Genomic DNA, 144,179 nt, shown 5'->3' with positions numbered 1-144,179 from the left:
TTTTTATTAGCCCACCATGAAAGTGGACATACAATAGTATTTTAAAACTTACAAGAGTATGTCTTAAAATGTGTGGTATGCCAAAAGACAAAGTATGATAGAGGAAAGCAACCTAGATTACTCCAGCCATTGCCAATCCCTAATTTTCCATGGGAGAGTATATCCATGGATTTTATCTTTGGATTACCCAAGTCTATCCATGGGAATATGGGAATATGGACAATAGTTGACAGGTTTAGCAAGCAAGCACACTTTATTCCTCTCAAAAAGACTATTAAGGCACACCAAATGGCAACCCTCTTCATATCCCAGATTTTCAAACACCATGGATTGCCAACATTCATCATGTCAGATAGAGATCCTAGAATGACTAGTAATTTTTGAAAAGGTCTCTTTGAAAATCTATGTACAAGGTTGAATTTCTCTTCGGCCTACCACCCACAAATGGATGGCCAAAGTGACCTTACGATTCTTGATCTACTAAAGACTTATGTTACAAAAGTAGATCAATGTTCACAATGGGAGAAGTATCTACCACTTGTAGAGTATGCGTACAATAACACTGTCCATACTACTATAGGAAAAGCACCTTTTGAAATCATTGAGGGAAGACCTATAAGTCCCTTGCTACTTAAGATACACAGGAAGATCTTTGCTGCCAATGAGTATAGCCGAGACCTACAAGAATCTTTTCAAAAGATTAAGGAGGCTATATCCATCTCCCAACAAAGGCAAAAAGCTACCACTAACAAGCATAGAAGGGCCTTAACGTTCAAAGAAAATGATTGGGTCTTACTTAAGTTTACCAAGGCTCGATTGAGGCAAACTACGAGCAAAAATCCTACGGGCTACCAAAAGTATTATGCTAAATTAGCCAAAATATACTATGGTCCTTTTCAAAATTTAAGACCAATTAATGAGATGGCCTATCAAATCAAGTTGCTAACCATTGGCTCATACACAATGCTTTTCATGTAAGCCTACTCAAGCCTTACAAAGGAGAGCCACCAACAGAACCAATTATTGAATACCCCCCCAGAGATCGAAGATTAAGAAGAGGTGCTACAACCCAAAGATATCCTTTGACATGAGGACAAGGTACTATGGCATGGTAAGATTATCCGATGATATCTTATTAAATTCAAAATTTATCCTTTTGAAGATTCTAGATGGATGAAGGAACAAAACTTAAGGATAGTATGAACATTGTCAATGCTTACAATGCTACACTTGAGTAAGCAAATGTAAATGTTTCTTTAAAATGAGCAATGTTTTGTCTTATAAGACTAGATCTCTCTTTTCATTGTGCAAAAATTTGACTAGTATGCATGCTTAGAATCATGTTTGTGATGACGACGTCTCCCAAACACCAAGTAGAATTTGTCACTTTACTTTTGAAAGTATGATATGAACTAAAGAGCAGACATACTTACAACAGCTAAGTCTCCCAAGCACCAAATGGATTAGTCATCCATTTTGGAATGATGTCGTAGGATAAAAAGGGATCCTTTACCTACTAAGAAACATAGACTAATGACTAAGGCTTTATCTTCTCTACCTCATAGTCGAGGATGACTATGATTTCAAGAGGGAGATAATGTCATGAAATTTAATATCTAACTAACCCAAATGATTTTCTCATATTGAACTGATCATTTAATGTGGGAAAATAAACGAGAATAAGAGTTAGAATACAAACATGTTCTTTTAGATCTATCTTAGCACGAGACAAAGAGAGAGAAGGCAACGGGTCCAAAAAGTGAGATGGTCTATCAAAGAGAAATGACCAGATAATCGAGCTTAAAAGACCTTAGGGTTAGCTTCATCATTGACCTCCAAAGGTTAGTGTTAAAAGACCTTAGGGTTAGCTTCATTAAAGACCTCCAAAGGTTTAGTGTTAAAAGTCCTTAGACCTAGGACCTTAAGCAAGTTGGGACTGACCTTGAGGTGGGAACCCTGCCCAAGCTTGAGGTGCTTGTCATGCTTGTTGACTAAGGTGCTTGAGGTGCTTGTCCTATTTATTGACTAAGGTGCTTGAGGTGCTTGTCATGCTTAAGGGCTAAGGTGCTTGATGTGCTTGAAGTCAACCAAGAGCCTTTAAAGGAGGGGCAAACTTTAGAAGTAGGGGATGAGAGAGCACTCTGCACACTCCCAAGAGGCACCCCTTCCACAAGAGGCACATAGGACACATGTCAAGCCCCTCCCCATGCTGCCCTCATGGTGTGCTTAAATCCTATTGGATAGGCCGGCCTTAGAGAGGTCCAATGAGAATTTAGTTCAATTAAATAATTATTCAAGCCCTATCTCTCAAAGGGGTAAGGAGGACACTTGTCCAAATGCTACTCTTGTTGCTTGATATGCACAAAGCATGTGATTGGCTAGGTATGAGGAGGTCCAATCAAGAGCTAGAAGAGAGGGTCGACCAAAGCAAGAAGGGGGTATGGTTGGGGTATACTCTCTCTCCGTCCCCTCCCCCCCCCCCCCCCCCCCCCCCCCCCCCCATCACACACACACACACACACACACACTCACACATTCATTCTCATTGTATGTTGAGTAAGAACTCCATCTTCTTCTCCAAGCCTGAGAAGTTGAGAGCCTTCACCAACAACTCTTGGCTATGGAATGCAAATCCAACCAAGAGCCATGCTTCAAAGCAAAAGCTTGCCATCTTCTTCATCTCCATTACTATGCTACTATGCTACTATGCTATGCTAAGCTACAAGAGTAATGACAAGTGAGGAAATTATTTCTTTCTTGTATGGTACTTCTTCTTCCTCTTTCCTTCCCTCACTCCCTGCTACCTCCCTCCACCTTTGAAGGTGTTTGAGGTCTTGGGATTGTGGCCCAGGATATGTTATTGCTTTTGCAAGTTAGTTAAAGGCATAATTTTGGTGTATGAAGTCTACCATCTTCATTGCACCAACGAGGTCTCAAGGAACACAAGCTAGTATTGTACCAATTCTCTCTTTATGGGGGAATCTATAATACAAAAGCCTTTTGGAGGGGGGACGGCTCCACATAAATCTAGTCCTAGCAATTATCAATTTCTTTAATCCTCTCTCTCTCTCTCTCTCTCTCTCTCTCTCTCTCTCTCTTTTACAAGTATTGTTCATTCCAAGCTAATTAGGTGTAATGTTCATTCTTCTACCTTTAATCAATTACTCTTCTTATGCTCTTTAAGAATTCTCTTAAAGGAAATGATCACTATTGTTATCTCAATTCCGCTATAGTCAATGTTATAGCCATATTCCATTACATTGAGGGTCTAGTCTTTGCCATTTCAGCAATTTTCTTGGACATCGTCTCGAGCTTCCTCCTTCAAGACCCCGTCTTTTTTCTCTTAGATTTATCACCTGAGTCAGTATTAGATGAAGTGGAACTGGAGGTAGAATTAGACTCCTCAGCTGTTGTCTTAGTATCATCGGAATTTCTTCTACTCTCGTGACCTTTCTTCTTTTTTGCTTGTTGTTCAAGTTTTAAAGCACGTTGTACCAGATTATTGAATTTCTTTGTTGGGGCTGGAACCTCATGTTCCCTAATCTTTTTACTTCTAAAATACTACTAAGGAACCAAGCCCTCACACACTTTTATGATGGGGATTCATGTAACTGTCTAGTCAATTCCCTAATCTTCTCTATGTAGCTCTAAACTGACAATTTGCCTTGTTTTATTCTATCCAGATCGCATAGGATATCTTCACCTCCTATGTTATCTAAATACTCAAGCTTCAACGCTTTGATCACCGTCCTGTATATTTTGAGCTTGCAAGATGGATAGTGGTAGTACCACGCATTGAAGGATGCAACCTTCAATACCTGACGAAAATATTCTCCCCATTTGTCTTTGTCAATGTCATTGAGCTCAATATACCACTCGCAGGCTTGAATGTGAACATCTGGGTCTCTTTCTTTCCCTCTTGAACATCGGGAAGGCAATCTTCAAATCAATGGATCTTTCATGGTGCTTGATTTTTTCTTTGGAAATGGATTTGTGATTTCTAGTCTCGTTCTTATTGTAGTAATTAGTATTTGTTTCCCACTGGTCATTCTCATCCGCTTTAGTTTCTATATTTGGGTCTGGTTTTTGCACCCTCTAACAAAGTCCTGACCCGTGACTCCTTTTGCTACCCTCACTCTCATTTGTGTGCTTGCTTTTTTTTTTTTCTCTTATCCTTCTTTGGAGATCCACCAAATTGAGAGCATCTCTTCGATCATCGACGCCTTGAACGCATACAATGCTAGGAGTCCTCCTGCTTCTTAGCCTCCTCCTAATCCAAGTTTGGATCGGTTTCATTATCAGGCTCTGTCTTAGTGTCAAGCCGCACTCTGAATCCTCCGAGATTGGACTGACACGATCTAAATTCTTTGTGAATTTGGTTGATGGCCTTCTGCCACCACGGGCAACTCTTTTAGGGAGCATAACAAAAATAAGCTAACTCAAAACCCAATTAGGAGAGTGATTCATTGTCAAGAATTTAGCTCACCATCATGATTGCTAAAATTCAATGAGCTGGTCTCTTTAGATATCTATTCCATGTTGAGTTAGTAGAGTTAGCTAAACCAGTTCAGGCAAGCAGACAAAGTTTGGCTCAAATGAAGCATTGCCACTGATGCACACTCGATGCACACAAAAGGCCTCAAATGTGCTGAAGTCTACATTTGCTTGCTGGCCTCATTGTTCCACAATTTGGAAAGCACTTCACCGCCACCATTGCATTCATGCATTTTATAAGGGTGGCACAACATCACTCCTTCTCTTGCTCATCCTTTCCTAAGCTATAACTCTCTCATTAATTCTCAAAGAACTAACTATGTACGTGGTGTTTTGAGCTGCCCTCCAATAGCAACCAATAATAGCTTTCTCCATAAATAAGCCATGCTCTCTCCATCTTACTTGAGCTCGTATTATTGGAAGGGACAAACTTGACTGTACATCTGTCCAAAAGAAGCTTCTACTACTATTTTTAATGACCATGGTTCAGCCAAATGCTTAAATTATAATTATTTGACACAAGTAAAATATATCAATAACCATTGGATTCCATACACCTTTAGACCAAGGCTCCATTTTATCTATCATTGGACGAGATTTCCCCAAAGCAAGGTTGAACGCACAACCTCACGATCTAAAGGCAGCACCATGCCCGATGTGGATAATCTAGCATAAGATTCTGTGATCACCTGCCTTACTTCAAAGTTTCTAGCCAAACCTGCCATAATAATACCTGTTTGAAAGAGCTAAGGTTTCATATTTGATGAGTGTGAGCGAACATTCTTGATATTAGCAATGTTTCCAACACCTTGAAATCTCGACCCTTGTGAGCTTGGACAAGACCTGCTGCCAAAAATTAAAGACTACAATGGTTGCTACTACGATCTGCAAGCCTTCCCCTCCTCTGTTAACATTGGCCATGTATTTCAATTGTTGCAGCTTCTCCAATCTAAAAGTGCAGACCTTTTGTACAACGTCTAAACGGGGTTATCCCTCCTCGTTCAATTGTTTCTCCTCCACTAACCATCATCATGATATGCTCCTACTCTTTTAAAATGCCCTATATTATTCGATAGATTCTCCCTCCCCACAATATACTTAATCATCCCCCCCCCCCCCCCCCCCCCCCCCCCCAAAAAAAAAAAAACCCAAAAAAACCCCTTCTTGTGCCTACGCCCCCCCCGCCCCCCCCCCAACGAGAGCGGGTAACTGTAATTCAATTACCCTCTCAAATTGATGATGGTGATATTTACCCCTCCCACCAAAAAAGGGTTATGTAGTCACACACCTGCCATTTAAAATAAAAATCAAAATAAATATGGAGCTAGATGGCAGGTCCTTTGAAAGAATATAAAATTGTAAGCCTTACAGAAGTGAAAGCTCCAAAACAATAAAAAAATCAAAGATTAATGTTTTTTTTTTTTTTGCTTACAGGAAAGCTAAAAGTTTTAAAAGTGGGCGGGCCGCCAGGTATGTACACATATTCTTTTGTAAAACCCTAATAAGAACTCACTATGCTCTACACATCACAAAAGAGCGAGTTCATCATATCGTCGTGCTCTTCTTCTCGCACTCTCTCTCGCGTCGCACTTCCGCTCGTACTCCTTCAATTGGTATCAGAGCTCAGATCGAGGCTCGGGGCAGCATTTGCAGGTAACCAGAGTCACTTGCTCAGATTGGAGTGAGATTCGACAGGCGAAGACACGGCCCCAAATCTTATGGTAAGCCCGAAGGGCTTGGTGTTCTCAGAATTTCATTCTGAGGTCATCTCAACCACCATTCGGCTTTGACAAAGTTCTGCGCATGCCATTTTCGACTACGCGGTCTCGGCGGGTGCAGATCCGACTCTGCAAATTTGGGGTTTCGGCCTACGACTGCAGGTGCTGAGGATATCGGCACTCCCAGAGTGCTGATTTGTGGCTATCTACACAATGAAGGACGGCTTATAGTTCTTGGAGGCGTGTCACATACGACACGGGCGCACCTACACACAGACTGTAGGCGACATCCACTAGTTCATCAGGTAGCGTGTGTTTGCTGCTTGATATTCCAGATTTCATCCTGACATTGCAGGTACTTCCACATGGGATGTATTGTCAGAGATGATGTATGTCTGTTGAGGGTTTGCTGGCTGTGAGTTACGCAGCAAACAACCGTCGCAGCGGTTACAGCATACAGTGGGAAATTTGTGGATGTATGACTTTGTGGGAAGTCTATGTACTGTCAGATTTACTGCAGCCTTTGTTGAGGGTCGAGTGAGGTTTTATTGAGCTGGGGGATTCTCGAATGTTGAGATCCTTTCGGTGATACAGGTCTTGGAGCGATCCCTCGAGCACCCTTAGATAGGCAGCTAGGATGTATTGACTGTGAGTTAGACAGTTGGGATTGCATCTTTGCTTTACTGCCGTTGAGGCATTGTCGTAGTCTATGCTTACAGGACAGTGAGAGACAGTACAGGTGCAGGAAAGGTTTACCCACAGCTTACAGTGTTAGAGAGACAGTGGTTTTTTGAGCTATTTTTGGTCTGTTTTTAGTACACCAGAGCCATTTTACAAAGGAGACTCTGCCAAAATTTCTGCAGAATTTGAAGCATTATTGGTTCATTTGACAGGTTGATATCGGTTCAGAGGTCAGTTTATAGGAGAAACTTTGCCGAATTTTCCCCAGGAAAGTAAACTACTGTGAAGCGTAGCTATGGCTGGATCACAGGACACTGCTCTTTACAATATCAAGAAGCTGGATGGAACCAATTTCCCATTGTGGAAGAAGCAGATTTGGCATGTGTTGGTACAAAAGAAGCAGATAAAACCTATAAAGCTCAAGGGGATAAAACCACAAGATATGGACGAAGATGAATGGAGCAAAATGGATGAATTGGCACTTTTTACCATTATGCCGACTTTGGCAGAAAGCGTTTACTTCAATGTAGCAGATGAGATGTCGGCTTATCAAGCATGGACAAAGCTGAGTGATCTTTATGAGAAGCAGAGTGCAGCTTCACATGTATACTGACTTAAGAAGCTTGTTGACTTGAAGATGAAAGAAGGGACACCTATGTCCAATCATCTGAATGAATTCAACACCATCTACAGTCAATTGTCAGCTCAAGGTGTCAAGTTTGATGAACCTGTTAGAGCTATGTTCCTGTTGATCACATTGCCGAAAAGTTGGGACACTTTTCGCACAGCTTTGAGTAATTCTGCACCTCCAGATGGTTTGACCATAGCAGGTGTAGAAGGCAGTCTGCTTACTGAAGAAACCAACAGAAAGACAATGGACAAAGGCAAAGGAACAACCTTAGTTGTCAGGGGAAGGACCAAAGAAAAGTACAAAGGTGGAAAGAGGGATGAGTCTCGTAGCAAGTCCCGCAGTGCTAAAGGCAAGAGTGACATAGAATGCTACCATTGTGGCAAGAAGGGTCACATGAAAAGAGACTGCAGAGAATGGAAAGCAGAAAAAGGCAAAGAGAAAGCTGAAGACCATGGTGAGAAGAACAAGTCCTCAGTGAAGATTCAAGAAATAAATGTGACAAACATTGTTGCAGAGGATGACAGTCTAGTGTCAGGAGACATCTACTTCTTGAAGAATACAATGGACTCAGGTCTTCTTACAGCATCTGATGGAAATGCACTGAGTGACTGGATTATAGACTCAGGGGCATCACTTCATGTGTCTCCAAACAAGGAGTGGTTTACCTCTTATGTGACCACTAAAGATCATGTTCGGCTAGGCAATGGGCAGACATGTGAGATCTTAGGTGTTGGAGATGTTCAATTGAAGTTTCAGAATGGTTCTTCTTTCACGCTGAAGAATGTGAGACATGTTCCCGCAATTACAAAGAGCTTGATCAACACAGGTTTACTTGATGATGCTGGCTATGTCACCACTTTTGGACAAAACATGTGGAAGATATCGAAGGGTTCTATGACAGTAGCACATGGAGTAAAGTCTGGAGGACTTTACATGATTTATGTATCAAATGTCTCTAAAAATGTAATCAATGTAACCGAGCAGCCGAACGTTTCTTTGTGGCATAGCCGGTTAGGACATATGTCCAAGAAGGGAATGGAAATCTTGTCTCGTTCTGGTTATTTGCCTGGCTTTTCATTTAATGATTTTGAATTCTGTGAACATTGTCTATATGGTAAGCAAACACAGCAGTCACATAAGCATAGAAGCAGTAGAAGAGATACACAGTTGGCACTTGTTCATAGTGATTTGTGTGGACCTATGCCTAACCTATCTCTAGGGGGAGCTTCTTACTTTATGACATTTATAGATGATTACTCGAGGAAAGTATGGGTTTACTTTCTCAAGCACAAGGATGAAGCGTTTAGTGTTTTCAAAACGTTTGTGACACTTGTGGAGAATCAGAGTGGCAAGAAGCTTAAATGCTTACGCACTGACAATGGTGGAGAGTATGTTTCAAAGGCCTTTCAGGACTTTTGTGAGTCAAAAGGTATAAAACGTGAACTTACTGCTCCTTACAATCCTTCTCAAAATGGTGTTGCTGAGAGGATGAATAGGACCATACAAGAGAAGGTCAGAAGTATGTTGTCTAATGCACAGCTGTCAAATGGGTTTTGGGCTAAAGCTGTATCAACAACTGTTCATCTTATAAATAGATCTCCTAGCAAGGTTTTGCAGAAGAATTCAGTGCCAGAGATGGTATGGTCAGGCAAAATGCCCTCATACAAGCATCTCAGAGTCTTTGGCTGTGAGGCATATACTAACGTTCCAAAGGAATTTAGGAACAAACTTGAGCCAAAGAGTAGAAAGTGCATCTTTCTAGGCTATGGTAATTCTGGTGAGATGGGGTACAGACTTTGGGATCCCGAATCCAGAAAGGTTATCCGCAGCAATGATGTTCACTTTAATGAATCCAAATATCATTCTAAACCAGAGAGGGTTGAGGAGATTAGAAGAGTTGTCTTCCAAGAAGATGGACCTGCACGTGCAAGACAAAATGTCAGGGCTCAAGAGGAGCAAGGACAGGATGGATTGGAACCACAGGTTGTGGCTGAGCCTGAGCCACCTATTTTGCGTAGATCAGGATGCATCACGCAACCTCCTGATCGGTTAGTTCCATCTATGAACTATGTCATGCTGACTGATTGCAATGAGCCTTCATGTTACACGGAAGCAGTGCAAATGAAGGACTCCGGGAATCGGCAATTGGCCATGCAGTCAGAGATGACAGCTCTGCATAAAAACCAGACATGGAAGCTAGTTAAATTACCACAGGGCAAAAAGGCTCTACCTTGTAAATGGGTTTACAGATATAAGATCACCGCTCATGATAGTCAGCCAAAGTACAAAGCAAGGCTTGTTGCCAAGGGCTTTAAGCAAGAACAAGGCATTGACTTTGATGAAGTCTTCTCTCCAGTGGTCAAGATGACTACATTGAGATGCTTTCTTGCATTGGTTGCCATATTAGATTTGGTGTTGCACCAAATGGATGTCAAGACAACGTTCTTGCATGGTGATTTAGATGTGGAAGTTTACATGCAGCAACCAGAAGGGTTTGTTGAGAAAGGCAAGGAACATTTGGTATGCGAGTTGTTAAAGAGTCTTTATGGCTTAAAACAATCACCGAGGGCATGGTATCATAAATTCCACAAGTTTATGCTTTCTCAAGGCTACAAACGTAGTGAGTTCGATCACTGTCTATATACAAAGAAGGCTAAGGATGGCAGTTGGCTGATCCTTATTTTGTATGTGGATGACATGTTGATTGCTGGCAAGCACTTGGAAGAAATTTCAGCTTTGAAGTCAAAGATGGCAAAATCAGAGAGACAGATCAAAGAAGTTGATTTGGTTATCTCAAACAGAGTATATTGACAAGGTTTTGCAACGTTTCAATATGGAGAAGGGAAAGGCATTGAGTGTTCCATTGCCACCATATGTGAAACTTAGCAAACAAGATTGTCCTGTGTCTAAGGAAGAACAGGCTGAAATGGATAAGATTCCATATGCGTCTGCAGTGGGTAGTTTGATGTATGCAATGATTGCTACTCGCCCAGACATTGCATTTGCAGTGGGAGTAGTAAGTCGATACATGTCAAACCCAGGCAAGAAACATTGGGAGGCAGTGAAAGGAATATTGAGATACCTGAAAGCTACAAAGAGTATGCGCATATGCTATGGGAGTTAGGAGCTAAGTGTAAAGGGTTTTACAGACTCAGATTATGCAGGTGACTTAGACAACCGAAGGTCTACGTCAGGGTATGTCTTTACATTGGCTGGTGGAGCAGTATCATGGCGTTCTAGATTACAAGATTGTGTTACTCAGTTTACTACAGAGGCTGAATATGTTGCAGCATCAGAGGCATGCAAAGAATCAATTTGGCTTAATCGACTAGTAATAGATTTGGGAATCAAAGAAGAGATGCCTGTGTTATATTGTGATAGTCAAAGTGCTATACAATTGGCTCGCAATCCATTTTATCACTCAAAGACAAAGCATGTGGATGTGAAGTATCATTTCATCAGGGAAATGCTCGAGGATAAGCAACTTCAGCTTGTCAAAGTTCACACCACAGAAAATCCTGCTGATCTACTTACAAAAGGACTTCCCTCAGAGAGCTTTGCGCATTTTCGCAAGCAGTTAGGTGTAGGGTAGTACATCACTTCTCTACATCTCTTGTATATTAGCTTGTATAGTAGCTTCTCTCACACTTAAAGTACCACATTGGACTTTAAGTGGGAGGTTGTTGGGGTATAAATCCCAATGTGGTCGCCCAAGTAAGTGGGCGGGCCACCAGGTATGTACACATATTCATTTGTAAAAACCTAATAAGAACTCACTATGGTCTACACATCACAGTAGAGCGAGTTCACCATATCGTCGTGCTCTTCTGCTCGCACTCTCTCTTGCGTCGCACTTACGCTCGTACTCCTTCATTTAGTGCTTTGGAGGAGGTGAAAACAAAAGCTCTACATGGGGGAAGGGTCCTCGAGTTGGGAAAACTAAGAATAGTTCACATTTTGCTATGTACTTTTAGAAGATCCCAAGGAGAATCCAATAGGAGAATCCACAGATAGCTCCTGATGTAAGTTTGGTCTCTGGATGCCTCAGGACTAAGTAACACGGGGTCTTAAATGAAGACCCCGTCATGGGATCGGCGGCGAGCAATGATGCGCACAAAAGCAGAGGCGCGGCCCTATTGCTACCCCTTTGCATTATGGACTCTTGTTGTTGGCGATCGAAAGTTACCAACTTTGCACAACAATACTCTCCCGACAGCTACAAGCTTCAAGGTTGGATACAAATCAATGTTTTTTAGCAAGATGGGCATGTAATTGGTCCAGCTAGATTGAGAACAAGTACACACACACACACACACACACACACACACACACACACACACACACACACACACACACACACACACAGAGAGAGAGAGAGAGAGAGAGAGAGAGATTCTCTTGAAGGGGGACTCAAATATCCCCTTCAACAAAATCTATTTTGGCATTTTAAAAGAGAGAGAGAGAGAGAGAGAGAGAGAGAGAGAGAGAGAGAGAGAGAGTGGCTTGCTCTCCATGTGTACAATTCTCCCTTCAACTTCCCAATTGTAGACCTAATACAAATCAACATCTCACATTTTTTCTGCTTAATTAGGAAGAAAGTAAAATCAAGATTGCATAGTCGGTCTATTGCTATCTACTAATGGTGCTATTTAAAATAACTGGAATAGTGGCAAAATTACTTGCTTATCAGACACTCCTATGCCTTTATACTACATCTTCAAACCTCCACCACTGCCTCTCTCTCCCTCCCCTTCGCCTGCAAAAACCCACCATCTTCATCTTCTCCATCTACTGCAGCACCTATAAGGGCTTACTCACGTTTCCCCCTCATTGTTGCCTACACTATCGTCGTCATCCTCACTGTGTGTGTGCAAAGAGAGAGAGAGAGAGAGAGAGAGAGAGAGAGAGAGAGAGAGAGAGAGAATTATCAACGGAGATCAGATATGACCCATGGGATACAAAACAAAGCATAACTGTCGCTCAAAGTATGTGAGGACGTGTGATACATATCAATTAAGGACTGAGGGTCCATCAAAAGCATGGACAAAAAAAACCCTAAGGGGGTTCATGCGAGGAGATAACTGGTTTGGGAGTTCGAAATTCTTGGATGATGGCTTTACCGCTTTGGTAGATTGCCCATTTACCTTGCTTGCAAGCTTCTTGCATCCTCTTGAGTTGGCTTCCTTTCATCTTGGGTTGCGTTGTGGTTTATTCTTTGGCGATCCAAAGCTTTGTTCCTTTCAAGAGTCCGGATTGACATAGCAACTTGATCTTGCCTGCAAAAAGGCATGACATAATTTAGATAAACTGGGCCCTCCGACTTCTCCTTTACATGAGGGGCATTGCGTAATGAGCACTAATGAGCACTTTTCAATGTAATAAGTATGATTCCCATCACCCTCAATGACTGAAATCCACGCTCTGCTTAAAATCATTATGTCTTTATCTCCAAAATTTAAACAAAAATGACAAAAATATAATCCCATTTTTTATTAGCAAAAAGGGGAGGCATCGTTAAGGTCTCACCACACAAGGTAATATCAACAATCACACATATAACTACATTAGGTGAGTAAACATTGAGAAGACTGACTTTGCCATTCTAAACCAAAAAGTGGAAATTTCATGAGGCCTGCAATTGATGTTGGTGGAATCTACACATTCTAATAACTAGGGAAGATTTTGGGTATGAAAACAAGAAGGCAACCAGAGCAGCCCATCTTAAAATGTAAATTTTGAGAAGGTAAAAGCTGATCAAAGTAGGCTCCAATTGATATTTTAAGTGTTACAAAACCATATATGAGAGCTTGCAGTGCCCAAGGACCAAACCAAAACGCAGATTTGAAACGACTTCAATCAATTCAATTCAACAATGGCCATTCATAGAATTCACATGCCCATCATGAGCATAGATTAATCCTTGGGGATCAAAATCTGGGAATGGATGCCTAAATTGGAAAACTTGAGAAAAGGTGAACAGTTTTTATAAAAGCACATCCCATGATTAATTACAAATTTCCCCAACGATTGGCTATCTCTGATTAGAAACTTTATCGCAAACCCACCAAAAAAAGAAGGAAACTTTTGGTGCCTCCAAATAAGTATGCATTGTACAAAAATTAAATATTATGCACTACACAGTATGCCAACTCTATGTCTTTGAGATTGGGTGAGGTTGCTAAGAGGAGCAAATGCAAAGGCTTATTCACAACACCCCTACTCTATCTGTCTATAGTGAGTGTGCTCTAATTTAGCAACATACATTATACATGGCCGATTGGAGCCTCAGCTTATATAGTAACCTCACCATAGATCCACAAGAAGGTTTGGACAGATTCTCACAATAATTCCCACCTTATGACTTAACTCAACATCATGAGCTTCTGTGAGGCTGGAGGCACGGCATACCGAGCTAGGTACAATTTGATATTGGAATTTTACTGATATCAACATTTAAATCAATTTGCTCTCTATATACAATTGTATTCTGGTTGCTTGATCATATCATGCTTGAAGATCACATCAATTTGTGGACAACAAGGGGCAAAACACATAATTGGACAACCCAACAAGCACCAGAGTTTTCAAATACCGCAAACGAATCATACAAACCTGTGAAAAATGCGCAATTATGCATTAAGACATGGTCAAAAGAGTCTTTTAAATAGAATAATAAAAGGTGCAAGTTATGATACCCAAGTTCAATAGCCTGTTAGTTCTTCAAAAGAAACGAAGGAGCTCTAAAACAGGTCTCGCTAGATTTCAACCAATATACTTCAATTCAGCATAGGTTTTTTTTTGGTGGGTTTTTGGAAACATCCAAAAGAGAGGCTTGTGCTTTTGCATCCGTGTATATGGATAACATGCACACCCATGCAATGAGCATGCTACATTTGCACAAGTCCTCTTTCTCTGTAGAGACTAGGAGATGATTGGTAAAAGTAGAGTTAATTAAATAAATTCGTGTTCAGACACGGGCAATTACATTTGATAGTTTTGAAGGAATGACTTGTTGGATTATTTGTCCGTCACCATCATCTACTCTGAAAATGTGAACTTTGAAGGTTGACAATGCCTTTGTGCACCCTTTTTCGAATATGCATATGTCACCACACTTGAGACTGTGATCCTTTGCAAAGTGCTTCCATCCACCACTAAATACAGCTTCGGGGTTGTCATATCCCAACCACGTGACACTCCATGCCCTGTTTTCTACATCGATTAAAGCAACATGTTCTGGATTTGCACCCATGTGCTGCTTGGCAAATGACCTTGGGATTCCCTGTCCACATTAGAGTTCAAATTCTCTTAGGAAGGAAATGGTAGCAAATACAAAGCAGGTAGTGTAAAGCTTGAAGATAGCTCACCACTTTGAATCCACGGCAAATGCTTGAATGAATCATCATGACTATAGTGAATGGTTTTTGGCTGGTATAGGAAAGAGCTGCTTTGAATGCATTTTGCGTCTCTACATGAAACTTTGGTATAACTTCATGAAGATCTTTTAACGTGACGCATGTTTTTGTCAGCCTCTTCATTGTGCCTGACTGGCGGTATGGTCTAAGATGTAGAGGAACTTGGATATGATTCCAAATGTTTGCAACAGGTGTCTCGATATTCTCGGTTTCTTTCAATTCTAATGCCTTGGGGGTACTGGCATTTTCTAAGTATGTCTCCCTCTCCCAGTCTGAGCCATTCCCATTGCCAACATTTGAGCTGGTGTGGACCTTGCACTCGTGCATCGCTTCCCTCTTTCGCTTCTTTGCACTTGCAGAGAGCTGCGGTGAGCTTGTGGCATACTTACTCTTGTCATCTGATTCAACACGATGCTTCACTTGATATAGGTGCTTCTCACACATATCTTCACCTTCGTAAACATAGACCTGGAAATGGCCTTTAGAGACCAAATCAAAAACAAGTAAATCGCCGCTTTGGATGTTTAAACATTTTGCTAAATTCTTCCATCCAGAAGTGATTCGCAATTGCTTCTCTGTATCTGCTTCCAAGCAAGCTTCCCAAATCTCCCCATTCGGTGCCTCCAGTACAAGTGTTTCACTCAAATAAGTGTGAAATCTGCTAATAAAAGCTTTAGGAAGTGTCTATTACATCACAACACCAGAACGAGGATAATGTCAAAGCCACATCACTTAATTTTTGAGTGCAAATTTCTGAAGTACATACCAAGGAAGGCTCTTTGTGTGTGGCCTCTGTACTAGGATTAGCCACTTCAAAGAAGCTTGCACATGCTGGCACAATGCCATCATCCTGCATGGTTGGAATCATATTTCTTCGTTCATAGGAACCTTTCAGATCCCGACTCCGGTTAATGCATCAAGCAACAGCCTTTAATGCTTGTGTAGAACTATAACCTGTCCAAGCACCCCAAAACTTAACACTAGCTGCAACTCTCTCTCTCTCTCTCTCTCTCTCTCTCTCTCTCACACACACACACACACACACACACACATCCAGGTCTAACTATGTCTTTCTCTCCCCAACTTTGCTGAGTTTGGGTAGAGTTGCGAAAGCCTCTACACCTGCACTCTTCTTCAACTGGTGCCACCATAAAATGGAAAGTAGTCAGCTAAACACAGGAAGACTATAATTGTTTTAGTTGGTGAACATAAAAAAACACACCCTTATCAAGGATTTAGACAATATACACAATGTGATTTAGAGACAAGCTTGCTGTACAGCAAGAGCCCGCCGGCCACGAGGGAATTGCAATTCATGCAAAAGCGCAGCATTATAGTGGGGGAAAATTTCATCTCTGGCAGCATCCCTGATCACCTCTGCCTGCCCTGCTTTTATGATGGGGACCCATATAAGAGTACACACCAGAATCGATGCTCATGGCACATTGAAGTTTCTTGCTTGTTTAACGTCGCAGGGTTTGGACAATGTACACACTTCTAGAGAGAGAGAGAGAGAGAGAGAGAGAACCTGAGGTAAATATGGAGCTTGCCGAGCGGAGAGATGCATGGGAGCTCGAGATCAGAGAGCCCCTTGCATGGACTGGTTTGGTCACTTCGAGTTGTCACACGTGCGACAGAGCTTTGTCTACGAAACCCATGCGCTCAATACGAGGCCTGTTTTAAAATAGGGGATTTCAAAGCATAATTTGAAGCGCCAAATGCAGGTGCAGGCTTGAAAGTAGGGAAGAAAATTTGTTAAACAAGTGATAAAATCACGAGGCTGCTATGAGAAGGTGTCTCTCAGCAAAAGCAATTCTTTTGAGGAGGAAATAAGCAAAGAGAAATGACATACAATGAAAACAACATTTTTATCGAGTAGGTGGGCACGATCAAAGTGCAATAGGGCAGCCCTCACGAAGAATAATTTGCTAACTAGTGGCTCCTAGGTAGAGTGGGGCATGGGGAAGAGCTTTTCGAGAAGGGGTTTGCTCTGATCTACAACATGGGGCACAACTAAGGGAGATGGAGAGATGGAGAGGGCAGAAAGAAGGTGTGTACATGTGCATGAGCAGGGGGTATGGGAGGCTTATAGATTTGGCAAGGCAATAAAAGAAAAGTCTCTACTTTAATTAATGAGTAACTTTAAGGTAGACCCAATATAGTCTTCCAAGGTCGGGAATGCACGGACCGCTACAAAAAAACGTAGACCCATAGTCTATTGGGTCTACATTCGAAACACAATTAATTTGTGCTTGAGATTCTCAGAGGATCTTCAAAATTTAAAGCAAAAGTAGTTGCGTCTGTCACCATCGTCCCCCTCGCTCCCTTGCCATGGGTAGGTCCGCATAGCGCTCCCCCTAATCTCCACTACCCCATGGCCCTCTGTGCATCAACAATCCCCTTGGCACAACATGGCTCCCCATATGCACGGTGGGCTACATCCTTACCACCCGTCCCCTTCCGTTGCTACATGTCCACTCCGTCTAAACTCCTCAGTCAAAGATACGTGTGTTGATGATCATGTTCAAAGCGTTTTTGCCTTGTGTGAGAAACCACGCAGATACCCTACTACCCAACAAATATGTGTGACGACTTCCAGCTGCAAGAGTAGAGCAGCATGCACATGTAAACAACTGCTACACAAGCTGATATCTTATTCTCTTTTGCAACTCATCCTGATGCAAGGTTGTGATCAAACCACAAGCAAAAAATCTTTGTCTCTCTTCCCGCTCCTTGACGCACGACACATCTCTCTCTCCGTACTATCGCTCACCTCCCTGCTACCTCTATGTTTGTCTGCCTCGACATAGGCCTAGTGACACCATCGCCTTGCACCTCCCTTATTGTCTCTGTGTCTCTCTCTTGCAAGCCCATTATAAACGACACTCAACACACCATTGGTCTCGACTCTCTCTTTGTCTCTGTGCACTTGACCAACCAAAGCAAGAAAAAGCCATCTCTCTCTATGTATTGGCTCGTCCTCAAACATGCCATCTCACTGTGTGCGCTTAATGTGTTGCATTAACAAAGACCGCATAGACAGCGGCTCTATCTCCGCTTCTCACTCTCCTGCACCATCCCAATTTTGTTGAGGGTGCATGCATGCAAGACCTCGAACACAGTTGGCCCAACACTTGCCCCATTCGACTCACACTCTTCACTTGCTTTGCTCTTCTTTGTAGTGTAGCAGCTCTCGTCCATGGAAATCTCTGGTGTGGAGACTTTGTCATTTTTTGGAAGGGTAAAAAGGGAAGGCGTGGCACGTGAGAGAGAGAGAGAGAGAGAGAGAGAGAGAGAGAGAGAGAGAGAGAGGGAGAGAGAGATATTTTTTTTTCACTGTACGATCATTTCCCTGTAGCCACGATTGCAAGAGAAACCTCGGATGGAAGCCCTCACGATGCTGCCTTGAGCTATGAGGTATGGTGAAGTTACCAGTTAAGCTATGAATGCTTGCATTATTTGCACGTTTGGCCCTAATCTTATCTCTAGTGTGGAGACTTTGTCATTTTTTGGAAGGGTAAAAAGGGAAGGCGTGGCGAGAGAGAGAGAGAGAGAGAGAGAGAGAGAGAGAGAGAGAGAGAGAGAGAGAGAGAGAGAGAGAGAGAGAGAGAGAGAGAGAGAGAGAGAGACTTTTTTTCACTGTATGATCATTTCACTGTAGCCACGATTGCAAGAGAAACCTCGGATGGAAGCCCTCACGATGCTGCCTTGAGCTACGAGGTATGGTGAAGTTACCAGTTAAGCTATGAATGCTTGCATTATTTGCACGTTTGACCCTAATCTCGTACTTATGCAGTTGGTGAAGGCAAGCCTAAACACCATAGTGTGTTGAAGGAATTGCTGTAGATACCTGCAATGTGTGGTGTCGTGTGGATCCAAAGTGGACACACACAAAGAGAGAGAGAGAGAGAGAGAGAGAGAGAGAGAGAGAGAGAGAGAGAGAGAGAGAGAGAGAGAGAGAGAGAGAGAGAGATTTCCTTTTTGTTTGCATCACGATAAGTTGAGTTGCAACTCTCTGTTGTGTACATGAACAAAAAGCGAAGAGAAAAGGAGAGATGGCACCCGACGTAGGAGCTAGGTGGAGGGCAAGGGTGCATGCTTGTAGAGAGGAGGAAAGCGCTGTGGAAGATGCTAATGGAGATGCCATCTGCGATGGCAAAGGCTTGTAGAGAGGAGGGCTATGAGGGGGAGGGCATTGTGCCTCTCTCATGCCCAAAAGGGTGCGCAGATAGAGGACACACTTTGCAACGTCAACCTCTTCTTGCAGGATCACACGAGGAGCATCTTTTTTGTGCGCAAGTTTGCGCTCAATACAACAAAGATGAGAGCTGTGTGGGTGTTGTTCATGTGGGAAAGATGAGGGTAGGAGAGAGTAGGCGGTAGGAACGACTAGGTGAGGTTGGGGCAAGGAGGGCGGTAGAGGAAGGGGGAGGAACTTTAGGGGGGGCCCTTCTAAGGAGGAATCTATATCTTATTTGGATTTGATCGAGGTATGTCTTGTTTAGTAAGTGTGCGATTCATAATACAAGCTACAACAACCTAGGTATTCTTCAATTCAATCCTTGCAATGAGTGGTTTCTAACGTCTCTCTCTAGTGAGTGTCTTCTCTCTCAATAAAATTACATATTTTTAAAAATAATCTTCCCTTTGGGCATGCCAAAAAGACCACCATCTCAATTTGTGTGTGTGTGTGTGTGTGTGTGTGTGTGAGAGAGAGAGAGAGAGAGAGAGAGAGAGAGGCCACTCTCCAATCTTTCTAACGAGTCAAAAGTACCAAGATCTTCAAAGACAATGGACTTGTAGTCATCCATGCTATAGGTAGTCAATTTTGAGGAAGGAGTCTCACTTCTTCTCTTGGAAAGTAATTTATTTCTTGGAAGTTTCCTCCAAAATTTTTGCTATCTTATGGTGCTCTCTCTCTCTCTCTCTCACTCTCTCTCTCTCTCTCTCTCTCACACACACACACACACACATACACCCTTATCTTTGACATTTCTATTTGAGGTTCTTGTAAGTTTTGTTTATCCTCATTCTTGTTCTAATACATGGCCATCCTATCATACTTCTCTACATCTTGGTTATGCTAGAAAACCTATAACTATACCTTACAACACCCTTAGAATGTCAATTTTTTTAATCATGTAATTCCTTTTATTCACTTGCTTCATAACCACCATGGTCCATTTTTTTCACGAATTATGTGTATTCTTTCCATAGAGTTTAGTTACACCAAGTGTCCTAACACCGTCAGTGGACTATCTTTCCTCAAGAGGAAGCTTTGAGAATGATGTGTGTCCATGTGACAATAATTTTGTAGCAAAAAGAGGAGACTAGTAGACTACTATGAGAACTTTGAAGATCATGCTGACATGAGACCATATGGTCCCAAATTTTAACTGACCTCCCACCCTATTGCTCTTCCTAAAACACATAATTTTTGTAGCTTATAAGGTAGAGGGGTCAATTATGTGGCAGCAAAAATGGGAGGGAGCACCATTTCACTCTTGAGCTAGTTTTGCAACATTACCCACGTAAAATTCCTTGCGAGGCTCCTCTAGATACAAGAGAAAATTTTATGTGAGGTCTTATGATGAAGAGAAATGCAGCTTGGAGGTAAACAAGTAGATAAAGTAATATGGAACGAGGGCGCCAATAATAGAGGAGGCTCGTACCATATACCATCCGACGTCTCGCAAGGCGCCATGTATACCAGTTAGCTAACATGATGCAAGTGATTTTGCAGTTGGCATGCCGTATTACTAGCCGTTAATTAGCTTAGTATTGGGGGGCGTCACTATATTGGCCCCCTAAAATCAAAGACACCTACTTGGCCTTGCATTTTACTTTATTTACACACCTACTAGGCCTTGCAGTTTACTTTATCTGTACTTCATTTGGAGTCGGTGAAATGCCTAAATTAGCCAATTCATATCAACTATATTGACAGTGGGTTAGGACCTTGTGAACCTAAGCTCACAACAATCACTTGCATGTGAGGTTGTTCAAGCTCTCCAGATTGTATGAAGAAAGTGTATGGTACTGTCTTAGAGAAAGAGAGAGAGAGTGCATGTATGTGTGTCATAAAATCTAATATCTAACCAACCCAAATGATTTTCTCATATTAAACTGATCATTTAATGTGGGAGAATAGACGAGAACAAGGGCTAGAATATAGACATGTGCTTACGTGTCTATCTCAACACGGGGCCAGTGGTAAAGGGGTCCAAATGAGAGATGATCTTTCAAAGAGAAAGGCTAGATAATGGAGCTTAAAGACCTTAGGGTTAGCTTCATTAAAGACCTCCAAAGGTTAGTGTTAAAAGTCCTTTGACCTTAGGTAAGCTAGGGCTGTGCTCGAGGTAGGAACTCGGCCCAAGCTTGAGGTGCTTGTCGTGCTTGATGACTAAGGTGCTTGAGGTGCTTCTCGTGCTTGCTGCCTAAGGTGCTTGAGGTGCTTAATGACTAAGGTGCTTGAGGGGGTAAGTGTTCAAAGTCAATACATATCCCTACATAAGGGGGGGCGAGCCCTCATTCTAGGGGCTAGAGAGAGAACACATACACCCTCACACAAGGCCTCCTTTGGTACAAAGAAAGCAGCAATGACACTTGTCAACCTCCTCTTCATGTTTTCCTCATGGTGTGCCTAAAGCCTATTGGTTGGCCTCCCAAGGGGTCCAATGATAATTTAGTTAATTTAATTAATTTCCTATGCATTTATCAAGTCCTCTCTCTCAAAGGGGAAAGGGGGATACTTGTCCCAAGGCTACCCTTGTTGCTTATTATGCACTAGGCCTGTGATTGACCAAGCTTGAGGAAGTCCAATCAAATGCCAAAGAGTGCTATAAGAGGGGGTCGAACAAAGCAAGAAGGGGGGTTGCTTGGGGGGTATACTCCCCCCCCCCCCCCCCCCGCGCACACACACACACACACACACACACACACACACACACACACACACACACACACACACACACACACTCATTGTGTGGAGTTGCAAGTGCAAGGGATCTATCTCCTTCTCCAAGCTAGTAGATAAGTTGAGAGCCTACACCAACACTCTTGGCTATGGAATGCAAATACAAACAAGAGCCATGCTTCAATGCTTAAGCTTACCATCTTCATTACTATGCTATTATGTATGCTAGCAAGAAGAGTGATGATAAGTGAGGAACTATTTATTTCTCCTATGAATGTTTCTTCATCCTCTTCCCTGCCCTCATTCCCCGCTAGCTCTCTCCACCTTTGAAGGTGTTTGAGGCCTTGGGACTGAGGCTGGGGATAGTTAATGGTTTTTACAAAGTCTATGTTATGCTCGTGATGCATGAAGCTTTCCATCTTCATTGCATCACCTAGGTCACAAGGAACACAAACATTGTATTGTACCAAGTCTCTCTTGATGGGAGAATATATAATACAAAATCCTATTGGAGGGGGGACCGGCTCCACATAAATCCGATCCTCAAATGTTGTCAAGTTCTTTAAACTCTCTCTCTTGCAAAAGTATTGTTCATGCCAAGTTAATTAAGTAATATGATTATGTTGCTACCACCAATTAAGTTCACCCTCTATGTTCGCAAAGTAGTCTCACAAAAATGCTTTCTCTAATTCTCCTAATTCCGCTATTCTCAAAGTTCATAGGCCATTTTCATTACATTGGTATCAGAGATATTGGTTTCTCTTTTCTTGCTTTAGAAGAGAGGCCCTTAAGTTGTCCATGAAAGGTTGGGCCAATTAATTGCAATAGGGTAAGTGGGAGAGGGATCTATTATCTTCGTTGAGAAGGACTTAGTTCGAGGTACACCGTTAGGAACTATAGTCTTAATAATGGAGCCTCTCGGGGCTTGCCTTTGGCTTTACCATTATTGAGCTACGAGCAAGCTCAACAGGAACCATAATCAACCGAGCAATGTTAGACCCTCTCCACTACTCTTTGCAATCAATAGTGTCTAAACCACGGGTGTGGCTGCTTGAGAACTGATTTCCAAAGGTAAAGAAGAGTAGCAACTAAGGTTTTTGAGGGTACCAAAGCACAAGGTAATCCTATACATAAGTTTAATTAGCACGGTTCACAATAACCAAGAGAGTAGAATGAACATTGATAACTTTGATTGTGCACATGAAGGTGCTAATGATGATACCCCCATGTTTGTCAATTATCTTGTTACTAGATTGTAGCAAGCTGTAGGCAACCCTACTTTGCAAGCCGAAGTTACTCAACAACTTTGTGCTTATGGGATTTTCCTTCCTCTCCAAGAGGAGTGAGAGATTAGGAGGCCTTTTGATGAGACCCCCAAAAGAAGAATCTCTCCCATACGAGAGGAGGAATCCAAAGAGCAAGAAAGTAATGAATCCTTAAGTTATTCGGAAGATGCGGCTCCAGAAAGATGGTGGTTTAGACGGTCGCCAACTCCTCCCAAGAGGAAATGGTCAACCCATAGTCCTTTTCCTCGTCACTCCGAAAGGGAACAGAGGAAACAAAGGAAGAAAAGGGCAAGAAATAGGTCACCCTATTCTCCTTCTTCTTCACCTTCCTCCTCTTCTGATGAAAGCTATGGCTATTCTCCTAGAGAATACAAGAAGGGAGGACATCGGAAATCTTACCTTGCATGGCGAAGGTCCCAAAAGTTAAAGAAGTTCAAAGAGGGAGGAAAGAGTATCTCTTTTCTCACCTATGATGACACCTTTGGTGCTACTGACAAAGTGTTGTCCTTCATCCACCAATTTGATGCGGCCTTTGGAGACGTACATTAAATTTTTCCACAGAAAAAAAACAAAAAAGTTACTGCTGGACCAACGTGAATGCCATACATGAATATGGTGGAGATTCAACATAGTGTCTCTCCATTTAAAAAAAAGAAGAAGTCATGTCCTACCCCATAGTCCATTCCTACACATAGACATGGTATTCAAGAATGAGGTAGAAAACCTAAAAATTTTGTATGTAAGTTGATGTTGCCACTTTTGTCACGCTATTTTCACTCAAAATATTTGTATGTGAACATCATTTGAAGCTCTTGTTTGTAAATCATTTTTCCTCCAACAAATCTGCATGTGTGTGTGTGTGTGTGTGAGAGAGAGAGAGAGAGAGAGAGAGAGAGAGAGAGAGAGAGAGAGAGAGAGAGAGAGAGTTTGCAACGATGAGGTACTCTCTACACCGTGATGCTTAAATTTTGCCTTCTTTTTGGAGTGTAAAAAATGGAATGACTTTGTCTTTGCTCCTTCATTGATAGCTTTCACTACTGCTAGCCAAGTGTGGGTGCCTTACCCTACACATCCTTCTTACACTCTAACGTGTCATACAAAGAGAGTCGTACACCATGATCTTTGCCTTACCCTACACATCCTTCTTACACTCTAACGTGTCATACAAAGAGAGTTGTACACCACGATCTTGATCGAGATGCCCGTCTCTTGTTTTTGGCACGAATCTTCCCAAGGATGATTTAGATGCTTTGGAATGGAGTCAAAGCATGGTCCTTTGCTATTGCTTTTGGAGCTCTCTCCTCTCTTTGGCTAAAGAAAATTGTGTCATTGCAGCTCTATGAAGTGAACCCTCTTGATTTCTCACGATTTTCATAGGTGACACCTTGTTTGCTCTCTTAAGGAGGTTGGTTCATTTTCATTGTCATCTCAACTCCAAGCTCAATGAGAATGAACCAGCCTTCATCTTTATACAAGGTTCCAAATCCATTAGTATCATAACAGTGGTGATCCTGCACATCCATCTCTCATGCAAAATCATTCTCTTTTGTGGTCACTTAGAATAGACATTTTCATACTCTTTAATGATGATAATCCCAAAAATCCTTTGAGACCGCTTGAAGGCTTACTCATACTAGGAAAAGTAGCATTTTGTATGTGCCCAATCATTGTTTCCTACCCCTTGCAATTAGAGAGAAAGAAAAATACTAATGTAGAGCAAATAGTGCATCTGTTGAGCCATTCTCATCATCATTACAAGTATACCTCAAGTACAAAATCTACGTAGAGCTTTAGCTTGAGAGCTCCAAGTTGGAGAGATGACAAAAAGGCCATTTCACATCTTATAAAAGGAAATATACTCCGAAGGTATCATTATCCATTTTTTGCTCACATGCTACCTAAATTTTTTCTAGGTAAACTTTAGGAAATATTGAAGTATAGAATGGAACTTGGGTGAGCCTAGGCAATTATAGAACATATTTACATGATCACTTGGCAACCTTGAGAATAGTAAAAAGGAGAATAGGCATTTATGGTTGAGCCCATGTGAGCATAGGCAATTATAGAACATATGCACATCATCACTTGGCAACCTTGAGAATGTACATGACTTGCAAATTACAACATAGGAAACTAATAGAACCAAAAACATAAATCTTCAACACGGATGATTCTTATTTGCTCCAAGTCTTCACATGCATCGTGCATATCCATCCAGGGTTACATTTGATACCCTTTAGTTAGCTTCGTGTGTGATTATGGGTGCACGACATAGAAATAGGCAGAGAATGATGTGTGTGGGATGCATAGGTGGCTAAAGCTATTCTTGCAAAAATGTTTTTCCATCTCATAAAAATACGGTATCAAAAAATAATGATAATTATACTGATAATTTATTCAAAACATACAGAATTTCTTTCTAGCAAGGACATAAAAAAAGTTAGCTCGCTTTCAATCGAGAGGTTGCTTTGTTTAAACATGCTTAATATTGTCTCATGTTTAGACCAAATTTCCAAGTAGCCATTGGGCATGCTTTACAAACAATGTTAAAATAAAATGTATGTCATGTTTCTTAGCACAAAAGAATCATACAAACATGTGAAAAATGCATTCAAGACATGCTCAAAAGAGTCTTTGATAAAAGGTGCAAGATATGGTACCCAAGTTCAATAGCCTATTAGTTTTTGAAAAGAAACAAAGGAGCTCTAAAACAAATCTTGCTAGATTTCAATCACTATACTTCAATTTACCATAAGTTTTTTTGATGGGTTTTTGAAAACATCCAAAAGGGAGGGTTGTGCTTTTGCGTCCATGTAGATGTGTATGGATAACATGCAAAAGTCCTCTTTCTTTGTAGAGACTAGGAGATGATTGGTAAAAGTAGAGTCCATTAAGTATATTTGTGTTTAGAAACAGGCAATTACATTTGATAGTTTTGAAGGAATGATTTGTTGGATTATTAGTCCGTCACCATCATTTACTCTAAAAATACGAACTTTGAAGGTTGACAATGCTTTTGTGCACCCTTTTTCAAATATGCATATGTCACCACGCTTGAGACTATGATCCACCCACCACTAAATACTGCTTCGGGGTTATCATATCCCAACCACATGACACTCCATGCCTCGTTTTTTGTATTGATTAAAGCAACATGTTTTGGATTTTCACCCATGTGCTGCTTGGAAAATGACCTTAGGATTCCCTGTGCACATTAGAGTTCAAATTTTCATAGGAAGTAAATGGTAGCAATTACAAAGCAAGTAGTGCAAATCTTAAAGATATCTCACCACTTTGAATCCACGGCAAATGCTTCAATGAAGCATCATGAGTATATTGAATGGTTTTTGGATGGTATAGGAAAGAATTTCTTTGAATTAATCTTGCATCTCTACATGAAAAATTTGGTATAAATTTATGAAGATCTTTAAGACGACACATGTTTTTATCAGCCTCTTGATTGTGCCTGAATGGTGGTAGGGTCTAAAATGTAGAGGGACTTAGAACATGATTCCAAATGTCTACAATAGGTGTCTCAATGTTCTCAATTTCTTTCAATTCTAATGCCTTGGGGGAATTGGAATTATCTTAGTATGTCTCTCTCTCCACGTCTAAGCCATTACCATTGCAAACATTTCAGCTCGTGCCAACCTTGCACTTGTGCATTGCTTCCCCTTTTCACTTCTTTGCACTTGCAGAGAGCTCTGATGGAGTTCTTGTGAACTTGTGGCATACGTACCCTTGTCACCTAATTTGACATGATGCTTCACTTGATATAGGTCCTTCTCACACATATCTTCACCTTTGTAAACATAGACTTGGAATTGGCTTTTAGAAACCAAATAGAAAACAAGTAAGTCACCGATATGGATGCTTAAACATTTTGCTAGATTTTTTTATCCAGAAGTGATTCACAATTTCTTTTGTATTTTCTTCCATGAAAACTTTCCAAATCTCCCCATTAAGAGCCTTAAGTATAAGTGTTTCACTAAATAAGTGTGAAATTCACTTATAAAAGCTTTTGGAAGTGTCTTTTACATCACAATGCCACAATGAGGATGATGCCAAAGGCATGCCACTTAACTTTTGAGTGAAAATATTTAACGCACATAACAATGAAGGCTCTTTGTGTGCGGCTTCTATACTAGGATCCACCACTTTGAAGAAGCTTGCACATTCTAGCACAATTCCCACTTTATTTGTTCCATACGAAGCTTTCAAATCTCGACCCCGGTTAATGCATGCAACAACCAACCTTTAATGCTTGTGTAGGTAGTACTCTAAGATATCAAAGTGTTATGTCTCAATGATTTATTTGGCTACATCTCAAATACTTACCATTTTGATGATTCATTTTATAATCTTCAGCCGATATTGAAGTTTATGCTTTGACAATTCATATTTATTTTCTTCTATGTGGATGTCAATGGTTATTATTCTGAAGGTTTATCAAAGAGTTATATTTTGATGATTTAGTTTTTCTTTTGATTGTTGTTAAGGCGGTTACGCCGCTAGCGGAAGCTAAATAGCGAGAACTCAACCAACAACAGAATTTGTCAGACGAGGACGGAGCTTGACCCGCAGGCGCATGGAAACAACTAGGTGGGTGTCAAATCACCTATTCGACCTTCTAATGACAATCACTACTAAGGAAATCAAATCTAAGTTGTAAAATACGCAAGTGACTGAAATCCGTACTACGAACGAATACTATACGAAACAGGATCTAGAATCATTGAATCGATCTCAAACTCAAGGGGAAGTCTATACACTAGGTAAGAACAACACCCCAAAGACTTGAACTGCAAAATCAACCTATAACCACTCCGTGCGGTGAACGTGTATGAAGACAGGCCGAAAAATACAGGTGACCGAAACTTGACCCCGATGGTACTAATGTGTAGCTCTACTCATTGTGGTTCTATAGATATGCTGCACGCTCTATTCCGACACACGAGTTGGAAGAAAACTCACACCGAAGCTCGTAGGAACTTACCACACATAGAAGCCGATAGCGCGCACTCTTGGTATCAGTGCGTAGCTCTCGCCGTTGCTAACACAATGGCGGTGTCGCTTCTCCAATGGCGGCTCCGTAGCTCGCGTAGCAAGTAGATAAGACTCTCTCTCTCTCTCTCTCTCAGACACAGTCACGACGCTCAAAAAACCTCTTTGATTAATAAAACTGAATCCCTTTTAGGTTACAAAACTTTGGCTTATATACCTCAGCCTTGGAGGTGAGAACATCTTTAACTAATTACATCGGCAAGTGAAATTACTTCGGATTTACAAGCTGGAAACTCAATTGAGTCCCGTTACTTAACGAATGGCTCAAGTCAAAATCAATGTCGGAAAGACATTTATTACAATCAATGGTTACAAAAATGATGAGTGTGAGCAAAAAATGTGGGTGTGATCCTCTGCTGGCTCTGCTGGCTCAACACTCCCCCCCTCCGCGTTCATGTCGTCCCTGACATGACTTTTATGCTTGGTCAATAAAGTCCTGTCGTCTTGAGCATCTGCAAATGTGATTCGTATCGTAGGTTGCCGATGGTCAAGGTTGGGCCGAATATTTTGCTTTCGTGGGTGAAAAAGCCGGTGTAGAAAGCTTCTTCAAATGTTTGCATGTGGAAGCTAGGCAAAAACATAATCCTCTGGTATAGGAGGTGCAACACTTTTGGAGAAGGCTGCAATGAAAGATCATATATCATATCAGTCACTGTGTCGGCCGTCGATAGTAGACTCGAGGTCGTGGCTTTATCTGGCGCGAACACTTCAATGCAAGCTAAGAGAGTCCTGCAAATTTTCTTGAGCATCTGACACGAAAGGTCAGGAGAGCCAGTAAAGAGCTTGATGGTGCCCGTTAGGGTTTTCACCATGTAGGCTTTACCTATTCTCTCTCCTGCCTTTGGTCCTGGCATCCTGGGGTAATTAAGCCAATTTGGCTTCTTTTCTGCAATCCTGCCATGCTCTTTCCAGCTTCTGACTCTTGGCACCGGGCAGAAGGTTGCATCCTCCCGAATCTCCTTTGGTGCCTCTACCAAGTAGATGAGGTAGGCTGGGTATTTGTTCAGCCAACCTTTCCTCCATCTAAGCTACGAATCTACAATCTTCTTTGATTGTTCCTCTTTTGTAATGTCGCCTTCGTAAAGAGCGACATACTGCTCCTCCTCTATTCTCTTTTTCGTTTTTATCACTTCAAACTTCATCAAAGGGAAAGGCAGGCTGGGTTGCATCCACTCTTCATGGAGCACTTTTGTGTCTAGTCCCTGAAGTCTAATGGAGATTAGGAGTCTCCTCTCCCATTCCATTTCCGCCTTGGCACTCTCCTCTGTTGACTTTTCTATTTGGTCATGGAGCCTTTGTTCTTCTTCTTCAGAGATTCCTGAAGTTGAGGTCACCTCTTGAACTGGGGCTAGATCTTCAATTGTGGTTGCCTCTCCAGTTTCTGGTAGCTCTATGGCTGCTCCACCTGATTCTTCTTGTGGTGTCTATGTCTCTCTTCTTTGTTGCTCTTGTAGATCTTGGAGCTGTTTGCGGAGGGTCTCATTCTCTGTTCTTAGTGTTTGATTTTCTAAAGTGAGCCTCTCCTCTGCTGCCAATGATCCCTCCGCAATGTGCAACCTTTGCACTTGCTCTAATATTAGCTCTCTTTGTAAGCTTCGGACTTGGTCCTCCAGAGCTGGTACAAGAGCTCCCTCTTGTTCGGTTCCTGCTCTGCTAGCTCTAGGAGTAGTCTTGAGTCTAGTGATTGTTCTTTCTTGGAGCTCGACTCTCTCCCTTAGCTCAATGAGCTCATCTTTAGCCGCCTCCAAGTCGTCTTCCATCCGCTCCCTTGCTTCCTGTGCACTTGTTACTTCTCTTGAAGCCTCGGCTAGCTGGAGTATCAAGCCGTCTCTCTCGTTTTCCGCGTCGTAGAGTGATGCTTTATGACTTTCAGATTCAGTCATAGCATTCTCTAATTTCCTCTGCAACTCAGCTTTCCTTTGTTTGGTTGTCTCAATCTCCACTTCCTTTGCCTTGGATCTTTCTTTGATCTTGCTGAGCAGTTCATGCACCATGTGCATGTCTTTTTCATCTTCATCTGTCAACTCTAAAGCTTTTTCTGCCACCACCTCCACTGGCTTCGGCTCTTCTAGTACGTTCTGCTCATCCAGTTTCTCTTCACTCTCTTTTGTACTCTTTGTTTTTCCTTCGTCCCTCTCCGATCATCTTGTTTTTGTAGGGTGATCCCATAAACTGCCTCAAGGGCCTCTCTTCAGTGTACCCTATCGCTACCAGATCCTCATAATCGTTTTTCTTTTGCTGAATTGGATCTATCTCCTTTTCCTTGGTCCCGACCTCCGGCTTTTCCATACCAGCCGTGTCCATCTCTACTGTGGTCTCTTCCACAATGATTTCCGTCTTCTTCGGGCTTGGTACATCAGTAAAGGAGGGCTGATTGTCCTCAGTCATCTTGGCTTTCCCTTTGTTTGCTTGCCCGTCTTTCTCTTGAGGTTCAGTAGACTCATCTACTTTCTTCTTCCCCTTGTCGTCCTTTTTCAGCTCAGCTTTTAAAAGCTGTACTTCCTCTTCAGTGTATGGCTCGACAGGTTGCTGCTCCAGTATAGCCTCTGACTCCTCATAAGCTCTAATATATTGATCATATTGATCAACATGTGGCCTGGCTGAGCTAGTTCTGACTTTGGTGGGGTCTGGCATCCACTTTTCTTCAAAGTCACCCTTTAGAGCTCTTTCCGCTCTAAACTGCTCCACCAGTCTTTCCATTCTTGCCGCTTTCTGACTTTTGGTTTGCTTGGGAGCAACCTTCTTCTTTGCTTTCTTCATAAGCGGCTCATCCACATTCTCTTCAGGTTCTGAAACTATTTCTAGTTTCCTGCGTGCTCTTGTGGACGCCCTCTTGGATACTTCAGGCTGTTCTTCCTCCTCATCGGCTTCTCTAAGCCACTCATTCTGGGAGGGAACCTTTGGCCATTGATCTCTGGCTCCAATAGCGTCATAAGCTATTCTTGTCAGAACTTCAGCTCCTCCTATATACTTTGGCTTCTCGTTGTGCATGGCAATTACTTGCTCGTGGATGTGTTGAGCGTAATTCACCTCTTTTGGTATATTGCTCTTCAAAGCCCATGTGATGGTAGTTGCAATGGCATGGGGTGGTGTCGTATACTTTTGCGGTCTTTTACTGCAAATATGGAGAAACTGGTTGTACAGTCGGCAAAGGGTTGCCGCTCTTTGGTCTGCCATATCTCCATAGGTTGCATTCTGTTTCTTGGACCCATAAACCTCTATAGCCTCCCTTCTTTCCCTGACAGAGCTCCCTTTGTTATGCAGCTTCAATGCATCTGCAATGAGCTGTGGAGTGATCTGTACCTCTACTTTCTCTCCATCTATTGCTGTTAATGTGGCTTTCCCATCCTTCTGAATGGAGGTTGCCAACTCATACACTCTTCTTGTATCTACACTTGATGGTCTCGAGGTGAAGAATCTATGCAAGTCTGCCCTTTCCAGGTACCTGCTGATGTTCTCTGACCTGCTATAATCCACCAATTCTTGTGGGATCATCGGTATATCCACCGCTTGCCCTTGAGGATCTCTGAAAGTCCCCTGGTAGATCTTTATTCCCTCTTGTTCTAGTACTGCTTCCTCCACCCAAGTTTTGGTTGGCTTGAGGGTTTCTGCTGGAATGTCAAAGGGTTCTGCTTCTGCAAGAGCATCTTTGATTGTCGGTCTCTTTCTCTTTGTTGCTGATGACTTGGCGGAATCCATGGATCCTGTAACTCCAATTTCAGAAGTTAGCGTCTTTTTAGTACTGAAAGCCGAAATGAAGCTTTTAACTATTCAAATGACTTGAAAATTGAAACATGAGCTATTCAGGGCCTAAGGATGCAAGGTAGGTGAAAAAATATGCAAACTGGGCTCAAAATCATGCTGGAGACATTATACGCGTATGATGTCTTTTGTGTCAAAATGACTTCATATTGGTTGTGCTTGTAGCTGATAGTGTGTACATGAGTATCATATGCTTGGATTTGAGTTTGGATACCATTTGGTCAAGTTTTGGCCAGTTTAGTCCAGTTCCGGCTCTTGGCAAAATTTTGAAAGGGAATTGGATTTTATGATCCAAATTGGATAAAACTTGGTGGTTCACCTTCAAATGGCATGTAGATCACTTCTGTTTGGTGGTTAAAGCCCTGAGGTGCCAAAATCACATAGTGAGACATCATACGCGTATGATGTCTTTTAGTGTATTTTTGGACCAAATTTCTCTATAAGCTTGGATATGGCTTTAGATAGGCTTATTCAGTGGATTTATGAATTTTGGATAGATTTTGGGCTAAAAAATGGCTCTGGAGACATCATACGCGTATGATGTCTTTTTCATCAATTTTTCATGGGATTGGTTCTGTGAACTCCCCATGTACTAGTGAAGGACTGTCCATACTCAAATCTTGGTTTGGACTTGAGTATGTTGGATTTGGGCTAAAATAGGCTCTGGATGAAGGATTTTCCCTCAATTGGGCTAATGGGGTGATCCACTTGACCAAATGGTTCCAAACTTCATATGTAGCATGTATTAGATATATATAATGGATGTATGATGTCAAATGAGCAGTTTTGGCTCTGTAAGTGCAAATAGACATCATACGCGTATGATGTCTTTTGTGTCAAAATGGTGCTTTTTGGTTCCAGATAGCTTATAGATGTGTTAATCAACAATCCTACAAAGTTTCAATGAGTTTGGGGTTATTTTGACAAAATTAGGACCAAAAATCAATTTTTATGGCCTACTTTGCGTCTTTTTGGTTTTCCTTGGGTTTTCTAACTCCAATTCTCATGATACTTGGTTCATAGGATGTGATTAACATGTGGAATGAGGCTATGCACTCAAATGTTGAAATGGATGTGAAAATCATGCTGTGAGACATCATACGCGTATGATGTCTTTTCTTGAAATGTTGGTCTTTTTGTGCAAAGAATGCTTTGTGCTAGTGCCCTAAGCCCTGCTAACTAGTTTTCAACTTAAAAAGTCATCAGTTTAGCTAAAAAGCCCCCTTATAGGCATTTCAGTCTCCGAAGTCGTCTTTTTGCCTTGGAGTTGAATTTCTTCAACTTTTTTTCTCGAGAGTTGCATTTCCAGCTCATTGGATATGTTGTGAAGCCACCTATTTGGTTGAACTTGACTTTGGCTCCCCGTTCTCCATCTTTCTCCATTTGGTTGCCCGAAAGCGTCTTTTTCACCATCGGTAAGTGAATCAGCTTTCTTTTGGGTTTTGCTTGCAAACATAAGTCATCCATGTATATTTGAAGCTGCTTGTGAAGTTTCATGTCATTTGGTCGTCAATTTTAGCCGTTATGCCAAAATGACGCTTTGTGTGTCCGCAGCCGAATCGGTTGTTCTGACCTACTTTTGGTGATCCAAACCCGGAGATACTCCATGGTTGCATTGCCCTCGATGTTGTTAAGCTTCCTGAGAAGTTTTGTGTCGTTTCGACAACTTTTTCTTGTTTGCCTCTTGCAGGCTCTGTTGACCTAGGGTTTTTTCAAGTCGTTCTTTCTCGAGCTTTGAATGTTAGAAACCCATCTTCTATGCTAGGGTAACCCACCTCTAAGTTCTTGCAAGGTTTGGTTAGGCGGTTGTGCCCCTACCTAGCGTTCTTCCCCATTCCCCGTCTGCTCTTGTTTCTTGGTTTTGGTTAGTTTTCGCGACAAAAGTTAACGATAAGCATCAAAAGATTAATGCAACGAGTCTACCTCTCATGTCTGGTGTCCTCTGAGCTCTCGTAGCAGTCGTAGAAGGCGGTAGAAGGTCGGATGCTCCTGTGTGCTCTTTGCTCTCTCCAAGAAGGTAATAGTGGAAATGAGCTTGAAAGTGATGTGAAAAATACTTAACTTCGGGCTTCCCAGATCACTTGTTACCAAATTTGACATGTGCTCCTATCTCGTCGTGAAATGCACTTTAGGATTTGAAATTTCTCAATTTGGACTCCGTTTGACCTGTTTCTGAGAAATCTGTCCACTTTGCCAAAATTCTGTCATTTCGGGCTTTCCGCAACTTTTTCAGAATTGTACCCAATTTTTACCATGGGTTGCCTTTGTCATTAGGACCATCACCGTCTATTCTTTTCTTTTTTCCGATCTCATTTCACCTGCTTTTTTATTTTTCTTTTACTTTTATCAAGAAAATCATAAAAAATAAAAGAAAATAGCAAATTGAAGCCAAAAAATTCCAAACATACACAATAAATAGCTGGTAACCTGTGTATATGAATATACAATTATTTGTGATTTCTGGACTTGGATTACCACTTTTTTCCACTTTTTAGCTCCAAAAACACTCTTATTTAGTGATATTTACACGTCTAGAGACCCAAATTCATCATTTGATCTCTTCTTGTTGCAAAACAAGGTATATAAGGGCATAAATATTATCAATATCCGCAATCAAACATAAAAATTGCAAAATCATGTAAGACACTGCCCTTGTAATATAATTTTTGTTTTTCTTTGTTTTTGGCGCTTGTAGCTGCTTTGTAACTCCTGTATACCTGTATACCTCCCCCCCTCCTAGTCTGAGTCCTCCCGGACGACTATGAAGTGTCTGTGGGCGAAGCATTGTAGTTGTTTTGGTCATAAGTTCCCAATGCAATTGTAGAGCGATGATACAACAGTCTTTCCAATAAAGCTGCTCTTTGTTTGATTGAAGGATTGGTGGTCGGGTTTTGGGTTGGTTTTGGCACTTCGGTAGTAGAATCAGTAGATGGATTCTTCTTTACTTTGTTGTTCTTTTTCACAATCCAAATCTGCTTCCGCTTCACTTGTGCTTGCCACAAACTCTTTGCGACCCAAACCTGCTTTGTTCTTTGTGTTGATTTCCTCGACTTGAAATACCTAGGAGTTTCCGTTGATTGTACTGAAGGGAGTTCCTGTTTACAAATCTTTGGGATCCAAATTTGCTTGCTATAGCTTTGTGCCGTCATGAACTTTCTTTGGAATCCAGATCTGTTTCACTGTCCTTGATTGTCTGGAATCACTCTGTTGTCTGGTATTGAAGACTCTGTTTTCCACCTTTGTTTTCTCTGGCACCACCTTTTTTGGTCTCCATATCAACTTTGACTCCGTTTTTTCCCAAGGTTGAGCTGTTATATTATTGCTTGTCTTCCTTATCCACTGTTGAGAATTCCTCGTCGAAGAGTAATCCGGTTGTATAGAAACTTTTGGTTGCCATTGCTTCTTCTTTTTCTCTGGTTGTTGTTTACCTTTGTCTTTGGATTCGTCCTTTGGAGTTGGCTCTTCTCCTTTGGTGAACTTAACTGATTGACTTTCACCTTCGTATTTGATAAGCACTGATTTAGAACTCCAGTCAATCATTGCATTGTATTGCTTCTGCCATGGTTGTCCTAGCAATAATGGTTGTTGTGTAGCTTGGTCTTCAACCACGTAAAACATATGAGGATACACATAACGGTTAATCTGTATATGTAAAACTGTGCATCCGACAGTTTTGATTGAATTCTCAGAGTAACTCTTTAACTCTTGCTTGGCAGTTTGTAGTTTAGTGTCATTTGTCAATTGTCTATACAAACTGAGTGAAAGTAGGTTAGCTTGAGCTCCTGAATCCAATAGTGCTCTGGCTTTGATTTGGTTGGTTCCTACTTTGCATTCAATGATGGGTTCTTCTTTGTCATTATCCATTTCTGTTATACTGACTGCGTTTATTCGTATTGCTCCTTCATTGCGCTGTTTCTGACGCAGTAGTCTTCTTTTCTCCATTCTTTCCTTCGCCTCGGCTTGCGCTTCCTCCAAAATCATTTTCTTTTTCTGGACACGCAGCTTTTCTTGATGTATTTTGAGAAGCATGTCTTGGGTTAGCGGCAAAAGATACTTTTTCACTCTGCATCCACTAATCCAATTGGGCATTTCTTCTCCGTCTAATGTAGCAAGCTTGACGGCTCCACTTGGTGATAGATCTTTAATCACCAGAGGTCCCATCCCTCGCTTTTTAAGCTTCTTAGCATGCTGTTTCAGAGTGTAAACTAGGACATAGTCCCCAACCTTAAACTCTTTAGTCCGCACATGCTTATCAAAAAATTCTTTTTGTCGCCTTTTTTGAGCGTAGATAGAAGCTACTGCTTTTAGGCGAAGCTCGTCTAGCTTTTCCAGGTCATCTATTCTATCAGAAAGCTCGTGCCCTGTCCACTCTAGATCCTTAGCCACCCTTAAGGTTGAAATCAAGAATTCTATTGGTAAGATAGCATTTAGCCCAAAAACCATGTTATATGGGGTCGTTCCTATTGATGTTTTATATGCTACCCTATATGCCCATAATGTTGAATGCAACTTCTGGTCCCAGTCAGTTCTCGACTCAGATACAATCTTCGTAAGGACCGTGCATATGGTTTTGTTTGTTGCTTCAGCTTGTCCGTTTGCTTGTGGATGATACGGGGCTGATTTCCTATGGATTACCATGAATTCATCTAGAAGGATCTCTATCACTTCATTTATAAAATGTGTGCCTCGATCACTCACAATTTCTATTGGCAATCCATATCGTACAAAGACGTATTCATATAGAAATTGTGCCGTGGTCCTGGCATCTGCTTTTTGAGTTGCCTTTGCTTCGACCCACTTTGTTAGATAGTCTGTAGCCACAACGATGTATTGTGCATGAGTCTTATATGCAGGAGGTGAAATGGGTCCGACATAATCAATCCCCCATTTTGCAAAAGCTCTTGCCCCCATCATTGGTCTAAGCGGCATATCATCTCTTTTAAGTGGTACTTTGGTCCGCTGACAGTCATCGCACCGTTTAACGTATTCCTCAGCGTCCATATGTAATGTTGGCCACCATATTCCTGCGGCTAAGACAAGTTTTGCTGTCTTATCACCTGAGAAATGGCCTCCACCTACTCCTCCATGAGCTTGCTCTAGGATTATCACATACTCAGACTCTGATGCGCAAATCCTAAGCTGGTTGTCTTTACCTCTCTTATAGAGTTGATCTCCTATTAAAGCGTAATCTCTAGCTTCTGTCTCTACAGATTTCTGACGAGCTTTTGACGTTCCTTCTGGGAAAGTTCTATTTGTGAGATATTCAACAATATACTGACTCCATTCCGGAGCGATCATTATCTGATATAATGTCGAATACTCTGCTGGCGGTTTTGATGAACATACAATACATACAGTGACATATTCATGTACGCTTTCTTTCATTCCTGGCCAATAGACTCCCAATTGTAACAAATTCCTATATGTGTTCCTTCTTGAACAATGAAATGCACATTCCTGAACATGTGCTTCGCGCAGATATATATTATATTCCTCAGGATTGATGCATAGTCGTAAAACATGATCATTTCCCAATTGATACAACCTTCCTGCAACCAATTGAAGATTCTTGGATTGCTGAATAGCAATATGTTTCTGGTTGTATTCTCTTCTATCGAACTCTCCTCCATAGGTTAATAGGTTAACGACATTTTGAGACCACTTCGGTATCATTTCTATGTTGAACAAGTACGCGTCTGGCATGTCGTCATCTACTCCTATAGGGTCTTCTCCATTCGTCAATCGCGAAAGATGATCAGCTCTAAGATGTGTTTTTCCTTTCTTTACTACTACCGTGAAGTCGAATTCCAGTAAGATAATGAACCATCTCACTATTCTCCCGGTATTGCATGGTTTATTCACTAGGTAGAGCAAGGCTTGGTGATCCGTAAAAAACACAAACTTGTTGGCTAGAAGATAATGCCGAAATTTCTTCACAGCATATATCATTCCTAATCCCTCTCGCTCTGTTGTGGTGTAATTCTTCTCTGCATTGTTGAGCTGTCGACTGGCGTAACAGATAGGAAAATCCATGTTTCCTTCTTCTGGCTGAGCCAGAATGCATCCTATTGCATATGCCGAAGCATCTATATGCACATGGAATATCTTCTCCCAATCTGGTGATTTCAAGACTGGAGCAGTAATGAGTGCCTCTTTCAATTTCTTGAACGATTCCTCACACTCCTCTGTCCATTCAAAGTTCACTATTAGCCTGTAAAGTGGTTGGCCTATTATAGCGTACATGTAAATGAATCGTCTATAATATCCGCAATGTCCCATAAAGCTCTGTACTTGTTTCGCATTGGTTGGTCTAGGCATATCCACTATAACTTTTATCTTCTCTAAATCCGTGGATATTCCGTTTTGTGAGACAATATGTCCCAGAATTCTGCCCTGTCGGACCATAAACACACATTTCTCAGGATTGAGACAAATGCGATATGTCCTACATTTCTCAAATACTTTTCTTAGGTGTTCTAGATGCTCATCTCTCAGAAGAGAATGTACACATAAGTCATCCATGTATATTTCTAGAAACAACCTTAAGTATTCTTTGAAAGCATGCGTCATCAGCCTCTGGAAGGTTGCGGGAGCATTGGTTAGACCAAAAGGCATAACCCGATAAGCATAAATTCCCCACTCCGTTGCAAAAGCTGTTTTATGTTGATCTTCCAGTGCTATGGCTAGCTGGTTATATCCTGAAAAACCATCAAGAAAAGAGTATGCTGTTTTCCCTGATACACGCTCTAGAACATGATCAGTTATCGGCAGGGGATAATTGTCCCTGATTGTTGCAGCATTCACTTTCTTTAAGTTGACACACACTCGGAGTTTTCCGTTCTTCTTGGGTACCACCACAATCGGAGATACCCAATCGGTGTGTTCAATCTCGTATATGAATTCAGCTTCCATTAGCTTATCTATCTCTTCTTTGATTCGCTTAGCAAACGTATCATTATATGTGTATGGTCTCTGTCTGCTAGGCTTTGCGTCTTGTTTCAGTGGGATTGTGTGTTGGCATATCGATGGGTCAACTCCCTTTAAGTCCTTATAAGACCATGCAAACACATCCCTATACTCTCTGAGAAGACTCAAAAGTCTCTCTTCCTCGCCTGGAGACAAATCTGTGGCTATGTACACCGGTCTAGGTGGCTCACCTGGAGCTGCTAAATCAACTTTTTTTGCATCCTCCGGTCCGTCATAAGATTCGTTCTCCCTTCTCTCTCGAATAGGTTGGGTTAATACCACCTTCCTATCCTCTATTGTGAATTTCCTATAGTGAGAGGGAACATCCATGTTTTCCTTGATTTTGGCGTTTTCGTCCTCTCCACTCTCAAATTTCTGTCGTCCAAACTTCTTTCAGAGTTTTCTTGAGCTCTCTGTACTTGTTTCTACGTTCTAACTTGGACTCCGTGTGTTCTCTGTTGCGCTTGTCCTTTTCTGTTTTTTCTGTTTCTGTTTTCGTTCCATTCCTTTGAACTTGATTTCTTGAGCCTCTTTTGTCTTTTCGTAAGCTCTTTTGATCATTGCCTCTCATTCTTCCAAAAATCTTGTCCTTAACACAATCTTCCGCCTTTACTAGCATTAGGAATTGATTTTTTCCTCTTATTCTAGGCATCGGATTGGTTCTAACCCCCTTTGTTTTTTTCTTTGCTCTATAGCGTTTCTGGCGTTGTTTAGTTTGGTTCAAAAAATCATAAAATCGGACATCCGTTATAGTTTCTTCGTTTCCGCTTGAATTGTCCGTTGACTCGTTGTCTGCTTCATTTCCCCACTTTGGATGATCGGGAATGTCGTGAAACACCTCTTCTTCATCTTCCTTTTCCAGTGTATCGTTCTTTTCAGTTTCTTTTTTGAGTACAGTTCTCAACATGAAGTACGGAACCACGTCGTACCCGTCCTTGTCGCAAAATTTCGTTGTGGGACCATCCGGAATTGCACAAACATCTAGGGTTGCTAGAATGTGTGTCCATTCTAATGGTTCAAGTGTGTCCTCTGGAAAGGGTTCTCCTATATAAGTTTCATCTTCGATAGCCCTTTCTAAAACACATTCTTCTCGTTTCAGACTTCCACATTTCGAAGCTCCACACATCCATAACTCCTTGGGTTTACCTAACCAAGCTGGAAATTCGGATCCCGCCAAAGTAGCAGAATCAAACTCCTCCACCGGTGTTCGGTTCACATCTTTGTAGCTATGGTCTTTCAGGTTCACACGTGTAGTGGTTTCCATATTTCTCAGGTATATGTGATCGTAGCCCCAATCCTGGACCATTTTCAACTGTCTCATGAATGGTCTTCCCAGTATGATATCATAGTTATTCTCCTTGACAAAATCGACAATAGCAAAAGTATGTTCGTATTCAATGCCGCAAGAAGTCACTACAACTTTCTCTAATAACCCCATAGGTTTCTCCATGTGTCCATCTGCTAATTGGAGTTTCAACCTAGTCTTCCTTATTGCTGGTTTCCCCCATTTTTTCCAGATTTCTTTTGTAGCAATGGCTACCCCAGCTCCGCTGTCTAGTATTGCCATCGTGTTCACTCCTTGGAATTCAACTGGTAAGGTTGTATTCCCCTCTTCACCTTCGCAATACTCTCCGACCTTGTTTAAGGGTACAGGCTTAGCGTTCTTTTGTGGTTTACTCAGCTCTTGTATACCCTCTTTCAGTCTCGATGTTGGGTCTTTTATCCCGAATTTCTCCAAGCATTTTCCTACAGTGGTCCACATATGTGGTCTTAGCCTCAAAAGCTCAGCTAGAGTGATAGTGCATGTCACTGGTGTTGACAAGATCTCTATCAATCCTTGCGAGTCCATGACTTTTTCTGATGAATTCTTCGTGAGGGAAGTGCTCTAATCTCGGATTTTGCTTCATACTCTCCTAAGTATGAAGGTAAGGTATTCAGTGAGTGAGGTTTGCTCTCCATTGTTCTAACAGAGCCCCCATCTCCCCAGTAAGATTGCAGATCCAAGTCCACTTGAGATCCTGCCTCAAATTCCACTATGGGAGGGTTCCTGATGTCCTTTTCCCAATTTGTCTGATTAGCTTGGCAACTTAGCTCGTTTGCAAAGTTTGCCTCTCTCACTTGTTTCCAAAATTCATTGTAATCCTCATCTCTTTCGTAAGACCTCTGTATGACTGGATGAAAACTCTCTATCTCCTGATCGGTTGTGTTCAACACTATGCGGTCATCCTTGTGTGTATTTTCAGGCTTTTGTGCACTGGGAGTCTTTTCAGCTACCCGTGAAATGATAGTCTCTTGCTGAATTGGGTTTTCCGTTCCACAATTCATTGTTTCTCTTGGTGGTTCTAATAAGGCTTGTGCAGTCTCGATCATTCTCTGGCACATTTCAAGTCTCTGCTTTTCCAATTCCGCGTTTGGGTATGTCATCCACCTCTGTTCTTGTGTTTGGTTGTTCTTTAACCTAGCTTCGTAAGCTCTCATCAGTGCGTCCAATGGTTCGTGTACTTTGTCGACTAGCACTGATCCCCCTGAGCTTAAGCTCGTTGTTTCTTTGATACTCTTTTGTTTCGTTCTTTCCGGGCTCATCTCTCGTTTCCCGTTTTGACTCTCAAGTTTTTCTAATCTATCTTTAGTTCGCTTTAGTTCCTCAGCTAGAATAGCGTCTTCACGTTCTTTTCTCAACTTCATGCGTGCTTTTCTAGCTTTCCATGTGTTTTTCTGACTCCGCGGTCCTTGACTAACCATTTCAGTCGCTAACTTTCCATTCTCAGGTTCTCTAGTGGTTTTCTTAGCTTGAGCTCTAGTAACAACTTGCGTTGGTATCAGAGTTTCATTTTCAGACCCACTGCTGGTAGGAATAGTTTCTAGCATATTCAATGTCGTCTTTTGCACTTTGTTTGGATTTTTGAACAATCCTCAATGAAGTGAGTAACCCCACACTCAGTGCAATAAGCGTTAATTCTAATGATTTCCGTATGTGGACAAACATTCATCAGATGGTCACCTCCACACTTGTAACAGGGTCCTAGTGCTGGTCTTGGTCCCATTTGATTCGTCCTTTGTGGATAGGATGGTCTTTGTCCTGTTAACCCTCCATGAGCTATGAACATCAATGTTCTTGCGTCCAAATTGTATCTCTCTTCATCAGAAGCACTTGTAACTGTTGGTGTTCCAACATTCCCAATCATGCCCCATGGTTCTGGTTGTTTGGGTTCTTCTGGTGGGTAATACACAATTGGAGACATGTGTGCACCAGATTCTTCATAATAGGCTTGAACAGGCACTAAGGCTTGTTCTTCCTGATTCTCTAAGGTTGGTGCATATCTAATGCCCACTGGTCTTGCTCCTGGTAAAGGTGGTTGTTGTCCCAATACCGGTTGCGGTCTTTCTATCCCCATAGGTCCTGGTACATTTCCCGTTGGGTATCGAGGTACTGGATGTACCTGAGGTGGTGCTAATTGAGCAGGAGGTGCATACTGACGCTCCCTTACATACCCTTTGTTGTAATAGCACTCCTCTGTTGGATGATTTGTCCATTTTTTTCAATAGCACACCATTTCAGTGGTTTTGGCAATGGTTTTTGGTATGGTGCCATCCTTTTTAGAGCCTCTTCTATCATTTGCTCTACATTTGGCATGGTTGTTGTTTGAACATTCTTTTTAGTGGTAGTCTCGCTCGCTACGGAGGAAGAGCTACTGGATGCAAAATCTGTATCCGCTGACACCTCTCCATAAACCGTACAGTTATCCACTAAGTACAATGCTTCTCTCGTTACTTGCTCGAAACTTGTACAAGCTTTCAAGTGCAAGTCCTTCTTGAGAGTGTCATTTCTCAGTCCCTCAATAAAGAGAACAGATAGTCTGTCATCTTGTGGTCGTTCACGTACTGGACATCTCTCAATGTATTGTTTGAAGCGAAGTGAAGCTTCCTTCACTTTTTCGTGTTCTCTCTGTTTAAAAGCATATATTTGTGAGACCGTATTGTGCTTAATCCCTCGTTTTGAGAATTCCTCAGCAAACTCTCTTAGCAAATGGTCAATGTCATGGAATCCCCCTATGTTCAGTGGTTGAAACCATGTCAATGCCGTACCTTCTAGAGTAAGACCAAATCCCTCGTATTGTGTATGGAAATCTGTTATCTGCTCAGCTCTTAAGACTTGCTTAAAGAGTGACACATGTGCATACGGATCTCCTGAACCACCATACTTCTTTGGCATACACTTCGCTACTTGAGATGGTCTCATACGTCTATGGTCTGCTACCAATCTCATTGCTCCTGTGTCCCGGCTAAAGCTTTCTCTAGCATCATGGACTTCATGGGTTACCCTTGTCGGTTCCCCTGCCCTGAATCTACTACTAGGAGGTAAATGTGATGGTTCCGCTTCGAACCTTGGACCTGGAGTGGTATATGTGGGATTGGAACTGCACTACCTCGATTCGTATCCATTGACTCTCTGGAATGTAATGATCCCATTGGTCCAAGCTTCGAGTACGGAGGTTGGCTGAAAGAGTCAGCAACCTGAGTTCTTTGTCCTCCTGTTGTCATTGGGTTTTGCACTCCATTTGTTGGTGCTGGTCTTTGTGAGCTAGAAGTAACATAATACTGATGTAGTGGTCCCCCAAAGTATGTATATCCTTCTAATTCTTTCTTGCCCATTGTTGAGTATTGCCTCCCATATTTGTCGTAAGCGGCAATTTTCACTTCCGATCCCTCTGTGTAGGTAAAGACATAAAGTCTTTTTCGGTCTGTCAACTCTCCAGTGTAGGATTCTTCACATCTATAATAGAGATCTTGCTCCCCATTATTATATTTGTATAGCCCCACATAGATGTTATCAGTGTTGATCCTTGTAGTTTCATTCTCTCTTCTTAACCTCGCATCAGGGAATTTCATTATTGGTGCCTTCTCCTCAAGTTCTTCATCTACTTTGGCTTTGGTGCCCATCAATCCCCACTTGTCCACAATGTTAGGGTTTAGGACTACCAAGTACATGGTACCCTCGTCATCTAGATATCTATCTCCACTATAGCTCACAGGCACTAAGTCCTTGAACTCACTAGGTCTCTCCTCTATCTTTACACAATAGCGGTCCATTCCATCTTTGTAGATCTTGGCACCTTGCTCATTGTCGTACTGGTATTTTATGAACAATAGCTTCATTGTGGCGGAAGGGTTTGATGATCCTGCTGCCATATTTTCTCTCTTGTTCAGGTTCAAGTGTTCCAAGTGTTCGGTGAAAATCTCGTAAGATCTCTCCGAAGAAGTATCAGAGACACTTCCTTCAAAGATCGGCTCTAATGGTTGCACCCAACTTTGGTTTACACTTCCCTCGGTTGATATGACACTTGCTTGTTCCCCTTGTTTTGGTTGGTTATTCTGGAGATTCCTGCCCGATCTCAAATTCATCAATTCCCCTAAAGGACTTTAACTTTTCCGTCTCGGCAATTTGTTTTCCCCAAGTTTTTGTGGTCAGAATTGATCCAAACTGATTGATACTTGATCAATTGTTTAATCTTGTCAGTTGGGCAACTTTTGTTTCATCAAGTGAGAATTTTGTTGCAGTTATGCTGAAAAAGACATTATACGCGTATGATGTCTTTTTTTCACAGATTTGGACTATTTTGGTTATGCTCACTCTCAGTAGCCCCCTTATGCTCTGTCCACTCACAAAATTCAGTTTGAACTCTGTTTGAGCAAGTTATGGCTAATTTAGGCTTTTCTTGGCAATTTTCCGCTTTTGACTTGTTTTGGGTCAATTGTGATCCAAATGGGATGAAACTTGAAATATAACCTCTAGATAGCTATTACAATGGATCTGTGTTGGCAAAGTATCAAAATATGTCCAAAATTAGGTCAAAGACATCATACGCGTATGATGTCTTTTTCATCAATTTGGGTCAAAACTTGATATTTATGCTTCCTACAGTGCTTGTAACAATCTTGTCAGGTCAGATATAAAAAATAAGCAGTGGATGTGCCAAAAGACATTATACGCGTATGATGTCTTTTGTCCCAGATTTTGACTATTCTTGGTTTTAAGCCTTCTCCAATGTTTACAATTGAGTTTCAAGTGTTTTTGTCACGTTTGAATGTAAAAACAAGATCTGAATCCAAACTTTCCTATTCTTTGCGTTTCTTGGGCTCCGACTTGTCTTTTTGGGTTTCTTTGAGTGTTAATGCTCTTGTTTTAAGTTGAAATTAGGGTATAACCCCCCTTTTGAACACTCTGGTAAAGTCAAAATTTCTGTTTGGGTCTCTGTTTGGTCATTTAGACATCATACACGTATGATGTCTAAAGTTGCAGATTTCTAGTTTTTTGGCACAGAATCCTTCCTAAAGCTTTCTCAAGTGCTCAGCAACTCCCAGATACACAGAAAATTTCTCTGACTTTTGTTTATTGCAAGTTTCACTACTAACTCGATGGTTTAGTGATCTAACATGCAATCAACCATATCAAGAAAATACTCCAATGATTACTAGCTCTAGATCAGGATCAAATGAAGTCCTACCTAAGCTATTCCTAGTCATAAAATGGGTTTGGTAGTTGTGATTTTAAAGAGATCTACTGCCACTCACGGACTAGAAAATTCTTCTTCTATCAACAACTACTCAACACCAACAAAACAACAAACAAATCTAAGCTAAACTAAAATTACTGTCAATACGGAAGACCCAGGAATACCCCACTTCCTAGTATCTCTCGAGATCTTCGGAGTCCACCACTCCTAGATCTTTTCTAACTAAAGTATACAAAGTAGTTTATACGATTCACCTCGTAGGATTAGTCTAAGGTCACCTACTTAGGGCTCTCGTCCCCGGCAACGGCGCCAAATGTTAAGGCGGTTACGCCGCTAGCGGAAGCTAAACAGCGAGAACTCAACCAACAACAGAATTTGTCAGACGAGGACGGAGCTTGACCCGCAGGCGCATGGAAACAACTAGGTGGGTGTCAAATCACCTATTCGACCTTCTAATGACAATCACTACTAAGGAAATCAAATCTAAGTTCTAAAATACGCAAGTGACTGAAATCCGTACTACGAACGAATACTATACGAAACAGGATCTAGAATCATTGAATCGATCTCAAACTCAAGGGGAAGTCTATACACTAGGTGAGAACAACACCCCAAAGACTTGAACTGCAAAATCAACCTATAACCACTCCGTGCGGTAAACGCGTATGAAGACAGGCCGAAAAATACAGGTGACCGAAACTTGACCCCGATGGTACTAATGTGTAGCTCTACTCGTTGTGGTTCTATAGATATGCTGCACGCTCTATTCCGACACACGAGTTGGAAGAAAACTCACACCGAAGCTCGTAGGAACTTACCACACATAGAAGCCGATAGCGCGCACTCTTGGTATCAGTGCGTAGCTCTCGCCGTTGCTAACACAATGGCGGTGTCGCTTCTCCAATGGCGGCTCCGTAGCTCGCGTAGCAAGTAGATAAGACTCTCTCTCTCTCTCAGACACAGTCACGGCGCTCAAAAAACCTCTTTGATTAATAAAACTGAATCCCTTTTAGGTTACAAAACTTTGGCTTATATACCTCAGCCTTGGAGGTGAGAACATCTCTAACTAATTACATCGGCAAGTGAAATTACTTTGGATTTACAAGCTGGAAACTCAATTGAGTCCCGTTACTTAACGAATGGCTCAAGTCAAAATCAATGTCGGAAAGACATTTATTACAATCAATGGTTACAAAAATGATGAGTGTGAGCGAAAATGTGGGTGTGATCCTCTGCTGGCTCTGCTGGCTCAACAATTGTAGACATCAAAGAGTTACAATTTTAATGATTTGGTTATCATGAATAACTCATGTCAAATCTTTATGATTTATTGATTCATGTTAATGCTTTATATACAAATATTGAAGAGTTATAAGTTTGATGATTTATCAAAGAGATACATTTTTTAAAATTACACATTAAAGATTTTTGGTTTTTACTCATGATGAGTTTTTATGATTGTTTGTTATTGAAATTGTGATTATGGAGTTGTTTCATGATACCATGATACGTTTTTATGATGATTACAAATCGTTCGTACTGATCGTTTGTTACTGAGATGATTATTTATTCATAAAGGTGTTCCATGATACCATGGTATATTTTCATGGTGATTACAAATCATTTGTACTAGTCGTTTTCCATTGAGATAATTATTGTTTCATGATGCCATGATATATTTTCATGACTAACTGATCATTCATTATTGAAATGGATATTATTAGATGAAGTTGTTCCATGATGCCATGATATATTTTTCATGATTTGAAATCGTTCGTACTGATTGTTTGTTATTGAGATGGTTATTATTTGATGGAGTTGTTTCGTGATGCCATGATGCGTTTTTATGATTAGAAGTCGTTCATACATATGGTTCATTTTATTGAGAAGGTTATTATTTAATGGAGGTGTTCCATGATATATTTTTATGATAATCACAAGTTGTTTGTAATAATCATTTGTTATTGAGATGGTTATTTCTTTAAAGATTTGGTCCATGACGCATTTTCATGATGATTACAAATCGGTTTTCTATGGAGTTATTTTAAGATACCATGATGCGTTTCCACGATGATTAAAAGTCATTTGTACTGATTGTTTGTTACCAAAATGATTATTCTTACATGGAGTTGTTCTATGATACCATAAAATATTTTCATGATTAGAAGTTATTTGTACTAATCAGTCATTATTGAGATATTTCTTCTTTCATGGACTTCTAAAGGATGCCCTACGATAGGTGGCATTGTGGAGAACCTATTTCCAATTCCACACAAGGTCAATCTTGCAAAGAAGTCCACAAAAAAAGATGTGTTCTCTCACATTGGGACATACCTCACATTGAAGACACAATGCCGGATTCACTTTATGCTTCATGCACGCAAAAGACAAGGGGAAAATCTAAGCAAAACTCCACAAGATCTTTAGAGAAGGGATTCCCTTACACAATGTGGAGCAATATATTTGTGGACCTCAAAAGAATTCAGCAAGCTATGCTTAGTTTCTATGAGTTGCCTCAAGAAGGTAACATAATATACTTCTTACTTTTGGTAGATTCTTGTTATCATAGACTGTGATGTCTAAGGTCTTTCCTCTACTTGTTTTGTACTACTTGGTAGCACAAAGGTTGCTTTTGTGTTGAAAGTGGATCAATATCACATAGTGAAAGGTCAATGGTTAGAGGGGTTAAGTGTCACTATAATGAAGAAAGCCATGTTGCAAACAAAGTGAAGAGATTCAATCGAGCCATCTCCCACCTCAAAGAAAGAAATTTGGTGGGTGGGTGAGGTGCCTAAAGAGACCAATGGAGTACTTCTAAGGATTTTTGATAGAACTCCATGGATTATAGAAGTTATACTTTCCCAACTTGCAGATGAGAAGTTGGAGATTGAGGGTTTAGGTAGCTTTGGTGTGGAGTGGCACTTGAGTGGGGACTTAAAGACCATAAAATGTTTGCTTGGTTACAAACAAGGGGCTTCTTCACTCTATCCTTGTCTATTTCGCACTCGGGGGTACAAACCTAATAGACAAACAACACAAATAGACTTTGCAAAGGGCTGTTCTTCCATGGGAGCAAGAGGACAGAGACAAATCTAATGACAATTTTGTTTTTAGAGATGAAAGTAGGGAATGGAAAGCGTTTGTTTTGAGATTCCCCATGCTCAATGGGTCAGATCGTGCACTAAAGGACAAACCTTGGAGCCCCATCTTTCTAGTTTCTCTATCTAATGTGCATTTTGTACATTAGATGCATGCATGCATATTTTGATAGGCTATTGAAGCTCCACATTGACTATGCTTTCACAATGAAGCCATCACAAAATTCCTAGGAGGCGATCACTAGCATGGAGACACTTCTCAATTCCATTAGCTATCACGGTGGGAATGTGTTAATTGTTGTTGCAAAGAATATAGGGGAAGCCCATGAGATTTCCCAACAAGTGTCAATGAGTGGACAAAAAGCACAACACTTCTTGAAGAAATAAACTCTAAGAAACCCATGCTAAGATGATGCTCAAAACAGCTCCAACCACAAGGCAACTAACCTTTGGGAGCTATGGAAGGAATTATGCAAATCCACTATTGGTAGAGACTCAAATGGAGAGCTTGCAAACAAGCGCAAGCAAGTTTAGGAAAATTTTGATAGAATGGTGAAGCATATGGGTCTTACCAGCACAACAGAGGAGCAATGCCAATCATTTCAAGTGGTGTCGGTGGATTTCACCAGGGTCGTCACCCTTGCTCGGGATGAGAATAACATCACACATTTCATCGTAAGAAGTATCACATAGTGAAAGTATTATAAGAGTTTTTTTGTCATTTCATAATTTGCATCATTGTCTCGTTTGAACAACATATCTTATTTGCACATGGAGTATTTTTTATGCACAAATATGGTTTGCTTGAGTATTTTAGCACTCAGAGCATGGAGAAGTCCCATTATCAAGCTAGGGGGGTGTACGTACTTAAAAAATACTCGACATGTTGGTGGTGTAGTATAGTCTAATTACTTGAAAGAGATGCTCAACTGGTTCTTCTGCATGACATTTTCTCGTAAGCTCACCATGAAGCATGCGTGACAATCCAAGGTTGCAAGGGAAGTGCACAAATTGAGTTGTCAAGAGTACAACAACAAGTGGTGAATATCACAAGGCACCACCAAGCATGCAACATGGCACCAACGTAGGGTCGGACAAGAGTCGAGATGGATTTAGTGCCAATAAGTACTCCATGTCTGTAGATTTACTTTTATTAAAGTTAAGGCATGGGAAGAAACCTTTTACAAAATAAAAGCTTTCAAAAAAATTACAGTGTGAAAGGGTCCTTCTAAAATCAACCCTTATAAATATAAGATTCACTCATTTATCACCTGGTTTTTCTCTCATTTTCACAGGTAATCTTCCACCATGCCCCATGGCATGCACCCAAACAATCACTAAGGGTTGGGTTCTAATCCCCTATAGAAGTTGTGTTGATCTGTGTTTGCAAACTTGTAAAGGCTCATATAAACATAGTCTATCTAAACTCTCGTAGCCTCATTGGTATTGATGAATCTAGGATTTGATTTGTGGAGTAGAGGAGGTTGTTCTTATGGTTTGTCATCTACTTTTGGCTTGGTGCTCACCATGATCCATTTATTGATAGTGTAGGGGTCAAATAAAACTCCAAACTCATTCCATTGATAAGTATTTGTCTCCATCCTTATAGTCCATAGTCACCACATCATTGAACTCACTAGGTCAATCATCCACCTTGACGTAGTAACACTGCATTGGGTCTTTACAGATCTTGGCACCTTGGTCATTATTAAACAAATTAACTACATGAGCTTCATCTTTGGTTTGGTACTAGAGATTTTGATGATCTTGTTCTCACTCTTAAACCTCACATGGGCTGATCTCTTTGACATGATTTGGTAGGACTTGTCAGATGAAGCATTTGATAGACTTCCTTTCAAAATGGTCTTTAACTACTCTAGACAGCCTTGGTTCACGATCTCTTTTATGGACACACTACTAGCCCTATCTCCTCCTTGGATTGGAATTAAAGGCTTATTAAATTATCCCAACCTTAAAACCATGAAAATTTTGTAGCAAGGAAGAATGTGGAATCCCAACCCATTACCTTAATGCAACAGTTCTAAAATTATGATTGGTGGATAAACTCACCAAATCAGCTCATCTTGTTCCATTCAAAACCACTGCCTTTGCAACTAATATTTCTCAAACTTTTGTAAAAGAAATTTTCAGATGACATGGAATCCATGTTAGGAGAATTAGTGATTGCGACGTCAAGTTTACCTCCAAGTTTTGGAAGGCCATGTTCCAATCCTTAGGCACTCAATTAAACCTAAGTTTAGCCTATCATTGAGAGACAGATGGAAAATTTGAAAAAGTTAATCAAGTCATAGAAGATATGTTGAGATCATATTGCAGTCAATAACATTGTCTTTGGGTCAAATATTTTACCCTTAGTGGAATTTGCCTATAATTATTTCTACCATTGAATCTTGGGAATGTCCCCATTTAAAAATCTTTATGGACAAAATTGTCTCATTCCTCTCAGGATGGCCGAGCTAAGTCTCCCAATGCCTACAACAAAGAATACCCTTAAAGAAATGGATAGCCAAATCAAAATAATAAGGGAGAACCTTAAGAGGGCAAGTGGCAGGCAAAAGAGTTATGCTGATTTGTATACATCTCTCAGAATTTTCAAGGTAGGAGATAAATTTTTCCTTAGGTCAAACCAAAGAGAAGTTCACTCAAATTGGGAAAGTACGAGAAGTTATCATATAGATATTGTGGACCCTTTGAGATTATGAGAAGGATAGGACACCAATCTTACGAACTCACTTTCCCCCCTCACTTGCATGTGCACAATGTCTTCATGTTAGCTTGCTGCAAGAATATGTTGTAGATCCTCTTCACATCCTAAATGATGAGGATATTATTCTTATCACGCAGGAAAAATTGCAGATGGAGCCATAGCAAATTTTAGACATGAAGGAGCGGAAGCTATGACACCAAAAAATTCGGGAGGTTTTGGTCCAGTGGAAGGGCTATCCCATTGAAGATGCCTCTTGGGAAGATTGGGAAACCTTACTTCTCAGTTTCCTCATCTTTTTTATGAGAATTTCCTCATTTTGTGCTCAAAATGAACTCTACCAGCCCATGTAATTACCACTACAAGTTCTATCTTACTAAACATTTATGTCACCCGAGCAATGTGATCGGACTATTTTTGCTTCTTAATAACGAGATTATTGCTAACAATAATGTTCGCTATTAATATTCTCTTTTAATCCCTTAGGGTTTCTCTTTGCTAATTACCCTAAGGGATTAAAAGAGACAATCCTAAGAAGTTCTTTACAAGGAGATGGGAAGAAAAAGGAAAGATGAAGGTAAGAATATTGTAAGAGATGAGAATAGATTGCACCTTATATAAATGAGGTAGATAAGAAAGACCAAATTAGTGTTACCTACAAGGTAAAAGTGTAACTTGTGGTTGAAGATTTATCACCTTCCTTATTTGTTTCAAGCTAAGGACAAATCTTTCTTTTTGTTGGGGAGTTTGCAAGGGCCTCCTCCTAGCCCTTACGCATGGCCAACACCTCTAAGCCACTGACTCAGCAAAAAAAAAAATGATGATAATAATAATAATAATAATAATAATCGAGTAAATTCGATCTAAATCCAAGCTTTGAAGTTTACCCATGAGTTACTTACGGCTTATGCCATGGGGATAGGGACATAACCAATACATGAAAAATTACATTTTATTATCAAGGAAATTAGAAAAAGCTGGAAAAAGAAAGAGAAGATAAGGATAGGGATAAAAATGAGGTGAGTAAAGAGCTTCTTGAAGAAGCTTTGAAAATGAGTAAAAGTTATCAAGACAAGTAAAAATAACTTATCAAGATAAGTTAAGGTCTTTATTAAGCATAAAAGGAGGACTTTATTAAGCATAAAAGGAGGCCTTCTCAACAATCTCCTCTCATTTTTTGGAAGTGAAAATTTGAGATCAAGCTTAGTGAAGCCATAGCTAAACCTCTTTCACACACACTCCTACCCACCTCTCCTACACATACACATCTCTCCAAGAGAAACCATTACCAGAACCCCAATCAACTTGCTATTACACTCTCCCTCTCCTCTCTCCAAATTCATAGCTTGAATTTCCTTTGCCTCTTGCCATTCTCTCATTCCAATAGCCAAATCGGTGGTCTTCAAGTGAAGTGAAGGAAGAAAGAGCCGGCTACGTCAACACACTTCTTTGTTACTCTTCCAAAGCAAGGAGAAGACCCTACCATACACACACTAAGGTAAAGTTCTCTTGCTATTTCTCATTCTTGAAAGAGATTTACTTTCATGCTTAAGCTCTCACATTTTCATAAGCAATCCTTTTGCTTAAGAAGAAGACATAGCCTCTTATGTTTGTTGCTCCTTTCTAATATATACTAACCACGTTGCTAACCACTAATCCGTTCTTATTTCAAGTTCCATTATTTCAAGTTTCTTTCGATTAGCAAACTAATATGATATAGAGAGAGTAGAAAGCACTCTCTTTAACCATAGGTGACTGGAGATCATACATATCTAAGTAGTATGCATGATGATTGGTGAATAATATGTAAAATTATCCATAAATCCCTGCAACAATCTCTTGTTGATTTTCAAGTTACTCTTTTTCTTGAATTACTTAATGGAGTTAAATGCCATAGACCATAGGCAATTAAATTATGAAATTTTGAAACTAACCATAATTTTTGAAGAGGCATTATAATTTCTTAAAAATAAAATCTTCTCATGAAAGGCTCACCAATTTTTTTTGATGCATTCAAACAAGGAAATAGCATCTAAAAAGTATGTGTGCAAGGTTTTGTTTAGTAATGCAATCAGGTTAATATTTAATTTTCCCAAGAGAAAGTTGAGTTTTGAAGAGTAAATTAGCATAATCAAAGAAAGTTCTTTAAGAAAGAGGATTTCCCATAAGGTCATTCCCTCTCTTCCCTCTTTTCAATTGGAAAATTTGAATCTCTAAGCCTCTCACAGATACGTAAGTAACCCTCACCACGGTAGAAGAGGTAAGCCTAAATCCCATCTTAAGAAGATTCTGTTAAACATTGATACTCCCTTACACGAGCACTTCTCACTACACGAGCACATCCACTCTTAGAAAATTTACACTTCACTTTTATACTATCATTCATAAAATGGTTCTACTCTTACACCATCAATCACCGACTCTTGCATAATCACTCAAAAGAAGTTTACAATTGTAAGTTGTCGTACTCTATAGTTCAAACCCCTAAGAGACTCCTTGTATTTCTTAAGGTCTTGTTTGAGTAGAAATTAAAAGGAATTAGAAATAAGGGGATTATAACTCAATAAACCTAATTTAAATTTCAACTAGGATTAAAAACTTTCTTGAGAAGATTTGACGTGGATAGCCCTAGCATAACCTAAAAGAATAAAGTGAGATTTGTCTTATATACTTGAAAAAAAAGACCAGCACAGGTGTTTACCTGTGGGATGCAACATGGGATGGTCCTTTCTGAGGACTGATAATTGTTGGTCTATATTTTGAGCTCAAGATTATTCAATGCCCTAAAAATGGGATTGGATGGGAGTGAGTCCCAGCCAGGTGGTGAGACCCGTAGATGCTTTTGGAAATTGCCCTAGTTTGGGTAGGCATAATGCCGATGAGAAAAGGAGGAAGGATAAAAAAGGATTTTAAGAAGCGATCAGATAAGGGAGGAGAATGTGATTTAATTAAGGAACTCTTCTAATTGTTTGGTAAAAAGGAACCTTACAAAGGCTAGGAATCTAAATGGGCTATGCCACAATTGTGCTCAACAGTCGAACAATTGCTCTACTTCTTGGATTATTTATCTAAAAGGGAACCTAGAGAAGAGCAGTTCTGTAAGCCTTTCCCAAACAAGCTAAAGAAAAATAAGAATTGAAAATTGTGTAAAGGTGTCGCCTCCACACGTGGCACAGAAGACATGATATCCAAATCTTGGGATGAGGATAGGGATACGTCTGGAGAAGTATATGTGATTGCTTGAAAGACAACTAGATATCTATAATAATATGAAATGAAAAAAGGAATTAAATATTCTAAAAAGGATAAAGGTAGGAAGGATCCGATAAATGTACACTTGTAAAGGTATGCAATAGTTTGAATGTTGCTTTCAAATGATTGAAATGTATTCTTGGTTGGACATGATGGGAATACTAATTTTAGTATCATATTATTACCTTGGAAAGGTGAAGTTATCAAACGGTTTGGAGGGAGGGTAGATTTTGGGGGTTAATTTGTTGGTCGAAAGGTTGGATCCAATTTTATGTTGTGTAGTAGAAACCAAGAACGCAGAAAGGGGTTTTGATCTACAAAGTAGGGATCAAAATTGGGAACGAGAGATTCATGTAGATTGTAAATACACTCACCTTAGGGGAATGCACTAACGGAAATGCTCGATGCTAACTAGAAAAAAGGCCCAGTGATCTTAAACCAATGGTAAACTAGAGTACTCCCACCAGTTGACCTTGGAAGGTTGAGTTCAAATTAGTATGATGAATTCGATTGGAAAGTTGGACCAATAAGCAAAGGTGCTTTGGGGCTAAGGGATTTGTATGAGAAAAGTGAATGTTATCACCCCCCTTGATTTGGCACCGAAGAGCAGGAGGAGTCTTATCTTGGTGTCGGTCTCAAGCGGGAGGATGTCGGGGATCACGGTGTATCCATTTGGAGACAGTAGTTGGTGGTCCCTTGCATGGCCCTCACAAAATTTATGACTCTAAAAAGCTAGTGGATGGTTATATTGCCATAAGAACTGCATCAATACTTTTGCACTAGTGTCAATAATGACAAGAAATTAGAATAGTCTAACAAAATCAAGCAATGTAAGACAAGTGCATTAGTTAAATAATTATTTAGTGCATTGAATGATCTTTCTTGAAAATCAGTCTATGCATAAATGTTATTTTTCTTCAATAGAAGAGTCAAGTAATGAGGCTTATAAGAAAAACTACAAATCAACTTTATATAATAACTGCAAAAACCAATAAATGAATGTAGCTCATGCAAATTCTTAGGGCTAGGCCATGATTGGATAGCTTTAATTTTCTTTTGGTCAACTTCCCTTCCCAAAAACAATATATTGTCCCAAATATATTCAATTTCTAATTGTAAAAATGAACTTTTCTTGGAATACAAATACAAGCGGTTTTGTTTAAGAAAATTAAATACAAATGTTAAGTAAACACCAAAATACCAATAAGAAAGACAATGACAAAACCTTGATGATTGATAAAAATCATGTTCATCATGCATGTAAAAGTGGCTGGTGTATTGGTAAGACCAAATGGCATAACAAGAAACTCATTGTGCCAATTTGTGTCCTAAATGTAGTTTTATAGACATCTTCTTCAAACACTTTGCTTTGATGATACCAAATTTAAGGTCAATTTTACTAGAAATATTTTTCCTTGTTGGGGTAAAGGAGGTATATGGACATCCAGTGTCTGTTGCCCACTGACTTCACTAACCCACTCACTTATCCTTTATATACATAGAAGAATAAGGAGTGAGTGCTGCTTTTGGCCACTCTGCTCCACCCCTTTGTGTTCTCTCTCTCTCTCTCTCTCTCTCTCTCTCTCTCTCTCTCTCTCTCTCTCTCTCTCTCTCTCTCTCTCTCTCTCTCTCTCTCCCCCCCCCCCCCCCCCCCCCACACACACACACACACACACATATGCACTACATCAGCGCACCCCTTCAACTAGTATCAGAGTGCATGGTAATCGGAGGGACCATGACATCACTGAAAGTTTTAAGGCAATTGCTTGCTTGCTCTTGACAGTGGAGATATCAAGAAATATTGGAAGCTTTGTGAGAATGCATGGGATTTTGTGATCTCAGTTGAGATGATGTATGCTCTTGTGGAATCTCAAAAGAGAGTGCGGAAGAAGATTGTGTTAGGTGAAGGTGCTACCCTAAAAACCGTGTGCACAGCAGCACTGTTTTGCATATTGTTTTTCTCCTTGTAGAATGTAGATATTAAAATTTTGTCCATTACTCCTCTCCATTTTGATGCAGTCTACAACTTTGGAGAAGAAATTTTCTACAAATTTCTCATTGATTTGTTAATATTCAGCTCAAATTGACAGTATGTAGAAAATTCCATGTTTTCTATTTGCACAGTGTGCAAGTCTAATCCACTTTTGAAATCATGATAGGTTTGAAGTTGGGTGTATAAATTATGAGGTTGAAGATGCAATTTCAGCTTATGTAGAGCTTGAGGTTTGAGGTTTTTTGGTAGATTTGACTAAAGAATCACGGAGGCATTTACACACCATCCAAGCGGTCTCTTGAGAGATGCGATTTTTCGAGTACATAGGTGGAGCTTTTTTCACAGGTTTTGGCATACAGATTGTCTCCTCTAGACTCATCTACTTGGCATCAACTCTATTTTCCAACATAGACATACTTGTGCTTTTCTCTGAGTTTTTAGAGATTCTTGGCAACCATTTTGCATGGTTCTTGATGTATAATCTTTGCAATTTCTTAGAGGCTTGTTCTCTAATCCTTGTGCATAGCCTAGTTGGCTTTCCAACTGGTGTGATAGGTTTTGATAGGTTGCCACATGACCTTTTGGCAACAATTTAGTGCTTTGGTTTATGGTCTTTGCGGATGGATTTTCATATGGTTATGGCGCATGAGTGATGCCCATTATACATGCATTTTGACGAGCACTTTTGAGTGCCGGGTGAGCTCTTTTGCAAGCATTGTTTCTACATTCATCAATTTTCCATATTATATCTCTTTAGTGCTTGTTTATGTGTGGTCACTCCGTTTATGTACGTTGAGTGAGGATTGACATAGTATGCACATTGTGGATCCATTTTGGAATTACTCTTTGGCATTGAGTGGTGTTATGGTTTATAATTTTGAGTCCTATTTCAGAGTTTTTTGTGGCCAAAATTTACTCCCATTTTGACAGTGATCAAGTTTTGACTCTCACTTTGATGAGTTTTATTGGTCTTGGACACAGATTGGTGTTCTTGTATCCACTCTTGCAAGAGTGAGATTTGTGTATACTCATAGTGGATATAGCTTACATGTAGTCACAAGTTCTACAGATTATAGGTACAGGTAACACGTTACTTGGAGTTGTCATATTGTGCATGCAATTTTGTGGGATGTCTATTGAGCATCGTATTTGCTCTTTACTTATGCATATGTTTATATGTTTTATGTTCTTTTGAGAGTTGTTTGTCCCAAGATTGTCTATGTATGGTTTGTGCTTGGTTTTGCAGAGGGTTGTTTGGACACGACTTCTTTACATTTCTTGGTAGACCTACAATGAGCTGCATTTTGCAAATGCTTTGCATCAGATTGATGTGTTGATCATGGTTTATGGTTGAGATTTGATTGAGATTTTGCTTAGTTTACAGAGGAGACTCTAGCTATTTCCTCTTAAGATTTCTTGCCATAGTTTTGGCTTCATTGGCATACATTTTTTGTTGCATATGCGCTATTCACTAATATGACATCCATCGTGTGTGATAATTTAGAGTTGACAATGATGACTTGTGAGAGACAAAGGTCTTTTAGTTGCCGATATATGTGATGTTGGCATTGTGGTCACACAGGGCACATTAGGCATTGTTGCTTTTGACATATGAGGTAGTGGAAACAGTGTATGTAAGATGCAGACACAATTTTGACACATTTTAGAGAGGTGGCTTCATATTCCAGTGATGATGATGTCACATTCACCTTTAGCATTCCTCTTGCTTACATGTCTTTGCAAGAGGTGGCCCTTCTTTTCATGACTGCTGGATGAGGATGTAGCTTCCCATGTTACACCACATAGTGAGTGGTTTAGCACTTTCTTTAGTGGGAGATTTGATATTGTGCACTTGGTTGTGATGGTTTGACGTTTGATGCTATGACATGTGCATTGTGTTCCTTAGCTGAGATAGACTTTGATCTCAGTGAGATAGTTAGCAGATTGTGGGTATCAGATACTACTTAGAGAGTTGTTTGTCCAAATTCATTATGGAACACTAGTGATTGCTAGGGGATCCTGTAGTGGATTGGTATATCCTATGCATGTATCTAAGGTACAAGATGACACAATCTTGATTTTGTTTTTGGCATGCATTGAGCAAGAGACGAGACATGTCTCCTTCACAAGTGATCTCCAATATGCTCAAGAAACAGAGCATGTAGCTATACAAGGCATGCCAGTAGAATTTGCAAAGGTAGAGGTGGAGCGGGATTTCTCCAATGAGACACAACAGGTGTTGTCAAAGTCTATGCAAATAGAGGTTGAGGTCTGCTCCCTAGAGACACATGTAGAGATGATTAGAGTTATTTGATATGCTCATGCTAGAGGTTGATGAGTTGATTCTAGGACACATAGTTCCCTAGACACACACACAGAGATGATGGACATAGAGTTCTTTGATATGCTCATGCTAGAGGTTGATGAGTTGATGCCAAGACACATAGTTTTTCCTATGGATGAGAGGGATGCATCCATCCCAGTGTTGGTGGTGACACATACATATGTGACTAGTAGTCTTGATGGTGCAGAGTATGCACATAGCACTGAGGAGGCTAGCACATCTAGGTTCGCATAGATTTCATCACTGTTTGGGTGTCTCATGTTTGACTTGTTAGTGTTGAGGCCCAACCTAGTAGCTGTAATGGTAGCATTTGCAATAGGGATTGCAAGTCGTACAATGAGTGACACTATCATGATGCATTGTGGAGCTATGCAGACCATATAGAGATGGCTATATGATTTGCATGCAGGCTTTAGCATGGATACACACGCTTGCCTATCACTAGAGCCGATACAACTATATGTAGATCGAGTGAGCAAACCAATGGGCATAGGATGAGAGAGTCACTCACCTATTTTCTTATACATACTAGTAGTTTAGCTAGTAAGACCCACTGGTTTGCACATTGACCTTTAAATAGAAGGTTGTTGGAGTAAACGTGGTACTTTCCTTGCCTTGGGACGGATATCTATTTCCACTGCCCATTGGCCTCACTAACCCGCTCACTTATTCTTTATATACACAGAAAAATAAGGAGTGAGTGTTGCTTTAGGCCACTCTGTTCCACCCCACTCTCTCTCTCCCTCTCCTCTCTCTCTCTCTCTCTCTCTCTCTCTCTCTCTCTCTCTCTCTCTCTCTCTCTTCCTTCTCCCTCGTTGCACACGCACCACATTTGTGCATGTCTTCAATCCTTTGTAGCTTTTCTAGAAAATCCTTTACTTTAGGAATAAGAAACTTATTCTTGATTGTGATCTTGTTTAATGCCTGTAGTCTATACATATATAGAAGGTTCTATTTTCTTCTTGACAAGAAGTACGAGAGTCCTATATGGTGAGCTACTAAGTCTTATGAGTCCCCAGTTGAGTAAATCGATGATTTGGTTCTCAATTTCTTTTTGTACAATAAGGTTTACTCAATAAGGTTCTCTACAAGGAGGTTCACTACCCAAGATAATGTCTATTTTATGGTCTTTAGGGTGGGAAGGTGGAATTCCAAGAGGTAAATCATGCATGAAACAATCTTTAGATAAAGAGAGAAGTGCATCATCTGAAGAATAAGATGGACCTTTAGACTCAGTAGACACTTTATTTACAAGCACTAGATAGGTCTTTTCATGTTTTCTAATGGCTCTTTTTGCTTGTGTGAGAAAGAAGTGATTTTTTTTTAATGTTCAAGTCTTGCGTGAATGGAGAAACGTTCGTTGTTATGTTTGAGAGTCAACGTGTGTGCCTTGTAGTCTCAAAGATTTCACTTTATCTTAATCTAATATAACACAAGTGCTGGCATGACCTCTTTCATCCCTTATCTGTGAAATTTTCAAGGAATATAAATGAAGCTTTACACTTTAAATATGTAATTGTTTTCTAGATTTGTAAAAATAATAACCCTTAATAGATTTCCCTCTTGTAAGTTTTAAGGGATTGTAATACCCTTTTATTGCTCTCACATGATGATTACATATTTTTAAAGTGAACCTCTGTGCGTCCACCCCACCCCACCCCACCCCCCCCTTCCTTCTCTTATAGTCAATCGATGGATTAAACTTACGATGGAAAGGCACACCCAGAGTCATGTCAATATCATGCAATGGTGCTACCAATAATGTACATATGTTTGTCAAAATTCACCAATGAAAACTTCAATTGCTACTTTATTCTTATAATTAAAACATTGATTATTAAAAACAATCTATGTGGGGAAGAAATTTTAGGAAGAGAGAGTTGTTGTGTCAATTGTGGAGAATTAAAATCATGAATACTTCCATCATCTAGTAGAATTTTGACAGTTTTATCCTTGTATATGTCCTTCACTTTAAGCAAAGCGTGGAGAGATATAGAAGTACATGAAGAAGGGTTGTTGTTCGTGTCATGATCAGGATCATATCTCTCGCCGTAGTTTATTTCAACTTCCTTGTCATCAGGGGAAACATCTTCTATGAGGTTGACCATTGCACCATTTGTGATGTGGTTGTTGATGGATCTCTAATAGTAAGCCATTCCAAACTTCAAGAATATGGGACATGGTCCATTTGTGATTGAAAGTGTTTCACCAATGGGGCTATTGATGTTACCATATACGTGTGGTAGTGATGTGTGTGAACACACTTAGGACCTCCGGGGAATTTTTCCTCTCACTAGGAGATTTTTTCCCTTGTGCATTGTATATACGCCCATCACTCTAGGGCTATCTTATCTTTCCATTGCACACTAAGTAATACACTCTCTGTTGTGTTCCTTTAGCTTCCTTTGTCTTCTCCAAGTTGTGTGTGTTTTCTTGCAACCCTAATTCCAACAATTGGTATCAGAGCAGGTTGCGTCCACACAAGCTTAGTCGCCAGTAGCTCCAGCACATGCCTACTCACTTTGTCCGATTTTGTGAGCTCAAATTTTTGATTTGGGCTCATTTCGGCCTCGGTTTCCACTACAAGTAGTACTGTGCAGGCTATTTTGATATTTTGTGCAGACTTTTTGTTGTTTGTGCCATTTTCTATATAACTAGTCCCTTATAGTCTTCTACGGTTTATGATACACATCACGTATTGTTCCCGCTTTTTTCTCCTCTTTTTGGTCAGCTTTTATATCAGGTGCAGGCATTCGCTATGGCTGACAAAAACATAGATGTGTTCAAGGTATTTGCTACTAAGGACAGATTGGATGGGAACAATTACCCTATGTGGGCTTACATGATGCAACATGTCCTTGTGTCAAAGGGAGTTTGGAACATTGTAAAGGGCATTGATGTACGTCCTAGTTCTGAGGGTGTAGGCGATGTTGAGGATGTTGCAGGTCTTGGTGGCAATGTTGCCGCTGCTAGAGCTGTTTTACCTACGGTTGAGCAAGCTTGTTGGGATGTAAAAGATGCGTAGGCTCATGCATTGATTGCGTTGTCTATGAAGCGCACTATTACTCCTCACATTTTTTCAAAAAAAATTTGCAAAACAAGCTTGGGATATCCTAGCTGATCTTTATGCAAGTCGCAATGAGGCAAAAATTGCATTGTTGGGTAAAGAGTTGGAGTCAAAGAATATGCATGAGGAAGATGATATGTAAACTTTCCTTGCCGGTGTCAAGGATATCAATGAGAAACTTATTTTTGCAGGCGAAGTCATTTCTAACAGATTCCTTGTGCAGACTGTTCTTGATGCCCTGCTAGATTCTTACCAAACTTTTGCAAGTACTTGGAGACTTATGACCCAAGGAAATCCTATAGTTGTCAAGTCTGATGCATTATGGAAATTTCTATAAGTCACTTTCCTATTGTTGAGTCTTGTGTGAAAGGAGATTGTGATGCTAATGTTGATGCAGAATGGGCTTTTAGTGAGAGTGCACTTATGATCCTTCTGTCCATGATGCATGTCTGTCAATTGTTTTGCAGAGGCTCAAGTGTGGTACTTTGACAGTGGTGCTACAAAGCATTTTACCTCTCATCATGACTTTTTTACCTCTCTTGAGGATATCCCTCATGGGAATTCAATCACTTGTGCCAACAATGCCTCTTATCCTCTTAAGGGAGTTGGAAACATTGTGCTGAATGTTGCAAATGGCAGTTCTTCATAGTTGTTGATGCATTGTATGTACCTGGGATCAATAAGAATCTTTTGTCTGTATCCGCACTTGCTAGACTTAGACTTGTAGTCTAATCTGATCTAATCTAATCTGACATTTGACTCTAAAATTTTGACATAGAATTGTTGGCAATTAACCAAATCATTCTAGAAATTTTCCTTTGTGGGAAACCCTTGCTCTTCATATCTTTCGACAATATTTCGTACATGCTTTCCAATAGCGTGTTGATCAATGAATCTATCATCACTTGTATCAAGTATTGCTAATATACATGGTGTTTTGTAGTCCACAAAGCCATTATCACACTCTATCCATTGTGCAAGGATAGTAAGGTAGTAGTCCTCTCCTAAATCAAACAGATTTTGTTTATCATGGAGCACTATATACTCCTTATCATTTATCTTGTAGATTGATAAGCAAGGGATCAAGCTCATCCTCTCAAATGTGAATGGACTCCTCTACCTTTGTGATGTTCTTTGCCTTGAACTTTGCCACACCGAAAAGCTCTTTGCTTTGGATGTTCTCTATTTCTTTACAAAAATCCTCAGGTGTCTATGTCATTCCAGCTACTATTATTTGAAAGGGCTTGGACTCTCTCTCTTATATTGGAATAAGAGTCAAAAATATTGAGAATGTAATGTCTTCAATCACAAGATTTCAACCTTGCTTTCCATGCCACTCACAAAGGTTATGAACCATCTTCAATTCATTTAGAAGGAATGCCAATTCCTTGGACCTTGTGCTCTTTATGAAGGTTCTAACTTTGAATATATATAAAGAATGTAAATAGTTCTTGACCTTGTGCTCCTTTGTTAGGTCAATGTACACATTTTGAAGGTCTAAGAGATCATTACAAGACCTTTCAAGGAAGCTTCCCATGTGGAAGGGAACATGGAAGATTTTCTTGGCATAGGAAAACTTGGACAATTGATTCACATGGTAGAGTAGGTTCATCACTCTATCATCACCTGTCACTTCAAAGTCCTCAATGTCCATGCCTTCCAAACACTTCCTACCAGGAACAAGGCTTTCTTGGAAAAGAGGAAAGTCATAATCAATATAATACTAATTTTTCCCATCCACCATAGTCATCACACTTCCTCCATACTCATCTCATCATCCTCTATAAATACTCACTTGATGTCCTCTGAGGATCATCTTAATTAGATATCAAAGCTCAAAATTTGGGAGAAAAAATATGCGGATTATCTAAAAATGACGCTTAGAGAAGATTTGAACTCTATAAATCCCCTCAATCATGTGCTTCAAAAATCAAGACAAACAAACAAATCCATGAACAACAGCTATTTTTTGTCTCAATTTTTTTGTCAATTCAAACCATGTCTAAGTGTTTGAGCACACCTTTATAAAGGGGAAGGCGCCCTTGATCACATGTATCCTATGTGACACCTCATGGATCACATAATTTCTCTTCATCAATGCAACTTTCATTGCCAAATCTTTAGATAAATGTACTTATCATTAGCTGATATGTGTACAATTTACCAGCTAAGTAATTGTAATACTATTTGCTAGAATATGTTTTATCATATGCACTTATCATTAGCTGATATGTGTACAATTTAGTAGCTAAGAAATTGTAATTTTTCTCTGTGCTTGTCCCAAGCACTAGATCATTGGGACAAGCACTAAGTACCAATGATATAGGTCGCGTAGTATGTTGCACCCAGAATTGGAGTAATTGACTATGTTGAATATTTTGTAAGTGCACTAAAAGATAAAGCCAACAAATAGATTACCATTTTTTCTGCTTGTAAATTTGTACACACATCAACTACTGATAATCGCAATCATAAAAAATGGTTATCTTGATGTGCACATACAAGTCTTTAAAAAGTGGGTTGCATTAAAGAGAATTGGAAAAACTTACTATGTTGACTATTTTATAGGTACTTAGTGCTTGTCCCAATGATCTAGTGCTTCTCTAGTACTTTGAGGCTATGAACTTCTTCTTTCTTGAGAACCATCGTCAAATTCATTAAGTAGTTGATACAATTCATTAAGTAGTTGATACATGATTGTCTTCTTGTACCACTTACCAAATATTTGTTTTGCATGCTCTATGCTTGTGTGATATAATGTAAGGACATGGGTCCTATGGGCAAGGGCACCGGCACGGCCGGACAGTGTGTACGTTAGGGGGAGGCTATAAGATAGCACGGTTGGGTGGAAACTAGCACACACATTACCAACGTCCTTTCACTAGTATCATAGCTATTTTTGGGAGGAGGCTAAAAGCGGCTTGCATGTGCGTGTGACGCCCTGCTTCTCCCCCACGTTCCGTAGACAGCGACGTCTCCGTTGTGCAACAAAAAGAAGACAGGCGCAGTGTTCTGTGCGAGCAGCTCGTGGACAAACAGAGACAACCGACCGCGACCGCCCCATCTACGCCCTCCACAACGCACGACTAAGGCATACGTCTTACGATGAATACTGACATATTTACTAGAACTATAAGTTATTTCTTCTTGGGTATTTTGGTTGAGTCTTGAGTCTTCGACTGCCATCGTGATTGCCAAAGCTTAGCTTTCCCAAGTGATGCATGAACTGTCAAACTCAATCTTAGAGAATACCAATAACTAAAAGATTGAGAATGAAAAAAGAAACAAAATAACTTAGGTAACTCGTGATCACCAAAGCTTAGCTTTCCGAAGTGGTGTATGAGCTGTCAAACTACAAGATTGAGAATGGCAAAAGAAACAAAATAACAAAGAGATCATTCAATTCTCTTTCACAATTTAATGGTTGCTTCTCTAAAAAGGATTTTTTTGAGCACGGAATGCTTAAATTTGCAACTAATCACATGACCATGAAATTTTTTAATGGTTAGGTCAATTGATAGAAATCACCAATGCTTCACACGCTTGTAAAAAACTTTCAAGCATGTCTTATAGTATCCTTTTCACCTCCATAGTTTTGCCTTCGTTCAAGTCATGTTTGGAGTAGCTTTGCATGATTGTAACACTTTCTCCAAAAATAGAGAGATTCACAAAATCTCTTGAGCTTTTAAATGCTCAAAGACATATCTAATACCATGCTTCAATAGAAGTATGAAGATGCACTTAAAGCAAGTGTAAAAGTTGAGATAAATATGAAAAAATATTCTTCTTTAAAATATTTATTTCTCTTGTCATGCTAAAAAGAAGAATCAATCTCTCACACCAAGCAGTTATAATCCTCTCAACCTCAACCTCTCATCTCATATAGGCAAGACAAATGGTCTTTTCAACACAAGATTGATTCAATCAACCTGTTTGTGAGTATGTAGCCAACCTCCACTTAGTAGAAGGCAACCTCCACTCATTCATAATTCAATCACAATTGCTCCTTCTTTTGAGCTTATGCATGACACTTAGCACGATCTTCATTTTTCCTTTGCATGGAATAATATTCAGTACCGATTGAATGTCAACTAATGACTCCTCAAGTGCTATTTTTTTTTCTCATTTTCCATGTGGTGATTTGTAATTGACTACCATCTAACTAATAGTGTTACATAATACCAATTGAATGCCAACTAATGACTCCTCCTGTTCTATTGTTTTCCTTGTTTTCCATGCGGCAAGTTGTAAGTGACCACCATCTAACTAATAGTGTTACACAATATTCATATGTCATAATCATGCATAGAGGTATTTTCGCTCGTGAAGAACAATTTTAGCCTATCAAGGAATAAGGCGTGCACAACTTTGTGTCCACTTGTAGTATTAATTACACACACTGCATGGAAAGCATGAGGGATGTCTCACGTCTCTATCTAATCCATCATGAGCCTTCGTACGAGCTATCTACAGGTTTACTTATAGTTTTTTATCTCAACTCATCATAGAATGAAATGATAGGATCCAGTGTGGTAGATAGGCATACCAAAAAGGTGTATTTTATTGCATGCAAGAAAAGAGTGACCACACCACAAGTTGCACAATGTTTCATTAAGAATCTAATCTTCTGCGATGGAAGTTGAAAAAGAAAGAGATTGTAGGTATCCATCTAGCAAAATTAATGCATATTGAGAAAAAATAGTGAATTCAAGAGTGAAAAAATATAAATTATTGATTTTCATGCCCATGACATTTATTACAGTCATACTTCCATGCTTTTTTGTTGACATATACCACGGTTAGGCAACAAAGAACTAATAAAGTATGCATGTTGGGCGATTTTGACAAGAAATGGAGTTTATCGGAGGTTGTTAACCCTTACGGCTCACGGACACTATATCACCTACGATGGACGTTGTATTATTTACTTGGTAGAGTCAGGTACCAGGCTTGTCGATCCAATAGGGAAAGGGTAAGAGTGATCGCCGATGAGAGGTGCACTCTAATTGGAACATTCAAGGGATTAGTTGGCTAAGCATGGGCGCCCAAGTGTGAATGGGGTGAGCTCATATAAAAGTCAACTAAACCTAAAATTCACTTATTCTCTCAGTGTGCAATAGAAGGAGTTCTCTTGCTCTATCTCCATCTCCATCTCCATTGTGTGCTCACAGGATTGTGTATGTGTGTGTGCTTGAGGGAGAGAGGGAGAGAGTGTGTGTGTGATCGAGCATTGCAACGGCACCTGCGAACGGCGAGGCGATTGAGCGCAGTCAGCGGCTCCCTCTTCTTCGCGGCGGCGAGGAATCCTTCACGGCAATAAGCGTAGAGAGGTGAGTGACACACCCCTGCTCTTTGTGAGCTTGCTAGGCCTGCTAGTTGTGTGCTTGCAGCCTTCGTGGCTCGCACACGGTGCTCGGCAAGTCCCTAGCTCCAACACGTGCGACAGACACGCACATTTTGGGCGCCGCTGTCGGGGAGTTTCCTTGCACCAAGCTCGGGGAAGCACTCTGTGCTGCCCCGTGGAGTCACTAAGTTTAAGTAGGAAGGAAAAAAGAGAAGCCTGGTGACTGTGTGTGCAGATCTGTGTTAAGGGTTAGTGTACAAAAGATCTGTTTATTTGCACAGTATATTACAGTTCTGTTGCAGCTCATACAGTTCTATTTCAGCTCACAGCAAGTCTGCACATTTCGATTTCTGCTTATAGTTCAGTTCAACACAGTCATTTCAGTTCGTTTTCATCAACATTATCTTCCAAAACAGTAAATATAAAAAAACGCAATTGCTAAAAAACAAAAAAAAAAGATTTATTTCGCGGCGAGGTTTCATGCGCAAGGTTCTCTTGTGAGGGGAATATTTTTTTCCACACAAAAATTAGTTGTAAGTTTGTCCAAAAAGATATATCGGGATCGGGATCATTCCTTGAGCTTGAGCTTGGTCTTATGATATCAAGGTAAGTGCTATTCACTATATATAGGCTAGTGCTCAAGTGAAAGGAGAAGGCATATGGGACAAAGCCTTCAGCTTTCCCTCCACAAGTCACCCTTCAACTTTCTATTTTAAGCTATGTGCCCAAGTAGAAACTAGGAGAAATTGATTGTTTTAGGGACTTCGGGAGCTTCCGATAGTCAAATGGTGTTCTGTAAAGTGCGTCGAGATCTCCTAAGCTATATGCTTGTTTCGAGCGATAACATGTCTCAATCCGTTTTTCGAACCTCAGAAAACATCAAAAACAAGAAAAAATCAAGTAAAAAACGGAGTGCAAAACACCCACAAAACAAAGCGAGTAACCTTTGAGGGTGCTTGCCGACACTTGTAGGGCGCCAAAGCACATGCATCTACGCTCTAGTCGTGTGCTAGAGTCCGAACAACTAGCTAGTGCTTCGATTTACGGGGGTACTCACTATCCTTCCACGCTAGGGTCTAGGCCCTCGGCGGGGACCCAAGGTAGTGCAACCCAAGACCCAAACATAGCGGCTAGTGACTCTTCCTCCGACTATGATATTATGGAAGATTATCCTACACAAAGCCCCGAGGGAACAAATGAAACCGTACCTAGGTTGGCCCAACAACTTGGAACTAGTGTTTTTAGCCGTTTGATGGAAACTTTTAGTAGAGCTACACGCTCTGAACCTGCGGCTAGTGAAGTGAACGAAGGGGGTGGGGAAGTAGAATCACCATTCACATCTCTTGTAGACCCCACACTTCCGCAGAGTGTCCACGTGGACATTCTATTTACCTCATTTAATGAGGGCCCTACCTAGCTACCACCTTCCCAAGTCGCCTCTAAGGTAGCGGTGACTAAAAGTCAAAACACGGGAAGCAACATTGCATCCACCTCATGGGAACCCTCTAGTACACCAAGTTTGGATGGGGTATTTCTCAATGAAAATTGTGAATATGACCTACATACGGAGACTTTGACCGACCTCTACATGGGCTACACATACCATGTGGGTTGGTTAGAAGTTGTACGATCCACATCCAATGCCACTAGTCTAGAGGAACAACAACACATGATCTGCAATGTCATCCATAGGATTATCCAATCTGAGAGGCAAAACCGAGGAATGAACATACCTTCGACGGGTCCTATGCGATTTTTAGACACGGGCAAAGGGAAACGACCCACTCTATCACAAATGGAGACTCCCCCAGAGAGTCCTATTGATCTCCCATATGTTGTTTTGCCAGGGGTCTCAGTGCAATCTGAGCCCACAAGTGATAGCTTTACTTTTCCAAGTCTAGCTCATATTTCCCTTGATGACACCACGGATACCATGCCTACCCAAATGATGGGCATGTCAAGAAACACGCCATGGACCTCCTTTGTTAGTAAAGCACCACTACATGGTAGCTCAAGGCCTGCAACAGGACCTACAAGTGTGTACCAATCGTATACACCCATGGGTCCTCGTACTCATGTAGTCCCTACTCCTCCCATTGTCTCAACTATCTATGCTCCACAACCACAACACCCAAGCTCTTCCATGGGACTATAACGGCTAGCATTAGCATGTCACATCGGACGTCTGCTATGCCTAGGGCCACCCATATGAACTATGGACCACCACATGGCATAACATCGTACCCGACGTGGAACCCAAGGACTTCCTATGCGCCAAACCCAATGCCAATACCTACTCTACATGTAGTTTTTGGAGCACCTCCACCCATGGTTCCTGCTCACTTAGGTGACTTGGCAACGTTTGCTCAAGCTATTGGTTGATCTATTGCTGAGAATATGCGTAACACGCCTGATAGAGAGCCTAGAAGTAAGGCAGTACAAATAGCCAAGCTCACACAAAATTTTGTGGAGACGGGGATGTGAGAAAGCATATCGAAGTGTTTGAACAAATATGCGATTCTCTAGGAGAACACAATGACCCGCATAAGAGTAATGATATAAGCCTAATCTTAAGTGGAAAGGCAGGGGATAGGTATAGAACCCTAACGGTGGAAGAAAAAACGATTTACCCTACTCTTAGGAGACTGTTTTTGAAAGAATACATACGAGAGGGAGTGCTTTGGGGGTATAGCCTCTCAGCTCTAGAAAGCCCAACGAGAGGAAGGAGAGTCGGTGAAAGACTTTATTAGTCGCTTAAAGCATTTGAATTCTCGTTGTAATCCAAATGAGCGCTTCAATAATAATCAATTGCTTGATAGATTATTAGGGGATTACGACATGAGGATATCTACAATGGCCTAGTCATTAGAGGTATCACTACTTGGGAAGCAGTCACCACCAATGCGATCCAATTGGAGGATAATTTAATGATTCAAGGAGAAAGAGTGTCTGTTGAGCCTAAATCTTTTAGCTCGCAAGCATCAGGGAATCAACCAATGACTCTAAAGCCTATTGCTAAGGAGCCAAAGATATTTGAGATAACTTTAGCAGATCTCACCAAGGCTATTCAAGAGAGTCTTAGAGACAATCGTGCTCCGCAAAACAACCACATGTATCTCAGAAGGGAGCAACAAAGGTGCTCAGTATGCTATGGTCCGCATAGTACCAGTGAATGCCCTACCTTTAGAGTGAAATTCAATGCGAATTGCAATGCCTGTGGGAGGTATGGTCATCAAGCTAAGGATTGCATAGTATTTAAGCACGCGATGGCCAATAGACCAAACTTAGCATGGACAGACACACCTCGAGCGCCTGCACTGATGCCGGCCTCACCTTTGAACAACCGTCACAACACATGGTCCGTAGGGCCCAAAATGTTGTTCAAACAACACTCTTACCACCTCCAGTGCTAGGACCGCAACCACCACATCCGAGAATCACTTCTGTGAATCAAAAGTGGGTTGTGAGTCATCTATTGCTTGTTTGGAAGGCTGTGAGGAAGATATAGATTCTAATATTACCTATGGGATGGATGTGCTTGAAGAAAGTCCACAATACTACATGGAGGACTATTGGGGACAAGTCAAACCTGTCTATCAAGTAGCTGCTCTTGCTGCAAGAGGCCAAAATATCAATTACACTGCCAAGAGACCACCTCTTCAATGCTATGAGTGTGGAGGTCCACATCGTGTAGCCGAGTGTCCTATTAGGCTACAAAAGAACGCCACACTAATGCAAACCAATCAAGCAAGCACGTCTACAATGCCAATACTCATGTGTAATCAATGTGGCATAGATCATTTGATTGCCCAATGTTCAAATAATCCAAATGCGCCGAAGATCACGCCCTTAAACTTGATTGAGGTTACCGAGGAGCCATCACAAAGTACACATGTGGTACCACTGAACGTACTCACACGATCGATGCTCCAAAAACAAAATTTTATTCTTGAAGAAAGAGACACAGCATCAATTGCCCAATCTCAGAAGAAGAAGAAAACACGAAGGAAGAGATCGCAAAAAACAGCGAAGTCAGACCCCAGTTCAAAGACCAACATAGGGATTGGTGACGACCCCGTATATATGAACGACGCTAAAGAAGATTCTGATTCAGGTGAAACCATGGAGACCAAAACAACCACTAAGATAGATTTCAACAAGGAAGATCTTCATGAGCCACAATGGCCAAGATCCAATAAGAAGATAGGAGCTTATCCAAACCCTACAGAGGAGATTAAGCGAGTCAAGCAATTAAGGAGTTTGGTAGAAGATACCCAAAGGGATCTAGAACCAGCACCTAGGTAGATCCAAATTACAGACACATTGTTCCCTACGCAACATCAACCTCACCAAGTCCATAGACCCTTAGCCATACCTAGTGTCATCCAAGAAGAAAGTGACTTAAAGTCATGGGAAAGTGGGCGTACTCACTTCTTGATGGAAAGAATGTTTACAGAGGGACTACTTGATCCTATTGAAGAAATGGAGATCCCATCTTCCCCACGTCAAGGGACTGAAGTCCAAAAGGTGCCGTTAAACATTGCCAAATTGATGGATTTCATGTCTTCAGAAGTTAGAACCACCATCATGTCCAAACTATATAAAGATCCTAAGCTAGTCTCAGCTCTTCGAGCCTTTCTCAATGGAGAACTAAAGTTTGGGTTACCACAATTTGCACAGATGGATGGAGCTGGGGAGATGCCAATAGAGGAGGAACACTTAGATCCACAGCCCAACCTAGATGAGAACCTTGTTATAGAAATACCTGTTAACAAGTTGGTACAATACTTTGAGGATGATGAATCCAATGAGACCATACCAATCACTACTAAGGGATTAACTGTGAAGGGAATCCTTGATGGTGGCGCTGGGGTTAGCATTGTGACTAAAAATTGATGGGAAACTACATGGGAAGACCTCACCTTGCGACCACAACCATAGTAGTGAAGATGGCCAATGGGTCTATTGTTAAACCTATTGGGATGCTAGAAGATCTCAAGATCAAGGTCTTTGGACATAAAATAAGGATTACCTTCATTGTTATGGATTTCTCCAAGCACACTATAGCATCTAAGATGATCTTAGGACGTCCTTTCATGAGGGAAGCAAAAATGGTGCATGACTGGTCTAAAAACCATGCTCTCCTGCAGTTCCAAGATTCTGTCATTCGAGTAGATCTTGTAACTGGACGAGCAAATCCTCTAGGAAACAGGTTTATAATTGATCATAGATCTGACACCACATTTCACTCGGCCCCATTGAAATATTGCTACACGTATGATGTTGGGGAAGATTCTCCTTATATGGATGTACTACCTGGGATGACTGAGTCGGACAATGTGGATGGGTCCACCTAGCAGCAACCATAGACACTTAGGGAAATAGGGGGATGACCTGGGTAACACCTGAGGGGGATGAAATACCACCACTTGTACCCTTAAATATGCTAGAAGCAATGCATATAGCTTCTGATGATCTACAAGATGAAAGTTTGACTGGCATTGGAACTAGTAGTGCCTCACAAGACTATAGCCCACACGATTTGGGGTCAAAATCATTAGTTGAAATTGACTCTGAGGATGAAGAATCTGAGTTAAATCTTAGTGTAAATGTGGGGACAAACCATTCAGGGCCCAGTGGTAACCTAGATGATAATCTATCCAAGGAAGCATCAGATACAAGTAGTGATTCATCTAGTGACTCTTCACTAGAGATCGGCCGTAATCGAGAATTAAACAAGAAGAGTAAGAGATATAAGAGGCGACGATATCGAGCAAATGTGCGTGCTAGAATAAATGAAAAGAAATCTACCGCCGCAGAATGCCTTAATTATATAGGGGCATGTGATGCTCATCGAAAGTTGGTAGATAACTGGGGTGAATACCTTCAAAGCGTTATGTGGTGAAGTCCACAACCCATTGACATCGCACAACTAGAGGCTACAGAGAAGCCAAAGTTAAGCCGTACTGTAAGGAGATGACAAAATCGAGAGTTAGCTCAACAACAAAAGGAATCGGAAGTGAAATCACAGTCCACAGAACAACAGGACCCCACAGACTTACACCCTGCACACCTGAACATTTAAAATCCTATACCACAGAGGAACGTAAGGTTGTGTATACAAAGGCCCAAAGAAAGACTATCAATGGGAGCAATGGAGTCTATGACGTCCAACGATAGTTAAGGAAATAGAGTTAGCAAACCCAGGAGAAGAGTCTAAACCTGTTTTCATTGCCCAAGATCTAACAGAGATTGAGGAGTGTGTACTTAAAGAACTTCTCAAGGAATTCAAGGATATATTTTCCTGGACATATCATGATATGAAAGGTGTTCCACCTTCCGTGGTGCAACACACAATCCCCATGAATAGCATGGCTAAACCAGTTCAGCAACGACCCTACCCAATGAATCCTAAATATGCAAAAATTGTTCAAGAAGAGATTGAAAAGCTTGTGGAATGCGGATTCATATACCCTATTGAGCACTCAGAATGGGTGTCACCAATAGTAATTGTGCCAAAAAAGAATGGGAAACTCAGAGTGTGCATGGATCTCCAGAAGGTCAATGCCGCCACTAGGAGAGATCATTACCCCTTGCCATATTCAAAACACGTGCTTGGAAGAGTTGCAGGGAGGGAAGCTTATAGCTTTTTAGATGGGTACTCTGGCTAGAATCAAATCACAATTGCGCTGGAGGACCAAGCTAAAACAGCCTTTATAACCGAGTTTGGAGTGTTCGCATTTCGTGTTATGGCTTTTGGTTTAACCAATGTCCCTGCTACCTTTCAAAGATTAATAAACACTGCTTTTAGAGAATATTTGAGGGAGTTTTGTGAAGATTTCTTAGATGACCTTTGTGTTTATTCCTCTTGGAAAGAACATCTATCATTCTTACGAAAAGTGTTTGAGAGTGTAAATTGTATCGCATCTCCTTAAACCCTTTCAAATGCCAATTTTGGGTTAAACATGGAGTCATTTTAGGGCATATAGTGTCCAAAAATGGGATTTCCATAGATGAGAGCAAAATTAAAGCCATTGCTGAATTGCCACCACCTACAAACTATAAAGGAGTTCAAAGGTTCATGGGCCATGTTGGTTATTACCGACGGTTTATTTTAAACTTTGCCGAGATAGCTCGTCGTTTGTACAAGCTTCTTATTGAGTTCCAATGGACTGCGGAGTGTGACCATGCTTATGAGTCATTGAAAAAGACCTTGACTAGTGCTCCTATTCTACGAGTGCCCGATTAGAATGTAATTTTTCATGTGCATATTGATGCATCGAACTTTGCTATTGGGTGTGTTCTAGCTCAACCAAGAGAACATAACTGGACTACCCCATTAGCTTTGCAAGTCGTCAGTTGAATGAGGCTGAGAGAAACTACACCACTACAGAGCGAGAAGGTTTAGGAATGATTTATGCAGTGAACAAATTTTTCTACTATCTTCTGGCCAACAAGTTTGTGTTCTATGTTGATCATCAATCCTTGTTGTATCTAGTAAATAAACCTTGGGAAGAATTACACGATGGTTGTTAATTCTCCTTGAGTTTGATTTTACCGTTGTGGTGAGACCTGGTAAAAGACATGTTATGGCGGATCATTTATCTCGCATACCCAATGGTGAATCCCCTACTGGAGTCGATGATGAGTTGCCTAATACTTCTCTATTCCTAGTCGAAACCATACCTGAATGGAGTGAGAAGATTGTGAACTTTCTAGTCGATGGTTTTTCACCCAAAGAGCTTCGTAAAGACATAGCTCGAAAACTGTTAAAAGAATGTGAACCTTACTCTCTCATTGCAGGAACTCTCTACAGGCTAGGGAAGGATGATATTCTTAGACATTGTGCCCGTGAGGATGAGTATTTATACATACTGCAAGAAGCCCACATGGGTATAGCCGGAGGACATTTCTCAGGGGAACTAACAGCTAGAAAGGTGTTGCAAGCAGGCTATTGGGTGGTCAACCTTATTTAAGGATGCATCACTTTTTGCAAAAGGATGTGATGAATGCCAACGTTACAAGATCACACAGCGAACGGATAGGATGCCCTTACATCCTGTTAAAGTGACTCAACCATTTGAAAAATGGGGTTTGGACTTTGTAGGCCCAATTAGTCCGGCAGCTCGTAGCACTCAATCTCGATATATTATCGTTGCCACTGACTATGTGACAAAGTGGGCGGAAGCCAGGGCGACACGCAAGACTGATGCGAGGTTAACTGCCAAGTTTATCTTTGAGAACATTATTACAAGATTTGGTTGTCCCTTTGAGATTGTGAGTGACAATGGTACTCATTTTATAAATGGAGTAATAAAAGAACTCACTACCAACTTTATGATAGCTCACCATAAGTCCACACCTTATTATCCACAAGCAAATGGCCAAGCTGAGAGCACCAACAAGACCTTAATCTCTATCTTGACCAAAACGGTGGAAGCTCATTGCACAGATTGGGATTTAAAGCTTACATCAGCTCTATGGACTTATCGTACTGCGTACAAAGTTTCCATTAATTGCACACCATTCAAGATGGTGTATGGCCAAGAAGCGGTTATGCCATGGGAGTTTGTCATTCCTAGTCTTCGAGTAGCTTCTCAAGAAGGTTGGGATGGTAACCCCTTAGTTGAGCGATTATATATCCTTGAAAGGCTAGATGAAGAGAGGCAATTAGTTGTGCAAAATGCACTTGTGGAGAAAGATAGGAGGAAGAAATGGTTTGACCGTCATCTAAAGAACAAAGATATCAATGTTGGTGATAAAGTCCTTATGTATGGAGTGCGTAACGAAAAGAAAAAGTTGAAATATGCGGGAAAAGGACCATATAGAGTATGTGAGATCACCCCACAAGGAACCATTCGTGTGGAGACTTTTGATGGAGTTGAAACCATTGGATTCCTCAATGGGAGAAAATTTAAAAGATACTATGATCCTTTAAGCCAAGAGGAGCTACGTACCATCCATACGAAAAAGGCAGCCAAGGCACAAACAAAATTGAAGAAGATACAAGCTCAAGCTGAGGCTAAGGAGCGACAACAACGCATAAGACGAAAATGAGAGGCGAACCTTGGAGTCACACATGCATTTCACGTAGAAATCTATGAGGATTGGTTGGACTCTGACACACCTCTACGATACCCTATTGAGCTAAATAGCACCTATGGAAAAGTGTTGTATAACGCCTTATTGGACATGGATGCTAAATATAATCTGTTATCATATGGGGTGTGGTGTCAGTTAGGGAAGCCACCTCTATCTGAGAGTATTATCCAAGTCAAGGGTGTCAACAAGAAAAAAACTTCGGTTTTTGGAATCTGGTACACTTCTGTCAGTTATGACAATGGGGTTGTAGCTCAAGACTTTTTGGTCATGCCTGTTGGAACTATGAAGGGTAATATAAATCTAGGACGCACATGGATGATAGCCATCAAATGCACTATTGATTGGGGGACAGGGGGTGTCACAACACAGAAACCAACTCTTAGTCCTGCCACTCAAGCCACACTCCCTGAGATATTGCCTCTTAAGTAAATAAAACCCAAAACATTGCATGTCCAAGAGGTTCAACCATATGTCCCCATAGCCCAAGTCTCTAGAGCTTCAACTGATGTAGCTGAAATAAAGCTTGAGACACACAAGACCCATCCCAATATAACAACGAAAACATACAAGTGGGTCCCTAAAGCTTCTTTAGCAACCATAGTCAGTGCTAAAAGACAAGAGCTCGGTAAGAGACGTCCCATTCGCCCCAAGAAATATAAAGAAACGTTGCGTTGGATTCCTAAAAAACTATTAGAAGCCCAAGGCTACTATGAAGGAAATTATCAAATCTGGGTGCCAAAACGTAAATTGTACTCTTACTTGTCACTGCGTGTTAACCCTCACGGCTCACGGACACCCCATCACCTACGACGGACGTGTATTATGTATTTGGTAGAGTCAGGTACCGGGCTTGTCGGACCAATAGGAAAAGGGTAAGAGTGATCGTCGATGAGAGGCGCACTCTAACCGGGACATTCAAAGGATTAGTTGGCTAAGCATGGGCGCCCAAGTGTGAATGGGGTGACCTCATATAAAAGCCAACTAAACCTAAAATTCACTCATTCTCTCATTTGTGCAATAGAAGAGTGCTCTTGCTCCATCTCCATCTCCATCTTCTTCTTCTTCACCTCCTTGTGTGTGTGTGTATGTGTGAGAGAGAGAGAGAGAGAGAGAGAGAGAGAGAGAGAGAGAGAGAGAGAGAGAGAGCGATCGAGCATTGCGGCGGCACGACGGCGGTGAAGCGGTTGAGCGCGACGTAGCGACATCTCCTTCTTCTTCGCGGCAAGGAATCCTCCACGGCAGGAGAATAGAGCGGTGAGTGACACACCATTGCCCTCTTTTGAGCTTACTAGTTAAGCTAGTTGTGTGCTTGGAGCCATCTATGGCTCACACACAGTGTTAGGCAAGGCCCTTGCTTCGACAGTGCGGCAAGGAGCGCACATTTTTGGCGCCGCTGCCGGGGAATCGCCCTGCACTAAGCCCAAGAGGCACTTTGTCCTTCTCCTATGAGTTGTTTGTAGTAGGAAAGAAGAGGAAGAGGAAGAGGAACGAGTTGTTTTTCTGCAAGTTGATAATTTCTGTATTGTCTGCAAGTTCTGTGATTTCTGCATAATGTTGTGTTTTCTGTTTGTACACAGTCATTGCACAATTAGTAGTCGTTAGCTTGTTTGCAGTGAATGAATAAGTAGGAAGGCAGTTAGCAATTTCTGCTTGCACACAGTCTGTACACAGTTTTCTGTCAAGGTTTGCCTGCACACAGTCTTTGCACAGTAAGGTAGTGAGAGACGAAGTAGGTGGACAGTTAGCTCACTGTCAGTAAGCAGTTAACAGATTAGTTAGTGGTTAGCAGCACTGTTAGGAAGTAGATAAGGTAGTGAGCTGTCTGTGAGCTGTGAGTTGTTGACTAGGAGATTAGGTAGGTGACAGTGTGTGTGGCCAAGAAAGGGTCACCAAAACCGCGCGCGGTCGTGGCCCAAAAAAAAAAGTAAAAAAAAAGTTTTTTTAAAAAAAAACCGAAAATATTTAAGCGTGAGTGACTGGGCGGCTACACTAAAATTTTGATCGGGATCATTTGCCCAAGCCCAAGCCCAAGCCCAGGCCTCAATCAACAGTCTTATGATATATACTAGACTCACTTTTATATATATACCCTACCCCCTCAAGAGGGAATGAGAGCATGTGGGGCAAGTCCTCCACTCTCCTCCCTTCTCTTCCCACTTGCACCCTTAGACTTTCTAATTTGGGCCTAGTTCCCTACTAGAAATTGACGGTTTTAGGGATTCCGAGGGCATAAAGTGACCAAACGAAGGGCTGTAAAGCACGGCACGTCCCTCTGACCGAGACGCTCGTTTTGAGCTATCATACGTTCTATTCTATAGCTGGGTCAGAAAAAAAAGGACCAAAAATTCAAAAAAAAAGAAAGAAAAGACTTGGGTTGCAAAACACCCAAAAATACTAGGTGAGCAGCCTTCACGGGCACTCACTGACACTTCTAGGGGATCCAAGTCATATGAACCTACGCTCTGGACGAGTGTTAGAGCACGAGCATATTGGTAGTGCCTCCATTTACGCGGGCACCCATTATTCCTCCACCCTAGGTTCTGGACCTCGGCCGGGACTCAAGGTAGCGCGACCCAAGATCCTCATATCGCGTCTAGTGATTCTTCCTCTAACTACGAAGTCATGGAGGGGTATCCTACACCAAACCCTGATAGTTCAAGTCAAGACATGCATGCCATGGGCCCACGGCTCAGGTCCAGCGTGTTTAGCCGCTTAAAAGAGACCCTTAGTAGAGCTACTCGCTCCGAACATGCGGTTAATGAAATAAATGAAGGGAGTGGGGAAGTAAATTCGTCATTCATGCCTAAAATAGACCCTATGCTTCTTGAGAGTGTGCATGTGAATTTTCCATCCACTCCACCTCCTGATCCTTTAGGACTATCTCCCTCTGAGGTTTTACTACCCGATGGTAGGAGTCTTGCCGAAGTACAAGAGATCGAACGCTATATACAAGCAACAAGGGAGAGGGAAATTGAGAACCTACGAAGGTTAGAGCAAAGTCGAACCTTGAAAGCAAAGGCTCCTATGACAACAATCATGCCAGCCGAGCAACCGAGTGCTCCCAAGGTAGCAGTCACGGAGGGGCAAGCGATGGGGAGCAATAATGCTTCCACCTTGAGGGAAACCTCCAGCACGCCAGGCCTAGATGGGATATTCCTAAACGAAAATTGGGAGTATGACCTACAAGCAGAAGCTTTAACTAATCGGTACACATGACACACCTATCATGTGGGTTGGTTAGATGTTCTACAATCCACATCGGGTGCTACTAGCATAGATGAGCAACAACAGAAAGTCTTTGATGTCCTCCATAGGATTGTCGAGTTAGAAAGACAGAACACAGGGATCAACATGCCTTCAACAGGCCTAATGAGATTCTTGGATACGGAAAAGGCCAACCAACCAACCCTGTCACAAATGGAGACTCCCTCAGTGAGCCCCATTGATCCTCCATATGTTGTTTCGCCAGGAGCCTCCGTACAATCTGAGCCCACAAGTGGCAGCTTTACCTTCCCAGATCTAGCTCATCTTTCTCTTAATGACACTACGGCTACCATGCATATCCCAGTGGTGAGCATGATAAGAAGTACACCATGGAGTTCATTTGTTAACACTGCGCCGATGCCTAGTAGCACAGTGCCCCCAACTATACCTACATGTATGTATCAATCATGTGCACCTGTCGTACCTCAGCCTCATGTAGCTCCTACACCTCTGATTATTCCAAGAGCTTACAATCCACAATGGAATTATCCAAGCTCTTATACAAGTGGAGCCATGCCATTTAATAATAACATGCCATATCAGGCATGCCCTATGCCTAGGGCCACGCCTGTAAACTTTGGACCACCGTCTGGTACACAACCATACGAAATTTGGGACCCAAGAGCCGCGCGTATGCCAAGGCCAAGGCCAACTCCCATCTCACATGTGGTTCTAGGAGCACATACACCCATTATACCTGCTCAAATAGGAGATTTGGCAGCATTTTCTCAAACTATCGGTCGCTCTATTGCGGAAAACATGCGTAGTGCACCTGATAGAGAGCCTAGGAGCAAGGCAGTTCAAGTAGCTAAGCTCACACTGAAATTCAGTGGAGACGGAGATGCTAGAAAGCATATGGAAGTCTTTGAACATGTGTGCAATTCCTTGGAAGAGCACAATGAGCTACATAAGTGTAAGGCTTTGAGTTTGACCCTAAGCGGAAAGGCTGGAGATTGGTATAGAACCTTAAGAGTAGAAGAGAAAACGATCTACTCTACTCTTAGGAGACTGTTCTTAAAAGAATACATACGAGAGGGAGTACTTTGGGGTGTAGCCTCTCAGCTCCAGAAAGCCCAACGAGAAGAAGGTGAATCCGTGAGAGACTTCATTAGTCGCTAAAGAATTTGAATTCTCGATGCAATCCAAACGAGCGATTCAACAACAACCAATTGCTCGATAGATTCATTAGGGGACTACGACATGAAATTATTTATAATGGCCTAGTCATTAGAGGTATCACTACTTGGGAAGCAGTCACCATGAATGCAATCCAATTGGAGGATAATTTAATGATTGCAGGAGAAAGAGTGTCTGCCGAGACGAAGTATAGTAGCTCGCAAGCATCAGGGCATGAGCCAATGAAGATAAAGCCAATCGTGAAAGAGCAAACGATATCTGAGATGACTTTGGCAGATCTCACAAAGGCCATCCAAGAAAGCCTTAGGGGTAATCGTGCTCCACAAAACACTCATATGTATCCAAGAAGGGAGCAACAATGGTGCTCAATTTGCTTGGGCCCACATACTACGAGTGAATGCCCTACTTTCAGAGTAAAGTTTAACGGGACTTGTAACGCGTGTGGTAGGTATGGCCATCAAGCGAAGGATTGCCTAATGCTTAAACGCATCATGTAAAATAGACCGCCTATAGCTTGGGAAAACTCACCTCGAGTTCCTGCATTGATGCCTACCCCACCCATGGAGCAACAGTTGCCATTACAACACATGGTCCCTAGAACCCAAAATGTGGTCCAAACCACACCATTGCCACCTCCAGTGCTAGGACCGCAACCCCCTCATCCAAAAGTTACACCTATGAACCAAATAGGTTGCGAGTCATCTAGTACTTATGTAGATTGCGAAGAGGACATAGACTCTAGTATCACCTATGGAGTCGACATGCTTGAGGAGTGTCCCATGTACTATATGGAAGACCATTGGGGACAAATCAAACCGGTATATCAAGCTACTGCGCTAGCAGCAAGAGGCCAAAACATTAATAGTTTTACCGTGAGACCACCTCTTCAGTGCTACGAATGTGGTGGACCACATCGAGTAGTTGAGTGCCCCATTAGAATGCAAAAGAATGCCGCACTAATGCAAACAAGTCAAGGGAGTGCATTGGCAATGCCAATACTCACTTGTAATCGTTGTGGCATAGATCATTTGATCGCACAGTGTCCTAACAATCCAAACGCACCGAAAATCACACCATTGAACATAATAGAGATTGTTGATGGGACACCACCAACTATAAACATAGCACCAGTGAATGCACTCACACGGTCGATGCTCCAAAAGCAAAATTACATCCTCGAAGAGAGAGATGCTGCATCCATTGGCCGAGCGAGAAAGAAGAAAACACGAAGAAAGAAATCCCTTAATGCTTCTAGCTCAAAACCTAGTTCAAAGACTAACATAGGGACAGGAGAGGATCCCGTGCATATGAATGACCCTGAGGATGACTCAGATTCGATAGAGACCACGGAGACCAAAACTGTTACTACAAAGGAAAAAGCCAGTCAGGAGGATCACGAGAGGGAATTACGACGAACACCAAAAGAGTATTCAAAGTTAAACCACCCAATTGCGAACCCCCAAGATAAGCCACGAGAGACAAAAAATGAGGATTGCAAGAGAAAGATTGGAACCTATCCAAACCTAACAGTGGAAATTGAACGAGTCCAACAACGGAGGGGTTTGGTGGAAGAAACTCAACGAACATTAGAACCTGAACCCAAACATATCCACATGTCGGACACAGTGTTTCCCACACAAGTTCAACCTCACAAGAACTACAGGCCGTTAGCTATACCCAGTATCATTCAGGAAGAGAGTGAGGGTAGGACATCTGAAAGTGGACACACACCTTTCCTACTAGAGAGAATGTTTGGTGAGGGAATGCCCGACCCCCTTGAGGAAGTGGAGATTCCATCTTCACCATTCTCTTGTCAGGGTCCTACGTCCCACAAGATGCCATTAAATGTTGCCAAATTGATGGATTTCATGTCTTTAGAAGTTAGAACCACCATCATGTCCAAACTATATAAAGACCCCGAGCTAGTCTCAGCTCTTCGAGCCTTCCTCAATGGAGAATTACAGGCCGGATTACCACAGTTTGCACATATGAACAAACCTGACTCGGTAATGAATGATGAGGAACATTTAGCACCACCATCTAACCTAGCGGGACATGAATCTGTAATTGAAGTACCCGTTAACAAGTTGGGGCAATACTTTGAAGGTGATGAATCTAATGCTACTCTACCAATCACTACTAAAGGATTAACTGTAAAGGGGGTCCTTGACGGTGGTGCGGGAGCCAGCATGGTGAGAAAGAGTTGTTGGGAGTCTATGGGGCGACCTCACCTTGAAGCCACAAGCGTAGTGGTAAAAATGGCTGATGGATCTATTGTTACGCCTATTGGAATGCTAAAGGATCTCAGAATCAAGGTCTTGGGACACAAGGTAAGGCAAACTTTCATTGTTATGGATTTTTCCAAGCATCCTATGTCATTTGAGATGATCTTAGGGCGTCCATTCATGAGGGAAGAAAAAATGGTGCATGACTGGTCCAAAAACCACGTCTACTTACAGTTCCAAGACTCTGTCATTCGAGTTGATCTTTTAAGTGGTCGAACGCATCCTCTAGGAAATAAATTCATCATTGATAATCGATCAGACACAACAATTCACTCAGCTCCATTAGAGTATTGTTACACGTGTAACGAAGACACGGATATTGGGGAGAACTCTCCTTATATGGATATCCTACCCGGAATGGCTGAGTCAGACAATGTCGATTGGGTACACCTAGCGGCAACTAAAGATACATGGGGAGCTAGAGGAACAACCTGGGTAACACCAAATGGGGAAGTGATACCACACATTTCACCGGTAAACATGTTAGGTGTAGCGCATGTAACATCCGATGATAAGAAAGAGGCACATCTACCTGAGAGTGAAACCGATGACTCCTCAAAGGCTTCAGGCCAATACACATCAGAAACGGAATCTCAGGGAGAAATGGATTCAGAACCTGAGGAAACATCGAGTGAGCCAAGTATAGAAACTGAACACTCAAGGTCTAGTACGACCATCTATGGTAATTTATATGAGAGTGAAGAAGATACAAGCGAAGACCTATCAAGCGAGTCGAGTTCAAACATTTACCAAAATCAAAACCTTAACAAGAAACAAAGTTCATATAAGAGACGACGATATCGAGCAAATGTGAGAGATAGGATAAACAAGGAAAGATCTACTGCAGAATGGCTTAGCTATCTAGGGGCATGTGATGCTCATCAAAAGCTAGTAGACAACTGGGGTGAACATCTCCAAAGTGTCATGTGGTGCAGCCCGCGACCCATTGACCTCGCTCAATTGGAGGTTACAGAACCGAAATTGAGTTGAACTATAAGAAGACGTCAAAACCGAGAGTTAGCACAACAACAAATGGAGGCAGAACTAAAAGAAAGGTCTCCGTCAGGACAAGAGCCTGTTGACTTACATACAGCTCCTGAACATTTTAAATCTTATACCACGGGGGAGCGAAAGGTTGTGTATGCCAAAGCCCAACGAATACCTACCAATGGAAGCAGTGGAGTCTATGATGGTCCAGCGGTAGTTAAAGAGATAGAATTAGCAGAACCAGGTGAGGAGTCTAAAACAGTCTTTATTGCTCAAGACCTTACCGAAACTGAAGAGGCTGTACTTAAGGAGCTCCTCAAGGAATACAAGGATATCTTTGCTTGGACATATCATGACATGAAGGGCGTTCCACCTTCTATGGTGCAACATACAATTCCCATGATCAACACTGCTAAACCCGTCCAGCAACGACCCTATCCAATGAATCCTAAGTACGCCAAAATTGTACAAGAGGAGATTGAAAAACTTATCCAATGTGGATTCATATACCCTATTGAGCACTCAGAATGGGTTTCTCCAATAGTCATTGTGCCAAAAAAGAATGGGAAACTAAGAGTGTGCATGGACCTCAAGAAAGTTAATGCAGCCACTAGGAGAGATCATTATCCCTTGCCATATTCAGAACATGTTCTTGAAAGAGTTGCGGGCAAGGAAGCTTATAGCTTTTTAGATGGGTACTCTGGTTACAATCAAATCACAATTGCATTAGAGGACCAAGCTAAAACTGCTTTTATCACAGAGTTTGGAGTGTTTGCATTTCGTGTTATGGCTTTTGGCTTAACGAATGCCCCTGCTACATTCCAACGATTAATAAACACTGCGTTTAAAGAATTTCTAAGGGAGTTTTGTGAAGCTTTCCTAGACGACCTTTGTGTTTATTCTTCTTGGGAGAAGCATTTGTTATATCTACGAAAAATATTTGAAAGGTGTAGATTTTATCGCATCTCATATAACCCTTTCAAATGCCAATTTTGGGTTAAGCATGGAGTCATTCTATGGCATATAGTGTCCAAGAACGGGATATCCACAGATGAGAGTAAGATTAAATCCATTGCCGATTTGCCACCACCTATGAACTATAAAGGAGTTCAAAGATTCATGGGCCATGTTGGTTATTATCGAAGGTTTATTTTAAACTTTGCTGAGATAGCGCGTCCATTGTACAAGCTTCTTATCGAGTTTCACTGGACGGAAGAATGTCATCAATCTTATGAGTTATTAAAGAAGGCCCTAACAAGTGCTCCAATCCTGCGAACACTTGATTGGAATGTACCTTTTCATGTGCATATTGATGCATCAAATTTTGCTATTGGGTGTGTTCTAACTCAACCAGGAGAACATAAATTGGACTACCCTATTAGCTTTGCAAGTCGCCAATTAAATGATGCCGAGATGAACTACACTACTACAGAGCCACTGTCCACACCTCCCAGTGTTCAAGAATCACCTGATGAACCACTTCAAGTTCGATCCTGGGAGAGTACCTTACCACCCTTGCAACTTGACGAGGCACCTAGGGTAATAGAAAACTACTGGCAAAAATCCTCACCTATTACCAACTGGAACAATTGGTTTCAAAGGGTGACAACATCATTTCAAACGGTATGATCTACTCAAGGAAGAGGGGAGTGTTTGTGGACATCCATCATTCACTTGCTTCCCTCTCAACCTTTCTCCCTGACCTCGTAATCTCTAATCTTAGGGAATGTATATATAAAGCCTTATACTCACAAAAACAAGATAAAAAAGTAAAAGAGCAAGAGCCATGACACAAATCATAAAAACAAATTATGCACAAGAACATGACCCTTGTAATATTTGCACTCTAACCATCATCTATTTGCGTGTACAGATATGGCTAGTACGCTAGAGTTATCCACTCCTGCCTTGGGTGAGAGGTACCCTCGTTACTTTTCACAAATATTTCACATGGTCTTTCCAGTGCTTGCATGTGAATGGGATTTGATAGGTACGCTAGCATGTGAGAGGAATTTTGAGGAGTTAGAATGGCTGATATGTCTCTTGACTACGTCTGATCCATACTTAGTAGAGAGCGTTCCTCCCATTGCACAAGCCTACCCTTTTGACCAAGATGACTATAGGCGTCTAGTGACCTTCTTAGTAAACATGGGCACCTATGATGAAGAAGAAAATTTACACGACTACACGGATGACACATATGGTCTCATGGCTGATGACTTTGTTTATCTCGACGACGAGGATAGGGGTTTAGCCTTAGGGTTTCCCCCCAACCTCTACAATATCCTATTCCCTTGACTCTCTAGGGGGAGTGCAAATAATTAGGTTAGGGTTCCTTATGTTTTTTGTTGTGTTCAATAAGTGTTGGTACCTTTTTCCACTAATGTGCCTCCTGGAGGTATTCCTTTTGTTTCCTAGTGTGTACAGGAGCGTGTTGCTATTGGTAGGATTTGGACCTTCATGGAATCTTTATCTCGACTCACTCTTCAAATCAAGCGCGACCATCGACATAAACAGGTGTTTCTTGTCCATTAGCATTGCCCCTTATCTTTTTTGCATCTATGATTGTCTGCTTTAATTGTGATTGGTAGCCTAATATTCACCGCATTTGCTTAGTATCAAACATTTAATTCAATGTAATTTTTTGTCATAATCACTTGTCTAGGTTTAAAAATCAAGCAGTCCGACTAAGCTAGTTTGACCAAGTTAGGTGTTAGAAATCTTCTCTTAATACCATGGGGAATGCCTTCCTAATAATCAATGGTTACTTAGGTTCTTAATCCGATTTAGGCAGCATTGTGTGAAATGTACTAGGGCTTTCTAGTGGGCTTGACCCTATTGACCTTTAGCTTAAGTATTATAAACGGAGTTAACTAGTGTGATGAGCCTGGGGAGGTGTATCAGTGTTATATGACCCCCCAAAGTTACAAAATTAAAATGCTGAAAATGAACAAACAAAAAATCAAAGTGCCACACTGTAAAATCTTAAGCTGGAAGAGAAATCTCAGCTTGATTTGGTACTTCACTCACAAGTATTGCCTATGGTACTAGAGCCCTAGAGGTTCCCAGTGTGGGCGCTTTTCCTTGAAAAGCAAAAAACCCAAGGCATACAAAATAAGCACACACATCAAATTGAATCAATGTGAAAAGACTTTGGGGGGTCAAAGAAAAAGTAATCAGTCAGGCGATGATTTCATGAGAAATTCCTTTTATGGTAGATTAACTACAAGGTCTTCTAGATATAGCGTCTAGTCAGCCCTCGAACATGAATACTTGGCTCTCGCGATTAAACAACTTAATTGACCACAGAAAATTAAGAAGCTTACCCATGGTATAAATATTCTATCTCTAGTGCCTTTCGACCGTCAAATTAGCGACCCCAGACTTGTTTAATTTTTTACCTTTACATGTGTTTATGCATTTGATTACATTGCAATTTAATGTTCATTGCTGACAAATTGTTTGAAATTCTTTTACCAATCAATTTGTCTACCTAAAACTGCATATTCTTTTTACTCACTTATGAGAATGCAATTACTGTGCCAATGTTGTTTGATTTTGCAGTGACTGAAGAAGGCTAAGGACATTCATCTCAAATGCTCTTCCACCTCGACGAACGAGCTTCAACTCAATAGCTTCCGAGGACGAAATCTACATCAGGAAGGGGGGCATGTTAACCCTCACGGCTCACGAACACCCCATCACCTACGACGGACGTGTATTATGTATTTGGTAGAGTCAGGTACCGGGCTTGTCGGACCAATAGGAAAAGGGTAAGAGTGATCACCGATGAGAGACGCACTCTAACCGGAACATTCAAGGGATTAGTTGGCTAAGCATGGGCGCCCAAGTGTGAATGGGATGAGCTCATATAAAAGCCAACTAAACCTAAAATTCACTCATTCTCTCATTTGTGCAATAGAAGAGTGCTCTTGCTCCATCTCCATCTCCATCTTCTTCTTCTTCACCTCCTTGTGTGTGTGTGTGTGTGTGTGTGTGTGTATGTGAGAGAGAGAGAGAGAGAGAGAGAGAGAGAGAGAGAGAGAGAGAGAGAGAGAGTGCGATCGAGCATTGCGGCGGCACGACGGCGGTGAAGCGGTTGAGCGCGACGTAGCGACGTCTCCTTCTTCTTTGCGGCGAGGGATCCTCCACGGCAGGAGCATAGAGCGGTGAGTGACACACCATTGCCCTCTTTTGAGCTTACTAGTTAAGCTAGTTGTGTGCTTGGAGCCGTCTATGGCTCGCACACAGTGTTAGGCAAGGCCCTTGCTTTGACAGTGCGGCAAGGAGCGCACACTGCACCTATGTGAGCTCAATCTTGTGGTTCCAAAACTAATTGAAGATTGCGGAAAGGAAAAAATCACGGAATATTACACACCCACTTTAGAGCTAGTTTGGGTACCAAAGAAAGAACGATTTGTTCCACCTAGCTCAAGAACAAGGAAATCAAATGAAGCTTCTTGCTCTTCATGTAGTTCCTATACGAAAATAGAAGCTTCGACACAACCTCCACCTACCATTGTACATATCCATACAAGCAAGAAAGAGTTTGCACCTCCCATTGTACGTTCACCACCTACAACAATGTTGCAAATAAAATCATGGGAGAGTACCTTACCACCCTTGCAACTAGATGAAACGCATAGGGCGGTCGAAAACTATTGGTTAAAGCCTTCGCCTATAACAACTTGGAACAATTGGTTTCAAAAGGTGACAACATCATTCCAAAAGGTATGATCTACCCAAGGAAGGGGGAAGTGTTTGCTGACATCCATCATTCACTTGCTTCCCTCTCAACCTTCCTCATTGACCTCTTAATCTCCAATCTTAGGGAATGTATATATAAAGCCTTATATTCACAAAAACAAGATAAAAAAGTAAAAGAGCAAGAGCCATAACACAAAATCATAAAAACACATTATGCACAAGAACAGGACCCTTGTAATATTTGCACTCTAACCATCATCTATTTACGTGTACAGATATGGCTAGTACGCTAGAGTCATCCACTCCTGCCTTGGGTGAGAAGTACCCTCGTTACTTTTCACAGATGTTTCACATGGTCTTTCCGGTGCTTGCATGTGAATGGGATTTGGCAGGTACGCTAGCATGTGAGAGGAATTTTGAAGAGTTAGAATGGCTAATACTTCTCTTGACCATGACTGATCCATACTTAGTAGAGAGCGTTTCTCCCATTGCACAAGCCTACCCTTTTGACCAAGATGACTATAGGCGTTTAGTGACCTTCTTAGTAAACATGGGTACCTATGATGAAGAAGAATATTTACATGACTACACGGATGGCAGATATGGTCTCATGGATGATGACTTTGTTTATCTCAATGACGAGGATAGGGGTTTAGCCTTCAGGTTTCCCCCCAATCTCTACAATATCCTATTCCCTTGACTCTCTAGGGGGAGTGCAAATAATTAGATTAGGGTTCCTTATGTTTTTTTGTTGTGTTCAATAAGTGTTGGTACCTTTTCCCACTGATGTGACTCCTAGAGGTATTCCTTGTGTTTCCTAGTGTGTACAGGAGCGTGTTGCTCTTGTTAAGATTTGGACCTTCATGGAATCTTTATCTCGACTCACTCTTCAAATCAAGCGCGACCATCAACACAAACAGGTGTTTCTTGTCCATTAGCATTGCCCCTTATCTTTTTTGCATCTATGTTTGTCTGCTTTGATTGTGATTGGTAGCATAATATTTAGTGCCTTTGTTTAGCACCAAACATTAAATTCAATGTAATTTTTTGTCATAATCACTTGTCTAGGCTTAAAAATCAAGCAATCCGACTAAGCTAGTTTGACCAAGCTAGGTGGTAGAGATCTTCTCTTAATACCATGGGGAATGCCTTCCTAATTATCAATGGTTACTTAGGTTCTTAATCTGATTTAGGCAGCATTGTGTGAAATGTATTAGGGCTTTCTAGTAGGCTTAGTCCTTACTGACCTTTAGCTTAAGTATTATAAAGGGAGTCTACTAGTGTGATGAGCTTAGGGAGGGTAACAGTGTTATATGACCCCCCAACGTTACAAAATTAAAATGCTGAAAACGAACAAACAAAATTTCAAAGTGCCACAATGTAAAATCTTAAGCTGGAAGAGAAATCTCAGCTTGATTTGGTACTTCACTCACATGTATCGCCTATGGTACTAGATCCCTAGAGGTTCCCAGTGTGGGCGCTTTTCCTTGAAAAGCAAAAAACCCAAGGCATACAAAATAAGCACACACATCAAAATTGAATCACTGTGAAAAGACTTTGGGGGGTCAAAGAAAAGGTAATCAGTCAAGCGATGATTTCATGAGAAATTCCTTTTATTGTAGTTTAACTACAAGGTCTTCTATGAAGGAGTATGAGCGGAAGTGCGACGCGAGAGAGAGTGCGAGAAGAAGAGCACGACGATATGGTCAACTCGCTCTACTGTAATGTGTAGAGCATAGTGAGTTCTTATTAGGTTTTTACAAAAGAATATGTGTACATACCTGGTGGCCCGCCCACTTACCTGGGCGACCACATTGGGCTTTATATCCCAACAACCTCCCACTTAAAGTCCAATGTGGTACTTTAAGTGTGAGAGAAGCTACTATATAAGCTAATATACAAGAGATGTAGAGAAGTGATGTACTACCCTACACCTAACTGCTTGCGAAAATGCGCAAAGCTCTCTGAGGGAAGTCCTTTTGTAAGTAGATCAGCAGGATTTTCTGTGGTGTGAACTTTGACAAGCTGAAGTTGCTTATCCTCGAGCATTTCCCTGATGAAACGATACTTCACATCCACATGCTTTGTCTTTGAGTGATAAACTGGATTGCGAGCCAATTGTATAGCACTTTGACTATCACAATATAACACAGGCATCTCTTCTTTGATTCCCAAATCTGTTACTAGTCGATTAAGCCAAATTGATTCTTTGCATGCCTCTGATGCTGCAACATATTCAGCCTCTGTAGTAGACTGAGTAACACAATCTTGTAATCTAGAACGCCATGATACTGCTCCACCAGCCAATGTAAAGACATACCCTGACGTAGACCTTCGATTGTCTAAGTCACCTGCATAATCTGAGTCTGTAAAACCCTTTACACTTAGCTCCTAACTCCCATAGCATATACGCATACTCTTTATAGCTTTCAGGTATCTCAATATTCCTTTCACTGCCTCCCAATGTTTCTTGCCTGGGTTTGACATGTATCGACTTACTACTTCCACTGCAAATGCAATGTCTGGGCGAGTAGCAATCATTGCATACATCAAAATACCCACTGCAGACGCATATGGAATCTTATCCATTTCACCTTGTTCTTCCTCAGACACAGGACAATCTTGTTTGCTAAGTTTCACATATGGTGGCAATGGAACACTCAGTGCCTTTCTCTTCTCCATATTGAAACGTTGCAAAACCTTGTCAATATACTCTGTTTGAGATAGCCAAATCAACTTATTTGATCTGTCTCTCTCAATGCGCATACCAAGTATATGACTTGCCTCACCCATGTCTTTCATGTCAAACGATTTTGCCATCTTTGACTTCAAAGCTGAAATTTCTTCCAAGTGCTTGTCAGCAATCAACATGTCATCCACATACAAAATAAGGATCAGCCAACTGCCATCCTTAGCCTTCTTTGTATATAGACAGTGATCGAACTCACTACGTTTGTAGCCTTGAGAAATCATAAACTTGTGGAATTTATGGTACCATGCCCTCGATGATTGTTTTAAGCCATAAAGACTCTTTAACAACTGGCATACCCAATCTTCCTTGCCTTTCTCAACAAACCCTTCTGGCTGCTGCATGTAAATTTCCACATCTAAATCACCATGCAAGAACGCTGTCTTGACATCCATTTGGTGCAACACCAAATCTAATATGGCAACCAATGCAAGAAAGCATCTCAATGTAGTCATCTTGACCACTGGAGAGAAGACTTCATCAAAGTCAATGCCTTGTTCTTGCTTAAAGCCCTTGGCAACAAGCCTTGCTTTGTACTTTGGCTGACTATCATGAGCGGTGATCTTATACCTGTAAACCCATTTACAAGGTAGAGCCTTTTTGCCCTGTGGTAATTTAACTAGCTTCCATGTCTTGTTTTTATGCAGAGCTATCATCTCTGACTGCATGGCCAATTGCCAATTCCCGGAGTCCTTCATTTGCACTGCTTCCTTGTAACATGAAGGCTCATTGCAATCAGTCAACATGACATAGTTCACAGATGGAACAAACCTATCAGGAGGTCGCGTGACACATCCAGATCTACGCACAATAGGTGGCTCAGGCTCAGCCACAACCTGTGGTTCCACTCTATCCTGTCCTTGCTCCTCTTGAGCCCTAACATTTTGTCTTGCACGTGCAGGTCCATCTTCTTGGAAGACAACTCTTCTAATCTCCTCAACCCTCTCTGGTTTAGAATGATATTTGGATTCATTAAAGTGAACATCATTGCTGCGGACAACCTTTCTGGATTCGGGATCCCAAAGTCTGTACCCCATCTCACCAGAATTACCATAGCCTAGAAAGATGCACTTTCTACTCTTTGGCTCAAGTTTGTTCCTAAATTCCTTTGGAACGTGAGTATATACCTCACAGCCAAAGACTCTGAGATGCTTGTATGAGGGCATTTTTCCTGACCATACCATTTCTAGCACTGAATCCTTCTGCAAAACCTTGCTAGGAGATCTATTTACAAGATGAACAGCTGTTGATACAGCTTCAGCCCAAAACCCATTTGGCAGCTGTGCATTAGACAACATACTTCTGACCTTCTTTTGTATGGTCCTATTCATCCTCTCAGCAACACCATTTTGAGGAGGATTGTAAGGAGCAGTAAGTTCACGTTTTATACCTTTTGACTCACAAAAGTCCTGAAAGGCCTTTGAAACATACTCTCCACCATTGTCAGTGCGTAAGCATTTAAGCTTCTTGCCACTCTGATTCTCCACAAGTGTCACAAACGTTTTGAAAACACTAAACGCTTCATCCTTGTGCTTGAGAAAGTAAACCCATACTTTCCTCGAGTAATCATCTATAAATGTCATAAAGTAAGAAGCTCCCCCTAGAGATAGGTTAGGCATAGGTCCACACAAATCACTATGAACAAGTGCCAACTGTGTATCTCTTCTACTGCTTCTATGCTTATGTGGCTGCTGTGTTTGCTTACCATACAGACAATGTTCATAGAATTCAAAATCATTAAATGAAAAGCCATGCAAATAACCAGAATGAGACAAGATTTCCATTCCCTTCTTGGACATATGTCCTAACCGGCTATGCCACAAAGAAACGTTCGACTGCTCGGTTACATTGATTACATTTTTGGAGACATTTGATACATAAATCATGTAAAGTCCTCCAGACTTTGCTCCATGTGCTACTGTCATAGAACCCTTGGATATCTTCCACATGTTCTGTCCAAAAGTGGTGACGTAGCCAGCATCATCAAGTAAACCTGTGCTGATCAAGCTCTTTGTAATTGTGGGAACATGTCTCACATTCTTCAGCGTGAAAGAAGAGCCATTCTGAAACTTCAATTGAAGATCTCCAACACCTAAGATCTCACATGTCTGCCCATTGCCTAGCCGAACATGATCTTTAGTGGTCACATAAGAGGTAAACCACTCCTTGTTTGGAGACACATGAAGTGATGCCCCCGAGTCTATAATCCAGTCACTCAATGCATTTCCATCAGATGCTGTAAGAAGAGCTGAGTCCATTGTATTCTTCAAGAAGTAGATGTCTCCTGACACTAGACTGTCATCCTCTGCAACAGTGTTTGTCACATTTATTTCTTGAATCTTCACTGAGGACTTGTTCTTCTCACCATGGTCTTCAGCTTTCTCTTTGCCTTTTTCTGCTTTCCATTCTCTGCAGTCTCTTTTCATGTGACCCTTCTTGCCACAATGGTAGCATTCTATGTCACTTTTGCCTTTAGCACTGCGGGACTTGCTACGAGACTGATTCCTCTTTACACCTTTGTACTTTTCTTTGGTCCTTCCCCTGACAACTAAGGCTGTTCCTTTGCCTTTGTCCATTGTCTTTCTATTGGTTTCTTCAGTAAGCAGACTTCCTTCTACACCTGCTATGTTCAAACCATCTGGAGGTGCAGAATTACTCAAAGTTGTGCGAAAAGTGTCCCAACTTTCCGGCAATGTGATCAACAGGAACATAGCTCTAACAGGTTCATCAAACTTGACACCTTGAGATGACAACTGACTATAGATTGTGTTGAATTCATTCAGATGATTGGACATAGGTGTCCCTTCTTTCATCTTCAAGTCAACAAGCTTCTTAAGCCAGTATACCTGTGAAGCTGCACTCTGCTTCTCATAAAGATCACTCAGCTTTAACCATGCTTGATAAGCCGACATCTCGTCTGCTACATTGAAGTAAACGCTTTCTGCCAAAGTCAGCATAATGGTAGAAAGTGCCAATTCATCCATTTCGCTCCATTCATCTTCGTCCATATCTTCTGGTTTTATCCCCTTGAGCTTTATAGGTTTTATCTGCTTCTTTTGTACCAACACGTGCCAAATCTGCTTCTTCCACAATGGGAAATTGGTTCCATCCAGCTTCTTGATATTGTAAAGAGCAGTGTCCTGTGATCCAGCCATAGCTACGCTTCGCAGTAGTTTCCTTTTCTGGAAAAAATTCGGCAGAGTTTTCCCTGTAAACTGACCTCTGAACCAATATCAACCTGTCAAATGAACCAAGAAAGCTTCAGATTTTGCAGAAATTTTGGCAGAGTCTCCTTTGTAAAATGGCTCTGGTGTACTAAAAACAGACCAAAAAACAGCTCAATAAACCACTGTCTCTCTGACACTGTAAGCTGCGGGTAAACCTGTCCTGCACCTGTACTGTCTCTCACTGTCCTGTCACTGTCCTGTAAGCATAGACTGTGACAATGCCTCAACGGCAGTAAAGCAAAGATGCAATCCCAACTGTCTAACTCACAGTCAATACATCCTAGCTGCCTATTTAAGGGTGCTCGAGGGATCGCTCCAAGACCTGTATCACCGAAAGGATCTCAACATTCAAGAATCCCCCAGCTCAATAAAACCTCACTCGACCCTAAACAAAGGCTGCAATAAATCTGACAGTACATAGAGTTCCCACAAAGTCATACATCCACAAATTTTCCACTGTATACTGTAACCGCTGCGGCGGTTGTTTGCTGCGTGACTCACAGCCAGCAAACCCTCAACATACAAACATCATCTCTGACAATACATCCATGTGGAAGTACCTGCAATGTCAGGAAGAAATCTGGAATATCAAGCAACAAACACAAGCTACCTGATAAACTAGTGGATGTCGCCTATAGTTTGTGTGTAGGTGCGCCCGTGTCGTATGTGACACGCCTCCAAGAACTGTGAGCCGTCCTTTGTTGTGTAGACAGCCACAAATCAGCACTCTGGAAGTGAAGATATCCTCAGCACTTGCAGTCGTAGGCCGAAACCCCAAATTTGCAGAGTCGGGTCTGCACCCGTCGAGACCACGTAGTCGAAAATGGCCTGCGCAGAACTTTGTCGAAGCCGAACGGTGGCCGAGATGACCTCAGAATGAAATTCTGACAACACCTAACCCTTCGGGCTTTCCCACGAGATTTTGGGACCGTGTCTTTGCCTGTCGAATTTCACTCCAATCTGAGCTGGTGACTCTAGCCTCCTGCAGTGCTGCCCCGAGCCTCGATCTGAGCTCTGATACCAGTTGAAGGAGTACGAGCAGAAGTGCGACGCGAGAGCGAGTGCGAGAAGAAGAGCACGACGATATGGTGAACTCGCTCTACTGTAATGTGTAGAGCATAGTGAGTTCTTATTAGGTTTTTACAAAAGAATATGTGTACATACCTGGCGGCCCGCCCACTTACCTGGGCGACCACATTGGGCTTTATACCCCAACATTCTAAGTATAGCCTCTAGTCAGCCCTCGAACATGAAATACTTGGCTCTCGTGATTAAACAACTTAATTGATCAGAGAAAATTGAGAAGCTTACCCATGGTATTAATAGTCGATCTTTAGTGCCTTTTGACCGTTAAATTAACGACCCAGACTTGTTTAATTTTTTATCTTTACAGCTGTTTATGCATTTGATTATATTGCAATTTAATGTTTATTGCTGACAAAAGGTTTAAAATTCTGTTACCAATCAAATTGTCTGCCTACAACTGCATATGCTTTTTAATTGCTTATGAGAATGCAATTACTGTGCCAATGTTGTTTGATTTTGCAGTGACTGAAAAAGGCTAAGGACATTCATCTCAAATGCTCTTCCACCTCGACGAATCAGCTTTAACTCAATAGCTTCCGAGGACGGAATCTACATCAGGAAGGGGGGCATGTTAACCCTCACGGCTCACGGACACTATATCACCTACGATGGACGTTGTATTATTTACTTGGTAGAGTCAGGTACCGGGCTTGTCGGTCCAATAGGGAAAGGGTAAGAGTGATCACCGATGAGAGACGCACTCTAACTGGAACATTCAAGGGATTAGTTGGCTAAGCATGGGCACCCAAGTGTGAATGGGGTGAGCTCATATAAAAGTCAACTAAACCTAAAATTCACTTATTCTCTCAATGTGCAATTGAAGGAGTGCTCTTGCTCTATCTCCATCTCCATCTCCATTGTGTGCTCATAGGTGTGCGTATGTGTGTGCTTGAGGGAGAGAGGGAGAGAGTGTGTGTGATCGAGCATTGCGACGGCACCTGCGGCGGTGAGGCGATTGAGCGCAGTACGACGGCGGCTCCCTCTTCTTCGCAGCGAGGAATCCTTCGCGACGACAAGCGTAGAGAGGTGAGTGATACACCCCTGCTCTCTGTGAGCTTGCTAGGCCTGCTAGTTGTGTGCTTGCAACCTTCATGGCTCGCACACGGTGCTCAGCAAGTCCTGCTCTGACACGTGCGACAGACGCGCACAGAGGTTAATAATGTTAATGACTGCGATAGTTAACCTTCATTTAGTTTTTCTTTGAAAGTTCACACAAAAGCAAAGGTTCTTTGGTCACCAACTAAATCTAGGCATGTACCTTCACTTCATCTGACATGTTTGTTGCCACCACAAAAGTACCCCCAAAACAAGAAGCAAGTGTTGAGTGAGCCATAACAAAATTGAGCAACTACAACACAACATTTGGTTTATAAAACTTACTTTGATGGGCTGACATATTCCTAAACCTACTAAAACCCAACAGCATGTTGAAAAATGTAATCTTGACTTTTGTAAACCGTCTTAGTTGTAAACGAAAGACATCATTGTGGTTAGCTCATTGGCCACATTGGCTCACGACTAGGTGTAGCACCCTAAACCCAATACAAAACAAGATCTATTAGTAAACTAGCTAATTTTTTTGTTTTGTTTTAGCAAGCATTCCATAGGAGTGTCTCTAAGGCATAGCATTATAGCCAATTTTTCTAACTCTCTTGAGAATAATTTCCAAATACAAAAACCTTAAATGTCAAAATTCAAGATATTTACCTTACACACCATCTAACTCTCCAAAAAGAACACAAAAAAAAGTTCCCATGAAATATATTTCAGTCATGTAGACCATTTTGAGAAACATTCTTTAAGTACGTGCCTTCCAACCATAAAGACATTAAATGATTTTAAGAGCCCATGACCATTTAAATAAATCCAAGGCCAAACAATGATACAAACCTTGTGGTCAATGATCAACTGGAGATTCTTTAAGACTCAAGTAGTATTGCTTGATGTCACTTAGGCCCCTTTCACATTGGGACGAGCAACGGATGGCCAAGTTGAGGTGGCGGGTAGCCATTTTCCAAGCCAAAAATGGAGGATAGCCTCATGCCTATGTCATAGGGGCACATAGGCACCCCAGTTATCCTTTTTTTCAACAATGGGTAGCTGCAAAAATCCACACAAGAAGAAATTCAACAGGTTTTGAGCTTTGGTAACTAGTATGGAACATAGATGCTAGACCACTTGGTTGTCAGCAACTCGGTAGAAGGGAGTGTGTTTTATTTTTTATTAGCTCAATGTGATTGTTTGTGTGGCCATGACCAAACTGAGGGAAGGGCATGTACCCCAGTGTGACAAGGGCCTGAGCAGTGTGGGGAGCTCCATTTATGCATCTCTCTCTCTCTCTCTCTCTCTCTCTCTCTCTCTCTCTCTCATGGGGTCCCTCTCGAAGCTGGTTCATGTAGCATACATCATTTGTGTTACTCAAGACAGACACATACTTATGGAGCACTTGGCACACCAAGTGCAAAAACATAACAACAAGCTATGCGAACTCTCCCTTTACTCTTATTATGTCCATATTGCAGAGAATGTTGTTGGTATGTGGGTTTGCATCTATTGTGAGAACAACCCCTTCCACCTAGGATTGTGATTTATCAATAAATCATGTGAAGAACCTTTTACAATCTATGTGTAAAGCATAGCCCTTTGTGTGTGCATAAAGGACCAAATATGTCTTATGTGTGGATAAGCATAGCCACATTTATGCCTTATGTGTAAAGCATAGCTCTTTGTGTGTGCATAAGAAACCACATATATGTCTTATGTGTGAAGAGTATGCTTCTTTGTATATGCACATATATAGAGGACATTATGCTCAATAAATTATGTGTGAGGAGGTTGCTTCTTTGTATATGCCTATAAAGAAGTACATTATGCTCAATAAATTAAGTTTTTTTAATTGTAGCCATACTCTATTGTCTTGTGTGTTTAATCAAGCTCTAATCTAACCTCATGCTTACGCCATGAGTGACACACTAACCTATCCACCATAATTGACAACTAATAACTGAGCTTATTGCTAAATTAGTATCTTCTAATCTATTTAAATTTTAGGCATTTGGAAATCCCCTATGCTAAATCGCATTGGCACCTTCTTTAATTAGCTATGCCCCTCTCTCTCTAGCTAAGCGCACACCGTTCTCCCTGTTGCCGAAGATGCAAAGCCACACTACCGGATGAAGCAAATTGCACCACGTGGCCCCTTGAATGTCTCTCTGCCTAATATATAAAATAGATAGAATAGATAGATTGCAATCTGACATCCCTTTGTATTATATATTAATCTTGGCATTAATCACCACATGAATTTACTTCTTGTGAAGTCCTTTAGTAATGGGATATGTACTACTAATGTTATTACCCATACCAATCTATTAAAAAAAATTTAACGATTGTTCATATTTGCATAGTAATTGGTGCATCACAAGTATCAATAATTAGTATAACTTTATGTATTTTGTGTGCATATTTGAATTTGTTCTATTGCAAATTTGAATTTGAGAACTCGCTTTAATTGCTAAAGTGAGCATGCTTATAGAAAAATTTTGAGCCCTCAACCTTCTTAATTAGTGGAGATTTTAAGTCAATTAATTGTGCTTCCATTTGTGAGTGCGTGTAAGCTCAAATTAGAGTCCCTTTTAATTGTGTGAATGTTCACTTTGATTGTGCTCTGCGTGAGCTTTCACACTACACTCAACTCTTGATATTGGAGTTTATTAGGGTGCCTAATCACATTTGTATGTGTGCCATGATCTTTGTACTTTTCATTATAATACTCTCATCCCACTATATAACCAATGTCTCTGAAACAGTGAATTTTATCTTGATGTGATGAATACTTAATATTAGGCCACTACCCTGATAGTTGGGTAAGACCTTCCGCACGATACGCTTCACCGAGGACAATCATGGAGGGAGAACAAAATGTAGATAAATTTAATGTTCAAGGCTCACACATGGTAGGACACAACCTACCATTGTCTCATTAAACTAGTGGGGTATAAGAAAGTACTTTCATTTTTCAAGAAAGTCTCATTGTCTCTATTCGTTTTGCTTTTGAGTCCCTTGGAATTTCAAGAGGGCAGGCTCGAAGGAGGAGGAAAAATTTCAGCTGGATTTTGCCACAAACTATCATAAATTTAGCTAAAAAGATAGTTAATTAGCTAAACTATCCACTAAAAAATTGACTGGATAACAACACTTACAATTTTCCTAAGATCCTAAAATGGCATCCTCAATAAGCAGATAGTCAATGACTCTCACAAGACAATTACTCCTACCATATAAAGCCAACTGACAATCTTATCGACAGTAGTAACTATGTGATTTTACTGCAGAGAACCAGCTCCCTTTAACGAGTTACGAGATAACTCTTTCTACAGTATGTTGCATAAGCAATGGATACAAAGAAGTCATTGCTTTCAAAACAGAAAGCGACAAATTAATGCAGTCTTGTGCATAATGTAAACAAAGAGCAACAAATTAATGCAAGTCTTGTGCATAATGTAAACAAAGCCACTGGTAGTACAGTAACCTCTGCTAACAGATTTCTGTAAGCAATTCAGCTGAAGCATTTTCCACATTGCGCAAGCCCAATTCACAGCATTTCCATTCCATAATCTTGCTGCAATTACTGCTATTGGAACATAAACTAGCCTTGTTGGGAAGAAACGACACTTTCCTATAATTCCTTGCACATCCACATCTGTAGGTAACAAGTTCCTGAAAGCATGGAGCATGCTTGAATGATCAAGCCAGGAAAGCAAATGATAGCAAATTAAAGGTTGAACACTGCTGGCAGACACCTACCACATGAAGCTACACACAAATTAACAACATTGTACTTCAAGGACAGGCAGCCAACATAAGAAAACCAGCAGCAATGGAAACCAAGGCATATAACATTCCCACTATAGGCAAACACAAACAGCTGATACCAATTTCTATGAAGACAATAATCTTCAGAGAAAAATGTCAAAGCCGCCGAACAAAAGACTCTCCAAGGTGATGTGTGTGCATGTATATCTTACATGCGAATCCGTGAAATCTGAATGACATAAGGAAATGGAACCTTACCCTTTACTGATGGAGAAGGCTAAGAGTAAATAGTTTGTCAGCCTTTCTATGTTTCCCATAGAAAGTTCCCAATGGCAAGCTCGCGCATGTCAGCGAGAGTGGAAGGGATAGGCAGACCATACTCTTCCAGCAAGCGAGCCAGCCTCCACTCCTCCATGGCCTCATAGTCCGCACGTGAGAATCGAGGATAGTGCAGGGGCATCTGGAAAACGGAAGGCACGGAAGCGCTGGTCACTCCAAATGTGGAAGGGTAAGGCACTCGCAACCTGGGAGATGAGCAAGTCTCGTGTTGCTGTTCCAAATGAAGCAGATGCTGCTGAGAATTTGAGCGTTTCTTTTCTGAAAGAAGCTTCTGGACAGACTGCTCCAGGGAGGAGACGCGCTCCAGGAGCTCGCTATAGCCAGAACTTGGGGGAGGGTTGGCAGAATTCATGGATGAATTGTGGACAGAAGAGAGAGAGAGAGAGAGAGAGAGAGAGAGAGAGAGGGTGTGTGTGTGTGTGAGAGAGAGAGAGAGAGAGAGAGAGAAAGAGAGAGAGGGGAGAAGGAGAATGGTTGTGCGGAGAGGACGAAGGGGCGGGAGAGCGCTAAGTGCGGTGTGGTATCGCGAACTGCGAGACGGCGAGGGAGGAGAGGTTGTATATGATGGCAGTTGGTTGGGTGCTTCTTTCGTGCGTCCCACGCTGGAGGGTTTCTTCACACAGAAACGCGCACCCTGTTTTCTGGTTTCAAAATCGTTTGCGCCTCGCCCACGCTTACCTTATGAACGCACTTTCTACTTCACAAAAACAATAGGCATTGTGCTCGACTTTTTCTGTTATTTGCGTCCCAATTTCTGCAATAGTAAGTGGCCACTTAAAGAATTATTGGAAGGAAAGACTGGCTTCGAGTTCGAGATAGTTCCACATGCCCAGCAGCGAGAAGCACTCGGCGGTGTAAGAAAGAGCAGCTCGTGTGGGCGAGGGGGACACATTTGCACTACCAAGAGAGTGTCAATGAGAAGTTTCCACATGGCACGCATGAAAGTGCAAGCACAGTTGTTGGAGATGCCATGCTTGGCAACACTTTAGGCAACAAGCCTTGGAGGGGGGACCGGGCCTGTTTCTCCTTTTTTTGACCAAGCAACATGGAGAAGACAGGTAGCGTAGGCCATTGGCCCATTGGTTAATTGAGGGCACTTTGAGGGGGCACCCAGCCTGTTTCTCCTTTTTTTGACCAAGCAACATGGAGAAGACAGGCAGCGTAGGCCATTGGCCCATTGGTTAATTGAGGGCACTTTGAGACGTTTGTGAATCGAACTGGGTTCGATTCTTGCCATCATGCATGCACTCATGTACTTTTAAGTAACCATTGTGTAATGGATGAAAGAGCATCTGGTGAACGTCTCCATAAGATAAACTTCGAGTAGAAACTTGGCATAGCACATTAATTTTAAGATGAAATAAATATATTTGATTTAGTAACCAACGTAAGTTGGACTAATCATGCTTGGTGAACCCTTTCATGGTAGTTTTGTCGTGTATTTGGACGTATTCCATCTTATACATTGAAACTCAACCCCGAATTCTAATGTCTAAAATAAGATTCAGATGTTCATTTTTAGCCTGCCACATCAGGGGCCTGGTTTAGAAAACCATGGTTTGTTGTAGAGAAGAAGTCCTTGTTTCCTTAACAAGAAAGTGAGAGAGAGAGAGAGAGAGAGATATTTCCTTCGAAATTAAGGACTTTCCTCACACATTTGAAGGGATCAAATATCAAAACGCGGGGATAAGTTGGCTCTTGCTTTATAGCTACTATGTTGGACCCACTATGTACTCCACAAGAACGCTCTTGCATGAGTGCAATGTTGGACCCACTATGTACTCCACAAGAACTCTCCTGCATGAGTGCAATGGGATCGAGATCTTTCTATATTAGGACGCAAGAACTTGCGGTAAATTCAATCTAAATCGCATCACAACGGCAATTTGATGATGTCTTCTCGATCATGAAGAAGAGGAAGCTAGGTATTGCTTCCACATAGCTCTCAGCAACCCGTCCCTGAATGAAAAGAGCATCTGAGAAAAATGGAGTAGCAATATATGCTGGGCAGATGTGTATTGATATACGGAGGTGGTTTTGAAGAGTCTGGTGCTAAAAATCTTTAGTGTTTGCCATGTCATAGGATCTCCATGTATGCCCTCTAGAAGACATTAAATTTGTACTATGCTTGGAATTTACAAATATATAAATGTGCATGTGTGTGTGTGTGTGTGTGTATGTATGTATATGTATGTATGTATGTGTGTGTGTGTGTGTGTGTGTGTATATATATATATGTGTGTGTGTGTGTGTGTGTGTGTGTGTCCTGCTATTGGTGTGGAACTTATTTATCTGGGCTGAAAGTTCCCGGGTTGATGTTTGTAGCTCCATGATTTGTAAGTTGCTTCTTAACAATACAGAGGAATACACAACGCAATAGTAGACCATGATCCTAACTATGCAGTATCTACTATGTAATGGAAACGGCCTATGAACTTTGAGAATAGCGGAATTAAGAGAATTAGTGTGAGCAGTTTTGTGAGATTACTTTGAGAACATAGAGGGTGAACTTATTTGATGGTAGCAACATAAACATGGTACTTAATTAACTTGGCATGAACAATACTTTTGCAAGAGAGAGAGTATTAGAGAATTTGACAATAGTTGAGGACCGGATTTACTTGGAGTTGGTCCCCTCTCCAAAGGCGTTTGTATTATAGATTCTCCCATCAAGAGAGACTTGGTACAATACAATCTTTGTGTTCCTTGTGACCTTGGTGATGCTATGAAGATGGAAAGCTTCATACATCACGAGCATAACATAAACTTTGCAAAAAGCATATACTATCCCAAGGCCTCAAACACCTTCGAAGGTGGAGAGAGCTAGTGGCGGGGAATGAGGGTAGGGAAGAGGAAGAGGAATCATTCATAGGAGAAAGAAATAGTTCCTCACTTATCATCACTCTTCTTGCTTAGCATAGCATAATAGCATAGTAATGAAGATGAAGAAGATGGAAAGCTTAAGCATTGAAGCATGTCTCTTGGTTGGATTTGCATTCATAACCAAGAGTGTTGGTGTAGGCTCTCAACTTCTCAACAAGCTTGGAGAAGGAGATGGAGCTCTTGCACTTTGCACTCCACATAATGAGAAAATGTGTGTGTGTGTGTGGGAGAGTATACCTCCCTCTCATGCTTGGTCCACACCTCTCTCTCTCTCTCTCTCTCTCTCTCTCTCTCTCTTATTATTTAATTATTTCATTTGTACATGTGTCCTTTTTTTCCTCCTTGAGAGAAAGAACTTAATTATTTATTTTTATGCATCTAAATTCTCATTGGACCCCTTTAAAACCTATCCAATAAGATGCAAGCACATAATGAGGGCCACATGTGGAGGATCATTTGAACGTGTGTTTTTTATGCTTCTTAAATCATTTAGTTTGAATTGAATACTTCAAGCACTTAGTCAATCAAGCATGGAAACTTTTTATGTCTGTTTAGAGTTTATCTTTGAATTGAATACTTCAAGAACCTTAGTCATTTAAGCATGAAAATCACCTCAAGCTTTGGGCAAGGTTTCCACAAACACTTAGCAAGCCGGCAAGCAGCTTATGCTTGGGTCCGAGCTTGCTTAAGGTCAAAGGACTTTTAAGCACTGACTTTTGGTCGTTAATGAAGCTAACCCTAAGGTTTTTTTAAAGCTCCATTAGATGCACGTTGCTCTTTGATAGACTACCTCCTTTTGGACCCCTATTGAGATGTAACCATCTCTCCTCTTGGTCCCTTGCTGAGGTAAATCTAGAAGCACTTATTGCACATTGCTCTTTGACAGACCGTCTCCTTTTGGACCCCTATTGAGATGCAATCATTTCTCCTTTCGGTCCCCTGTTGAGATAGGTCTAGAAGCACATATCTATATCCTAACTCTTGTTCCCCTTTTATCTTTCCATATTAAATGATCAATTTAATATAAGAAAATCATTTGGTAAAGTTAGATATTATATTTTATGACACTGTCTCTCTCTTGAAATCATAGTCATCCTCGACTATGAGGTAGAGAAGATGCGTAGTCATTAGTCCATGTTTCTTAGCGGCTATATGATCCCTTTTTACCCTACGACATCTTTCCAAAATGGATGACTAATCCATTTGGTGCTGTTAGCAGCAAGCTAACTCGCAAACCATTTTTCAGAGCTCTCATTGTAAAAACATTTATTATTTTGATGAATCGGGATTGTAGATTATATCAACCTGTCTTTATCTATCTTTAGTTAGAGCTCCCAGATTATTAGTTTTGACCACCAAAAACCTTGGCTAAGATATAAAAGACAATTTTTGTAAGTTACACTTAAGTTTTGGATAATGATATACAGTGTGAGCTAACGATGCTCACTTCTCTCCTTCTTGCGTCTCCTACTCCCTCCCCGGTTGTCACATTGCAGTTGCATCTGTTATGTTGTAACCGCAACCAAGAGCTCTACGCATTGATGTAAGCATTTCATGGTAATTCATAGCTTTTGGTGTCGTCGACCCGCCGCCTGATTTCATCATAAGTAGAAATTTACACTTCAAAATAAAAAACTAAGCATAGGCGGGGTATTGAGGCATCATTGTTAAGCATTTAGATGCATTCTAAGTTGAAAAGGACTAGGTCAAAAATCCACTGCTGTTAATAATTGCGATTTTTGCACTTGACCTAAAGTGGGATTTGAGACCATAAGCATGCGTGCTTAGGTCTTATAAACATGTCCTAGAAGTTTCATTACGTTTGGATGTGATTTGATGCTGTAATGGATGTGATTTGTTTGTCGATGAGCGATTGGCTTTTGGTGATTTCAGTCACTTGAGTGTAGCTTGAGTTAGATGAGAGTTGTTTGTTGTTTTTCAAGAGATTGACAACCTCTTGTAGCCTCTATGCACTAGTCGAGTCAACTTCGTCCCATGGATTGGTAATTTAATCGAGGTTCTCGCTACATCTTCAATAAGATAGGAGTGAGGTTAGACACCCGTCCCACATTTGGCGCCGCTACTGGGGATCGAAGAGACCTAAACTAGGAAAAAACACAAGCGTCTTGTGAAGTTATCCTTTAACTTCCTCTAGGATCTCCTAGAGTAGAAACTTTCTTTTTAAAACCGCATAGCTTAAGATTTGTCGTCTTTTGCTGTGTAGAAGTAGCTTGGAAGTAATTGTACTTACTGAGTGCCTTTAGGATTGTAGGATTGTAGAACTAGAGTAGGATTTTGAGAATGATTGATGGAGGAGACAAGTCTTAAGATCAAGGCTCAAAAAACCATAAAAAACAAGAAAACGAGTGTTTGTGAACACTTTCCACAACCCCATTACAGTAGAACCTAAGAGTAAGGTAAGTAGAATTCGAGGTGGTTTCAGAATATTGCTCTCTCCGAAAGAATCAATTGTGAGTTGTTATGTGACGTTGCAGAATTTCAGGTCTACGGCTAGAAATAGCACGAAAAGTCTGCCAACCACTCAATCTGACTGGAGAGTATGCTAAAAGTTGTATGACCCAGTGGGTAAGCTCAAGGAGACATTGAGGTAAAACTTTCAAGAGTTTGCAAAAACTCAGATTAGGGGTCCAATAATATTTTAGGAGATTTAATTAATTGATTTAGCATTTATCTAGCCCTCTCTCTCAAAGGGGAAAGGGGGACACTTGTCTCAAGGCTACCCTTGCTGCTTGTAATGCCTCCTGCTTGTGATTGGCTAGGCCTGGAGGGGTCCAATGAGCTTCAAGCATGAACTACAAGGGGGGGTCGACCCAAGCAAGCTAGGGGGTTGCTTAGGGGGTATACTCACCCACACACACTCACAAACACTCTCATGGTGTGCTATGCAAAGTGAAAGATCTCCCTCTCCTTCTCCAAGAAAGTAGAGGTTGAGAGCCTACACCAACACTCTTGGATATGGAGTGCAAATCCAACCAAGAGCCATGCTTCAATGCTTAAGCTTGCCATCTCCTTCTTCTTCATTACTATGCTATTATGTATGCTAGCAACAAGAGTTATGATAAGTGAGGAACTAATTCTTTCTCCTACGAAATGTTTCTTCTTCCTCTTCCCTACCCTCATTCCCTGCTAGCTCTCTCCACCTTCGAAGGTGTTTGAGGTCTTGGGACTGAGGCTTGGGATAGTTAAAGCTTTTCTTCAAGTTTATGTTATGTTTGTGATGCGTGAAGCTTTCCATCTTCATTGCATCACCTAGGTCACAAGGAACACAAAGATTGTATTGTAACAAGTCTCTCTTAATAGGAGAAATCATAATACAAATGCCTATTGGAGGGGGGACCGGCTCCACATAAATCGGTCCTCATTTGTTGTCATGTTCTCTAAATTCTCTCTCTTGCAAAAGTATTGTTCATGCCAAGTTAACTAATTGCTATGATTATGTTGCTATCTTCAATTATGTTCACCCGCTATGCTCACAAAGTCATTTCTCAAAAGTACTCTCATTAATTTCCGCTACTCTCAAATTAAATAGGCCAATTTCATTACAAGTACAACTCATCCAAGATTGGGGAAACAATTATTTGTACTTGAAGAAAGTGGGATCAATAACAAGGGTCAATCTAAAAGATCACACTTATAGAGATGTCATGTAAATGCCCATACAAGAATTTGATTCAGTCTCTTTGGCTGAAACTAAGATTCCATCTTGGTTGAACAACGACACTCCTATTTGGATGTGCCAAGCTTTAGAAAATGAGAGCTTAAAATGAGAAGAATGTATCTTAGAAAGGGATTGCACAGATGAAGCCTATGTACCTGAACCCTTTTCAAAGAATTTGTTTGAACCATTTGAGTGGACTCAAATTTTAGCAACAATGGATGTATGTGTAAATACGTCTATGCCTACTCAATTTTGCAATGAGGACGGCTATGATATAATTCCCATACAAATGATCTCAACCCTTCACATTGAAGAAGAAATTCACAAATCCAAGGACTTGATGAAAGCTCAACAAGTCTTTTCAGACCTCTATTATGATGCAACAAATGAGTTAAAGGAACATTCAGCTACCTCAGATGATTCGGGGTCGAAAAAAGAACATGTGAGAGCTAAACTACTCATGAAAGGAGGGAAGGAGAAGTTTTTTGACTTTCCAAACCAGAAACCGAGAAGACAGAAATGGTATAGATAAAGAAGAGACTCTAGAAACGTGAAAGCTATACCTATGCCATCAGTCTCTGTAGAACATAGTTCCTGATGCAGATAGATGCATATGATTGTGTCAAGGACAAAATCACTTGTAGATATCCTTTAAATGAAGAACATGAAATGGCAAAAACGTTGGAAAAAATGAGAAAGAAAACTCAAATAAAGCCTAAAAAATAGGACAAGGGTTCAACCATGACACGAGTTGAGCGAAAAAAGAAGTATCAAGAGTTGAAAAAAGCTCTAAAGGAGATATATATGAGAGAAATGGAAACCATTGAAGAGGATGGCACAGATGTAATGAGCGTTCCATCCCATTACAAGGAATATACTCTCCAAGATCAAAAAATTATACTAGTTGAACAACCTGTCACGGAACTACGGAAACAGGGCGAGTCCTATGAAGGACCTAAAAACGCAAAAAAGATAGATCTGGTCGAGAACTAGGAGAAGAGCCTAGACTTGCATACATTGCAAATGACCTAACAGAAGAAGAAGAAGAGCTTTTGTTAAGCTTACTCAAAGAATACCAAAATATCTTTGCTTGGTCATATAAGGATCTCAAGAATGGTGATCCAAAAATCTGTCAAAATACCATACCTATGAGAGACGATGCAAAACCAAGTAGACAAAGGCCATACATGTATAACGAGACATTTGCCAGGAAGATTAATGAAGAGATTGAAAAGCTAAAGGAGGCCGAATTCATTTATGAAATTGAACACACATTGTGTTTCTCCAATTGTGATAGTACCCAAGAAAAATGGAAAACTACGGGTGTGTGCCAATCTTAAGAAAGTGAATGTAGCTACCATTAGAGACAAATTTCTTCTTTCAATCATTGAGCATGTTTTAGAACAAGTGCAGGTAAAGAAGCTTACAACTTTTTAGATGGATTTTTGGGATACAATCAACTTTTTGTTGACCCCAAGGATCAGCATAAAACTGCCTTTGCAACAGAATGGGGTGTTTTTGCCTATCGGGTTATGCTTTTTGGGTTAACTCCTACCACCTTACAAAGACTGATGAGCCATGCTAATTTTAAAGAATATCTTAGGAATTTCTTGGAGGTATATATGAATGATCTATGCGTACATTCATGAATCCGGGCTGATCATTTTGAGCACCTCAAAAAGGCATTCGAAAAATGTAGACTTTATAGGATATGCTTAAATCTTGAAAAGTGCACATTCATGGGAAGACAAGGAAAAATTATTGGACATATTGTTACGAGACTGGTCACCCTCCTGTTGTAGTGGTTAGCTGCAATTGGGATAGCTGGCGTAATGGTTAATTATGTGGTGTCTATTTATTTTACTAATTGAGTTGATGATGATTTTGTAGAGTGGAATGCGGGGAGTTGATGAAGAGGCGACGGAAATTACTCTTGGCCATTTTATATTTGCACAGTATCTTAGAACATCATTGCAATAAGCCACTATGTCTCTGTAAATAGTCATAGTGGGAACTCCTCTTATGGGTCATGCAAGAACTAATGAGCTTCAATCATTTGCAAAAGTAAAGTGGTTGTAAGAAGAGGGGCCTCAATTTTTGGCACCTTAAACTCAAAATAATATATTAAATACCAACTCCACAAGAGAGGTGGCCGTGGAGTTTGGGGCTAGATTTAGGCCGTTCTCTTGCAGATTCTCTTCTCTACTCTCTTAAGCTATGGTTATTTTCTGTGTACTCTCTAATCTAGTCTCCATCTCTTACACATCTCTTACACTCTCTTACAAGCTTGTCTATGTCAATTCTATGTTTAATGTGTGTGTGTGTGTGTGTGTGTGTGTGTGTGTTTCATAGTCTAGGTGAGTGTGTGTGCTTGGAAATTTGAAGAAGAGGTGGACAGGTTGATGGTGATTGCTTGAAAGCTTGTGTTGAATATTTTAAGCCGTCGGTCTCCCCCCTCTTCCCTCAACAGTGGTATTAGAGCAAAGGTTTTATTTCATGAGGAGTAATTATGTGAGCATGAAAGCTCGAACTTCGCAGTCAAGAAGATGTCATCAAGAAAGTCGAGGTAAATTTAAAGTTGTTATGTAAATTTTGCTATTAAGATCAAGATTGCAGAATAAAAGCAAGATCGAGGAAATTTTTCATGATGATGCTCGCCAAAGAGATTTGCCATAGCCGTTTTAGACGAGCTTACACAGAGAACGCATTTTATCGATGCTTGGTGAATTTCACTGCATGCAAAACATGTGTGGTATGATTCTCAAAAGGTAGATTATGCTTTCGTTATTTATAATGGGCATTGCCTATTTTGACACTTTGGCGAGTGAAATTATCAAAAAAAAATAGAGAGCTTATAACCTTGTCATGAGAACAATATATCTTAGCTAACCTTGAACCGACAATTTTGTGAGAAGGTTGCAAGAGAAAAAAAAGTACGGAGACAATTGTAGTGTCAAATTGACACATCTCTAATTGAAAATTGAGTAGAAGACAAATCATGATTCATGGCTATAGGTAGTAAAATAAGTAAGCCCTGCTATTGCTCTCATCATGATGGCATGCAAGCCTTGATGGAGAGTGCATGACGCTCCTCATAATAACTGACTAGGTGTTTGTATGAGAGAGAGAGAGAGAGAGAGAGAGAGAGAGAGAAAGGGAGAGAAAGAGAGAGTATTTCTCGATGCTGGCTGAGCTTTGGGAGTCGGGACTCATATGCCACCTTGGGATTTGTGCCAACCACACATGGCGCCATTCAATAGACGCTGTTTCTTGAGCCAGAGATGCACAACAAACGAGCCTTACCTTGCCCCACGCTGTCTCCCTCCGTCTTTGTTCAGCTAATCGGCATCGCCAACTTGCTCTGAGCTGCAGTATTTTGGTCGCCCAAGCCTCGCAAGGTGTCTGTTTCCAGCCATCATTCGCATACGGCCCTGCTGGCACATCATCTCCCTCAAGCCGACTTTGCTGCAGCGTTTTACTGCTCGCTGTCGACATGCATGCATTCTTTTATTTTTAGCTTCAAAAACAATGTGTTAACTGGCCGGTCATTGGGGCTTTTAGTCCTGAAAGGTGCAGTCACCCTCGAGATCATGGTCGGTTGCATGCCCAAAACCCTTGGACGTCCCTTCATTTCCAAAGACTTTAAGTATGCAGTCACCCCCCTCGAATTCATGGTCGACTACTTGTGTTTGAGAAAACTGTGTCTCAGCTAATATCGTTTCGTTTTTAGTTTTGAAAATGTCGGTTGAGGGCAAGGGGAAAAGGAGAAACTTTGCCCCAAAATAGAGAAAAATAGTGTAAAACTCCCAAAAAAAGCCTAATTTTCAACCCAAAAAAAATAGAATCCTCTTGGCAAATTCAAGAAAAAGAATTTGTATGTTCACAAGAATGATATTTCTCAAACACTGCTGACCACTCACTTGGTACTCAAGGGTCAAATCCTCAAGGACATGTCCACCCTATTACACCCTTGACCAGCTGTCCCATTTAGAAATTCTCTCGGCAGATTACCCAACCTGAATTGCACTTGACCAAACTTCAAAGCCAATCACTTAAAATTTTTTCGACCACCCAGCTTACACATTATTTTGACCGCCTAACCTTAGTTATTTTGTCCGCCCTTACCCCTCTTGGTTGCCTAGTCATTTAACAGACAATTCTTTGCCATCTAACTCTTGCTTACTAGTCTCCCATGATAATCTTGCACTATTTTATTAAAAATGATATTTGAAAGCCGACTATGAGAAGTTGGCCCTATTTCCACCAAGGCCTTCGAAGTAGATGCCTCCCGATTCATAAGAGCTTGGACCCAATTTCAAATTCCAATTTCAATCAAAAACCAAACATGATAGCTAACTTGCAAATCATTGCAGCATTGACAGTATATTCTAAAAGAACTTGGAAGTAGTGGCTTGTGTTCTGACGATTACCCAGGACCAATACTATTGTCGAGCTCATTGTACAAATTGAATACCGCTAATGCTGATGATGTTGAAAATCTCTCGAAGTGGATAGAAACTATCAAAAGGGCTTGCAAAGAAGCCTACTAGATTTGACACCCAGAGATGGCACCGAGAAGATAGTGGAAGAATCCACTAAGCACATGTCTGTATTTGAAGCCATTTGGATTGGCTGACCACCAACAGTCAAAATACGAATCTTAAAAGTTTATACTGACCTTGGGTAATGTATCTCTTTCTTTCTTTTTCATCAATACCAAGACAAGGACACCTGATGGTCGTGATTGTCTGTGAATATAATTCTTAAGCATTGATGATACCATGTTACATGTTTTTCAATATTTATGCTGCTTGATCAAAGCATGAAAGCCACTTTTACTTCTAATGTTGAAATTGTCAGCTTCAAACTCCAGATAAGTATCCAATTTACAATGGTTTACACTCTTTTCAAAAAGCCAAATGCCAAGTTATTGACGTCTGATTAAATTGCATCATTAATTTACTAGTTATGTGCTAGCTTAAATTCAAATCTACAAAGATGTGTGTATAATGCAATAGACCAATTGTTTCATAATGGTATTTGATTATTTTCTTTAAAAAGTGCATATATTACCACATCTATTGAATTGTTTACATCCAGACATTGGGCTTCCTAGCCCTATAAGGTACTAAATTTTTGGTGAAGTTTTGTTTTCAGTTATTCAGCCTTTTGGCACATAAAGTGGGCAAGAGGACTGTTAAAATGCCTTCAGCTCATGCTTGGATACTCACTATATTTTGGGTCATGGCGTAATGCCCAAACAGATTTAAACAAGATGTCTAACCTTGAAATGTACTTTGATAGTATAATTTCCCTTCACATTGCCACATTCATTAGTCTTTTACGACCATTCAGAGGACCCCTACCTACACACCACATTTATGAAGACCCACCTTCACTTATAGACCAAGAAGAGTAACTCATCCCTGATAAAATAGTTGACCATGAGACCACCACTACACACACTGGAATGGTTTATAACTATTTCCTTTTGACTTTCAAGGGCCACCCTAGAGAGGATGCCAAATGGATGCCTGAAAAGTTTTTTTCGCAACCTTCCCGACCTTCTCCACACTTTCCATCACTCACGGTCCAGTTGATTTCTCTATTGAGCAACTGAGGACATTTGCTATCCCTGGTGGGAGGGATATTACGAGACTGGGCACCCTCTTGTTGTAGTGGTTAGCTGCAATTGGGATAGCTGGCGTAATGGTTAATTATGTGGTGTCTATTTATTTTACTAATTGAGTTGATGATGATTTTGTAGAGTGGAATGCGGGGAGTTGATGAAGAGGCGACGGAAATTACTCTTGGCCATTTTATATTTGCACAGTATCTTAGAACATCATTGCAATAAGCCACTAAGGCTCTGTAAATAGTTGTAGTGGGAACTCCCCTTATGGGTCATGCAAGAACTAATGAGCTTCACTCATTTGCAAAAATAAAGTGGTTGTAAAAAGAGGGGCCTCAATTTTTGGCACCTTAAACTCAAAATAATATATTAAATACCAACTCCACAAGAGAGGTGGCCGTGGAGTTTGGGGCTAGATTTAGGCATTTCTCTTGCAGATTCTCTTCTCTACTCTCTTAAGCTATGGTTATTTGCTGTGTACTCTCTAATCTAGTCTCCATCTCTTACACATCTCTTACACTCTCTTACAAGCTTGTCTATGTCAATTCTATGTTTACTGTGTGTGTGTGTGTGTGTGTGTGTGTGTGTGTGTGTGTGTGTGTGTGTGTGTCATAGTCTAGGTGAGTGTGTGTGCTTGGAAATTGGAAGAAGAGGTGGACAGGTTGATGGTGATTGCTTGAAAGCTTGTGTTGAATATTTTAAGCGGCCGGTCTCCCCCCTCACATATAGTGTCTAAAAATGGCATAGCTACTGATATGGATAAAATTCATGTTATTGCTGATTTGCTTAGATCGACAATAGTCAAGGGGGTTCAAGCCTTCATGGGACATTGTGGCTATTACAGGCGGTTCATTTACATGTACGCTATAATTGCAAAACCCATGTATAGCTTGATTACACGCTTTGAATGGAGTGATGAGTGTGAATAATCCTTCATGAAGCTTAAGCAATCTCTCACCTCAGATCCAATATTGAAAGCACCATATTGGAATAAGATATTTCACATACATGTAGATGCTTCCAATTTTGCCATCGGATGTATACTAACTCAACCAGGAGATTGGAAAATTTATTTTTCTATTTCTTATGCTAGCCGACAGTTGAATATGGCGGAAAAGAATTATACCACCACCGAAAGGGAAAGAGTAGGAATGATCTATGCCGTAAAAAAGTATAGACATTACCTATTAGCAAACAAATTTGTATTCTTTGTGGACCACCAAGCCTTATTGTATTTGGTCAATAAGCCATGTAGCATAGGAAGAATAGTGAGATGTTTCATTATTCTTTTGGAATTTGATTTCACTGTAGTTGTAAAGAAGGGCACCACTGATCAAAGAGTAGATCATTTGTCAAGGATTGTTTCAGGGGAACCACCTAAAGGAGTAGACGATGATCTACCAGATGCATACTTGTTCTACGTTGAAATGATACCTCGACGGTCAGAAAATATGGTATCATTGATAACCATAGCTCAAGTGGATTCACAAATACCACTTCCTATTACATGCGGATTAATTGAGCAATCGGCTATGTGTCAATTACTAGCTGGTAGGCTATACAAAAGAAATTGAGATGGAATATTTTTGTTATGCATTAATCCTGAGGAGAAAACCCAATACTTAAGTCAAGCACATATTACCATAGTAGGACTTCACTTTGCAGAAGACCAAACTATGCAAAGGATCTTGATACTTGGAGTATATTGGCCAACTATGAGGAGTGATGCTCATTATTTTGTGAAAGATTGTCCTCAATGTCAAAAACAAACACCCGTACCTCATGTAACATCGTTCCAAATTCACATGTTCCTAAGTGGAGTAACTATCTAGTTACTTACTTATCTAGTCGAACATTTCCTGAGGACATGAGCAAACACCGTAAAAGAGAAATTAAAACTGAAGCAAGAGACTATGCTCTTATTGGAAACCAATTGTATCGGAGAGGTAAGGATCAACACTTGCGTCTTTGTGGAAATGAAAAACGAATACATTCATATTATTGAACAAGCACATGCTAGATTAGCTGGAGGTCACTTTTCTAGTGAGACCACCGTAAGAGCAATCTTAATGGCAGGCATATGGTGGCCAACACTTCTTGCAGATGCCAAAGAATATGTTTGAAGGTGTGATGCTTGTCAACAAGAAAAAATGCCAGCTTGTGTAGATAGCATGCCTTTAAGACCAATGATGGGGGCTAGAGCTTTCGCAAAATGGGGTATAGATTTTGTTGAGCCAATACAGCCACCTACTTATAAAACCCAAGCTCAATATATCATTGTAGCTACGGACTATTTGACCAAGTGGGCCGAGGCTAAAGCAACTGAAAAGAATGATGCTAGAACCACCACCGCATTCTTATATGAGTACGTGTTCACAAGATATGGATTGCCAATAGAAATTGTCAGTGATAGGGGAACTCATTTCCTCAATGAGGTAATTGAGTATCTGCTTTATGAATTTATGGTCATCCATAACAAATCTGCTCCCTATCACCCACAAGCAAACGGGCAAGCTAAGCATACACATAAAATTCTTAGCTCGGTATTGACTAAAGTGGTTAGTACAGGAAGGACGGATTGGGAAATGAATCTCCATGCTGCTCTATGGGCTTATCAAGTTTCATTCAAAATAGCTTTAATGCTACACCCTTTAACCTTGTTTATGGTCTTGATGCCATATTGCCAATAGAATTTCTATTGCCGACACTAAGGGTAGCTAAGAATCTTGAGTGAACTATGTTAAGTATGGAGCTTGATTTACCCCTTGTAATTTTTTGTGTTAAAAACGCACATTTTTAAGACCCCCATTATGAGAAGAAGCCATCATGTATGAAGAAAAATAACTCACCGAAAAATAAAATAACTCGCCAGTATGACTTTTCCGCCGGAATATTATGGCCAGACGGCGACGGAAAGTGATCAGAAAACGATCGATCGGTTGGCCAGTTGGCAGGTGGCCGGTAATCAATGGCCGGTCGTCAATGGCCGATGGCCGGTGGCCGAATTCAAAAGCGGACTTATCTTCTCAAGGGCGGCCACACATGGGCGGATTGCAGGGTCCGATTTGGACTTATCTACACAAGGGCGGCTACACATGGCTGCCTCTCATGAGAGAGGGCAACCCTTTTCGCTTATAAAAGGATACCATTTCTACACACATTTCATAGTGTGAAGTTGATGCAACAAGGTGGGTGTGAGGTGGTGAGAGTGAAGCAAGGCCGGAGCTCTATCAAGGGTATAATCCCTTTGTAACCTACTTCTTGTTTGACGTACTAAAGCCATTAAGTGGCTGCTTTCCCATGGATGTAGCTCACATTGAGTGAACCACGTATATCGTATGTACTCTATTTCTCTCTCTCTACTCTATAATCTCTTGTGTGTGAAAATTATCCCTCTTCATTAAGTAATCTACTCAATTATCTGCTTAGCTACGTCATATTTCCTAACAATTGGTATCAGAGCAAGGTTTGCTTGTAGCTAAAGTATCTTAAGGAAAGGATTCCTTGAATTGAGTGGGAGTAATGGCAGAGGAAGGGAAGCTCAAGATTGAAAAGTTCAACGGCAAAAACTATCAACATTGGAAGATGCAGATTGAAGACTATCTCTACCAGAAGGACCTCTATTTGCCACTAGGCGGTCATGCAAAGAAGCCTGCAACGATGGCAGATGAAGCATGTATTGTCCTTGACCGAAAGGCACTGGGAACAATCCAGGTAAGCTTGGCATCAACGGTGGCCTTCAAGGTTTTGGAGATGAAGACCACAAAGGACTTGATGAAGTCACTTGATGACTTCTACGAGAAACCATCGGCATCCAATAAGGTATTTCTCATGAAGCGCTTATTCAATCTAAAGATGACAGAGAATGGTTCAGTTGTAGAACACCCAAATGACTTTAACACAAACATAACTCAGCTTTGATCGATGAAAATAAATTTCGATGACGACGTGCGAGCTCTCCTTATACTATCGTCTCTACTGGATAGTTGGGATAGCCTTGTGATGGCTGTAAGTAATTCTATTTCTGGCACAAATACTCTGAAGTTTGATGATGTTGTGGGTGTTCTACTAAGCGAGGAAATGCGAAGGAGAAGCACATGAGAATCATCAAGTGCTGCACTGTTGTTGGGGATAAAGCCCAATGTGGTCACCCAGGTAAGTGGGCGGGCCGCCAGGTATGTACACATATTCTTTTGTAAAAACCTAATAAGAACTCACTATGCTCTACACATTACAGTAGAGTGAGTTCACCATATCATCATGCTCTTCTTCTCGCACTCTCTCTCGCGTCACACTTCCGCTCATACTCCTTCAACTGGTATTAGAGCTCAGATCGAGGCTCGGGACAACACTGCAGGAAGCTAGAGTCAGCTGCTTAGATTGAAGTGAGATTCGACAGGCGAATACACGACCCCAAATCATGTGGGCAAGTTCAAAGGGGTTGGTGTTCTCAGAATTTCATTCTGAGGTCATCTCGGCCACCGTTCGGCTTCGACAAAGTTCTGCGCAGGCCATTTTCGACTACGTGGTCTCGACGGGTGCAGACCCGACTCTGCAAATTTGGGGTTTCGGCCTACGACTGCAAGTGCTGAGGATATCTTCACTTCCAGAGTGCTGATTTGTGGCTGTCTACACAACAAAGGACGGCTCACAGTTCTTGGAGGCGTGTCACATACGACACGGGCGCACCTACACACAAACTATAGGCGACATCCACTAGTTCATCAGGTAGCTTGTGTTTGCTGCTTGATATTCCAGATTTCATCCTGACATTGCAGGTACTTCCACATGGGATGTATTTTCAGAGATGATGTATGTCTGTTGAGGGTTTGCTGGCTGTGAGTCACGCAGCAAACAACCGCCGCAGCGGTTACAACATACAGTGGGAAATTTGTGGATGTATGACTTTGTGGGAAGTCTATGTATTGTCAGATTTATTGCAGCCTTTGTTGAGGGTCGAGTGAGGTTTTATTCAGATGGGGGATTCTCGAATGTTGAGATACTTTCGGTGATACAGGTCTTGGAGCGATCCCTCGAGCACCCTTAGATAGGCAGCTAGGATGTATTGACTGCGAGTTAGACAGTTGGGATTGCATCTTTGCTTTATTGCCGTTGAGGCATTGTCACAGTCTATGCTCACAGGACAGTGACAGGATAGTGAGAGACAGTACAGGTGCAGGACAGGTTTACCCACAGCTTACAGTGTTAGAGAGATAGTGGTTTTTTGAGCTGTTTTTGAGTACACCAGAGCCATTTTACAAAGGAGACTCTGCTGAAATTTCTGCAGAATTTGAAGCTTTCTTGGTTCATTTGACAGGTTGATATTGGTTCAGAGGTCAGTTTACAGGGGAAACTCTGTCGAATTTTTCCCAGGAAAGTAAACTACTCTGAAGCGTAGCTATGGCTGGATCACAGGACACTGCTCTTTACAATATCAAGAAGCTCGATGGAACTAATTTCCCATTGTGGAAGAAGTAGATTTGGCACGTGTTGGTACAAAAGAAGCAGATAAAACCTATAAAGCTCAAGGGGATAAAACCACAAGATATGGACGAAGATGAATGGAGCGAAATGGATGAATTGGCACTTTCTACCATTATGTTGACTTTGGCAGAAAGCGTTTACTTCAATGTAGTAGACGAGATGTCAGCTTATGAAGCATGGACAAAGCTGAGTGATCTTTATGAGAAGCAGAGTGCAGCTTCACAGGTATACTGGCTTAAGAAGCTTGTTGACTTGAAGATGAAAGAAGGGACACCTATGTCCAATCATCTGAATGAATTCAACACCATCTACAGTCAGTTGTCAGCTCAAGGTGTCAAGTTTGATGAACCTGTTAGAGCTATGTTCCTGTTGATCACATTGCCCGAAAGTTGGGACACTTTTCGCACAGCTTTGAGTAATTCTGCACCTCCAGATGGTTTCAACATAGCAGGTATAGAAGGAAGTCTGCTTACTGAAGAAACCAATAGAAAGACAATGGACAAAGGCAAAGGAACAGCCTTAGTTGTCAGGGGAAGGACCAAAGAAAAGTATAAAGGTGGAAAGAGGAATCAGTCTCGTAGCAAGTCCCGCAGTGCTAAAGGCAAGAGTGACATAGAATGCTACCATTGTGGCAAGAAAGGTCACATGAAAAGAGACTGTAGAGAATGGAAAGAAGAAAAAGGCAAAGAGAAAGCTGAAGACCATGGTGAGAAGAACAAGTCCTCAGTGAAGATTCAAGAAATAAATGTGACAAACATTGTTACAGAGGATGACAGTTTAGTGTCAGGAGACATCTACTTCTTGAAGAATACAATGGACTCAGGTCTTCTTACAGCATCTGATGGAAATGCACTGAGTGACTGGATTATAGACTCAGGGGCATCACTTCATGTGTCTCCAAACAAGGAGTGGTTTACCTCTTATGTGACCACTAAAGATCATGTTCGGCTAGGCAATGGGAAGACATGTGAGATCTTAGGTGTTGGATATGTTCAATTGAAGTTTCAGAATGGCTCTTCTTTCATGCTGAAGAATGTGAGACATGTTCCCGCAATTACAAAGAGCTTGATCAGCACAGGTTTACTTGATGATGCTGGCTACGTCACCACTTTTGGACAGAACATGTGGAAGATATCCAAGGGTTCTATGACAGTAGCACATGGAGTAAAGTCTGGAGGACTTTACATGATTTATGTATCAAATGTCTCTAAAAATGTAATCAATGTAACCGAGCAGCTGAACGTTTCTTTGTGGCATAGCCGGTGAGGACATATGTCCAAGAAGGGAATGGAAATCTTGTCTCGTTCTGGTTATTTGCCTGGCTTTTCATTTAATGATTTTGAATTCTGTGAACATTGTCTGTATGGTAAGCAAACACAGTAGTCACATAAGCATAGAAGAGATACACAGTTGGCACTTGTTCATAGTGATTTGTGTGGACCTATGCCTAACCTATCTCTAGGGGGAGCTTCTTACTTTATGAAATTTATAGATGATTACTCGAGGAAAGTATGGGTTTACTTTCTCAAGCACAAGGATGAAGCGTTTAGTGTTTTCAAAACGTTTGTGACACTTGTGGAGAATCAGAGTGGCAAGAAGCTTAAATGCTTACGCACTGACAATGGTGGAGAGTATGTTTCAAAGGCCTTTCAGGACTTTTGTGAGTCAAAGGTTATAAAACGTGAACTTACTGCTCCTTACAATCCTCCTCAAAATGGTGTTGTTGAGAGGATGAATAGGACCATACAAGAGAAGGTCAGAAGTATGCTGTCTAATGCACAACTGCCAAATGGGTTTTGGGCTGAAGCTGTATCAACAGCTGTTCATCTTATAAATAGATCTCCTAGCAAGGTTTTGCAGAAGGATTCAGTGCCAGAGATGGTATGGTCAGGCAAAATGCCCTCATACAAGCATCTCAGAGTCTTTGGCTGTGAGGCATATACTCACGTTCCGAAGGAATTTAGGAACAAACTTGAGCCAAAGAGTAGAAAGTGCATCTTTCTAGGCTATGGTAATTCTGGTGAGATGGGGTACAGACTTTGGGATCCCGAATCCAGAAAGGTTATCCGCAGCAATGATGTTCACTTTAATGAATCCAAATATCATTCTAAACCAGAGAGGGTTGAGGAGATCAGAAGAGTTGTCTTCGAAGAAGATGGACTTGCACGTGCAAGACAAAATGTCAGGGCTCAAGAGGAGTAAGGACAGGATAGATTGGAACCACAGGTTGTGGCTGAGCCTGAGCCACCTATTTTGCGTAGGTCTAGACGTATCACGCGACCTCCTGATCGGTTTGTTCCATCTATAAAGTATGTCATGTTGACTGATTGCAATGAGCCTTCATGTTACAAGGAAGCAGTGCAAATGAAGGACTCCGGTAATTGGCAATTGGCCATGCAGTCAGAGATGACAGCTCTGCATAAAAACCAGACATGGAAGCTAGTTAAATCACCACAGGGCAAAAAGGCTCTACCTTGTAAATGGGTTTACAGGTATAAGATCACCGCTCATGATAGTCAGCCAAAGTACAAAGCAAGGCTTGTTGCCAAGGGCTTTAAGCAAGAACAAGGCATTGAGTTTGATGAAGTCTTCTCTCCGGTGGTTAAAATGACTATATTGAGATGCTTTCTTGCATTTGTTGCCATATTAGATTTGGTGTTGCACCAAATGGATGTCAAGACAGCGTTCTTGCATGGTGATTTAGATGTGGAAATTTACATGCAGCAGCCAGAAGGGTTTGTTGAGAAAGGCAAGGAAGATTTGGTATGCCAGTTGTTAAAGAGTCTTTATGGCTTAAAACAATCACCGAGGGCATGGTACCATGAGTTCCACAAGTTTATGCTTTCTCAAGGCTACAAACGTAGTGAGTTCGATCACTGTTTATATACAAAGAAGGCTAAGGATGGCAGTTGGCTGATCCTTATTTTGTATGTGGATGACATGTTGATTGCTGGCAAGCACTTGGAAGAAATTTCAGCTTTGAAGTCAAAGATGGCAAAATCGTTTGACATGAAAGACATGGGTGAGGCAAGTCATATACTTGGTATGCGCATTGAGAGAGACAGATCAAAGAAGTTGATTTGGTTATCTCAAACAGAGTATATTGACAAGGTTTTGCAACGTTTCAATATGGAGAAGGGAAAGGCATTGAGTGTTCCATTGCCACCATATGTGAAACTTAGCAAACAAGATTTTCCTGTGTCTGAGGAAGAACAGGCTGAAATGGATAAGATTCCATATGTGTCTGCAGTGGGTAGTTTGATGTATGCAATGATTGCTACTCGCCCAGACATTGCATTTGCAGTGGGAGTAGTAAGTCGATACATGTCAAACCCAAGCAAGAAACATTGGGAGGCAGTGAAAGGAATATTGAGATACCTGAAAGCTACAAAGAGTATGCGTATATGCTATGGGAGTCAGGAGCTAAGTGTAAAGGGTTTTACACACTCAGATTATGCAGGTGACTTAGACAACCGAAGGTCTACGTCAGGGTATGTCTTTACATTGGCTGGTGGAGCAGTATCATGGCGTTCTAGATTACAAGATTGTGTTGCTCAGTCTACTACAGAGGCTGAATATGTTGCAGCATCAGAGGCATGCAAAGAATCAATTTGGCTTAATCGACTAGTAACAGATTTGGGAATCAAAGAAGAGATGCCTGTGTTATATTGTGATAGTCAGAGTGCTATACAATTGTATAGTCAGAGTGCTATACAATTGGCTCGCAATCCAGTTTATCACTCAAAGACAAAGCATGTGGATGTGAAGTATCATTTCATCAGGGAAATGCTCGAAAATAAGCAACTTCAGCTTGTCAAAGTTCACACCACAGAAAATCCTGCTGATCTACTTACAAAAGGACTTCCCTCAGAGAGCTTTGCGCATTTTCGCAAGCAGTTAGGTGTAGGGTAGTACATCTCTTGTATATTAGCTTGTATAGTAGCTTCTCTCACACTTAAAGTACCACATTGTACTTTAAGTGGGAGGTTGTTGGGGTATAAAGCCCAATGTGGTCGCCCAGGTAAGTGGGCGGGCCCCCAGGTATGTACACATATTCTTTTGTAAAAACCTAATAAGAACTCACTATGCTCTACACATTACAGTAGAGCGAGTTCACCATATCGTCATGCTCTTCTTCTCACACTCTCTCTCGCGTCACACTTCCGCTCATACTCCTTCAACTATCAGTGGAATCAAGAGGAAGGCCTAAGGAGAGGTTCAAAAACCAAAAGGGTCATGATTGCTCAAGGCGGAGCAAGTCACGCACAAAGTCAGTTCTTAAATGTTGGAACTGTGGCAAGAAGGGCCACCGTCAAGAAGGATTGCTGGTCCAAGAAGAAGAAGGAGTTGGAGTCTCAAGACAACAAGCCAACATCGGAGGCCAATGTGCAGGTAAAGTGGAGCAAGATGCTCTAATTATCTCATTAGACAATGTGTCTAATTCTTGGATAGTAGATTCCGGGGCTTCATTCCATGCGACACCACACAAGCAACATTTCCAAGATTACACCAAAGGTAATTTTGGGTATGTATACTTGGGAGATGATGAAGCTTGTGCAATTGTTGGCAAAGATACAATTTGTGTCAAAACTGCTAACAGAAATGAATGGAAGCTTAAAGATGTTAGGCATGTTTCTTCTCTTTGCAAAAATTTAATCTCTACAGGACAATTGGACGATGAAGGTCACAACATTGCATTCGGAAGCAAACGGTGGAAGATCTCAAAGGGATCTTTGGTGGTTGCCAAGGGAAAAAAGTTCGATACACTTTACTTGTGTACTGTTAGCACGCAATCTTCAACTTGTGCAATAGCTACAGAAGTTGACAGTGCGGTGTGGCACTATCGGCTTGGGCATATGAGTGCCAAAGGAATGCAAATCCTTCAAACAAAGAAGCTTTTACCATGTTTGAAAGAAGTGGACTTAGATTTTTGTGAAGATTGTGTTTATGGTAAACAAAAGAGGGTAAAATTTCAAAAATCAGGAAATGAAAGAAAAAATAAAAAACTTGAGCTGGTTCATTCTGATGTTTGGGGTCCTGCAAGTACACCATTACTTGGTGGCTCATTGTACTATGTAACATTCACAGACGATGCGACTAGGAAAACATGGGTTTATGTAATGAAGAATAAATCCGATGTGTTTTCCATATTTCAAAGGTGGAAAGCCTTTGTGGAGAATGAAACAGGTACTAAGGTTAAATGCCTCAGATTCGACAATGGAGGCGAATATTGCAGCCAAGCTTTTGAAAGCTTTTGTGCTAGCAATGGCATTCGGAGGCAAAGAACAACTCCAAGGACACCTCAACAAAATGGCATTTCTGAAAGGATGAACAGAAAAATCATGGAGTGAGCACGAAGCATGCGGCTACATGCAGGCCTACCGCTTGAGATTTGGGCGGAAGCTATAAGTACGTCTGTGTACTTAATCAACCGGCCACCCTCAACGACATTGGATGGGGGATTTCCAGAAGAGGCATTGATAGGTAAACCGGTGAATTATGCATTCCTCAAAGTATTTGGGTTTGAGGCTTCCATGCATATAGATAGAAGATCTCAGATTCTGAAGAGCCAGGATCATACGAGAAGCAATGCATCACAAATCCAAATAAGAATGGATGAAGAGCATGCAAGTGGACATGGACTCACTACATCGCAACCAAACATGGGAGTTGGTTGAGTTGCCTAAAGGTAAGTGAGCACTTCAAAACAAATGGGTGTACAAGCTAAAGGATGAAGAAGGTGGGAAGAAAAGGTACAAGTCTAGGCTTGTGGTAAAAGGGTTTTCTCAAAAGAAAGGTATTGAATTCGATGAAATATTTTCTCCTGTTGTAAACATGAACTCAATTAGGCTTGTCTTAAGCCTTGTGGCTGCTCATGATCTAAATCTTGAGCAAATGGATGTAAATACGGCATTCCCTTACGGTGACTTAGAGCAGGAAATTTACATGCTTCAACCAAAGGGGTATGAAGTAAAAGGTAAGGAGAAAATGGTTTGCAGATTAAAAAAGAGCTTGTATGGTTTAAAGCAAGCATCAAGACAATGGTACTTGAAGTTTAATCGATGGATGTTGGATCATGGATTCACAAGATGCAACTCGGATCACTGTGTCTACACAAAGAATTTGGGAGATGGGAAGTACATCATCCTAACATTGTATGTTGATGACATGCTGATTGCAAGTGCTAACATGCAAGACATCAAAGACCTAAAAGAGGAGCTATCTAAATATTTTTCAATGAAAGATTTAGGTACTGCAAAGAGGATACTCGGTATGAAGATATCAAGGGACAGGACAAAGAAGACAATAAAGCTATCTCAAGAGGATTGAATCAAGAAGGTACTAGAAAGGTTTGCAATGCAAAATACAAAAACGGTTTCTACACCTTTGGCTGGTCACTTTAAACTAACCAAGAATATGTGTCCAAAGACACAAGAGGAGATAGCCTATATGTCTAAAGTTCCATATGCTGCAGCGGTAGGTTCTCTTAGTATGCTATGGTCTGGACAAGGCCAGATATTGCACATGCAGTGGGACTTATAAGTAGGTTCATGGACAACCGAGGTAAAGAGCATTGGGAAGCTGTGAAGTGGATACTTAGGTATCTAAAATGGACAACAACAAATGCTTTGTATTTTGGAGGAACTGATATTTTTTCTAGAAGGGTATGTTGATGCAGATATGGCAGGTGACAAAGATACTTGAAGGAGCACTACTGGCTATGTCTTCACAGTTGGAGGCACAAGAGTAAGCTGGGATTCAAAGCTACAGAAAGTGGTCTCACTTTCTACCACAGAAGCAGAGTATGTAACAATGACAGAGGCAAGCAAATAAATTTTGTGGCTTCACAGATTCTTAGAAGAGCTTGGATTCAAACAAGACAATTGTGTCTTATATAGTGATAGCCAAGCGCTATCCATCTTGCAAAGAAATCAGGCTTTCATTCAAGGACAAAGCACATTGAGGTGAGATATCACTTCATACACACTCTTTTGGAAGAGGGATATCTAAAGCTAGGAAAGGTGCATTCAAGTGAAAATCCTGCAGACATGTTTACAAAGGTGGTCAACAAGGAGAAGTTGAGCTTTTTTTCATCTTCAATCGGCATTCAAGGATAAGAAGCCAGGATGGAAAGCAGTCACAGGTTTGGTTTGGAAATCACTCTCCAAGTGGGAAATTGTTAAGTATGGAGCCTGATTTACCCCTTGTAAATTTTTGTGTTAAAAACGCACATTTGTAAGGCCCCCATTATGAGGAGAAGCCATCATGCATGAAGAAAAATAACTCCCCGAAAATTAAAATCACTTGTCGTAAACTAAAATTTTCACACCCAGTCTCGAGCCCACCGGAATATTCCTTTTCGTCGAAATATTATGGCCGGACGGCAGCCGAAAAGTGGTCGGAAAACGACCGATCGGTTGGCCAGTTTGCAGGTGGCCGGTAGTCAATGGCCGGTGGCTGAATTCAAAAGCAGACTTGCCTTCTCAAGGGCAGCCACACATGGGCAACCACACATGGGCGGATTGGAGGGTCCAATTTGGACTTATCTACACAAGGGCGGCTACACATGGCTGCCTCTCATGAGAGAGGGCAACCCTTTTGGCTTATAAAAGGAGGCCATTTCTACACACATTTCATAGCGTGAAGTTGATGCAACAAGGTGGGTGTGAGGTGGTGAGACTGAAGCAAGGCGGGAGCTCTATTAAGGGTATAATCCCTTTGTAACCTACTTCTTGTTTGAAGTACTAAAGCCATTAAGTGGCTGCTTTCCCGTGGATGTAGACCACATTGGGTGAACCACATATATCGTGTGTACTCTCTCTTTCTCTCTCTACTCTATAATCTCTTGTGTGTGAAAATTATCTCTCTCCATTAAGTAATCTACTCAATTATCTACTTAGCTTCGTCATATTTCCTAACAGACTGGACATGAATTGTCAGAGAGACTTGAAGATTTAGAAAAGCTAGATGAGAAAAGGCTAACTGCTGTAGCTCACATCTATGCACAAAAGAGGAAACAAAAATGGTTTTTTGATTCCCATCTAATTACAAAAATATTCAAACAAGGGGACTTGGTTTTAGTCTATTCCCTTAAGAAACACATTCCCAAGTTTAAGAAAAAGGAAAACGGACCGTTTATCATTGAAGATGTATCTCCAAGTGGAGCAATTAATTTGTCTACCCTAGATGGTGAACCAATGGTTAATTGGATTAGTGGATGTCGATTAAAGAAGTACAATTTGCCACTAACAGATAAATTGCTAGAAAGAATGCATGCAGCTAAGCAACTAAAGATAAAACGTTAGCAGGTTATTGATGAAGCCCAAGAGGAAGCTCGGCTTCGAGTACTCAAAAGGAAAGTTGCTCTCAAGGATCAAAAAATACCTATTCCCATTAACACTCTGGAAATAGATGATCGACAATGGGAATTTCAGAGAAAGATGCCGTGTCAACGGATGATGAATGGTTAGGTGGAATGGACCTTTCCATCAAAGTACAACTCAACAATCATAGCACAAATGCATTGATTGATACAGGAGATTGAGTAAATGCAGTTAGTTATTCCACATACAAGAAAGCAACAAGTAAGTCATTGACAGGAGGAATAGCCACTATCAAGGGATGCAACAAGAACCCAACACCAACATTGGGAGTAGTCAACTTGAATGTGATAGTACATGAATGTTCATGTCCTCATCAATATGTATGCTTACCCAATGAACACATGAATGAGACAATGATTCTTGGAACCCCCTGGATGCGAACTTACAAGGCAGTACCAGATTGGGATACCAATCAGCTTAAGCTATCACCTAAAGGAGGACAACTCATTGTTCCAATTGCACCAAGCAAGGAGGAATGGAAAGGATGTTACTAGCAGACCAAGCCAAAAAGCAATCAATCTTCTCCATCCTATCGACAAACAAATGCTGCAAGTAGCATGCAAGGAGTCAGGAAAATTTGGGTACCAAAAGCACAGCTTAAGGACAAGCCGATTCAAATTTGGCTGCCCAAAACATCATCTACTATACCAAAGATGGTTCCAAGGTTCAAAGCACAAAGAGGAGCATCTCCGAGCAAGCAAACTAACACGAAATGGATTTGGAAGCAAAAGGAGCACTTACCTTCTCCGCAAACTGTAAAACCAATCAAGCAATGGAGAGTTAAGACTCAGAAGACTCAACCACACCGTTCTGATCAAAGCAAACCAAGATATCAATGGAAAATAATAGCTTGACAATAGTCATTATTGATACCAACATCTCAGGAAATTAGTATACCAAAGCATCCTGATGGTACAATCAAGCAAAGAGCACACAAGCTACACGATTTGCTCTTTGGAAGAAAGCATAAGAAAACCTCGACTTCAGAAACCCTTGAGTTAATTACTCAAGACCCAACTCTTGCACAACATAATGGTTTTAATTGCATTGATCTTCAAATCATGGAAGATCCAACCAAGGCTGTGCATAGACGTGCTTGTTCAACCCATGCACACAATCGTCCAGGAGTACGCCATCTAGGAGGGGTGGAAGGGCAATAAGTAATTAAGGGCAATGTTTGAAGAGGGAGAAAAAAGTTTGACGTTAATGTGTGATTTTTTGCAAAATTACCTAAGAATGCTCTTATAAATCATCAACAGAGAAAATTTAACTAATAATAATTTTCCGATGAGTGTAAATAGTGTATATACTATCAGAAAATCATCAAAAAATAGTCCTTTTGGGTTATTTTTCATCATTTTTCTTGATATCGAGACTTAAAAATGAAGAAATCCAACAAAAAACAATAAATCTGTGTTTTTCAATGGATTTTCACTTTGCTTGTTTAGTGTATTTTGTTATTTTCTTTGATTTTTTCAAGAAACATGTCAAACATTAATAATAAATAGCAAATGAGCTTAGATGGAAAAATTGAAGATACGCTGATGATCAGAAGGACCAGACAACAGGCATAAAAAATTTCAATCAAATTGGCAGATGGAAGCGGGAAGCCTAAATTGGGCGATCAGGTCGACTTTTGCAGAATTCTTGCAGAATGAGCTACAGGAATCCGCTTGGGGAAATTTTTGAGTCTAACATAGATTTCATGACCTAGTAGGACTAACAGTGGAATTTGGGGAAAAATGGTTCGGGAAGTACGGATATAAATACCCAAGGTAGACTAAAATCACCTCATTTCCACTTGTTGCCTTTGGAGAGAGAGCTTTTCGACCTTCTTCGTGCGCATTTTCTGGAGTCCACATTTGCCTATTTTCAGTGCCGTCTCACACGAGACATGAGGGGTAAGTTCTATACTTATCAATGATCCATTCTGTATGGCCGGTAGCTAGTCTAAACCCCTGGAAAAAACCCTAGAATCCGAGCAATGCACGAAGACCTACGACAAAAAATTGACCATAGCGGCCTACAACTCAACCAATTCAGACGAGACTTGAACTGTAGCATGCCCCTAGATGATAGAACACTTCTATATCAATAGTTGACCATTCGACAAGGGTCGAGGGGGGTCCAAAGTAGAAAATCTAGGTTTTTGGCAGATGCTAGGATTGGATTCTCACTCCAAAGACAGCTTATATACGGGGTATATAAGCTATCTGTGTATATATACGGGGTATATATACAATGTATGTCATAAAATATAATATTTAACTTTACCAAATGATTTTCTCATATTAAACTTATCGTTTATTGTGGGAGAATAAATGGGAACAAGAGTTAGAATAGAGACATGTGCTTCTAGACCTATCTCGACACGGGACCAAAAGGAGAGATGGTTGCATCTCAATAGGGGTCCAAAAGGAGGTGGTCTATCAAAGAGTAATGTGCAATAAGTGCTTCTAAACTTATCTCAGTAGGGGACCAAGAGGAGAGATGGTTACAATAGGGGTCCAAAAGGAGGTAGTCTATCAAAGAGCAACGTGCATCTAATGGAGCTTAAAAGACCTTAGGTTTAGCTTCATTAAAGACCTCCAATGATTAGTGTTCAAAGTCCTTTGACCATAGGAAAGCTAGGGCTGAGCTTGAGGTGGGAACCCAACCTAAGCTTGAGGTGCTTGTCGTGCTTGATGACTAAGGTGCTTGAGGTGCTTGTCATGCTTGATGACTAAGATACTTGAGGTGCTTGTCATACTTAATGAGGAAGGTGCTTGAGAAGCTTCCCATGCATGGCGGGTAAGGTGCTTGAGTAAAAAAGAGACCCTACAAACTTAATGAGGAAGGTGCTTGAGAAACTTCCCATGCATGGGGGGGTAAGGTGCTTGAGTCAAAAAGAGACCCTATAAACTTAATGAGGAAGGTGCTTGAGAAGCTTTCTATGCATGAAAGTTCCAAAGTTAGGGGAATCTTTGACTTAACCTTCCACTCACCCAAAGGGCACCCTTTTTCTCAAAGGACACATGGGACACATGTCAGACTCTCCCTATGCTTAACCACATGGTGTGCTTGAATTCTATTGGTTGGGCTAAAGAGGGCTCCAATGAGCTTCTAGCTCCACCCAACAAGTATCTAGATATTTTCAAACTCTCTCTCTCTAAGGGGTAAGGAGGACACTTGTCCAAAGACTACCCATGTACTTGAATGCATGCTGCATGTGATTGGCTAGGGGGGAGAGGGGTCCAGTGAGCTTGAAACATGTGTAAAAGCTACAACGCACCCCAAGCAAGCAAGGGGGGTGCTGGGGGGATATACATCACACACACACACTCATTTTGTGGAAGGATTCTCACTCGGTGAAAGTAGAGGAACTTCACCTCCTTCTCCAAGCTTGTGAGAAGTAAGAGCCTACACCAACACTCTTGGCTATGGAACGCAAATCCAACCAAGAGCCATGCTTAAACTTGCCATCTTCTCCATCTTCATTACTATGCTAGCAAGAAGAGTGATGATAAGTGAGGAACTATTTCTTGCTCCTATGGAATGTCTCTTCTTCCTCTTCCCTACCCTCATTCCCCGCTAGCTCTCTCCACCTTCGAAGGTGTTTGAGGCCTTGGGACTGAGGCTTGGGATAGTTAATGATTTTTTTAAAGTTTATGTTATGTTTGTGATGCATGAAGCTTTCCATCTTCATTGCATCACCAAGGTCACAAGGAACACAAAGATTGTATTGTACCAAGTATCTCTGGATGGGATAAACTATAATACAAATGCCTATTGGAGGGGGTATTGGCTTTGTATGAATCCGGTCCTCAACTGTTGTCATGTTCTTTAAACTCTCTCTCTTGCAAAAGTATTGTTCATGCCAAGTTAACTAAGTACCATGTTTATGTTGCTACCATCAATAAAGCTCACCCGCTATGCTCACAAAGTAATCTCACAAAAGTGCTTCATCTAATTTCCTAATTCCTCTACTCTCAAAGTTCATAGGCCATTTCCATTATATTGGTATCAGAGCATTTGGTTTCTCTTTTCTTGCTTAAGAAAAGAGGTCCTTAAGTAGCCTATTAATGGTTGATTTTGTTAATTATATTAGGGTATGTGGGACTGGGATCTATTATCGGTTTTGTTGAGCCCACTATGTGGGATATGGTGCACACCTCAAGAGCTTTGGTCTTAATAATGGATTCTTTTTAGCCTTGCCTATAGCTTTACCATTATTGAGCCATAAGAAGTCTGAAAGGAGAGAAAACACACTCTATGCCTGTCAAAAAGACTATTAAGGCACATCAAATGGCAACCCTCTTCAGATCTCAAATTTCAAGAATCATGGCTTTCCAACACCCATAGTGTCGAACAAAGATCCTAGAATGACCAGTAATTTCTAAAAGGGTCTCTTTGAGAATCTAAGAAGTAGATTAAATTTCTCTTTTGGCCCATCATCCACAAACGGATGGCTAAAGTAAAATAATTAATCTACTGATTCTTGATCTAGTAAAAGCCTATGTCATGGAAGTAGATCAATGTTCTCAATGAGAGAAAAACAATGACATTGTACATACTTCTATGGGGAAAGAACCTTTCGAAGTTAAAGAGGGAAGATCCAAAAGCCCCTTACTACTTCAAGTACATGGGAAGATCTTTGCTACTAATGAATATAGCCGAGACTCACAAGAATATTTTCCAAAGATTAAAGAGGTTATATCCATCTCAAAGCAAAGGCAAAAAGGGATGCTGCTAATAAGCACAAAAGAGCCTTAGCCTTTAAGTAAAATGATTGGGTCTTGCTAAGGTTTTCAAGGCTCGTCTAAGGCATACTACGGGCAAGAATCCTATGGGCCACCAAGAGTATTATGCTAAACTAGCAAAAAGATACTATGTTCCTTTTTAAAATTTTAAGCCAATCAATGAGATGGCTTATCAATTAAAGTTGTCCCAACCATTGGCTCATGCAGCATGTTTTCCATGAGAGCCTACATAATCCTTACAAAGGAGCGCCATCAAAAGGAGAGATCGTTGCAGACCCTCCAAACATCGGAGATCAAGTACTTCAATCTGAGTCCATCCTATGACATGAAGACAAGGTATTAAGAAACGGTAAGATTATCTGACAATATCTTATTAAGTTTAAGAATTATCCTTTTGAAGTGCTAGATTGATGCAAAGAACCTAGCTTCAAGATAATATGAACCTTGTCAATGCTTACAATGATGCCTTAAAATAAGCATATGAAAATGTATTTTAAATGAAAAATGTTTTTGTCTTATAAGACTAGTTCTCTTTTTATTGTGCACAAATTTAAATAGTATGCATGCTTAGAATCATGTTTGTGGTGACGACGTCTCCCAAACACCAAGTAGAACTTGTCACTCTACTTTGGAAGTATTATATGGACTAAAGAGCAGACATGCTTGTGGCAGATACGTCTCCCAAGCACCAAATGGACTAGTCATCCATCTTGGAATGATGTCGTAGGGTAAAAAAGGATCCTCTACCCGCTAGGAAACATGGACTAATGACTAGGCTTTATCTTCTTTACCTCATAGTCGAGGATGATTATGATTTCAAGAGAGAGGTAATGTCATAAAATATAATATCTAACTTTACCAAATGATTTTCTCATATTAAACTGATCATTTAATGTGGGAGAATAAACGGGAACAAGAGTTAGAATAGAGACATGTGCTTCTAGACATATCTCGACACAGGACCAAAATGGAGAGATGGTTGCATCTCAATAGGGGTCCAAAAGGAGATGGTCTATCAAAGATAAATGTGCAATAAGTGCTTCTAGACTTACCTCAGCAGGGGATCAAGAGGAGAGATGGTTACATCTCAATAGGGGTCCAAAAGGAGATAGTCTATCAAAGTGCAACGTGCATCTAATGGAGCTTAAAAGACCTTAGGATTAGCTTCATTAAAGACCTCCAATGGTTAGTGTTAAAAGTCCTTTGACCTTAGGCAAGCTAGGGCTGAGCTTGAGGTGGGAACCCGACCTAAGCTTGAGGTGCTTCTCGTGCTTGATGACTAAGGTGCCTGCTTGGTGACTAAGGTGCTTGAGGTGCTTCTCGTGCTTGAAGACTAAGGTGCGTGCTTGATGACTAAGGTGCTTGAGGTGCTTGGCATGCTTGATGACTAAGGTACTTGAGGTGCTTGACATACTTAATGAGGAAGGTGCTTGAGAAGCTTCCCATGCATGGGGGGTAAGGTGCTTGAGTCAAAAAGAGACCCTACAAACTTAATGAGTGTTGACAGGTCAACCTTTCAACAACGCTTCCACAAAGATTCCATGAAGATTCCTCAAAGATTCTTTAAAGATTCCAAATAAAGATGCTGATGAAGTGATGAAGACGAAGATGGATGTTGTAATGTGAAGATACAAGCTCATGGACATCATCGAATATCCCGTTATTAATATTTTGAGCCATTACGACCACTTTTGTAATGTTTACGGGAACTTTATATTTTAAGTCGGCAATTTGTTTTGCCCACAGATGCTTGTTGGATGAGCGAAGCCAGCTCACAGTGTTCTAATTAAGCTCTATAGAAGCCTAGGGACAAATTAGGTCATTTTGGTCAGACATTAGGTTTTCTAAGGCTTAGTATATAAGCCAAAACCTAAAGCTTTGTAAAGGGACTTCTAATAATCTGATCTTCTGTGTCGTTGGGAGACTGCGAGAGAGTGAGAGAGAGTGTGTGTGCGCTACAGGAGCTACGGTGGTCGGAATTGCAAACGGAGAGCAGCAGTGTGTTGCCCACGAGGAGAGCTATGCGTTGATGCTTACATCAGGCACGTTCGTCTGTGTTTTGGCAGATTCACCAGCGAGCTACTTTTGGAGTTTCGGTGAGTAATTCTTGTCCGTTTTTGCATTTCAGCATATCCACGCGATCAGAGCGAGTAGAGCTACACATTAGGCACTTTAGTTTTGAAAATGTCGACCTGCAAAAACCGGCCAGACATCCTACGCGTTTTCTGCACGGGGGGTATTGGGTAGGTTTTTTTGGTCACGGACCTTAGGGAGAGTGGCCTATTGGTGTTGATAGGATATCCCTCAAGTTTTGTAACGTTTTGAGAACGTCTAATGGGCTTTTGGCTTGCGGTGGCATCATAGGAGACTCTCACATTTAGAGAATCGATGGCATGTAGATTTGATGTGTCTGTAGGAAGTATTCATTAGTCGGTCGAGTAGAGGTTGACACCCTTTGCTTGCTTCCATGCGTCTGCGGGTCGAGCTTCGTCCTCAGTTGACATTATATGTTAGGTGAGTTCTAGCTATGCTGACATCCGTCGCGGCGTATCCGTCCAACATTGGCTCCGTTGCCGGGGACGAGGGCCCTAAGTAGGTGACTGAGACTAGTCCTTGAAGATAGAGGTCCCTCTGGCTTGCCAGAGTACTATTTTACATTTACATAGGATTAGAGGGTGGTGGACTCTCTAGGTCTTAGGAGGAGTCTAGGGAGCGTGTGTCTGGCCTAGATCCTTCGTCTTAGGTAGTATTAGGTAGTAGTAGGTTGTGGTTTAGAGAGTAGGAGTTGGAGTGGTAGATGTGGTGGTAGGTTGACTTGAGAGTCCGTGTGAGGCCGGGAAGCAACCAAGACATCAAAATCACCATCTCACATGATGAGTAGGAGTAGGGTTAGTAGGATATCTTGATTGCTGATCTAGAGTACTTTATGGATGTCTTATTTGCTATTAGGTTCATCAGAGAAGTGGGAAACGCTAAGTAGGAAAGATGGTAAATTGTGCTTGGAAGCTGATTTGAAGTCCAAAAGTTTCTGTGATTATTGCTGAGAGCTCTACAGAGCATAGGGAATACTACTACTAGAAAAAAATTGCATTTTAAGAGAGTAGACATCCTACGCGTAGGATGTCTCCAGGGCACTTTTGGCAGGGAATTTGGGAAACTGAGGTTACCAGTGGGTTCAGAGGGTAGGTTTTACCCTTATACCATATTGACTTGGGTGTTTTTCCCTATTTTTGTTGACCAAAAGCCAAAAGGCGGAGTCAGAAAATGTAAAATTTCAGAAAAGGCTTAAATTGAGTGATTTTTGCATGTTTTTGCAATTGTGAAGCATACTTGCAGTTGCTGAGAGCATAAGAAAGCATCAGGGACACTTCAGTTTGAAAAAATAAGCAGTAGACATTCTACGCGTAGGATGTCTACAAGGTGATCTGGGAACTTTTTTGAAAATCTGAGGTTACCAGTGTGTTTAGAAGGTATGTTCTACCCTATTTTCACCTGGAAAGTGAAAATTTGACCAAATTTTGACAGATTAAAGCCAAAAGACGGGAATTGCCAGACATCCTACCCAAATTGTGTCAAAGGCCTAATTTTGAGACCAAACCATAGGATGACTCCATAGGCATGTTCTGAATGTTGTATTGAGTGCATGTGATAAATTTCATCTCATTTGGGTCAGTGAAAGTGAACATTGAACAGACTTTAGCGTTTTTGGACAGACAAAAGGCAAGAATAGCTAGTTTTGGGATCTTTTGACATCCAAACTCAAATCTAAGCATACTAGTGGGTTGCTGAAGACTAGGGGAATCTTTGGTCCAAGTTTGGGTTTATTCTGAGCAAAAAGACATCCTACGCGTAGGATGTCTCCTGCATGATTTTGAGACCAAAATTCTACTGTGACCATACCATGCTGTCATATAGCCTTAGATAAACCTCCTAGGCAAATTTGGTCCAATTTGGAGTTGATTTGACTTGGGAATTCATCAGAACAGACATCAAGCTTCTGGAGCAGATTCTTGATCATTTGACCAACCTATAGGTGTCAGAATCAAAAAGTAAACGTAGCTGTGAGTTTAGCACATCAAGGGGAAGCTACAGTGCAAGTTTGAGCTAAAACATAGCAAAAAGACATCCTACGCATAGGATGTCTCCAGGGTCATAAAGTGGTCAAATTCTACTTTGGCCGTATAGGGAGGTTCCCAGTGTCTCAAGGATTCCAGAACATTTTTCAAAAGTGAATTTGGACCTTGTTTGGCCTATTTACCAAGCAAAGACAAGAATTGTCAAACATCCTACTCTTGGAGTGCACTAGAAGCTTATGCAGCCCAAATCTTGACCTATTGGCATCCAAATTCAAATCTAAGCATACCATTGGGTTGCTGAGCCCTAGGAGAATCTTGGGATCAAGTTTGGAGAAAATATGAGCACTTAGACATCCTACCCGTAGTATGTCTCCAACTTGATTTAGGACTCCAAACCAACTTATGAGCACACCACTGTGATCAACACATCAAGGAGGACCTGGGGTGAAAATTTCAAGTCATTCTGAGCAAAAAGACATCCTATGCGTAGGATGTCTCAAGGCCATTTTTAGGTCCAAATAAAATGCTGAGCATACCATTGTGTTGCTAGACTTGAGGGGACTCTCTGGACCAAATTTTGTTAAATTCTGAGCATATAGACATCCTACGCGTAGGATGTCTCTAGGCCAGTTTTAGGGACCAACTGTAATTTTGATCATACAGGGGTGTTCCCAGTGTCTCAAGGGTTCCATAACCTTTTTCAAAATTGAATTTGGACTCATTTTGACCATTCTAAACTGCATTTCACTGTTTTGGCCATAACTTTCACAAATGGTATCGGATCGGAAAAGTTTTTATATCAAAACGTAGCTTCAGAGCGACACTACAGATCTTAGAGCAAAACATGAACTAAATGCATGCCTACAACAACCATTTAGTTCAAGTTTGAAAAAAAACATCGTTTAAGGCCTCAAAATGCATCTGGAAGTCAGGAGTGTCTAAAACCGACAATTCGAAAGAATTGTGAGAAAACGGTCATGGTTTTGAAGACTGCTAAGTTAGCAGATTGAAGTTATCTTTTGGAAAAACCATTGGTCACCCGCTGGAAGGTGCTCAAGGTACAAGTGTGGCTGTCAAGGGTACATCAAGAATTTTGCGTTCATTGTGAAAAAGTTTGCCAGCTAAATAGAATTTTGCAGATTGTGTGCTAAAGTGAACACAGGTTAGCTCGACTCAAGAATCGCTACGAAGGGAGAAGTCGTTGTAGTATAGTGGTAAGTTGCATAACTTATCACAGTGCTTCCACTAGATGGAGGCCTGCTAAAAATCTCTAGGCAAAGCAAGTAGCCAGACAAGTCAGTATCAACCCTGGCAAGCAAGGGAGCTAAGAAGTTCAAGAAGTTCAAGCAAAGCCTAGTTCAGAAAACTCAGAGATTAAGGCATTCACAAAAGCTGAAGGACCTCAAGCGAAAAAGACCAACACAGGGGTGCTAATAATTTTTATTAGCATTGAGGCAAGCAATTAGAGCTATCACTGAACAGGTACAACAAGGGAGTCAAGACGAAAGCAATGGCGTCTCAAAGGAATCAGACCAGCCGAGATGAAGCTTCAAGTATATCCACAGAAATTACAAGCGAGCAAATTTGGATCTATCTGATTGGATACTACAAAGGATTGACATGCTATAAGGATGACAATCGGAATTTGTACATCAAGACAAAGAAAGATACAGATGAAAATCGGACATCTCAATATGTGGAAGTTGAAACAGCGAAGAATGTACTACACCCACATCCAGATTTCATGGAAGACTGTCTGGGATCAATTTACATGAGGCACGGAAAATACATCGACAATGAGATAGAAATGTTGTACAAGGATCAACTTACAGAACTCTACGCATATCCTCCAAGTTTATTTTTGTACAAAGCACAAGATGGAAAACGAAAAATTGGTACCCTCTATGGAGACGAAGACGGTCGATACTATAGGGCTGTCACAAGTCATGAAGTTCCTGTAGAAAACAATCATTATTTTGTAGCAGAAGCGTTTGGCTCAAGAGGAGAAGACTACATGTCTAAAGGTGGTAATGTATACCATCTTGTCATGGGTTTATCTCTAACTACGCATCTGGAAGAATTGACACCTACAGCTGTCACTACACAAATGAGTGACACACCACATGACACACAACAAGGCACAACATGGAAAGACACGGCACAAGTCTCGTGCACCACACCAACACAAGACAAAGCACAAACACACCAAATTGCACAAACAGGGAATACGCCGGAAGTATCACCTATGAAGATAACACAACTTCAAAAAGAACTAGATCGGTCTCAAGAGCTAATTAACAAAGCACAAGAAGTCATATCATCAGGCATTAAACATATGCCAACATCAGATATGAAACCCTCTCAGATGGTTGGAGAGAGACCACTGGAAATTCACAATGCCCAATGTAGAAGGTCAGGTCAAGATGTCATTGTGGTCACCCGACAAATACGATATGCACTATGAAATAGCCGATGTGAAAAATATGGATGAGTTTAGCAATTGTGGGCAACCTGTAAGTCACATACTTGGACCTCGTCCAAAAGCACCATCAAGGGAAACGGAAAACAAAGATTTGGTTCGATCTTCACCCTCGGTGCAGAACTCGCCAAAATCAACTCGGAAACATAGCCCTAAGGCTATGCAGAAGCCCCATGTCAAAGACCATATATTGATAGAAGAATTAGCATTACAACTGCTAGAAAGCATGGATAGTGATTTGATTTTGTATGCAAGCAATGATGGAAGCTAAAGGACCATATTGGCAATATTCGTTTCTTTTGCCATACCTGTGTGACCTTGGTTGTCAAAATTTCTTTTTGTTGTTGTTGGTCCCTTGGTTGAGAACATTGGCTCGCTCCATTCTCCGTAACACTTTGTCTATCATGTCTTGACATTTCTTGAGAGCTAGAGATGACTTCAATCTTCTTCGGTATGTGTGGTTCTTTTGGCACCCATTTGTGTCTGCATCGTGTGATTAGCGTGTCTTTGCAGATATCCTTTGCCTGGACTGTGACATTGTCCTTGATTTTGCCTTCCGTGAAATTGCGATTATTTTCAAGCTGAAGTCGTCGGATTGAAGAATGTTTACCTGGCATCTTTGGTAGCCAGATTCTTTGATTTCCTTGATAGTAACCTTGTGCTTGAATAATTGTAGATGGCACTTCCCATGATGTTTTTGATGTCATATTGAGATGTACAAGAGTGCCATTTTTGGGGGTATTTATCGATGAAGTTTTATGTTGGTATGAAGGCCAGCTGGATTTGAAATTTCCTACGTACCTTTGGCGAGACTTGTTGGTTGGTTTCCTTTGGCGATATAAATATGAGCTTTTTTGCTTTTGGGGATGCTTTTTGAAACCTTTATCCACCGCATAAGCCGAAGTCTGTGGTTTTGGTAACCAAGGTTTCTTTTGACCCCCATAATAGCCTTGCTCTGCTAAGCTGTAGTGGGAGGCTATCCATCCCAAGTGTTTATCTTTCGTCAATTGGCTAGGATCATTTACCCATATTGGGTCCTTGACTTTAATTTCTTCAACTTTAATGTAGACCGTTGAAAACCTTTGGCGGCGGTGACCTCGTAGTGTAGGGTATTTCGGTTGAAAGGTTTTCTTTGGAATCTGCCTTTCATGTGGAAGCATGTGGTCAGTTGATATAGAAGCTCTATCTTGAACTTTTCTAGGTTGGATTGAAGACTCTGATTTAAGGGGCTGCTTCTGTTGGTAGGACATTTGTTGGCTCATTTTGGCTTTGCCTTTGTCGGAAGCCGATAATCTTGGAGCAGTAGTAGGCTGGATTTCTTGAGAGCTAGTCGTGATGACCATTGTTGAAAATTCAGGTTCTTCTGCCAATGTTTTTGCCTAGTGCTTGGACAAAATCAAATGTGTACTCATTTTCGATGAATCCACCACTAGGAATCTATCTTTGATTACCTTTTACCGTAGTTTAAGGGTAGCTTCTGCAATCCTTAAACTTGTGACGGCTATTCCATGTGATATAGGAACCTGTACCTGAATTTCATACAGTTATGGCTTATCTAGAAGTAACCACAACCCATAAGACATGACATTAGTCGTGGCAGTGCAATCTATCTCTGCTGTAAAATTTAATTTCAGTTTCTCATGCACATCCAATGAAAATTTAATCTTGATGTCCTAGTTGCTTTCAGTACTTCTCTTGGACTTTTGTGCCTTGAAGGCTTTGTCATCCTCTTGTATGTTGAACTTCTTTGTCATTTGACTGGTTGTAGCATGTCCCAAGTGCTTACTATCTTCTGTTGTAGCTGCTTGTTGGTGTTCATTGCTAGTTTCTGACTGTGACGCTTTGATTCTTGATTTTAGAAGCTCTCTATCAGTGTTTACTTCTTCTAACACTTGAAGGTCATTCAATGGTGACTTTTCTTCTTGGAAATGTTTTGAAGCTTGTGTAGCAGGATGTTGAGGTTGACTCTCTTCTTCTGATGCAATGGTCGCCATGGCCTTTGGTTCCCATTGTTCCATGGGTTTTTGTAGAGTCTCTTCTTGAAAATATTCATTCACATCCTGTATTGCTTGTCCTTGGTAGTCAATCTTGGGCTCAGTCATTTCCTGTTCTTCTGTGCATTCTATGTCTTCAGTTACATCTTCTTTTAGCTTCTCATACTCTTTGATTTGTTCAATCACCAATGAAGAGTCCACAATAGAGAATTTATTTGGTAGACTTTCAGCTTCATCCATTGATTCTATTTGCATGTCTTCCACTTGTGACGTGGCACTAAGATTTTTTGTTACCTCTGCCACCTCTTCTTGTGTTGGCTCACTATCGTCAGAATCTTGGCTTCTTTTGCTCTCGAACCTTGAACTGCGAGCTTCATCTTCATCACCTTGTGGATGCTTTGACTTGTCCTCAATGAGGTTCCTTAAACGATCTTGAATCAGATGATCTAATTGATCTTTTTTGAAAGCCTGATTCTCTATGATAATGTCGTTGACACCCTTGACTTCAAGCAATTGTGTCTTGAGCCTATCTTTTGTGCTTTGCGACAAGATCTGCTTCTTTTCCGGAGATCTTGTTGGGGATTCTTTCTTCCGTTCCCTTGTTGTCATTGTCTGAACTTTTCTTTTGGCTTGTTTCTTCTTCTTTTCCATGTAGAGCTTTGTTGGGCAGTCCTTCACTAAATGACCAATGGCACATTGGTCGCAATATGTTGTTATCTCAACATGTGCACCCTTTGGACGATGCAGCTCTCCATAATACTGCTGATAATGGTTCCTGTGGTATCTAGATACAGATATGACCTCTTCTTTGCATGCATGAACCTGTAGATTACGACTGACTTAGGTGTATCCACTGGCTTTGTCTCTTTATCCTTCATCGTCTTGTCCCTCTCTTAGAGGATGGGAGTTTTGAATTTCAAAAACTATTCTTCGTCGAAAGCTCTCGAGAGTAAGTCAAGTCGCCATAAAAATCATGGCATAAGAGTCAAGAGTTGGACAACTGAGCCACTAAATCAGCAAGCGTCAGACCCAAGCTTCATGTATTAATATTTTTTGTGGTCTATGAGTCTAGATATGGTCGCTCATGCTGGATAGGTGAGCATAAGAGTCGAAGTCTACTATTTTAAATGGTGGAGTGGCAGAGTAGTCCAGAAAACACTCACACACATGAACACAGTGAGGAGAGTGGAAAAAACCTCGTCGACAAAAACCCTTCTTGTGAGTAACGGCAGCTCTTGAAGTCAAATATATTTTTGCTTCTCTAGCTACGTTCACTCCTAGAAGCACCCATTCCAACTCCTCTCGCACCGCATATTGTTTCCCATGCATCTATCTGTGCAAGCATATATAATGTCCCATCATTGGACAATTGCATTTGACACGATTTGTGTTCCACCCATGCACTTACACAACAAAATGACGATGACGAAGAGGTAACATGTTTCATCAGCATTTGCTCAACAACGACGACTTTGACTTCAAGCTACTAACACTTAATGTATATCAAGTCAATGATAGTAGCCATACGGCCATACGTACTTTAACTCAACAAAACTCGGCTACATCAAACATAAGTACATATAGCCTAACATTTAATGATGACTAAAGGCATTTTTTCCCACTGGGTTTTTCCCTTCAGTCCTATCCAGGTATCCAAGACCTTCATTTTGTAATATACGCCATATTTTATTTTTACTATTTTATTTGTCTTATAAAAACACAAAAAAGCAGACCAATGACATCCCCAAACAACTACATGCTCATCAACTATAGGATCCAAGGGGAGCAGCCTAGAAAAAATTCAAAAAGGATTCAAGTTTACAGGTATACATGCAGGATGACACCTATAGAACAAGCAATACAGAGCTGCCACGATAAAGACTTGCTGCAACAACAAAACTCACTCAACCTATTCACGCTACAACAACCAATCAGAGGGGGAGAGCTATGGCTTCAACTACACTACTGTGCGCTCCTTGCCGCACTGTCGAAGCAAGGGACTTGCCGATACACCGTGTGCGAGCCACAAATGGCTCCAAGCACACAACAAGACTAATCTAGCAAGCTCAAAAGAGGGCAATGGTGTGTCACTCACCGCTCTATGCTCCTACCGTGGAGGATTCCTCGCCGCGATGAAGAAGAAGCTGCAGTCGTGCCGCGCTCAACCGCTTCGCCGCCGTCGTGCCTTCGTAATGCTCGATCGCACACACACTCTCCCTCTCTCTCTCTCTCACACACACATACACACACACACGAGGAGGTGAAGAAGAAGAAGATGGAGATGGAGATGGAGCAAGAGCACTCTTCTATTGCACAAATGAGAGAATGAGTGAATTTTAGGTTTAGTTGGCTTTTATATGAGCTCACCCCATTCACACTTGGGCGCCCATGCTTAGCCAACTAATCCCTTGAATGTCCCAGTTAGAGTGCGCCTCTCATCGGCGATCACTCTTACCCTTTTCCTATTGGTCCAACAAGCCCGGTACCTGACTCTACCAAATACATAATACACGTCCGTCGTAGGTGATGGGGTGTCCGTGAGCCGTGAGGGTTAACATGCCCCCCTTCCTGATGTAGATTCCGTCCTCGGAAGCTATTGAGTTGAAGCTTGTTCGTCGATGTGGAAGAGCATTTGAGATGAATGTCCTTAGCCTTCTTCAGTCATTGCAAAATCAAACAACATTGGCACAGTAATTGCATTCTCATAGTGATTAAAAAGCATATGCAGTTTTAGGTAGACAAATTGATTGGTAAAAGAATTTCAAACAATTTGTCAGCAATGAACATTAAATTGCAATGTAATCAAATGCATAAACAGATGTAAAGGTAAAAAATTAAACAAGTCTGGGGTCGCTAATTTGACGATCGAAAGGCACTAGAGATCGAATATTAATACCATGGGTAAGCTTCTTAATTTTCTGTGGTCAATTAAGTTGTTTAATCGCGAGAGCCAAGTATTCATGTTCGAGGGCTGACTAGAGGCTATATCTAGAAGACCTTGTAGTTAAGCTACCATAAAAGGAATTTCTCATGAAATCATCGCCTGACTGACTACTTTTTCTTTGACCCCCCAAAGTCTTTTCACAGTGATTCAATTTTGATGTGTGTGCTTATTTTGTATGCCTTGGGTTTTTTGCTTTTCAAGTAAAAGCGCCCATACTGGGAACCTCTAGGGCTCTAGTACCATAGGCAATACATGTGAGTGAAGTGCCAAATCAAGCTGAGATTTCTCTTCCAGCTTAAGATTTTACAGTGTGGCACTTTGATTTTTTGTTTGTTCATTTTCAGCATTTTAATTTTGTAACTTTGGGGGGTCATATAACACTGATACACCTTCCGAGGCTCATCACACTAGTAAACTCCCTTTATAATACTTAAGCTAAAGGTCAATAGGGTCAAGCCCACTAGAAAGCCCTAGTACATTTCACACAATGCTGCCTAAATCGGCTTAAGAACTTAAGTAACCATTAATTATTAGGAAGGCATTCCCCATGGTATTAAGAGAAGATTTCTAACACCTAACTTGGTCAAACTAGTTTGTCGGACTGCTTGATTTTTAAACCTAGACAAGTGATTATGACAAAAAATTACATTGAATTAAATGTTTGATACTAAGCAAATGCGGTGAATATTAGGCTACCAATCACAATTAAAGCTGACAATCATAGATGCAAAAAAGATAAGGGGCAATGCTAATGGACAGGAAACACTTGTTTGTGTCGATGGTCGCGCTTGATTTGAAGAGTGAGTTGAGATAAATATTCCATGAAGGTCCAAATCCTACCAATAGGAACACGCTCCTGTACACACTCGGAAACAAAAGGAATACCTCCAGGAGGCACATTAGTGGAAAAAGG

General features: G+C 41.1%; 2 protein-coding genes and 1 pseudogene across 5 annotated transcripts; all 3 read right to left on the bottom strand.

The window, feature by feature from the left end:
• Window positions 1-14,203: 14,203 nt before the first annotated feature.
• LOC147417465 (B3 domain-containing transcription factor VRN1-like) lies at window positions 14,204-16,696 on the bottom strand. 2 transcript variants are annotated; one of them, XM_086506825.1, is made up of 4 exons: window positions 16,468-16,696; window positions 15,706-15,893; window positions 14,892-15,623; window positions 14,204-14,806 (listed from the first exon to the last, which is right to left on the bottom strand). In XM_086506825.1, the coding sequence occupies exons 2-4, from the start codon at window positions 15,805-15,807 to the stop codon at window positions 14,492-14,494; spliced, it is 1,149 nt and encodes a 382-aa protein (XP_086362951.1). In that variant the 5' UTR covers window positions 15,808-15,893; window positions 16,468-16,696; the 3' UTR covers window positions 14,204-14,491. The 2 variants fall into 2 exon arrangements, with proteins under 2 accessions (XP_086362951.1, XP_086362952.1); XM_086506826.1 differs by lacking the exon at window positions 16,468-16,696 and adding an exon at window positions 16,162-16,419.
• A 9,351-nt stretch (window positions 16,697-26,047) lies between these two features.
• Window positions 26,048-97,844, bottom strand: LOC147417464 (uncharacterized; annotated as a pseudogene). Its single transcript, XR_015187225.1, has 5 exons — window positions 97,709-97,844; window positions 93,211-95,054; window positions 27,253-27,355; window positions 26,432-27,170; window positions 26,048-26,346 (listed from the first exon to the last, which is right to left on the bottom strand). The product of XR_015187225.1 is annotated as an uncharacterized LOC147417464 (transcript).
• On the bottom strand, window positions 97,774-101,520 carry LOC147417463 (uncharacterized). 2 transcript variants are annotated; one of them, XM_086506677.1, is made up of 3 exons: window positions 101,009-101,520; window positions 100,892-100,937; window positions 100,142-100,537 (listed from the first exon to the last, which is right to left on the bottom strand). In XM_086506677.1, the coding sequence occupies exons 1-3, from the start codon at window positions 101,322-101,324 to the stop codon at window positions 100,237-100,239; spliced, it is 663 nt and encodes a 220-aa protein (XP_086362803.1). In that variant the 5' UTR covers window positions 101,325-101,520; the 3' UTR covers window positions 100,142-100,236. The 2 variants fall into 2 exon arrangements, with proteins under 2 accessions (XP_086362802.1, XP_086362803.1); XM_086506676.1 differs by lacking the exon at window positions 100,142-100,537 and adding an exon at window positions 97,774-97,918 and having other exon boundaries at window positions 100,892-101,519.
• Between the last annotated feature and the right edge of the window lie 42,659 nt (window positions 101,521-144,179).

This window comes from Adiantum capillus-veneris, chromosome 30 (genome assembly GCF_014529385.1).
Source record: "Adiantum capillus-veneris isolate H3 chromosome 30, ASM1452938v2, whole genome shotgun sequence".
Taxonomy (NCBI): domain Eukaryota; kingdom Viridiplantae; phylum Streptophyta; class Polypodiopsida; order Polypodiales; family Pteridaceae; genus Adiantum; species Adiantum capillus-veneris.
Note: the sequence above shows the minus strand (reverse complement) of the source record. Positions and strands in the feature narration are given on the sequence as shown.

Coding starts and splice junctions, on each gene's coding strand:
- LOC147417465 (XM_086506825.1), bottom strand. CDS start 15,807: ATGATTCCAACCATGCAGGATGATGGCATTGTGCCAGCATGTGCAAGC. Junction 15,624..15,705: donor CACACAAAGAGCCTTCCTTG/GTATGTACTTCA, acceptor GTGATGTAATAG/ACACTTCCTAAAGCTTTTAT. Junction 14,807..14,891: donor TTTGCCGTGGATTCAAAGTG/GTGAGCTATCTT, acceptor TAATGTGGACAG/GGAATCCCAAGGTCATTTGC.
- LOC147417463 (XM_086506677.1), bottom strand. CDS start 101,324: ATGAATTCTGCCAACCCTCCCCCAAGTTCTGGCTATAGCGAGCTCCTG. Junction 100,938..101,008: donor TCGCTTGCTGGAAGAGTATG/GTCTGCCTATCC, acceptor TGGGAAACATAG/AAAGGCTGACAAACTATTTA. Junction 100,538..100,891: donor GCCTTCTCCATCAGTAAAGG/GTAAGGTTCCAT, acceptor CCATGCTTTCAG/GAACTTGTTACCTACAGATG.